Source organism: Calidris pugnax, unplaced genomic scaffold (genome assembly GCF_001431845.1).
Source record: "Calidris pugnax isolate Ruff unplaced genomic scaffold, ASM143184v1 scaffold14, whole genome shotgun sequence".
In the NCBI taxonomy this organism is placed as follows: domain Eukaryota; kingdom Metazoa; phylum Chordata; class Aves; order Charadriiformes; family Scolopacidae; genus Calidris; species Calidris pugnax.
The window spans coordinates 6,267,016-6,411,194 of record NW_015090793.1 but is presented as its reverse complement, the minus strand read 5'-3'; the positions used below and the strand labels follow the sequence as shown (position 1 = coordinate 6,411,194).

The window sequence follows — 144,179 nt, the reverse complement described above, 5'->3', positions numbered from 1 at the left end:
ATGTCTCCAGTAGGCACCTCCAGTACTCCAGAGTGGTATTCACAGGGCGGCTGGAGATGCAAGACATCCATGAAGAGCAGACCTTGGAGTGACTCTACTTGCAGGATCAAAAAAAAAAAAAAAAAGAGGAGCTTAGGGCAGGGTGAGCTGGAAGGGCTGTGGGTTCTGTAGTGATGAGTGACAAGGGGACCCCAGAAAATGGAGGCAGATGACAGTGAAGGCAGAGATGGAGACGCTGCCATGAGATGAGTATCTGAAGGGCAGGAGGAATTGTAGCCGTCAGGGTGTGTGTTTATCTTTGCAGCAGTGATTATTTTCAGATAGTGGTGTGAGAGAGTAAAACGTCAGCTCCTGCTATTAATAGCCCTGTGAACAACGAGGCTGTTGCTCATTACTGGCAGGTGAGATGAAGTTAATTTTATTTCATCCTAGGTGTGAAAAAGTGCAAAACCAAGACAGGCTCTGAGTCAATCCCTTTGGTCCAGAAAAGATGGAAAGAGACCCCCACACACACACCCCAGGGGGATGCTTTGCTCAGGGTGCTTCCATCCTGCTCCAGAGTTCAGTTCCGCTGGAAGAGAGGATGGATAGATGTGGTGAGGAGCTGCAGCTGACTTGGACTGCTGAAAATATGTTGTGTTTAGGTAAAAAGCAAACCAAAGACTTGCAGGGCTTCTGCTATGAAACCAGAGGATTTGCCCAGAGGAGAGGAGGTCTCAGCCCAAGGTCAGCAGCACATGGTGGACCCCCAAAACAACTTTCAGTAGCAAATTCCTATCTGAATGAGATGCAGCTCCCTGGAGAGAGGGATTTGACAACCCCATGGGTGAAAGCTACTCCTGGGCTTATAGCCACCTTTGGAAATCTGAGTTAGCAGGCTGAAGGATCTGGCCACTGGTGATCTTCAGAGCAGACTCAGACACGGGGTGGGCAGCAGTCTTAGAGATTGATGGTGCTGGTGTAAATGAGAGCCGAATACAACTCGCATTGTTTGAGCAGATGTGTCCTGTCTGCTGCTAATTATAAGCGTTGCATGCACAACACACACTGGGAGATGTGCCAGATACTATTTCTTTTCACGTTGAACTCAAGATCGTTATAATTAAGCTTTAAAGTTGTAAGTAAAAAATAACATGGAGTGCAGGTTTGCTGCCATGCAGCTTGCAACCAGGGTGGGATGGGTGGGTGTGAGGGTACGGCCTCCATACTGGAGGGCAGTCAGAGGGGGCTTGGGGTTGTGAAGGTCCTTGTGGGCTCTAGTGTGGCGAGCATGTCCAGATTTGGGTTTTAAATAGACAGAAGACCCAAAAATACTAGAAACGTGCTGTTTTACAAATGTGGGAAGTGTTGCTGAGTGAGCTTTAGCAGCCTCTTGGGCTCGGCAGGCGCAGGGGAGAGGTTCTTGCTAAGGAGAGAAAATCATGAATAAAATCGGGAAGCAATTGGGGAATCAATTGCATAACCTGGGGCTGAGAGAAATGAAGATTGATGTCTCTGATTGATAGCTCCAAGAGGAGTTGCCACACACACAGCTGGATGGTGGGGACATGCTGGCTGTGCCACCAGCTGCAGCTTGGCAGGCACTGCCAAGGCACAAAACCAGCTGTTTTGTGGCACTTTTTGGGGATGCCGAAGGGTGAGGTGGGTGCTGGGAACAACACTGTGTGTCCCTGGGGGAGCACCCCACCTCTGCTCCCTGAACACAGGGGGACTTGTGAACCCCCTTTTTGGGCAGTGCCCTGGGAGGTGACGTTGGTGGCTGTGCGTTTGGAGTGAGGATCACCGTGGCCCCGATTTCACTTTGTGCTTGCCATGTGGCCAGAGGTGTGATGGATGGGCTGGGGGGGGACACTGGGCAGAGCCACCAAGCGAGGAGCACTTCAGAAGCAAGGCTGCAGAGCAGAGAGCAGTGAGATCTTGCAGCCCTGCAATTTGTATTCGGACAGAGAGCTGCTGCTGGGTTTCAGCACTTGTAGGTCTTCGTCTGGGGTCGTGTCTGAATAAATGCTGGTTTGAGATCTGGGCGGGTGCAGGGGAACAAGCCACGCTGTCAACGCGGCAGCGGAGGAGAGATGTCTTAACTGCTCACAATAAATGGGTCAAGATGGGTCCCGGTGTTTTAAAAATTAGCTGTTGACCTAGATAGCGACAGCGTAATGACTTGCTGGCAGGGGGAATGAAAGTGAGTGTCGCTGGAGCTGCGTGTCGCTCGGAAGGGGGGGACGAGCCGGGTGTGCTGGGGGGAAGCGCAGAGGACCTCAGCCATCTCTTTCCAGTGGCTCTGCTGAGCCACAAGGTGCGTTTGTTCTGCTGGCAGCAGCCAGGGAGGCACCTCCTGCCACCCTGGGCTTTGCTCTCCTCCGGTAATGAAGGACTCTCTGAATTGTCATCGTTGTCCCTCCCGTTTTGCAGAGGGAGCGGCGCCATGCACCGCTGGGCACCCACCCGGGCTGTTGAATGTTGGTCCTTACGGAGATGGGAGATGTGCCATGCTTTTGGGTCGGGGCAGTTGGCAAGGTTGATGCTAAAGATGGAGCTGCTGCCCAAGTCTGGTTTCCTTCTGCTTAGCACTGAGGAAGGAGAAGGCCACAGTCTGCAGCAGGTCGCAGAGCCCCACAGGTGTCTCCTGTGGTGGGATCCTTTGCTCTGGGTGAAGCCACGTTCCTCCTGAGGGCTGAGTCCCTCTTGGCAAGAGGCCCATCAGTGCCTCTCGTTAGCTGCCGTAATTGAATAGTGGCTTTCCTGGGTGTTAATTAAGCAATATCCAAGTTCAGGTCAGAGTTGCCCTGTGCTGACAACATTGGTCTTTTCGGTTCAATTCAAGACACTTTTTCTTCACCAGGATTTCCTGTGAAGATCTTTAGTTAAGACTTGCATAATTTTTACTTGAATTTTATTTGGGTTTGATGTGGGTTTTTTTAAGTCCACTTGCTGGTGTGGCCAAGTGCTGCTGTAATACTCCAGAGTTACAGCAATTATAAACTGCTGTACTGTACTGTAGAAACTGCTGCATCGACTTGAATGTTTGTTGGCTGTTATGAGCAGTGGGATGGGATGATTCTGGTGCCTCTCTCCACCAAGGTCTAGTTTTATTGAGTTTTGTAACTGGGGCTGCAGTTGGAGCACTTGGGACCCCGGGGTGCTTGGATTTTTTTTTATTTGAAACTGTCTTAGGCAGGTGCTGCCCTGAGCCCCTGAAGGCCACAGGAGGAGGATGCACTCACATCTTCAGATGTGCATGGAGGGAGGTCAGAAACAAGCCAGGGTTCATGGGTTAGAGAAGGGGCTGGCAGGAGGATGCTGCAGGCAGTCCAGGTCCCCGTGCTGTCCCTGCGTGCACGGAGCAGTGGTCGAAGCTCTCCAGTTCCTCACAGGGTGCAGCAGCCAGCCCTGTTCATCTGGCAAGGCTGTGATTGCGGCTGTGAATGAGCTTTGGGTGAGGGCAAGACATCCTTGGGGGAAGGAGGACAGTCTTCCTCTTCTCTGGGGGCTTGCAGCAGTTTCTCTGCAGTGGATCGCCTTTCCTACAGCATCTCTCTTCCAGAATGTTTTCCATGTGCTGTTTGCAGTGGGGGGAAGGTGCTGAGATTCAAGGAGGGGAAACAGCCACACCAGTGCCGAGATGCCAACGGCTGGGTGGCATTGCCCTCTTCTCTGGGAGCCCTGAGCCATCAGGGCTGTTCTTGCATTGCACCCAAAAAGCAATGTCCTTATCAGTCCCAGCAAGAGGTTGGGGCCATGGCTGAGTATCTGGCCCACGGCAGGCACTTGTTTCCCTTCATGGTGTCAAGGAAAAAGCAAGTTTGGTCCTCATTTATGAGGGTTGTTAGTCCCCAGGTGTGACAGGTGATTTCTGACTCCTAGCCCAGCCCCATCAGTGTGTTCACAAGCGGGTGCCTTGATGGTTTTTCCTGTCCCAGGTGCTGGCAGCTACATGTGCTGCTTTATCTCCTACAGGCTCCTGCTTCTGGGTCGCCGTCCTGGACGGCAACGTGGTGGGCATCGTGGCGGCGCGGGGCAACGAGGAGGACAACACGGTGGAGCTGCTCCGCATGTCCGTCGACTCCAACTACCGCGGGAAAGGGATCGCCAAGGCCCTGGGCCGCAAGGTGCTGGAGTTCGCCATGCTCAACAACTACTCCTCCGTCGTGCTGGGAACCACGGCCGTGAAGATGGCGGCCCACAAGCTCTACGAGTCCTTGGGCTTCAAGCACGTGGGTGTTGTCGAACATTATGCCCTGCCAGGGATGACACGCTCCTTACTGGAGAGAATGTTTTTCCAGGTCCGCTACCACCGCTACCGCCTGCAGCTGCGGGAAGAATAGAAAAAAATCGAACATTATGCCCTGCCAGGGATGACACGCTCCTTACTGGAGAGAATGTTTTTCCAGGTCCGCTACCACCGCTACCGCCTGCAGCTGCGGGAAGAATAGAAAAAAACCCAACCAACCAAACGAAAAAAAAAAAAAATATTTTTTTTTTTCTTCCTCCTCCTCCTCCCCCTTCAAAAAATAATAAATTGCCCTTCTATTTCTCGTCACTGTTGATTTGCCGATTTTGGGTTGAGTTTTTCTGTTCCCTCACGTCATCTTTTGGTTTGCTCCGTGCAGCTGGATGGTCCGGCCGAGCAGCGCTCCTTCCTCGCATGCTGTAGGTGGTGGTGCTGGGGGTCCTGCCACCCGGCGGGGCACGGCGGAGCGGGACGGAGCGAACCGGCGGCCTCTCCTTCCCAGGTACCTCCGTAAAGCACAGGAACTTTAACTGCAAAATAGGTCCCACTGCTCTGGTGTACATAGCCCCCCCTCCTTTTTCCAAATGTAAGATAACATAGTGACGCATTCATGATAGTGCAGAAATATTACTTGAATGCAGTTTTCAGTATTTCATGCACCAGTAAGTAGAATATGCATTCGTCTTACTGTTATTTACTGGTTAATAGTTTTCAAGAAAAAACAAAACCAACCAGAAGGTGGGGGGTCCAACCCCCCCCTCCCCAACCCGCTTGCTCCGATGCATGAAGAGGAAAGCGCGTGCACGCACTTAAACACATCGCACTGCCACCACGGCACTGGTGTTGCACTTTTTTTGGATGTGCCTCATTCTGCCAAATGTCTGAGAGACCCCGGGTGCATCCGGTAACCACGACTCCCCTCCAGCTCCCTCCTCCCTAAAGCCAGCACAGACTCAGACCGGCTGAACTCTGAGCCCCATTGTACCATAGTGTGAAGTTAAGATCAAACCTAAACATCTCCCGCACTGTTCCGTAGCCACGTGTAACCTGCAGTCCTGGGCCAGGCTCCGCATGTGCGTTGGACTTTCTCTTTGCTGCCTTTTGGGGTTTTATGTTTGTTTGTTTTTATTTCATTTTTAAGGGTGTTTTTTTTTGTTGTTGTTGTTATTATTATTTTTAGTTTTGGCTTTTGCTGAATGGTGTCATTGAGGCATAATGGAGGCTGCAGTTCCTATGGCAACACATTTGCACATTAATGTGCGCACCAAATCTAACCACTTCAGAGAAGCAATGTGTGACAGATAATAGCATTTTTGGGGAGCGCCGGGGTGGGGGGGGGGAAGCGTACTTATTATCTTAACCAGCTGCTTGTTTGATAAATGTAGATGGCCTCACTGCAGCCTTCCATCAAAGGTAATTAACTGCTTTAATGATGTCAGATTTGTGAATTGTACAATGCAAAAAGCAATGCAAAGCAGATTCGGCATGTGTCTGTACCCGGTATGTATGTACAGTGCCTGCCAACTAAAGAATAACCAAGACTACAGCTTCTTCTAGCCTAAGATATCAACTTTTATAACTTATTTAAACAAATAGCAACCTTGCATGAATAACGTCTTGGGGAAAAAGAAGATCGGTAGGTTTTAATTTTTAAAACGTGGTATCAGAAGTATAAAGAAAACCATTTCTGGCTGCACTTAATTTAGGGTGGGTGGAGGGGTTCAGCTCTGTTAATACACTTAAAGGGAAAAGCCCTTTAATTTAGTTCCTGGGAGGGGAAAAAAACCAAAAGTTACTATTTTATGAAGTATTATGTGGGGGGGGGACGGGGACCCACCACCTATCGTGATGAGCTTGATGAAAGGGTAGAGCGTGCGTGAGCCACGCTCCCGCTGCAAACACAACGGGAGCATCCGCGGGAGAGCCTGGGCAGGGGGGCGGCGTGGGGAGAGGAGGGGAGCGGAGCCGTGGGGCAGATGGGGGGCAGGCAGCATGGCCCCATGCCTGGGATGCTGCCTGCATCTCGCTGGTACCGAGAGCTGCCCTTTCCTCTCCAGCCCAAAGCTGTCCCAGCACCGAGACGTGGCTGGCGATGCTGAACGGGAGATCACCCCATCCCTGCGGGGTCCGAGGACCGGGCACCGATGCCAGGGATGCAGGAGCCGTTTGGCACAAGCCCAGTAGAGCCCAGTGCTGGGCTGGGGCTCAGTCCAGCCTGTGCGGAGCCGGGGGGGGAGGGAACGGGGAGATGGGGAGGGCAGAGTCCCAGTGAGTGTCCCAGCAATAAGGGGGGGGAAAAATGAGGATGGTGAAGGGCACTGTAGCAAGAGACCGTCAGTTTAATTAACAAAGTTTCTGTATGGGGCACTATATTTTTAAAAGTCTTTCTATGCTGTACATTTCTCCTGAAGCTGAAATAATGTACTGTTGGTAGGGGTTTTTGTATAGTGTACAGAAATTGGCAGAATATTTTCTTGCTGCATTCAGTGATTTATTAACCGAAGTAAAATAGACAAATATAAAGTGTTAGCAAAGTTGAAAGAAAAAAAAAAAAACCACAAACAAGTTTGTGCCTTTTTTAGTTTATTTTTCTGTTGCTATATAATCACTGCACTAAATCCTTTCCAGAGAGGAAAAAACAAACAAACTAGTCTCTTAATAAGGGAGGAATACATAAAGCCTAAATTGAGCGTTAATTTTTTTTTATTGGGATATTTAATTAAAAGAATGTTGCTGGTTTTATTTGATACCTGTGCCTTTGTAATAAAACTCCACATCCTGTCAGAAAAGCCAAACCCGGAATAAATCCCACCAGATCCCACAGATGCAGAAGTACCATCAGGTTACTAGTATTTTCTTTTAAGACATGTAAACCTTAACTGATGATATTACAGTGTCTGATCGTAATACCTGTTGAGTTGCCTGGGAAAGAGGTGCTTTGGAAAGGTGCAGCTTTCGGGGTGCTGTCTGCGTTCCTCCCTGGACACGCTGGATGCCGGAGATGCACCGATAAGGATTGAGTCGTTGCCACTTGGCCGGTAGCTGCTGAGCAGATTTCTTCCCTTCACGCTTCTGCCAGTTGCTTTGTGCCCAGGCTCCTTTGGAGAAAATCCAGGTTGGTTGCTCCCAGCTCTCCAGCCGGGACAGCTCGTTTCTGAAGGAAAGGGCTGGCTGCCAAACAGGCTGGGTTTTGCTTTCCTCGGAAGGTGGAGAGGGCTGGCGGGTGAAACGCTGCTGATCCCAGCCCTGGTGGTTGTTGTTTGGAAGCCCCTGTGACTGCCAGAGTTGCATCCCTGGTAGCAGCAGCAGAGGGACGGGGTCCAGGACCTCCGGCGTTGTTGCTGCTTTCCCACCCAGAGCTGCTCTGAATAGGATCAGACAAGGTTGGGCTTAAAAGCATCAAGTGATACTGTCGTTTTGTCTGCATTCAGGGGAAGTTTCCCTAAATGTGGTAGCTCGGGCTGAGCTCTGGAGCCAGAAAGTCGCTGCTCTGCATGGCCTCTGGGCTCTGGACTGCCCAGGCTCACCTGCTCGCCCCCTTCACCCCCACTGCTTGGGCCTGCATGCTGGTGGACCCCAGTGCAGTTCACAGGGTGACGTGCTGAGCTTGAACTGCCTTTGGTGCACTCATCTGTCTGCTCTGCCTCTTTCAGGGTGCACTGATTTAAACAGCACTGCATGGAAAAGATCCCACAGCTTGTTGCTTGTGCCCCCCGGTATTGGCTTTGCAGCCCGTCCTGGGGAGCTTCTTATTTCTCCTGCACCAGATGGCTGTGGTCAGCACCTCCATCTTCTCTGGGCTTGAGTGTCACCTCCTGGCTTCCCATCCTGGTTCAGCAGCTGGGTAGGTGCAGGGCAGCACCAGCTGGTTGTGGTTTTGGTCTCGAGCAGGAGAGCTTGTGATCTGGACCTACCCCTTGAGATCCTATTGCCAGTTGTTGAGTCTTAGTTCTGGCAGAGACTCACATCGCTGTGAGATGGGAGGGGATGCTTCTAATTTATTTTGGTGGTTTCTCCTTCCAAGGAGTGCCGGGAAGAGTGGAGCATCTCTTGGGTTTTATCCTCAGTTGGTAAATGTGATGTAAGATGTAAGACGGCTTCAGATTGAGGCATAGGATGTGTTGGAGATGTGAAGGAACTTCCTCCAGCTGTGCCAGGTGCCTGCTTTTGTTTTGCTGTGCATGTAGGTTGTTGCAGCCCGCTGTCCTTGTGCTGCATGCTGTGTGGTGGCTCTGAGGAGGCAGTCTCCTCCCCTGGCAGCTCCCTCCTTAGTGTTGAGGCTTTTTCTGCTCATCCCTGTGCAGTGCTAACTGAGTGTCCTCTGCTCGGAGGGGACTGAGACAGAGCCCTTGCTCAAGGGAGAGGGCACCAGGTGATGTCCAAAAATTAAAAAAAAAAAAAAAAGGAAGAAAAAAGGGGGAAACTTTTTATAGTGGTGGCTGAGGTCCACAGCCTGAGGCCTGCCCCAGCCTTCCAGGACACCCTGGGCCATTCCCTCTGGAGTGAGCAGGAACCCCCTGTGCATCCTGAGCAAACTGGCATCTCAAGCACGTGTAGTATTTGGCAATATTTGGCTCTGAGGGAAGCTCGGCCCCTGAATGGATCCAGGCCTGTAATGCTGAGCAATCAAACCCACAAAGAAGGTGGTTTCTAATCTCACTTGAAACCCTTGAACCTGGTATCTGTCGTACATCCACGCCGTGTTTTCCCTCCGTGAGGCAGACAGCACCTGCAGGATGCTTAGAAATGGTGGCCGTAATTCATCTCTGCTGGGAGAGACAGAGAAGTTTGGGGCTTTGCCATCAGCCCACAGCTGTTCTCTTCCCTTATCCTGCTCTTACTGGGTGGCATGTGGGACAGAGCAAGCCTTTCCCTCTCCCCACAGTGCTCCAGGCTGGACGCACTGTACCCACGTCAGGGGCTGGGCTGTCCCCAACATGGTCCATCCTTTCCCATCTCTGTGGCATGTACAGCTTGGGGAGAAGTGGGGGCTGCTGTGGGGCACTGCCCGCTCAGGGAGGAGAGATGCCTGGCCACGGGGTGCCTTGGCTGTGGGGCTTTTCCAGCTGCTCATCATGGAAGAAGGTAGCTGGCAGCATAGTCAACCCCGGCAGGGAGAAGCAGGCTTGTTGGCTTGTTTCAAAAGGTGTTTGTCAGAAGCAAGAGGAGTTTAATGGAGACTGTGAGGATGCTCTGTGCCCTTCGGGTCTGGGTGTGGGGCGAGCAGGTTGGTGGGGTGCAGTGGGGGTGGCCTGGGGCACAGAGGCAGGACCAGCCTTTGCGATGCTGCAGGGGTAGTTGGTTGCACCCCCAAAACCAGCGTCACCTCCTGCGGGACACAAGTCCCTCTTCTGCTCCATGTGAGGTGGATCCACCTAAATTCTTAAAATGCCAAGGGCCAGCTCTGCATCTTGACTTGTTTGAGTGAATGTGAGGGGTAAACCGCCCCGGGGACGACTGTCCCTGGGGCTGGGTCCAGGACAGCCATTTCACCCCTGTGTTTGTCCCCATGAGAAATGAGGATGATGGTTTAGGTCACGACATCTGAATTTAATAGTAGTCCCTGTGTAGAAGAAGCAGGACCAAGGGCCGGCAGGCGGCTGTTGTTGGGGTCCTGGTGCTGCCCACCTGCAGCAGGAGCAGAAAGTGCCCGGGGTGGGGGGATCAGGCCCCTTCCTTGCTGGGCCAGCTGCGAGGACAGGCAGTCCCATGGTCAGAATTCCCAAGGGAACTGTGGTTTTACAAATCCTCCTCACGATCCTGGCTGCTGCCCGTTGCTCTCTGAGCCTTCTCCAGCCATGGTGCAGGTCTGCTGCCGCCTTGGCGTTTGCCAGACTTGCTGGCCGAGGCGCAGACGGGTCGGGACGGAGTGCAGGGATTTTGGAATTGCCAAACCCACAAAGGCAGGAACCAGCTCCGGTTACCTCTGAATTAACAATCTCATTTTCTGTGTGCTGGGAGCCTGTGTTTCATTAGCGCTGGAGTGATGCACTCTATTCAAAGCTTAATAAAGGCATTTTTAATTCCATGCTAACTGGAGTCATGCCGTGGAATATAGTGTACCACGTAAAGCAAACAAAGGGACACAAACTGTTGAATAAGCTTTAAACTGCAAAAGGATAATTTTCTCTTTTTTTCTCCCTCAACATAGTCCTACACAGAATCTTGAGGAAAAAAAATGTGTGCTCTTGCATCCCTCAGTAATAGAGACTATGCACAGAAATTATGCTTATCTCCCACCAAAAAACTGCCAGCTGAGTGCTTGTTTGGAGTGTCTTTGGTTGAAAATAAAATTAGAGAATGATTTGAACAACAGAGAGTTTAGTTAGGACACAGTATCATTTAAAACAACAAGCTCTAAGTCAGCATTTGGAGTTTGATCCCTGTTTAAAATCGCTGTTCGGGGCTGTCTTTGTATAACACGATGGTCAGCTGTGGGAGAGAATATACTTTTAACATCTAACTAGTAGAAGACGGACTTATTGAGACCAAGAGCATAACAAATACATAACACAACTGTAAATTTATTTACAAGTAACACGTTTGAATGCAAAAGCAGCTACTGCTATGTAAGCGTAATGAACATATAGCTAACATTGTTTTCAATTTCTTTTCCTCCAAAGCTTAGTCCTTTTGACTTGTAATATGTATATTTGCTTTTTTTTTTTTAAATATAATTAGGTTTAACAAAGCATCCGTTGCTTTGTGAGTTGTACTTATGATTGTGCTGGGCCGTTAGCTTTAAGCAGTTTGTGTGCTTGTGTTATTTTATTAAAGCAAAAGTCTTTTTGAGACAAATGCGGTAAAGGAAAAAAAAATAATATTTTTGGGGGTAGTGTTAAGCAGATGTGTGGTATGCATTTGGAAAATGTCCGGTGTCAGTTGAAAATCAAAACAAAACAAAACTGGGGCTAAATTGCTTACCAGAACTGCTCACGTTTATGGCAGTGGCTTTTTAGTTCATGGGTTAGGGTCTGAACTCATGCCTAAACAGAAACTCCGATTCCCCCGAGCAGCCTCTCACTCTGCATCTCTTCACCGTTGTACAAGACCGATGTGAAGTGAGTCTTGTGTTTTCTATGTTCAGCATAGTCTGTACTGTACTTCGTAACGGGAAGTGGCTACAAGTCCTCAAAGAAAAACGAACATATTTTAAAACAGCAATAATTACCACTGTAAAGCAAACGAGCGCGTGGGGGAGAGCACGGGGAGGTAGTTAATGGAGAAGATGATACCGTTAGGAACACGCTGGCGTGGGTGCTGCTGCTGCACCTGGGGAGCAGGGTTGAGTTCTAGGAAGGTCTATGGGTGCCCAGGACTGGATTTCACCTTGGCAGAGAACTTGCCCACGTGGGACCGTGGTGTCGGTTCCTTACACAGCGCAGGTTTTTCACCCTGCTTGGAGGGGCGGGTTTGTTGCAAATAGGGTTCCTGGTGGGGGAGGCAGACACAAGGAAGAGCCGTCAGGGTGACACAGGGGAAGGTAAATGCTGGTTGCCACCCTCTTGAACCCCGGCGTGCCCTGCTGCTGCTCTGCTGGGGCTCAAGGGCAGTGGGAAATGGAATAAGCTGACATAATGATGCTGTGGAGGGCAGCAGCCTTGGCTCTGTTGGAAAGCTGTTTGCGTGCCACCAGGGCGTACCCGTGTGGACCCCTTCCTCTGGCGTGGCAGGAGGTGCCAAGATGTGTGGCCTTGGTGTGCTTCAGGCACTCGAGCCCCAGCCTACCCAGTGCGTGGTCTCTCCATCTCCCACCGGCAGGGCCCTGGGGGCCGGCCAGCTCTCCAGGGACGGCGGGGTGGCCTCGGGCAGGGCCGGGTGAGGTGCTCTGGGTGAATGACTTGTAGGTACTTAAGTTCTGTTCCTGATGGCCGCTGTAACTGTGAAAATTAACCAGACCTGCTGTGATAAATTTGGTTATATAAGGTTTATTTGGTTAATTTTTTATAAGTGAAAACTGAAAAGATGAAAGAGAATTGTAATATGAAAGCAACTGCTGTAAATAATGTACGAATGAATAAAATCTAAAACTTATGTCAGTTTTTTCCTAAACTGTATTGCTGTCGAGTTACTGACACCGCGGTGCAGATGGTGCCTCCATCTTTTCCAGCTCCCAGTCCAGCCCCCGGGTCTAACAGTTGAGGCCGTCCAGCCCACAAAACTGCTTTTGACTTGGCTGAAGAGGCACCAAAATGTTCCTTCTGTTGACATTCCATCCATCCTGGCCCACCTCTTGGCAAGAGACCAAGCTGTAAAGTCCCCGCCCATAGGTTCCCAACCATGCTCCACCAAAAGCCCTCTGCTCACCCAGGCAGCTCCTTAACACTGGCTTATTTTTTCCATCAGGTTGGCTGAGCAAATGGTGCTGTGGCAAGCTCTGGGGGCCTCTGACTTTCCTCCAGTCTTCCCCCGTGTCCCCGCAGCTGCAGGGGTTGGGGGTCATTTCATATCTAAGCTTCACCAGGGGTCATAAACTGGACCTCCTTATGCTTATCTCAGCAGCAAGGGCTGGTGAGCAGCAGGGAAGATTATGAACCTCTGTTTGTTATGGTTGTGTTTCTTTTGGTGCAGGCTTAAGTGTATTCTGAGTACATCAAGTGGGGTATGTTTGGGATACGATGCACTTGCAGAGTGAACGTGGTGAGTGTGCTCACCATGGTGGGACACGTGGTCTGGTCGGGTGGCAGAACATCCGGCTTCACTGCTCCTGGCTGTGTTTCTACTCCATCAGCAGCTCCCCTTCACAAGCCATCCCACCACCACCCGCTGGTCCCACAGAAAGCGCTCGCCAGTCTACTTGGATTCAGCCAAAGGAGCCACTGCTAAATCCAGCCATAGCCAGCGTCTCCGTGGAGTGCTCCTGAGGGTGTGCAGGAATCAACCTGAAGTTTCCTTCACTTGTCTGGAGTCTTTCACTCAACTTGCTGCAACATTTCTCTCTAAGCCATTATGCATCTACCTTGTTCACAATATGCGCCACCCACCTCTGCTACACAAATGTAAGTACCATAATTAGCAGCCTTTTTCTTTTAATAAATAGCAAAAGCTCATGTATTCCAGTGAGGGTGAAGGTGTCCCATCCCAAAGATTATTTTTTATTACATATATTTACAACACTGCTGGCCAAAGAAGCAACAGCTTTGTCAACAGCACTTGTGTATAAAATGTTGGACTATCAGCTATTGGTATGGGATAAAAATGGACCATGTTTATAGTCATTTGTGCTAATACAATTTCTTAAAAAAATTGTCAGATTTTTCAAGAAAATTACCTGTTAGTTTCTTTGAGGTACGTTTTCATTCTTGATTGCGTTTGCAAAGTCAATACAGTAAATTCAGCACCTGAGATCAGTTATAACAGAAGAGGAATGAGCGTAGAGAGATGGATCTTCTCATATGGCTGTCGAAGGCAGATGAATCGTGCTCTAGAAGTGCTTATTTCTCTCTATTTATGATCAGTCCAAGGTGAGTCTAGACCAACCCAGCAGTAGATGTCTATCCTAGAAACTCCTGAGGTGAGATAAATCCTAACATGGTGTCTCTGTAGAAAATCTTACTTGTACCTGAGAACTCAAGGAAGCTGAAGGACACACAGTATCTTTTTTTTTCAGCAAATATTCATTGTGACTTTAAAGGTATCTAACTGATTGTGTCCAGGCACCAAAGCTTAAAGCCTTAACAGTGTTTAACTAGGCTCCTGGTTGTTAAAGAATTCGAGGTTTGGTGCTGTGGTAAAGACAAATTACTTGCAAAACCTCAGTTGGTCATTAGTCTGGTCCAGTTCCTACTGCGTTGGTTTCACCTACTCGAGAGAAGTATGAGAATTAATTGCCCACCTCTAATATTACAATCTAATTACCTAGATTTTATTTTTTTTCCTAAGCAGGAAAGAATTGATAGAGTAGGAAAAGAATAAACAGCTGCTTTGAGTTTCTCTGCAGAGAGGTAGGTGAGATGGAGGAAAGGAAGATTACAGCAAACTGAATGACCTTTAACTCCTCTTTATTTGCTACGTGTTATCACTCCTATTTTGTCTTGCAGCAACCCTGAATAATAGCCACTAAAAAATCAGGATCATTCTTTCAATTCAGCTGTTTAGGGACAACTTTGATTTATATCTGGTGGGCTTATTTGTAAAAACAGAAGCTCCTACAGCCTTCTAAGCTGAAGAGACCTTGTTTCTCAAGTACAGGAGAGAACGGTCTGTATGATGAGATGGGCTTCCAAGATTAATCTTTTGTGCTCTCTTCTTTGTGGAAAGGTAAAGAAAACAAAGAAAAAAGTAGATACTTAGTCTTACAGGTTGTGATTTCTTTAGGAACATTTTAAGGAAGAGAAGAAAAAGCTAGAAGCCAGTGGCCCATTAAAAAAAACCTTCAAGGTTCAGTACTGAAGGAGAACCCATCAAGTGAGTCCCAGGGAAGGCTGTCCTCACTAGCAACATCTAAGAGTGTTTGAGGGAGGGATGAGCAAATGGCTACAAATGCTTGTTCCTGGCCTTTGCCTAGTGTGTAAGGTAGAGAACCATCCTTTCCCTTGTCTCATCAGTGATGAGCTTCTCCTCCCACTCCTAAAGGCTGGGAAGCCTCAGAGCTACTACAGTCATTAGAAGGGGAAAGTCAAACCTTCAAACCCAAGAAGCTTACACCAGAAAATGAACCTAGGATTGGATGTTCTCCTCAAATATGGCTATGTTTCCTTTTTTTTTCTATTTTTTTTTCATGGGTAGAGATATGGATATGTTTCCTTTTTTTTTCTATTTTTTTTTCGTGGATAAAGAGGAGCTGAGCAAGCCAAGAAGTGCTTGCAGGATAGTTAGTCCTGTTTGGACTGCTTTGGTCTGACGAATGCTCCCTGCCTTGAATAATGATCTTGTGCTACATGTAAAAACTGTACAAATAGCTTAATTTTTTGCTTCAGCTCAGAAGGTAGGTGAGAAGACCCAAAACCATGAGATTTCGTGTGCTGGGGGAGCAGGGTTACGTCTGCCACTGTGGATGTCCTAAGGCAAAGGTTCTCAATCCAACACTGGAGGTAAGTCCCATCATGAATGTACACGGAGACAGAAGCATGACAGAGAAGCAGTTGTTCTTTTCATTTTAGTGCAGTATATCCAGCAAAGCATCACTTAAAATAACTTTGAGGTTAACCACAGTGAAAAAAAACCCACATTACATTGTCTGTGATACTGCCTCATATTGCAAAGATTAGCTTTCTGTTAAAAATATTCTCTAATGCAAGAATGAGGCCTAAAACAGGCTTCTCGTTATTATTAACCTGTATGTCAATTCATCTAATAACTCATAAAAATATGTGTATTGCTATAAAAAAGCTACCATTTTTTCTCTTACGAATGTATATTATATACACACCTCTCCCATTGAGTCCACTGTAAGGAAGAACCCAACTGGAGATACTCCTTTTGCATTGTGAGGCATGGTGAGTTGGGTTCAAACGACAGGGAAAATTATACTGACCTACCACCACCTCCATTCCTATTAACTTTTGTAGGTGTTATACATAGAAGAAAAAAAAAAAATGAGCTCTGCTCATCAGATTCTGTATCAGATAATGTTAAGTGGGACGTCTGTCCTGGAAAGGGTGGGGAGCTGAAAAAAGGGTGAGCAAATGAAAAGATGAAAAGCCTCAGGAGAAAAAAAAAAAAAAAAAAAAAAAAGAAAGAAAAAGAGGGAAAAAAAAATCTCACTGAAAACTAATTTCTACAAATGCAATAGTGTGAAAACTTTCCAGTAGCTGTTGTGCTACTTTGGTTCCCAGGCAGCAAAAACTTGCACGGCTGGCACTTGGGCACATTAAACTGCAGCAAAAATCTCCTTGATGTGCCACTGAATTTTCACAAGGCTGAGGTGTTTCTCACTGGTGCTAGATCTGAACCTTTTTAGATTGCAATATTAATCTCCTAAATGTCAGCTTATACCTGTGATCATCATACTTAAAGTCCTTCAGTCTGGCCACTGGGAGGAGGGCTGCAATTCCCCTTCATGCTTCAGGTCTATGCAGTATTTAAAACCAGTACTTGAGATTTCGGGCATTCTGGCAAGATTCCCTCACTGTGACTTGCAGAAATCATGCATTTAGTGAAGGCAGATGCCGGTTTTTTGCTGTCATTCTAACGGAAACGCAACGGCTTTTGATATGAATAGAAATGCTCTCTAGAAATACAAAGGACGTGATTCAGCTGGCTAAACATAAGGATCTAGTATGATTTGAGACACCCTGTGTTTAGAGGGCTTGAAGTGAGCCCAGCCAGACTGTGTGCATGGCTTTGGGAGAGCTAATAAGCCGGAGAGGCGAGCAATATTGTTGTTTTCTCCCTTACTCTCACGCTGAGTCATTTAGGTTTATTATATGTTATGTTTGCATGGCAAATGTAACAAGTCACACAGATAGCTTGAGCACTTGCAAGTTATGCAGTCTAAAAAATAAATATCCTTTCCCCCTAAGGGATTGTTTCTCTTCCGAGACTCTGAATATGTCTGAAAAGCACAACTCAATCACATGATTATCTACTATTTCTACAACAGCCTTTTAATTAATATCAGTGTCATGACACCTCTGGTCCTAGGTGCCCTAGGATTATGCCTATGCATAATTAAAAATTAAAGATATCTTTTAATAGGACAAATAATCGTGAAATGAGCATTGTACATGATAAAACAGCTCCTTTGTTATTCACTTAAGCAAAATTAATCAAAACACTTCAATATGCTAATAAACTGCAAAATTATTCATTGAGATGGTTTGTTCCTTCATCATGTCACAGTGTCAAAGGATTTGTTACCAGAGCTTTCACACAGATTTTTCAGTATTTTTTTGCATTTGTAAAGAAGTCTTAAAGGAAAACAGCACAGAAGCTCAGGCCCTGTAAAAGCCCATGTCAGATGTGTAAAAGCTGTAAATTTAACATACTTTAAGCATGCTAATATAGAATAATATGTCTAACTCTGTCTTATTTTCCTTCCTGTACTTGAAAATTCAGCCTTAGAAAACTATTTTTTAAAGTTGTATGATTAAACTGAGGCAATACTTTTTCATCACTGTGCAATAGCCAAATACTGCTTGTATTTAAACCACTACATGTGGTTTAAATGCAATTAGCAGGCTATAAAGCTCATTCTGCAGGTGTTCAGGTGACTGGGCAGAGCCTGCAGAGCTGTTGCTTACAGTGTTGTATATTATTGTATAAAATCCATATTAGGTGAAGAATGAGGTCAAGGTAAGGAACAATGTTCAAGATGGTTTCTTTGTTCTCCTTCCACTAAATTAGAGAATGTTACACACATGTGTTTACATTCACTTTAGCGCTAATAAGTTTAATAAAGGTTGGATGATTTACATGTCATAGAGCTGATGAAGACAAGCTCAAGCCACTTTCACTCTGGTGCATCCAGCTCTGAACAAGATGCTCTAAACCAGAGCGGTCGTAGCTGCGACGCTCGCTCCAGAGCGCCGTGCCCCAACACACGGTGAGGTTAGTTCTGCCAACTGCACGCATTTTAAGAGACAGGCCAGAGCATCTTTGCCTCTCTTCCCTCCTCTCCTTCAGGAATACCCACCGAGTGCAGCTGTAAAGGGATTCCTCTGCGTCTATGAGTCCGAAGGAGGTGTTACAGCAGGGAGGTAACATGGTGCACAGCTTCCCACAGGACCTCCACTGGAGTACTTTAACTTCATGAATGGGTTTTGCAGCCCCCGCTGTGCTCCCGGCTGTTGCAACGGCACTGAGGTACCAAAACTGTGCTAAGAATGAATTCTTGTTATGAGCATGAGGGCACCTGTTGAAATTCAATATAGTAAATTTTTGGTTAGTTTACTGGGACGTGAAGTTCTTGGAAGTGAGATACCTATCAGTGTAATTTTCCTGGTAAAATGTTTTAATTTAAGCAAGCCATTTAGTTCCTACTTAGTTATTATTTCTAGGAGTGCTACCAGGGTTAGACATTTAACTTGTAAAGGCCAAGCATTTTGTCTGTCCTGCTTAGGCTACTAAAACCTATTTATGACTTCTACCTGAAATCCATCCCAATTATTGCAAGTCCAGGTCTTCAAATGGGTCAGCTCATTTTCCAGCCCTCACTTATTTTACAAACAGATGAAGCATTTGTTTCCCTCTAACATTGGAGTCCTTTGGAGGGGACCATCAAAGGTCACGTTCAGCACAGGTGGCTCCAAAACAGTCTCAAGAGACAGGGCATGTCAGAGTCTAAGGAAAACAAGAAATGCAGGACAATTTCCCATAAAATCTACAGCCTGCCTTGGTGATAGCTTCATGCTTATGTCCTGACTACCATCAGTGCCAGTTTCTGCACTTGCACGGTCCTGTGCCATACCCTGATGGAACGAGAGAGCACTCCATCACTCTACCAGGAATTGATCTGAAAACCTCAGTTCTCTGTAAGCAAAAATCAAGATCTATCCCAGCGTACAATGAGTGGAGGAATGACTTGGCCTTTAAGCAATAAAGTGTGTGGAAGAGCAGTAGTGTACAGACCTGATGGCTCCGATGAAATGTCAAACAACCTCAGGCAAGAAATTGTGATGCACTTCGAGATTCACGCTGGGAGGGCTGCTGTAAATGGTACATTGTGGTTCTCTGAACCTTTTGCAGGTGCTGAAGCTACAAAGCAGGCTAGAGACTTTGTATCCCTGATGTCCAAGTTCAAAGTTATCAGTACCAAAGGGTTCAAAACCTTCCTGTTGCTTAATTATGGGAAGCAGAAAGACAGAGGCTTCTTTATAGCATCTCTGTGCTTTCTGAGTTGAGTCTTTTCCATGCAGGTTTCCTTTAGCCTCTGTTTTACCAGCTGGATTTTCTCATATCACTAGTCTTTGGGGAAGGGAACCCACACCTTTCAATTGCATATCAAGAAGGGTTTTCAAAATTGACTTTTAGTCCAATAGCTTTATGAAGCAGGTAACATGATGGTTTGCTTCCCCTGTACTCCAAGGCAGGGAAAGGAAATATCTGGAGGTTAAACACTTAATCTACAATGTGAGGCTCATGTAGGTGGTGAAAGAATTTCAATTCCACTGTTTCCTCACTATTACTAATGTGTTTAACTGCATCACATACAGGACAATACTTTAAGCTGGCAGATTTGGAAAAAAAAAAAAGTCTAAAAAGAGACTTTGCTGTTGCTGGGGAAAGAATGTCCTTGGGCTAACAAATAATCAATGAGCAAAAATAGAGCAGGAAGTGTATTGGGACAGGAAGTGAATAACAGCTACTGCTAAGATAATTTATTGAAAGAACTGAAATATAAGGAAAATATAAATAAGTTTTAAGGCTAAGAGATCACACAAAACCAGCTTAAATGCTCACTTGTAAGTCAGATGATGATGGAGGGGAAGCAGTGACGAGAAGGTACACCTCTATCTCTGTACCATTAGTGTGGAACATGAAGAAGAAGGACCTGGAGGATACATAATGCAGGAATGGCGTTAAAAAGAAAAACTGTTCCAGCTCAAGGGCAATTGACGTACATTTCACTGGCTTTTACCTATGGGCAATTACACAACAGAGAATTAATTCTGCTTTGTTCTCCTTTACATACAATTACATGTTTAAAGTTATGAAACATTCCCCAGATTGGAGAGTGGAGACAGGGTCTAGGCTCTTCTGTGGGATGCTGGGATGCAGTATTTTGGACAGCTGTACTTTCTTTTTCTTTTCTTTTTTTTTTTCTGGCAGAGCAAATATTGATTAGTTCATATACAGTGGCCAGCCCCAAGAGGGAGCACAGAAAGCTCCTTGGCAGAACATCCTGGAATCGTGTGGTTCAGGCATTCCTGTGGGTGATGGATGTTGAAAGCCTTTCAGGGAGAAAGGTTTCCTACCCTTTGCAGATAAAATGGCAGGAGCAGCAGCAACATCCATTGCTCTGGTTGCCTTTTGAAGGAAGGAACTGCCTCCTCAGTGTTGGAACAAAAAGCCATGGACATCAGCCGTGAGGCGGTGAATCCCAGAAGACAGCACTTAAATCCCAGAGGGGCAGAATCAATCACACAGGTTTTTTTGTGCAGGCTACTAAAGTGTTCAGAGGGCTGGCAAACACGGAATAGGTCTTAGGCATTTTATGGAGTGCTAAGTGTATATCTGAGCCTAAAAATGCTACATGACACTAACAGTCTGCCAGCTCCTGCTGCTCCTGCCAGGCTGAGTAATGCTGAGTAATCCTGTTATTAACAGCTGATAAAAAGAGGGGTCAGTAGTTCATTTGACCCAAGCTGGACTTCTAGATAAGCAAAGATAAACCGCCGAGCTCAGTAGGTCATTTACAAACCCGAATAGCTCCCTGTGTGGCAAGGAGGGATACACCAAATGCATCAGCAGGAAATAATGAAGTGCTGGGGCTGGGGAAGGACACACAAGTGCAGTTTATGGCAAACCAGAAGTGTAAGGTGGGCTGTCCTGAGCACAGAGGAAGCAAAAGCTAATGCATGTCAGATTGTGCCTCTTAGGCCCTGATGGCTTTCAAAGGATCGATCCTTATGCTCACCTTTCAATATAAGCGTGTAGTTTTGCTATTTCCATGCTCCCAAAGGATACGACAGCAGTACTTCTGAATAGTGTCTTCAAACAGAAAAAGTTCTGCATTTCTGGCTGAAAAGAGAAAAAAAAAATCAATGTGTAGCTGCCTCAGAGCAATGTTACGGGTTCTACTAGATGCACCGCGTGTAGTATTTGATACTATGAGCCTTTATGCTCATATTTGAGCTTGCAGAAGCATGTTTTTCTCAAAGTTGAAGCAGGGAAAAAAAAAAAAAACGTATCTCAAGTCATAATCATGGACCTTACACATATTAGGATACATGGAAATAATATTTTAAGAAATTTTGGTGCTGCCCAACATTGAAAGAAACCCAGCAATTTCAAATGGAAGGCCGATGATCACAAACGTCACTCCTTGCCCAGTCTTAAGAATCTGTCTCCAAATCAACCTGAGAATAGTGCTTTCTGTCTTTATTACTTACTGACCTTACAACTTGTTTCCAGGGAAAAGGCCCAGGAAATAACTCAGCAGGGAAGCAGGGTGCTTCAGACCTGCTAGTGGTGGCCACTTAGACTCACAGCATAAATGAGGTTAATACAGATCTCTGATGGTCTTCTACTCCAATCCCCAGCTCCAACCAAGGCCAGTTCCAAAGATGGAGGAAGGGAGGCAGGGAGCTTTATTTATCTCTACTTAGCACAGAGGCCATCCAGAACTAGTAACATACATAGTGCTGGAAGCACCATCATTTTGCATTAGAGATGTAAACTGAGGGTCTCGTTTACTGATGTCATTGAAGATCTAGTGGCACCTTTTCTGATGCTGTGTACAGTTCTCAAGGCCTTAACCCCAGAAACCAGAACCAGAGCTGGAAAGGATCACAACGGGCTGCTCAGCCAGTGTCCTTGTCCCGAAGCAGGATCAACTGAGCATAAGTATATTGTGACACACGTTTGTCTATCCTGTTCTAGACATACATAGTAATAAAGATCCAAAAGCTCTATTCAAGTCCATTCAAATGCTTAATTATCATTAGCATTCTTTGGAAGGCTTGCTTAACATCTTCCCTAGTTATACCTTGCTGAAATTTAAGCCTCTATCTTCTCATTCTATCTCCAGGGGACCTGTAGAGCGGTTTATTACCATCTTTATGACAGCCCATTTCATACCGGATGACTGCTTTTAGATCTCTCCTTAGTCTTCTCAAGGTTAAATGACTTAAATTCTTTCAGTCTTTCCTCACAGGTGATATTGTCTATAGCTCTGATCATTCCTGTTGCTCTCCTACAGATTCCTGTTGCTCCACATCCTTCTTGAAATGCAGTCCTGAAAATTGGGCAGAGACCTCAACTGAGCCCTTGTTGGCGCTGAAATGAGTGGAAGGATTGGTTATATTTGATATATTCTTGGTCACTGCTAATATTCTTGATCACTACACCTACAAATCCCCAGGTCTTTTCCTGAAATTGATACCTAACTGGCTGCTCCCTACATTTTGGGAAATACATTACCTATGTTTGGGTAGCTGACAGGTTTTCCTTATCTGTGGAGCTTTGCACTCATCCTCACTGAATCGCTTCTTTTTATTCATTTTATACTGTCATTCTACTGTGTTAAAATCCTTTTGAATTAAAAACCTGTTGGCCAGAAGGATTTAAAGCAAGATTTAAATTCTACAAAAGCAAAATAAACAAGACACAGAAGCTTCCCAGAAAAGAAAACAGTGACTTATTATCAGAAAAATATTTGGTTTATTGTGCAATTATAAATGCCTGAACAATGAATAACCCAGACTGGACGGGTAAGATGAATTAAAGAGGTGACTACCAGCCTGATTACCAGCGAATAGAATGTGCTAAGGGATACTGAGAATGCCAGGAGAAGGTTAAGGTTTAGATCACATATGAGAAGAAGTGAAAGAACTAAAAAAAACACAGCTCCAAAAGAAAAAATCAAATGTATCATGAGCCATAGCATCAGAAACAGCACAACACAGCAAGAGAATTTGACTAAAGCCCAACATTTTACAACACTTTTTTAACCTCATCTGTGACCCACAGAGGCCCCAAGGGAAGATGTTGACTTCTCCCAGCTCATTTGTTACAAAAGCTCATTATATTTAAAGGAAAACCTCCCTGGGAAGCTTATTTAATTTAAGATCACAGTTCAAGTGAACGGATGGGAAGATAAACAGAGATGGGGATTGCTGGCAGGCAAGTAGGGTGGCCCAGGTTTCAAACTGCTGCCAGATTTACTCACTGTGAAGAAATAGTTCTTATAGGTGTCCTTCAAATGCAGTTTGGAGTCAATCATCAGTTTGAGCTGGCTTTGGGGCACAACTTAGAGTCAAAAAGAGAAGGAAAAAAGATTCTGGCAGAAGTCCTGAGGAGACTTGTCTTCTTCACCTATCCAGATACCAACAAAGACATTTAGGATAAATCAGCAATGAACTAATTTCTGGACTCAGCTGGATGTGAACTAATGGATCAGTGCAAAGAGGCCAAGGTAATCCAGGGAGATATTTAATTTTGCCTCAGCCAGATCTGTACAGAGATGCAGTCCAACAGGCAGCAGCCACTGGTGGAGAGGATGGAGGTTGATTCTCAGGAGCCTGTAACTATAGTTCTCTGCTTAACACACAAACTGGAAAATGGGATTGTAATCTGATGCATGACACTTTTGAATAATTAGAAGTGAGAAATTCAGTGTGCACAGCAGATGAGTCTGCCAAAAAATGAAGTCAATTTTTGATACCACAGAAAAATGGATCATGAAATGAACAACTACGGTAAAAATACAGTTAGTCAGAAAACAGTTTCCAAAATGCCACAAATGCATAAATGCCATACCAAATCCTAGAGGGAAGCAAGTTGAAGGCACAAAGGTTAGAGTTAGAAAGAAAGATAAGCAACTTTTTTTTTTTTAACTTGTGGACAATTAATAGCAAGAGTTTTACTGCCAATAATAACAGTATCTATGAAGTGCAGGGGAAATATTGGCAATGGATTATCAGTGTAGATAGTAAAAAGTGAGGAAGAAAGAATCTAGAAAATATCCAACTAATTAGCCTTGAATAGAGAAGGTGACATGGAAAACGCACAAGACAAGTGTAAATGTTGGCTGGAAGTTGGACCCCCTAGAATCCAAAACACAAGCAGAGAGGAAAACAAACTGCCTGGACTTACCGTGGATAATAAAGACACACTTGATAACATGAGAGGATCTTACGAAGATGGGTGGTTGAAGTGCACTTAAAGGCGTCTCAAGAGAACGAGCTGATTGTAGGCTGCTGGTTTGAGGAGAGATGAGCTGATCAGGCTGGGGAAGTTTCCCAGGGAGGCAAAGATAGGACATGATTGAAACTCATTTTAAATCGCAGAGACACCCTGCCTACTAAAACTATTGCAGCATGGCAGAAATAAGAACTGATTCCTTTCCATTCCCTGAATGCTTCTGACAACCTGCTAATACCAAAAGGAAGTGTGCCAGCCAGAAGTGAGCCCCTGAGCCAGGGAATATAGTAAATGCTGGCACGGAATGAGGCAATACAGGTGGGAAGGAGGAATGAAATCCCAAAACATTTCTAGGGCTTCTGGTATGGCACCGCATATTTTAATGTAGTACAGCAGAATATTTGAAGGGAATTTCTGGTTTATCTTTCAACAGGATGACTGCTGTTGTCCAAATTCAGGTTGGATGGGACCTCAGGAGTTCTCTAGTCTAACCTGCTCCAAGTAGGGTGAGCTATGAGGTCAAGACCAGGTTACTCAGGGATTTATCCAGTCTTGGTAATGGTAAAGTGAGAAGAGACATTTTTGGCCATTGAGGAAATGTATCAGGAAGGCATAATACAACCTTCAGCGCATTATTTGGCTGCCTTTTCAAATCAGATTAAACAAGAAAATGAGATATCAGGTTCTGTGAACTCCCAGAAATGAAATTATTTTACTTCTAGAGTTTTTCTTAATTATTATCAAGGACAAATTATGTCCTAGACGCTCTATCAGATCCATTCTCTTAATCTACTCTCAGTTTTCAAAAACTGAGGTGTTTTTTTTTTCCTCCCCTCACATTTAAAATATCTTGCTCATAAAATCCGAGACCAGTGTTTGAACTATGGTTATTATCAAGTTGGCCCAACACTCGAGATCAGAGTCCCGCTGTTCCACAGTGGTATGTGGGCATTAAAAGATTCAACTCCTGAGCAGGTATGTATATTCTGCCATCTCCCACATGCACTGATCAGTACTTTTGGAGGGTTTTGTTTTGCTTCTTGCTCCTCCAGTACCTCTTCATAGGTTGTGAGGAAAAGGGAATCGTTTTAGAGATCAAATTGAGAGTTTTAAGGACTGAAAAGGGCTGTTATGATTGCTCCCGCTCTAGTCTACCCATGTTTTACAGTTTCTTATGGGCAGAACAAAAATAGCCTGAAAAGGTGGTCATTTATTATAATAAGGGTCTTGAGTTCTCTGGTGTGAAATTATTGTGCCACCCAAAGGGAATTCCTGGCAGTCATCAAATACAGAATATTTTTACCTGTATTTATTTGGGAGGAAATTTGTGGTCAGGACTGGCCTTGCTTCCCTATAATGGCTCTTTAGATTCAGGCATGCTGCAGGGTAGCTTGCCTAGGGTTTGGAAAAACTGCACTGCCCTGATTTTATAGTTATACATAGATCAGCACACAAGCGTGGTGAAACTGATACCTTGTCCAGAGGACCTCGTTGGGAAATGAATTGCAAACACTACCTTATCTCAAGCAGCTTGTTCAAGGAAATTACTGCCATGCTAGAGATATATACTTCAGCAGTTCCACATTTTGAAAAACATAACTGTTTCCAAAAACTACATTGCCATACAGGACAGAAGGCGGTGGGAATGGATTGCAAAGTAAAAGAAATTGCCCAAAGACTCAGCACTCTTCTCAATATCTGTGATCTTATGAGTTAAAAACTGAGGAACTTTGAAGCCAAAGCACTTCAGGCAGGCCTGAGAAATCTAATAATCCACAAAATCTATACCTTAACACAGTAGCACCAAGCAGACAGTGAAGACTGGATACTCACCTGGCTATCCAAGGAGAACAGAAGCAAAAGATTGGAGAACACATCCCAGTATTTGTAATTCATGATACAGCAGACACTGGTTACATGTACATCAAACCAAGCTGTGTCATAAATCTATATATGATAATTCACTCACAGGCTGCAATTAAAAGAAAACACAGTTTCTTTACTGGAGAATCTGGAGCACTGGAAAGATATCCTGAGCTCATGGTCTGTATCCTGCAAGTTGTGAGGACACAAATTGCACTGAGTCTTGAGATCTTGGTCATCAACAATCCCCCAAAATTATGCCAGTTTGCTTTTTCCCCTTACACCAGTGTATGCAGAATGAGCCCTCAGATGTGTGATAAAGCAGTGCCCTTATTGCTTGGGTCTCTTCGTTAGCTGATGCTTTGGAAATTTAAAACCCAGAAGAAAAGCTGTAAATGCAGCAGGGGTGACCCTGGTGCCCAGAGGAGCTCACAGTCCCTCCCTGGGACACAAGGAGGACAATATATTAATTTTGTCCAATGTATAAAAGTGCATGCATCTGGAGAACTGTGACTGACAGTCTTTTGTGAATGGCTGTGTTTGACAATTTGTTCTGTATGGTGACCTCTGCATTTCTGTAGCTTTGTATTAGACCAGATGTCAGTTTTCAGGACAGGATCAAGCTTCTTTGTGTTCTTAAATGCATATTTGGTTTTTTTTTAGATGGAAGGGTGCGCCCAGTATTGTTCAGGACTTGAAAATACACTGTCTAGTTTAAAAGTATGCATCTTAAGAAACATACACAAGGTGGAAATCAGTTGGGAAACATACAAAAAATGTTGACTTCTTTCATATAGTAGTAAGGTTAGCAAAGTAGCATTAGAGAAGCAAGACTTAATGAGCACAGGCCTCCTGAAAACAGCAGGTCTTCAAGAGGAGTGAAACAGATGAGACAGCAGAACATTTCACACTTATTCAACACCATTGCAAACACATAAGGCTTGAAAATGGCAAAAAAAGTAGAAGAAAATTCATACAACTTTTGTGTTGGAAAGGTGGAATCAGACCCTCTGCTCGCATGACCTGGCACAGTGTCACAGCCATGCAGGCTGGACTCTCCCTCAACCAATGAGCTGACCCCCAATTAATATGCATAAGGTTCTGAATTTGTTTACGGTGACCACTGCTAATTTTATAACTATCACAGAATCACAGAACCTTCATGGTTGGAAGGGGCCTTTGAGATCATCGTGTCCAATCATAAAGAATTAATTTTTAGAAATGACTGACTCGCTTCAGCTGACAGGTTACGTATGATTAATATGCAACATAAGAAAACAATGTTTAATAGTTTAAAGTCCTTAAGCACAATGCAAAATTGTTTAATGATACAAATTAAAACTGCTGCAAAGTCTCTGTAACTACACACTTTTAAAATTTAAATTTTATTACTTTGATCATTTGAGGTCTAGTGATGAAAGACACTGAACACCTCTTAGAAGTTATGTGCTTGACTTCAACTTTTAAATATTAGTAGACTTTGAGGACAGTTTCATATTCCACAAGCACAGAGGCAGAGTGTGGCAACCAATACTGTTATGAAACAAACTCATTTAAAGAATAAACTCTACAGAAAAACAAAATATCAGTAACAAATCCAAACATTAAAGTGAAAACCTGAATCAAAAAAAGCAAAAAGATGAATCCTAAAATTTATCTAAACAATATTTAGCAATACATCAGTAATAAAAATAATAGATTAGGCAAATCTATAATACTTCCTCTAAAGTATGTTAAGGTTACAGTGTACAAACTGAGTTTGAAATGTATTGAATTCATAACAATCTGGTTCTTTTAAATGCATTTAGGCATCCAGTTTTGTTTACCTGTTTTGCTCCAAAATCCCAAATGTAAATTAAGGTGGAGAGTCTTTAGTTCCAAAGAACTATTTTTCTAAGTCTGTGGAACCTTCTACTCACAAAATATACAAGAAGCTGAACACAATATTTAAGCACTTGCTGATACAGTTCAAATAGTGCCAGATCAGAAGTATTTCTACACAAGCACTTCACAAAACATTTAACAGTGAAGTCTAAACATCCGTCTAACTCAAATATATTTGTCATGTGCCCAAAGGGTTAATATTGTCTTGCTTCATTTCTTACATGTAGTAATTTAGCTCTGAACAAAAGCAGCTCCCTGCTGGTTACCTTGGCTAAAGGAAACACAATGAACTGGTAAAAACCAGTTTTATCTCACTGCTGTTGCCTAGGGCTACAGACAAAATGAAGTAAAAAAATTCACATGCAGAGTATTAGGTGCTTATGAAAGATCCAGCAGCGCTGTTGCCTAGTGATTCAGCGAGGAATCAGCACAGGCCAATGAGGTGTATGGGTACTGAATAACATCCCCGATGACTGCTTTACATCTCCTGCAATTCTGTCATACACCCCCATGATTTCCCAGTGGTAAGAATCACTTTCAAGGGAACCTGTCAGGAAAAAAAAAATTGAAAATTTAAACCAACAAACACATCACATATAGCAAGATTACTATTTTTGCTTTTCCCTTTGGATGTTGATACTGCTCTAGATTACATACCTATCCAATATGAAATGTTCTTCATATCTATTAATACTGAATTATCACTATGATTTTGATTAAAATACCTTAACAATTAAAACTAACCTTCAGTTTTGAAATTGCAAATACATGTTACTGAACTGCAAGGAATACGTTAAAACAAAATTGATCTTTTTACACTTTTCAAAAGAGCTACAAAATCAGTGTTTATAATCAGCAGTCAGTATATATATATAACTGTATATATATATATGTATAACTTTGTCAGTAATATATAAAGATACCAGGTTTATTTTGTCATACACTTTTACAGTTCTGGGGTATTTTTGTTGTTGCTTTGGTTTTATTTCAGTTCGGTTCAGATACTGGTGCTCTCTTACACGGTAGATTTTCTGACATGAAAGCTGCCTCATTAGCAAGGACTATATTTTGGAAAAGAAGCTACTTCAAAGATAAACATCCCTTTCCTCAAAGAAGAAAAATAAATCTCTCCCCGCTAAGATTATATGTGTGCTCTACTTTAGTGACATTTTTCTTCTGTATTGAAAAATAATATTCATATTAACAGAGCACATAATACATATTTAGTTGAAGCAAGTGTGTGAAGGACAGGAGGAGCATTTCACAAAAATCTTTTCATCTTCAACATCTCTAATCCTAAAAGACACATTCTTACTGTATAGAAGGGTAAACAACATAAACAAAAATACAGATCTTTTTTTAAAAGATCACTCTCAATTTCTTCTCTGAGATCAAGCTGTTAGTACTTTATGTTTTCTATCTGGCCTCTGCCATTGATCCATTCATTGCTTCAGAGGAATATGAAGTATCTTCATGATGCATGTAGTCTAATGTGCAACAGGAGAAAAAGTATGTCAGGACTCCTATGGTAACTTGCTCAGGAAAAGGAGACCAAAACAAGGGTAATAAAACCTGTATCTCCAAATACTTCTACTGTCTATTAAACAGTCCTGATCCTTGAAAACCCCAGAAAACTACCTATTGTCCAAGAATGTGTTTCTTTTCACCTAATAAAACGTAGCTGTCGTTTAACAGAGAATTGCTATTTTCACAGGAATGACATATTGAATCCATTTGCTAATGCATCAAGATGAATTTGGCAGGATATGCTAGTAGACACTCTAGACAGATGTGAAAGAAACTGTGCATTTCACAGTTTCACACTAAGATGGTGTGTCCCATTTTGTCCATAGGACATTAAAACCTTCTGCCAGTTAGTGATTTGTCCAAAATACTTAACACTTAGATGAAATTCTCCTCATGTAACTATGAACACTCTCATTAGTCATGCAAACATTTCTCTCTCTTAGAAACCTATTACATTGTTCATATTTTATTTCACGTCAATGACTTCCTCAGGCAAAGTATGAACGATGTTGTCTCTGACAAAGGTGCCAAAAAGAGTGTCCTAAAACTATCAAGGAAGGACGTCAAGTATTGCTATTCACTTTATGTACTGCCAATAATACCATATTTGATTATTTTAATGAACCTTACACCAGCATGAGTGCCAGGTGTCTAATACTGTCATTAAAAATATTTAGGTGAAGTATACCTTGAAAAACAGTCTTCCTTCTTTTTTCAAGGAACTTTTAACAAAAGAAGCTAGGCAAGCACAGGTGTACAATGTAGGCAACTGATAGAAATGCAGCTTCTAAAGCTTGGGAGTGTCAGTGCAAGAAATGTATAATCCCAGTATGACCAAAAGGTCTCACTTGACCACATCTGTCAAATAGGAGTGCAAGTTCTTACAAGGGTTAAGTGAACAGCAATGGTGAGGGGTCCAGTGTGGGAAGGAGAAAGAGTAATTTAGATCTCAGATACCCCTCATTCTCTCCTCTCAGCTTTGGTGGAAAGATGGGCTCCATAAGTACCCAGAAATATGTAAGTGCAAGACCTTCAGAGAAAACCTCATAAAGTGGCTGAGATGCTGAAATAGATATAGAAGATCTGGAGGAAGAAATACAAGCTAAAACTGATCTAGTAATTTTCTTTTCAACCATTTCCATTAAGGCGAGTGTGTATGTTGTAACCATTTCTGAATAGAATGAACTTTTTTCTGTCCCCAAATCTTACGTGAGTGATCTGGTAACACCAAGTACTCTGTCTCTCAGGAAACTGGAAACCCTTGGACTGTTGCTTCCTTAATCAGTTTAGGGATTCCCAGGAACTATAGTCCTTTATTAAGCAACGAAAGCTGAGAAGTAGACTAAGGTGAAGGAACCAGTCTTGTAGAGAGAAAAATATAATTATTTTATAAAATAATTACAATTAGGTCCAATATATAGGCAGATACAATAGCTGTGTAGCTACCTACTCAGTTTTTACAGATGTTATCCTGGTAGATGATGTCCTACACTTTTAACAATGACCAATGATTTTGTCTGCTTTACACGTTAGGCATCCCCATGGAAATGTTAAAAAGACCAATTTTCTAACTGAAAATTACTGAAGAAAGATCTTTTGCAATATTTTTTCAGCAGTAATGAATGCCTGGCACATTTAGAAAGCCTATTAAAGGCACATATTTCTCACTCTACCACACCCAACAGAAATTTCATCGCAATGAATGAAATAGATTTTGAAATTACCATACTGCATTGCTAAGACAAAGAATAGATGACAATCACACTTTCCAAAATGGAGGTTGAGTTTCTTTTGGTTATTTTCCTTTAGAATTTTTACAGTAATTTAAAAAAGCAATTACCTGCAAATATGAAAATGAAACTATTGAAGTGAAAGCAAAATACTTGTCTCTAGATTCTTAGCATACTGATGGTAACATACCAAGTATGCCTGGGACGCTAATGGAAATTCAGAATTGTCCCTACCTTTAGTGGCACTTCCAAGGCTGTGGTTTGCTGCAGGGACTCCATTGTTCTTTTCACCAGTACTGCAAGGTAAATTTGAAAACAGACAGCTTTATTTTCCATGTTAGAATTCTTATATAGGAAAAAAATCACATGCTTTATATTCTGTTATACAATAACTGCATTTCTACATTAAAAAAAAAATTAATTGTTTACAATTTTTTTTACATTTTTTTTAAAGTTAAATTTTATCTCTTGTGGAAGGTTCAATTCCTTATTTTAAATTGAATTTCAGGTAAAATTCGGATAATTATTTAACTTATGTGTCCTATAAATATAGCAGTACAGCACTAATATATTTTATAGAGAGGTACAGCATGTCTGAGTGCTCTGTTTCTCAGCTTTCAAGTTCAGTACTCAACTCTACGGTTGGTGATATTTTATATATTTTCTTATGCAGCTGTCAAACTCAATCTATAAAAAAAGCTAGGAAAAAAAATACTCCAAGTCTGAACTGTCTTAAATGCCTTATTCTTCAAAGTCAAAACATCAGGGCCAAATTTAAAAAAAAAAAATGTTCCCTGTGGGATAGTGGAGCTATCAAGAATCTAAACAACTAAACTTCAATATGATTTATCTAACTTAACAACTCATCATGTTGTTGAGTCTATGCTCACTATTATTATGAAAATGCATCTATAATTATTCCAAATCAATCATTTGGGACCAGATTTGTCATCCTTGGTCATGCCAATTAGTGTTTTGCTTGACAAAGATTGCTGCTTCAACACAATATGGTTCTAATAAAAATGAAAGAGAGATTCAATGGATAAATTTTGGCTAGTGAAAGTGAAACAGGAATACCAGCCAGCCCCAGAACAAAAGTTATTGATCAACCTCCATTGCTCCGACAGGATGGCTGTCTAAATAATATATGTTGTCTTGTGCCTTACAGAACCAAGAAATATCAGGGTATGCAATACATGGTGATAACTGCTAGACTGGAACCCACATGATTACTTAGAAACTTTCTTTGAAGTTATCCCTTGATGCACATCATGGTTCTTTTGCAGCTGAGGTTAGATGCAAAGGAACGACAAGAGCACTAAGAAGCTGGGTATGGTTGTTGCTCTGGCTGCTACCGAAACCTTTTCTCATGATGCCAGCAATGAAGAGTAAATCATGTAATGTTTTGTGTCACATCTGTGACACTGATGCTGGCTTGATAATAACGATGAGGATAACTAGCTTCTGCCTAAACAGAAATGGAGTGCTCAGACTCAGACTTGCGTGCTAATGAGCTGTCATAAGATTTTTCATGAAGTCCAAATTATGCAGTAACTCAAAAGATCAGTGGCTGAAGTGCCAAGGCTGAGGAAACAGAGACATTTGTTGACACATCTATGTACAGCTACACCTATATAATTGCTTCATATTACCTTATTTGAGGTAGTTTATGGTCCAGTGCAGGACACAGCATCATTTTTGGAGAGCAGAAACAAACACTGCAACCACAGATTGTGAAAGGGGAAGTGCTGGCCTAAATAATTATCCACTTAAAACCCAATCCAAGTCAACATGGCTATTAGTAGAGAAGTGTTGGACTGCCTCCGTCTTGAGAAGCCTGCTCTGAATTTAAACAAGCTGCCAGCTCCAGGAGGTCAGAAAAACAGCAGACGTCGGGGCACTCCAACCAGGTGGCAGGCCTTCAGAAGGCTAAGTGCATTGCTAGTCAGTCCCTGGGTAAACATTTTTTCCAGCGGTAAATTCCCTACCAGGCTATGACTGCACAAAGCTTTTGTGAAAGCACAACTGGATTCTGCACTTCTCATGCTCTGTATGTTCCACCACAGCACTTATGAAGGGCACGCTCAACTGGCTGTGATTTAACATTTTTTGAGCTGTTATACCAATAAACAGCAATAGAGCATCAGGGCAATGGGAGGAATGGTTCTTTTGACAGATAGAGCTCCAATGGACAACAAAAGATGCAGCACGAGTCAGCAGCATTGATTGATGGGTTGAAAGATGTGAGCGCTGTCTGCATATGCACGAGTCAGACCAGTTTTCCCCTTGTTCCCTAGACCTCTGAATTTGTCTAGTTCTCTCCCGTACAACTGTTATCCCCAAAAGGGGATCCACGGTGGCAGCGATGATTGCAACACCTTTCTCTGTTGGTTCACACAGTTTTTGCTTGGAGGCATCTGGCATGATCAGAATGCTGCTGCATTCTTAACTGCTCTTAATTTTAAAAAGTACAGATTAAAGTGGCCACATCAGTGAACAAACCTAATGGACCCTCATTCACTTTGACAATCCATTAAAAACCTCTCCATGGTTTGCTCCATTTTCTTCATTGTTTTTTTCTGTGTCAGTTCAGCTCTGTTCTGTTTCTGTCACACTGACTTCTCCTCTTCCCAGAGTTTAGTGGGTGGCATAGTAAAAGCATTCATTTCAAGCAACCTGAGATTGCTTTGCCTGCATTTTGACCTTTTGAAATCATACCTTTGCAAGTATCCAAAAGATTTGTCTACATTTACTTTACAACAGATTTTGAATGAAATAAGATATATAATGATAACAGAAATATCAAGAAAAAGCAGCTGGATTACCATTGCTGTTCAGTAGTTCGCTAAGACAGTAAGCAATAAAGGAAGCATTTAAACAAAATTACAGTCTTTGCACAAAAATAAATAGGTAAACAGGCTGAATAAATTTAGGCTGGAAATTTAAAGTTCTAGATTTTGGAGTGATGAAATTCTGGAACAGTATCCCAGTGGGAGTAATTTTTCATATGGAGATGATAATTTATAAAAGAGACCATATGGCACAGTGGTATGTAATCGCAGGAGAGGTCCCCTTTAGTCCTATGTATATAATATCTGGTTCTCCTGCTACTCCCTCAAATCTCCTTGAAAACTCTTCCTTATTCTCAAGGCTCAAAATTAACAATCCAGACATACACAACTGTATCTTCTTTGTCTCATACACATTAGAGAGTGCGGTCACTAACAAAAGTGACCACAATGCTTAAATAGATCTGTCTCCACCACCCTTAATTTCTTGTTTCTTTTCTAAGATTTAGATTGGAGGCTTTTGGGATAATGCTTATTTCTGTTCAGTCAAGAATCTAGTATATCTAGGGCACATAAATTATTAATTCTGAAATGTTTCTTTGCAGCCAGCCATATACTGCAATGGCATCTGTAAAATGCTGTTCTCCCAACCTTTGCAATTTCTCTCTCAAAATCTCAGTCAGCAATTAGGAGATTTGTTGATTATACTCATCCTGGAATGCTTTGTAAGTGCTAAATATGTCATGTTAAAATATTACGTAGAAAAAAAATTGGTGACAGCAAAGTGAAGAGATCATAGAGGAACTGAAATTTTAACAGATGCTTTAACATATATTAGATTTTCTTGATACTGACCAGAATATCCTTATTGAAAGTGTTGTGAATAGAAGCAAAGAAAAGACACGCATGCCTGCTGTGGAACAAAGGCTTATTTGTCCCTATTGAACTGAAGACATTTTTCAAGCTCACTCACCTATGAAATTATGAGTCCAGAAACATGTCAAAGCTGGCCAGGCATATGATCTATGGAATAGGGATTTTTGCAAACTGAAAGCTATCTGGAGGCATCTTTAGTTTATGCACCAGTGTTTTTCAAGTTAGAAAAAGGCAGCTCAGGGGACAGAAAATGTCACTAACTTGTGATGACCAGTTCATTCTTTTGTTCTTCTGTCACTTGAGTCCCCTTTTGAACATGTGCACTTTTTAATGCAGCTGCCTCAGTACCCATTCAGTGAGAAACTCTAGCAAAATAAAATGAAATTTCATGGAATTTGTACATGAGTCAAAAATTTGTATTGGCAGATTTTTAAAAAATCTGAGATACTGTTCTTTAGATAGCAATAATCTTAATTTATCTCAATACCAAAATAAATAGACTTAGATTATTCTAATGTTTTTTCTTAGACTGGTCCTTTCTGTGTTCTTATGTTTAAAGTAAATATTTCAGCTGAAATATTTTATATCTGGTAAAAAAATCAGAAAAATTGTTTTAAACTGCATGTTTTTCATGTATCAAGTATAAAAATGGATGCAGAAATTAACTTCTTTAATTCTATCAATAATGTATGATTATAAATGAATTCTAAAAAAAACACCTTTAAAAATTGCCCTAATGCACTGTGCTATTCAGCACAAAGTAATGGAAGACACATATTTCTGCAAAAATATATTATTTCAAGTACCAAATGTCTTTCATTTATTTATTCCTCTCACTAATGGATGCAGTTTAGCAGGCATAGTGACAAGGAATAATGCACAATAATCACCACTGGCAAAGTTCACCTTCCAAATCCACCAGGTATATATGCAATACGCATCAGAACCCAGATCTTACAGTTGTAACTACAGGTATCTCTGTACTGTAAAAAAAAAAATAAAATAAAATTATTCTGCCTTTCTTCATCCCAAAGTATATTCCCCCTTTTAGCAGTAATGTATTCAGAATAATCCAATGGCAAAGAGGCATTTCAAACAGAGCATGGAGAGGTAGTCTCTGAAATAGTCTCCACAAAATGAAAAACTGAGTTCTGCAATTCCTGAATACTCTTCCAGAGTCCCTGGACAGGTTCACAGTCTGATTTGCGGACAGTCTGTGTACCTGATTACACAGACTTCAGAACTCAGAGATGCTGAGCTATCTCAGATCCAAGAAAGAGCCCAGTATTTGGCTTTCCCAAAATATCATCTGCCTTTCTGCTTCCTGGGCTGCTGAGGAGCTCAAGATGTGAGGAAGCCAGGCAGGCAAGCTGGCTGGAAACCAGGCAGATTATTGATGGTAAAGCTGACAGCCTTCTGCCAAAATCAAACCAACTTCTGCCAAATGTTTTGATTTGATCTTTCCAGGCACCCTCTAATAGAAATTGAGGAGTTTTAAAAAGCTCATTTGCTGTCTCGTTCTTGCCCTAAACAGAGGATTAAGGCAAATTATATGCCATATCTTTGTTGAAAATTACACAGTTCAAAGTAGTATGTGTTTTATTGTATTTCAAAGTATGTCAAAGCTTGGGCTGGCCTTGTTACAAATGATGTTTTGCCTTGTCCATTCAGAGCAAAGCGCATGCATACTATAAAACTGCGGGTGATGGATTCTGTTTGAAGAAGGTATTCTACCAAAACACAGACATCTAACCTAGATGGATTCTGTTTGAAGAAGGTATTCTACCACAGACATCTAACCTAAGTTGCATGCAGTACTTTGTGGAAAAGTAGATAGTAGAAAAAAAGAACACCTTACAGATTGCCCCTTACTTATCAAATTCAAAAGATTCAAAATCATCTGTTGGATTCAGATTATTAGGCGTATTATAAACTGGATTTCTGTATACTGAAAAGGACTGAAAATTCTTACTGTGGCCTGTGAGGTCCTAAGCAAGAATAGAGAAAGCACCAGCATTATGACTGCCTTGTGGTAATTCTCAGCCTCCACTCAGGAGAGCCTTAGAAGCAATAGATAGTTTAATGTTGTGAAATGATACAAAAGAGACACTTCCATAAGGGAAATGCTGCCGAGAAGGCTCATATTCTGTGCTGCAATCTAATTGAAATAACACTATTTACCTTTATGGTCTTAATTTATAAATATTAAAAGTATTTTAAGATTTCATATCTATTCTGCAAATAAGAAAACTGAGACATCTATTTTCTTGTTGCTTTCCTGAAAAAGTAGATCAGAAGCATGACTAGAATCAGAATGCAAAGATGCTGAATAGTAGGCCAGTGCTGCTTGGATCACACTAAATGCAGGAGACTAACACAGCACTGAAGTGTAGTCCATTAAAGACATCAAACACTACTCTTTAGCTTTAAGTCCACGTCTTTCCCTTTTCCAAGCTTTGTGACTGTACAACTGAGATTTCTCTCTGGAACATTAAGCTGCAGTCTGGAAACTGCAAGTCAGCAGATTCTGTAATTTAAAGTTTCTGAATAGACAAAAGCTCATTAGGTAAGTAAAGACAAAGCTGACAGCTAAAGAATATCAGCAAATAAAAGTAAGAAAAGTAAGGACTTGAAAAAAAAGGGAGAAAGAACTTTACATAAAGGGATGAAAACCATATTTGGACTTCCAAAGCATCGAAGTGAATTAGGAGCACACATCCTACTGACACTCCTCCTTTGGTTTAAAACCCACATACCTAATTTGCTACCTCAGTTAGCAGCTCCTGAAATAATTGGAAAAGATTAGGAGAAAAGAGTCATCCTATTTAGTTTCATCTGAAAGGAATTTAGGTCAACCGCTCTCAGACTGCTCTGTGATGTGAACCAAAACTGTTCACACCATGGACTGGGGACAATAGGGAGATCTGCTTTATCATACTTCTGACTGGAAGTTACATCCCAGTGCAGATGCACCCTTTCTCTGCCTATTCAGATCAAGCAAAATCCTCGCTAATGACACTGAATGAAGAGCCAGCTTCAGTCACTTTTAAGAAAACTTGGATCAGTTTGTTTACCACAGAATCATGGAACAGCTGAGATTGGAAGGGATCTCTGGGGTTCATCTGGTCCACCTCCTCTGTTTCAGTTTGTGCCCATTGCCTTTGGTCCTGTCACTGGGCACCACTGGAATGATCCCGACTCTATCCTCTATGGCCCCTTCCTTTAGGTATGTATATACATTAATAAGATCCCCCTGAGCCTTCTCTTCTCCAGGCTGAACAGTCCCAACTCTCTCAGCCTTTCTTCATAGGAGAGATGCTCCAGACCCTTCATTATCTTTGTGGCCCTTTGCTGGACTTTCTCCAGTCAGTCCAAATCTCTCTTGTATAGGGGAGAACAGAACTGGATGCAGCACTCCAGATGTGGCCTCACCAGTGATGAATAAAGGGGAAGGAAACGAAAGAACGAAGAAATGAAGAAGGAAATTCATGTCTTAGGTTGGTCTTTAGTGTTAAGGAAAAGACATTTTTTCACTCTTCTGTTCTGAGGTAAGTGAGTATACCTGAAAGTTAATGTAATGTAGAATTTTCTTTTTTTTCCTTTGCCCCTAAGGCAAAGTAGAGACAAATCTAAAAACCAATCTTCAGTCAGCAGAATGAAACTAGCTTCCATCTTGATCACTCCAGCTCGACAGCCCATGTTAAGTGCAATGACAACTTCCAAAGTATCTCAGACCTCTAGACTGCCCAGGTCCATTTCCTAAAGGTCACCTTAGCAACTTCAACTACATGGTGATAGCTCTGAAGCAGAACAAGGAATTTACAGGTGTGCTTGTTCTGCTCACTGCAGCTAGATGTGGACATATGTGAACTAGTTACACTGTAGTGTGTAGAGCAAACACATTTTGAGTATTTGAACTGGACTCTTTTTGTGTTTTCACAAAAAAAGGATCTAGTCATCGTGTTTCTATAGTGGGATGATTTATTACTATTATTCATACGATGACTAGAGTTCTTTCCATTATGCTGGAAAAGTATTGATTTTGTTGAATTTACTACAAATTCATACTAGTAAAGGAGACCAGAATTTGACCCGATAAGGGCAGAATCTGTGATTTTCTATATGTATAAGCATCCATGAATAATTTTTATCTTTTGGGTATAGTATCAGCTCTATATTTAATGCAAATTGATACAAAATAAGATAATAAAAATCATTCTATGATGTCTTACAGATCCTATTCAATATACTAAAACTATGGCACTTCTAGGTATTTGCCTTTTTTGAGTAGGTACTGCAATCTCTGATAAATTTTATGGTGTTTTTCTAGTTTAAACCAGATTTGAACTCCTGTATTTAGAGGTCAAATGTTAATATATTAACCTAATTCATTACAATGCCCCTAATATATTGAACTTAAATATTTCCCAGGTTCTTTGTGTTGATTAGATGGAAGTTTAATGTTCTCATTATGAACTAATACTCACAAGAGAGAACAGTGATGAAATGAGACTAATATTGCAAATTGTACTCTTTAAATGAATGCAGCACAGGAAGGTGAAATTAGTTTTTTCTTAGATGTTTATGTTATAATGGAAGATATTTCTTGTATTGGTTCATTTGAACTATTTGTCACATTATGCTAATTGTTTTAGCCAAAGGTATTTTTGAGCTTCAAACAAGACCAAAGTTTGTGAATAACTGTTTGGTTCCTACAGAAAAAATCCACTCCTTACTGGAGAAGAGACCCAACAGCTTCCTATGTGCCCTCGTTTGCTAGCTAAATTTGTACCAGATGCTGAGACAAACTCTGGCTTAGGAAATAATGCCTGGAAGTAAGCCAGATAAGAGTATAAAAACGTAGGCAGGAACTTTTACTGACCCTTTACCTTGAAAGTTCTGTAATAAAGTTCTCTTCATATAAAAAGAGCAGTAAACTAACTTAGAAATTACAGTACGTTATATTGTTACATTAAGAATTTCACACTTTATGTAACAGGCCCTAATCGTAAGTATTTAGGAAGTTACTTTCCAATCCATTCTTTTTAAACTGGTGTATTTCCTTCTTAAACCCTTTGAAACCTTGGAGAAAATATTACTATTTAGCTTTACAGGATTCACACACTGGATGAGGGAATCTTGATAAAAAAACTAAATACAAATAAGCATGTTAATGAACTCCAGATGAGAAGTGTATCACGTTTTATCTACATAAGAGCCAGTGGTGGAAAACATCCAGAAAAATCTGCTTAGTGTACATTTTCTTAATCATGAGGAACAATGTGCTGCTTCTTGTTACATTAGTTCTTTACCCTCTGAGAAATCATATAGGGAGAAAGAAGGGAGTGGGGGACAAAGAGCAAGAGAGATTGTATTTACCTGAAAATTCCTGGATTTGAGAATCTTCTACTTCAAATAACAACTCATCATGAATCTGGGCAATTAACCTGAAAAATTTCAGACACTTCAGATAACATATGCAATAAATATCTAACAGTGCTTTCCATTCTTATCATCAACTAATTGTCACACACACAATGGATATATTAAAGTGAAAATAAACATCCTAAGCACATGAAAAAATCATTAATGGAGTCAAAAGGATTGGCACTCCACATATTCTGAAAGGCCATGGTCATAAACCCAAACTGTGCTTACTAGCTTATAAATGTCGTTCAGGGATTTGATGATGTGACAAAGTATTACTTAAAACCAATGTAATTTGCAGAAAATTGCAAGAAATTATAGAGACAGGTTATGTTTTGTTAATATAGTTTGCTTCTTTCAAGTTGAGCTGGAATAAATGTGGTTGCAAATGGTTGGTTTTACTAATGCAAATTAGCTCAATAGTAAGAATATTTGGCTCACTGGTACATCAATATTAAGTCCTAATGGACCAGTGCCTTGGGTCCTTTCCACCATATAATCTTTTCATTTAAGTGTAAAGTGGGTGTCCTCGTGGGGACGAACAAGTGGGTTGAGGAATGAAAGCACAAAGATACACCTGATGTGTTGCCTCTATGACCAGGACAGTTGCCTTCATAAGGACAGAGTGGACAGCTGAAAGCAGTAATATCTTCAGAGCCACACAACTATACCTACCCGAGCTCTTCAGTTAGAGCTGTTTTGTAATGAATTTATACTGCTGCTTATTTTTCTCTTTGTCTGTATTAGTTCTATATCAATAGGTCTCTTGCATATGGACTGTGACTTAACTGTTCAGTGTTTAGTTGAATAGCACCCTAAACTGTTGGTTTGGGTGCAAAAGTACTTTCACAATGGAAATAATAAATGCATTTGACTGAATCAAGACCAAAATAGATATGATCTAACACATATAATCCATGCATATCGTTCTCAGTCAGGAAGAAAAAATACCACATATCTAATTAGACTGTATTCCTACTAGGTTTATTTTATTACTTCTTTAATTATTGTAGCTGGGAGTCTAAGTCATGAAACTGTACCACTTATTTCCAAATCACTTTGCAATTTGTATATAACATATTAAATGCCCATTGTACACTTCTCTTAACACCCTGCATTAATTCAAGCAAATAATTCTTTACAAATGGCTGAAACATCAATATGGTTACTACTTATAATTTTTCACAGCTTTCAGGAAAATATCCTAAGATAGTTTCACACTGCCTTAAATTACAATGTGACATTGACTAACAGTGTGGTGAGCTCTAATAATAGATCTTAAATTATTAGTCACTTACAACACAGTCAGAAGCAGAGTGAAACAGATTAACATATTTCTAATAGGAAATTAGGACACAGGATACAAAAAGAAATAGATGAAAAGACCAGGATCATCTGTAGCAAGAGAATATAGTTACATGAAAAGTTATGATTTCCAATGCAAGTAAATTAATTAAAGCAAGAAATTCCTCGTAATAATTGAAATGACATGTAAAAAGATATAAACCAGCAAGAACTGTGAACATTAAATATTAATAAAATGTGAATCAATGCAATAAGTGAAAAAAACTGCATTGATTAAACCAGTTCAATAAAAATGGGATGGATAGACTGGTTATTATTTGTACCAGATTAGTGTCTCATGCCTTCATTCAGGACTAAAGCACCATGTATTGTGAATATTTGGTAAGGAAAAATCCTTTCTTAGAAAAACTTTCAATGTAGATTAAAAATTTTAATATAAATTTATCGGGATTTAGGAATGGAGAAAAAATAATTACATTTTCAAAACCACTCAGCATTGGATCAACTGATCACCTCATCTCCACACTAAAAGTAAAACCAAGTTCAGGAGGAGCAGGGTTGGACCAGAGATCAGTGCTACCTTATGTCAATCGGAAAACCTGTGAATTGAACTTAAAATTTCTGTCTGGACACCACCATGGACTTGACGCAACTCTACATGCTAAAGTTTATTTACAGAAAGCAGCACAACTATTTTAGCTTGGTTCTCCACCTGGGCTAAAGGACCCCATTTCTCAGCGCTTATCATCCTGAACATCACAGCCTACCAGCTCATTATATTGCCAGTCAACTGAGGAACTGCACAGTTGCAGAATTACATCTACCCCATCTTAAACATCTAGCGATTAATTTGAGGTTCAGGACAATATTCTGTCTGCTGAAACTCAGAACTAGAAGTTAACATTGCTGGTTCTCTGCTAGCTCTGCTACTCTCCTGCTAAGCAACTCACATTCGGTTAGAAATGGGGATAATATTTATCTCACAGATGTATCTTATCACACAAGATCTAAGAGGTAAGTATGCCTAACACACTTCTATTTCTGAATGAAAGATAAGTTTAAATTAACAATAAATATGATTTCCTAGCTTGAATCTGAGACGTGGAGTAGTATACACTATTTCCTCCTTAATGTTCATCAAACAAGTTAGATAATTTTTTTTATGATTTCTTATCTCTTTTTCTTACCCATCTCACATCAACTTAATGTGTTCTACTCTTGCAGGTTTACAGTACAAGGACACTTGCATTTTTTCAGAGTTGTTAAATTAATAATACTTGCATGCAATATGCTGTTCCACAGAAGGAAGCATTCAATTTGACATCGATACAGATGAAAGAAAAAATTGAAGCAAATTATACATTCAAAATTCATGTCTTTCACCATTCCAGTGCATGCACCCACCTGCCCATTGCACACCTCGAGTGAAAGAAGTTTGAAAAAAATTCCACACTTTTGCTTAATAGTTTAAGCGAATGATCTTCACTTTGAAGCAATAATTGAAATAGCAAGCTCCTCTCATTATCTCTTGCTAAAAGGTATGGCAAACTAGACTAGAAACTGAAAACCAGGCAAAGACCAGTATTTTTGTTGTTCTACGGATAAGAATGCCTTTGATTTACAAGCTAATATTTTATTAACTATTTTCTTGATTGCCAGCAGTTTAGGCATCATTTTTGATGAGTACACACAATTTCTTTTATTGAGAAACATGACCTGCATCTGAGTAGGACTGTTGTGTGCAATGGAGCTACTGCTACAACCTGCACCTTCAAATGCAGAAGTATTTCTGTGATTGCCAGTCTGAATACGGTTTTTGACATCAGTCAAAAATATCCTTCTTAAACTATTACGCTGCACTATAGAACTATAAAAAGAAAATCTTTTTTATTCTCTTCAGCACTACAGTCACGATTCTTCCAGTTTCCTATGAAACAGCACAGAGACTAAACTTCTCAGGCCTTCAATGCATTCACTCAGTTATCATTACTATATCATAATCACATTATTGACTTACATGTGCCAAAACAAATTAAACTATCATCAAGAGATTCTTTCTCATAGTATTCTATTTATGTGGCCATATTGCCTCATTATATTATATTTTTTCCTAGTACCAGACCATTTGTCTAATATAAGAACAAATTAAGATTTGTTTGTTACTATAAAGCAATATATTCCAAGTCTGGACCTCTCTGTTCTAAAGTATAGAATTGCAAATTTTTCCATGACTACTTCAAATGCGTTGCCTAGAAATAAGTACACTATTGAATTGACTTAAGCAAAACAGCTATTACCTTATTGGTGAGCAACTGTATTTCTTTACCATTAAAGGAAACAACATTTTGTCTCAACTGCAAACGAGAGTGCTGTGGTATGACATGCTGCAGACTCTATTGTAGGAACATCCCATAAAAGAGGCCAGTGTAGGATAGGGAAAAAAAATGCAAGATCATCATAAGTCTTTCTCAGAAGCTGTTTTTTAACAGCCATATGCAGTGTTTCAGGCCATTACAATGTGCCAAGAGATGCTCAAACTAATTAAATTCTTGCTCCTTTGATAGTCAAAGGACTAAGGTAGGTTCTGAGTTAGATGTTCTGAATTGAAATCTGGAAAACCCCAACTCTTTGAATTAACTTTGCAGGGGTACCACCTCCTAAAACAGATACCTACATTAGATACCTGAAGTTAGACAAAGAACAGTCCTCTGCACATTTTTGTGGTACATTTTTGTATCACCAAGGAAATTTTTACTGCTGTTAACGACACAACAAAGGCATGACAATGTCTAATTTTCTAGGCTGGTCTGCATGAAGATAATACAAAACATGAACCACCAATGAATTCCTACAGACTAACTGTTGGTTCATTTACTCTGTTGTTTGGTAGCAGGCAATCTGAACCCACCACACGCCCATTCCAGGACTCACCTTAATCTCAATCACTGTCTCTGTTCACCTCCCTCACCACAGCCCCTGACACTCCCATGCGAGGTCTAAGCAGAAGCAGCACAAAGGAAGGGAATGAGACAAGCTAAGCCACATGTATAAGGTGCTGAGTATATTGCTTAAAGAATATCTGAGAGGAGCTGCCATATTACATCAAGCTGGCTGGTTTAAGAGTTTGAACAGAAAATAAATTAAAACAAGGTTTAAAATTGGGTAACTGGGAAGCTTTAAATAAGAAAGTCTGATTGTTACTCATAATGCAGTTGGACTTGATCTTATGGGTCTTTTCCAACCTAATTGATTCTATGATTCTGTAAGGAATTATGGGCACCTTATTCTGACTAAGAACCAGGCTGAGAGCCCAGACTAAAATAGTTTAAGATGCTTCCTGTTGGTTAGCACTACATCTTCAGAAAAAAAAAAATAAAATATGCTGTGTCACCATCAGGTTGCCTGATTCTGAGCTAGAGTACTCAAGTGTAAAAATTCCATGAAAAATTACACATTTTATTTCTAATTTGAAGACAAGCTGAGAATTAAATTATAGCTGAACAAGAGATTTCCTAAGTCAAAGGATTCTTTTTGGAGAAGGAACAAAAAAGCTAAGTTATTTGGAATCCACCATAGCTCATTTGAGGAAAAATTCTAGTTAAACTTAAAAAAAATCCTATAATGTATTACTTAATAACATAAGACAATGTGAATAGCTAAGTTTTTACATAGGTACAATAAAAAGAAGTATAAACATAAGAAAAGTTACTAAAAGCACACTACTTTAAAAGGAGTATTAATGATCACTCAGTAGCGCAATAAACATTTAGAAATACCTAAAAAAACCCCAGTAATTTTCTATTCACACATGGTTTTCTTCTTATTGAAAAAAGCATCATGTCTCTGATCATTGAAATTAATACCATTTTCTGATATAACAGCATTAGATTTTAAATCCCAAATATTAATATTGTCTGTCATCCCCTCTTTTGATGAATAAAATAAATATCCAACTAGTAACTCCACATTTTTTCAGAAACCTCTAAAAGCATAATGTGAGACTTCAAAATTGCAGATAGGAAGGTACATGGTTAAAAGCTTTGTATATAATGATAAGCTTAAAAAAATTCCCAGAAAAGCTAAAAAGCTGTTAAGTGGTTAGAAAAAAATGATAAATAGAATAAGATATTTTGAAATCAGACAAATGGGGGCATGTGGAAAAAAAAAAAAAAAACCAAATGAAAAGGTGTTCTATGTTCTGTAACTGAAAAACAAGAACTTAATTTTGAGCCATGAAATTTTGAGAAATTCAGACTTGATAAAATCTTATTTAATAAAATATTGGTTTAAAAGGTATGTAATGAAACACATTGCCAGAAAAAGCCAGAATGGTTGCTCATGTAACAAACACTTATATGGATTTCAAGAAGAGTTAGAAATTATGACATATAATGATTTTGGGGGAAGACTTTTAAATGTTCTGTTTCAGAACTTAGACTCATTCCCACAATGAGAGCAAGAGAAAAATCTGCAGACAGACAGGCTATCCTGCTACAAATCTTACACCTTCTTCCTGAAGCATCTGCTGCTGGCCACACTCTGCAAAAAAGGACCAGATGGATGTTGGATCTGATTCTTCTTAGAAATCTCTATGTTCCCTACACTAAAGCTTTTTATATTTTTTCTGGTACTACTAATACTACCTGTGTCACAGTTTCCCCCCAGAAGAAGCACACAGATTCCAGTGGAGAGAATGCCTATTAAGTTGTCATATAACTAAGAAAGAAGGTGACAATAATTTTGTAACAATTCGTAGATTTTTCACCTTTCTTTTGAAGCTGCATCTATAAGGATTTCTAATGTGGTAGTATAAAAGCTATAGTTTAAGATATATCATGCCTGCATAGATGTTACCTGCATTATCTTTAAGCTATCTCTTTCAGTATTTCCATAATAAAGACTAAGATATTTTAACTATAAAAATTCAGCTAACTTGTGAAATTTGTTTTCTCGGCAGCTACATCATGAAGAGCAGGAAGCTGAACAGATGGTTAACTAAAGAAAATAGAATTTTCACATGTACCCGAAGTGTTTTAAAACATACCAATCTAAATGGTGACCTACAAAACGTTTTTATAAATGAAAATTATTTATTTGTGTTGAATGATGCACATAAACGCACATTGAAAAACCTGCTACATCATGAATGTCCTTTTTGGCTGTGATATTTAAGCATATTAAATATATTTAGATCTATCAGCCTTCCAGTACCTGAAGGGAGCCTACAGGAAGGCTGGGGAGAACCTGTTTAGAAAGGCCTGTAGTGACAGGACAAGGGGAAATGGCTTCAAGCTGGAGGGGAACAGATTTAGATTGGAGATTAGGAACAAGTTCTTTACCGTGAGGGTGGTGGAGCACTGGAACAGGTTGCCCAGGGAGGTGGTTGAGGCCCCTTCCCTGGAGATATTCAAGTAGAGGCTCGACGAGGCCCTGGGCAACCTGGTCTAGTTGGGGGTGTCCCTGCTGACTGTGGGGAGGTCGGACTAGATGACCCTTGGAGGTTCCTTCCGGCCTGGGAAATTCTATGATTCTATGATTCTATCTATAAACAATAAATCATTCCAACTTGCTCTGGCTCACTATGCACAAAGCGTTCAGGTAACAGTTCATCATCTTGTGAATACATGCAAAATACTTCTTTGAATGCTTGAGGAAAGCAATGATTTTGCTAAGTCGCAGCACAACTAGAATTACAATGTTATTTGGCTGCTTTGGGAAGCAAAAAGCTACATATTGGAGTGAGACAGCAGCTATGGAGAGCTCACAAGTCATTTCTGACACAGCATGTATCTGTGAAACAAAAATCTTGTTCTCCTCTCAAACAGAATCCAAAGCTTTTATCTTTCCCTTGTGATTCTATTTCTCCAGTATTAGGCTAAGGGTAAAAGTTGGCAATATTGCTAGAGTTAAGCCCTTAAAGCAGATCTGCAACCATATACTGGGAATTGTGGGCAGACTAATTTTCTTGAAAATCCTAGATAACTGGTACAGAAGAAACAGGATTAAAACCAATTCTTTAATTCTTGAAGAAACAGATAAAGGGACAGAAGATTTATGCCCAGAACTAAAGAAAATCATCACACACAGTAGCAGCATTAAGCAGTTCACTAACTGTTGAAGCTATGATGTAATCAACAAGTTGGTTTTATTAGTATATCCTTTTGTATGAGTCTGAGAAACAATAAGCAGTCAATAAACTACTAATGCTTGAATCCCTACACACCTTATAAAAATACCTCTAGGTTCTTGTGTCTAACTAAAATTGAAGCCACTTCCAACAAATGAATTATTTGTGATTTATCACATAATTTGTATCTGAAAAAAATCCAGTTCACATAACACAACGATTGTTCCTGGGACAATTAGGGCTGTTTTCAACTAATGTAGCTATCTGTGAAGAAGCAAACTGCATTTACAGTTCACCAACTCAGAAAATCATTAGGTTGATTGAAGTGTTTGTTCCTTGAGGAAGACATACCAAACCTCCAACATCCATTGCTATTGAAAAGCAGCTGGGAGCAAGCAAATAAGATCCTGCCTTTTCCTTTCATTTGCTGGTGGCTACTCCTTTTCAGATCATTCTTTTATATCCGGCCTGTGGCTGAACCTGTGCCTTTAACTAGGCTCCAGACATGCTGAGAAGTAAAGCTGTGTGTTTGTGGCACAGGTCCAGTGCTGAAGGAACAATAAATGGGTGAGAAAGCTCAACTGCTGGATTCACACCAAATTACTCAGTAGTTCTGTAGATTTGATAAATTTAATTTGCATGTTGTTGGGATATTATCATCTTTAATGACTTTCTGAGAAGTCCATGTAGCACTAGGTACACTTTGGGTAACATCAGTGCATCTTCAGCTTATGAAGTAATCTATAGGCAGCAATACTTTCACAATCTGCCAGCATCCTCCTTTCTCACTAAGTTCCCACGTGCCTGCCACCACAATGATGTTTTAAACGCTGAAAACAACTACAACTGTCCATTTGAGTTCACTGAATACCTTTCCTCTCACCAGTTCCACAAACCTTTCTTTCAACTGCTACTGTATGCCTTGATCTCACTTCAGAAGTTTCTTTGCTATCAACTGCCTGCAGGAAACATCATGTGGAGGTTCAGTGAATTATATCAGACAGGTAAAAGCTGGCACTTGAATAATTTATGTCAGCCGCACATTTTCAGTAAGTAACTTGGCCATCAGCAGCAGAACTGCATCTTAACAAAGATCTAGGTAATGTGGAGGAAGTCTGAAGGAATTATTTTGATTACTCGTCAGTGCCACACAAAATGCAGAGATGTTAACACTGATGCCAGCAGCTAACCCATACTAATATCAGTTCCTTATCATATGTATTGCATCTAACGCTACTGTGCCCCATTTCTGTAAAATTATTTCCAAGTAACTGATTGACTTTTTATTGTCAACAGCATCAATTGCTAGGCTGGCATTTGAATTAAAAGATGAAGAAATACAAAATGAAAAATGAGACTGCTAGTTGACAGAACTGCCATTGATCAGTCACAGTGGAATACATTGTTTCGTCGAGAGGGCCTCTCTGATGAAGCATCATGAAAATGTAATTTGATTATCTTTCCCCAGCTTCCAAAGGCACTATCAATGTGCAAGCAATAACTGAAAATATACTGACTACTAGTCCCTCAAAAATGAAGCTTCATACTATTGGGTCAGAGCTTGCTCACAGCTGAATGGCTCACAGCCTATGAAAAATGAATGCAGTGCTGTCACTGGAGATGACTGCAAACATACCTGCAAACTAACACTAAAACCTGTAAAACCTTATCTAGATTTTTTTATATATATAATTTATTTCCAAGGTAAGGAAGACAAAATGCTGAGGGTTAGTCAATATTTGCCTATGCCTTATAGGAGGTACTGTCTCATAGTGTAAACATGGGGCTCATAATCACTTCTAAAGCATATATAAAATATATTTCTCTTTGATATGTTGTTCAAAGTGAAAACCCTGTTTCCAAAATTAGAAGTTCTAATAGGGAAAAAAAATTACTTACACGTGGGTGAAGATAGAATAAAAGATAGTAGTGTGCTATCTTTGGAATGAATATGATCTGATGTGATGATAATAGGAGATTGATTATATTTTTCTTTTTGGAAGAGCCAGTGTGCATTCCTACTGTTACAACAACAGCACCAATTATGTATACACTTCCTTTTAACAATATTTTTCAAAGTGATTTACAAAGGATGTTGGGATCATTATCCTGACTTGACTGATAAGAAAACCAAGAAACAGGCTGCTGAAAAAATAACTAAACTGAATGTCACCTGGCAGACAAGTGGAAATATAAATTTTCAAGTTTCAGTCGTGCATCCTATAGGCAAGACCACAGTGAGGCTTTCAAATGCCACCGTCCAATCAGGTGAGTGTTCACAGAATTTATAAAGGCATTGATTGTACTTTTCTGACAAACCTGGCTTGTAAGTACCTACTAAATATTACAGCAAGGAGCCATTAGTGACTATTAAAAGGTTCTCCTTTAGCAAAGCAATCCAGTTGTCTATGGCTGGCTGGAGTTCAAAATTCCAGTTTGAAACAGTCTGTCTCTTTTAGATGCCCTTGCAGTCTTCGTCTGTCCCAGCTGTGACATTTATGATAGGAATAAGAAGAATAGGCAGTGATACTTTTCTGATGTGTGGTGCTTTCACAACACAAGGAAATTCAACATGTAAAACTTCGGTACCTCCTTATGTCTGTGAGCTCCTTAGCCATTTAGTGACACTACTGCTTTTAAAGAAATAGTTTTGAGAAAGGACAACTCAAGTAAAACCTTCTGTTGAGAGAGGAAAACATTGACGAGCTTTATCAGACACAGCATTAGTCGCAAAAAGTGTTGGCTTTCTCAGGATTAAAATAAACAGCTAGCTATTGAACCTAAAGACCTGTGCACTAGGTATGACCTGCAGAAGGGAGTATGTTCTTTGCCCTCTCACCACCTCTGCTTGCCTCTTCCATTAAAGACTCTTGCCTGCCTGTCCCAGAAGGCAGCTGCTCTATTGCTAATCTAACTCAAACTTACACCTGCTACGGGAATTTTCAACCAGGCCACAGCTGCCAGAATCTGGTCTCTTCGTACAACTCAGGCAGCAGAAAGAATTATAATCAGTGCAGAGAATCTGCCCCAAAATGTCCAATGCAGTATGTTATAGTACATCATCCAACATTTAACACATAAATGTATCATTGAATGTGTGCAGTATCTCCACCAAAGAACAATTTCCCATTTCAGACTTGTACTAGCAGGCTGCAGGCCACATATTTCCTTTTTTTTTTTGGTAATAATTCACCAGTATTTTCTCAAAAAGTTGCAAGAATACTTAAGTGTTACCCAGAACAAGTTTTATTTTTGGCATAGGAGTGACTCTACTTTTGAATTCAACACATGCAATTTATATTTGTAATTAGAAACTACATTTTGAAACATTGATCAAATAAGACAATGCTGCTATGTGTAAATGACGCACACACACAAATACGCAGAGTATTTCTAGGGCTGGATATTACACATAATTGTAAAGTATGCTTGGAAGGCCAAACCCTGTTACTTTGTGGTGACCTAAATTCCCACGGAAGTACTTAACACATGATTGCCACAGCTAAGTTTTTATGATTTCCCCTTCTGGATGACAACAGAAACACTGATATTCTGCACTACCTACTATTTCTGCTTTTATCAAAAGCAAAAATTCATGTTCTGCTGGATTGTTTACTACAGCATTATAAAATATGAGAACATTTGTTTGGGTTTTTTTCTGTACGGTTGCCTTCAAAGTATCTTTCTACTGTAGCAAATAATAATGCTTACTAACTCTCTGCACCATCCCCCTCCAGCCTTTATTACAGGAAAAGCAGACTTCGTTCTTTCTGCCAGTGGCATAAAAATCTTGAGGACATTCTGTGATCTCCTACCCAACTACAAGCAGTCACAACAGAAGAGAAGCGTGATGATCTAGCTTTCCTTTAGCAAAGGAAAGCCATCTATACAAGAATAAAAAAATGTTCATTTATTTTGCTTGAGCACTGGTTTCCTGATTCCTGTTTTTTTCCCAGCCCATTGAATGTTCAACTCCCCTTGTACAATAGACTCAAAATACAGGAAGGATATGATCGGTGGGCTTGATTTCAAAGATGCGGAACTACCGCTGAACTCGATCTGACTGAGCCTAAATGGCCCCAGGGTACTTCATCGCCTTGGGATGGATTTACAGATCCAACCATTTAAGCACAAAGATGTAGCTTTGAATTTATAAAACCATCCCACAAGTCCTCGCTTGCTAAAAGATTCAGAGGCATCCATGATATTTCTACAGCTGCTTAAAATGCCAGAAACACATTAATTTCAACTAATTTTGTTTTAAAATCAAAGTTTTGCAGTTATTCATCACTCACCTGGCTGTTAATGTAGGAGAAATGACAACAGAAGTAAAAATCTCCACCATAGCCATTTTACAAAGATCAGCTGCAGATCCTATGAAAACAAATGATATGCATTTAATTTAAAGCACACAGAAGGAAAATGTTTCTCTTCAAAGTCTGGCACAGGAATGAAAAACATCAGCAGATTCTGAATTATGAGAATTTGCAGAACTAGCAGATTCAATTCATGTAATATGTGAAACAGATAATAAGATTAATAAATCACAAACTAAATAATTATATGTTAATTAAAACCACAAAATAATATGAAATTATGTGTTAATTAAATGCAAATTTGTCATGGTCATAAGTTGAAAATTGCTTTTTATAAAAACTGTCTGAAATTATCTAACTCTAAATTGGAATTAAAATTGACCTGTAAATCAATTAAAATTTAAATGACACAAAAAAACTTCATTTTATGTTTTTTCATGTTCCCATGTGTATGCAACATATCTTCATCACACTGCAGTATTAAGAGCTGCAGTGCATAAAACAGTGTCATATTACAGAATAGATTATGCATTTCTGGTTATCAGCAACAGAATGATTCTTCAGGCCTGCATTTTGGTGAAGGGGTCTGTTCTGAACCATGCAATAGGAGATTAATAGATTTTACATAGAGATTTATCAGATGAAATACAGAAACACTCCTTTAAGTAAGGACTGGAAGCCATGATTCTCCTTGTCCCATCATATATCCTAAATGTACTAGACTGTAGACATCTTCCTTTTTGCACCCAATGAACCTGGTCCACCTCCCTGCTCCTTGCAGGATTACCTAAAACTAATATATATGACTAAAGAGCGTCATCCAGATGCTCCTTGAACTCTGACAGGCTTGATGCCACAACCACTTCACTGGGGAGCCTGTTCCAGTGACTGACCACCCTCTCAGTGAAGAATCTTTTCCTAATGTCCAATCAGAACTTCCACTGATGCAGCTTCATTCCACTTCCTCGTGTCCTATGGCTGGCCACCAGACAGAGGAGATCAGCACCTCCTCCTCTGTGGCCTTCCTTGAGGAATTTGTATACTACAATGCCTTCTCTTCTCCAAGGCATCCACAAGCTTTCTCTTCTCCAAGCTGAACCAAGTGACCTCAGCCACTTCTTGTAAGTCTTGCCTTTGAGACCTTTCACTATCTTGGTTGCCCTCCTCTGGACACAGTCTAATAGTTTGATGTCCTTTTTATATTGAGATGCCAAAAACTGCACACAGTACTCAAGGTGGGGCTGCACCAGTGCAATGTTGAGTGGGAGAATCACCTCCCTCGATCAGCCAGCTACGCTGTGTTTGATGCACCCCAGGACACAGTTGACCCTTCTGGCTAAGAGAGCATATCTAAGGGATGAAGGAGAAAGACTTACCACCTCTTTTTTCCTCATGATTTTCTATCACAAACTGTCTCCTCTGAATTCCATACTGAGACTGTTTTACTCATTAGCTATACCAAGTTTGCAGTTATTCATCACCCACTGCTGATTTTTGAGATGGCTTTTGCAAATGTAGCCTCAAATACCTATCCTGTTTTCCTTTTCAAATTATGTGTCAAACTGATTCAATACAACACATTAATGGACACATTGATATAAAAAGGAAGAAAGGATGTCTCACCAAAGGTCAGGTAAATATCTTCTTAATAATTATGAGAATAAAATTATATAATTGAGCATTTATCCCATCACAATACATACATTCTATATGTATTCTTCATGAAACAACACAAAGTAATAAAATACAAAAGAATTCTCAAGATTTTTTTTTCTGAGATATAATTTTTAGAGATATTTTAATAGTTTATATTAATTTTTTTCTGGTTTTCTGGTTGATTTTGCCACAATTATAAATGAAAATTAATTGCCACAATTATAAATGAAAAATTAAAAAAAATGGTTTGCTCTATGCAGTTCAGTAGAGCTGAATTATTACTGAAGAATATTATGCTGTACATCAGTAAAGTCTGTTGAACTGGGAAATATGAAAAATAGAATGAGCGCTATGAAAGAACTGTGGAATATCTAGTTGTAGAAAGTTAAAGCTGTAACTCTACGTTTCTCTCAATATTGCATGCATCACAAGTCTTCTGCTATTAGTTGCTGCTACCATAACCAAAACACAAACTGCTTAAATTAATTAGACTATTAGATATAATTATAAAACACATATATTAAATGTAGTTTAGTACACTAACTGTGATAAAATGTTTTAGCATAATTTAGAAAGTTTTTACAGTCTTAAAATATTATCTCATATCTGAAATCCCGAAATTAAATAATGGTTGTAACCTAGAATGATTTAAAAAAAATGGGAATACTGAATATTTTAGTTTTTAATTCTTGCTTCATCACACCTTCTAATATTGCATATTTTGAATAACAGTTACGTTACAGAAAGGGACTCTTTATCAGGGAGTGTAGCGATAGGATGAGGGGTAATGGTTTTAAACTGAAAGAGGGTAGATTTAGATGAGAGATTAGGAAGAAATTCTTTCCTGTGAGGGTGGTGAGATGGTGGAACAGGTTGTCCAGGGAAGCTGTGGATGCCCCATCCCTGGAAGTGTTCAAGACCAGGCTGGATGGGGCTTTGAGCAACCTGCTCTAGTGGAAGTTGTCCCCGTCCAGGGCAGGGGTGTTGGAACTCAATGCTCTTTAAGGTCTGTTCCAACTCCAACCATTCTATTTTTCATTAGATTTTTTTTTCGTCAGATAAGCTATTATTTGAACTGACAATGAAATATGATAATCTTATTATCGTAGCTACATATGAGTGAGTGTTTCATAGACAGTCCTGTGATAGCTCTGCCTCTGCTCCGAGCTCTTTGGACAGATGGACATAAGCAAGTGCTGCTCAGAAGGCCATGTAGCTTTATTGATGCTACACTATACACTCAGCAGGACCCGCTGGATTAACTCAATGTGTATGTGCCTTCAACTGGAGAGGGCTGCTGGCCAGCTGGACTGAAACCCAGGTAAATTGAACACAAGTCTCTGGAGAAGGTTGCACAGGCATGCCCAGCGTTACAAACATGCGAGCTTTGCTGCTGATTTTATCAAGGTATTTTAAAATCCTACATTTGGGAGCTTAATACAGTAAGACAGCCATCACTTAAGCACAGTTATTATTCAAGCAACAGCATATATATCAGAATTCTAGGTCCGTATGTATACTTGCAGAGACAGTACTTTACTTAAATTCAATTAGTAATTATAAGGATTGTCAAATATGACATAAATACTCAAGTCATGTTTAAAAGGAAACTTTAAAATGAATAATTTTTGGAGAGGAAAAAAAGAAAAAACATATGAACCTTTCAAAAGGAAAATTCAAGTAACGTTATAAAAAGCACACCATTGCCATTTCTAGAAAGGACTTTTTACTTGCCTGTAAATTGTATGCTTCCAATATAACTTAATGAAAAAAGTATTAGCATCATCCAATTAAAAAAATAATTCTTCCAAGAGGTAGCTTAGTAAAGGGACCTCAGTCTTGGACTACCAGCTCAGTTTTTGGTTTTTATTTTAGGTAGTTAAATTCTGTACAAGACTGAGCCTCAAGTGATTTAAACAAGAGTATGTTAATACATCAGATTAACTAACAACTAGCACTTTATGCTGGTTTTTACATTTCCAACCTATACAGCAAGTTTGCAATGTTTTTCTCTGAAAAAAAATAGCTTTTCCTTGCTTTCCACAGAATTAAGTTTTAACATTCCTTACAAAGAATGAGTTGGATTTCAAAACAAATAATAACAATGCACAATTCTTGTGATATTGTATATTTCTTGAACTAAAGCTGTCTGGCAAAATAAAAGCTAGAATCCATAAACAGCATAATCACAGAAACCCTTTTGGAGTAACAAACTATCAAAACTAGAAAGGAAAATGTTTTAAGACAACAATATATCACTGAAGCACTGAATTTTAGATATTCTTTCTATATATAGTTTTTATCTATAACTATATTCAGCTACACACAGCACTATAGTGCCTTAGAACATTGTGTTTTATGATAGTTTACTGGCAGCTTTCAAGGTAGATAGAATACATCATTTAAACTTCTCTTTCGTAGTAAAACTCATGTCTCAGTAGTCTACTCTAGTAGACCACTAGAATAGTCATTCTTTTGAGATTATCAGAGTTGTTGTCCACCAAAGCCAAGCACAGATAAAGAGATAGGAAGGTAAGTGGAAAGGTAGACAGGCAGTTTTTTACCTTGAACAACGAAATTGACAGCCTGCCTCTCCGCTTGAGTGCGTAGCTTGTAATCCTGTGCATTGATATTCACCAGTGGTCTCTTACGCCCCATAATGGAAACCACATAACCTTGTAGGATTTAAATAGAAATTAGTATTCTTAGAGTGATTAAAATTAAATTTCAAAAATTCTTTTTTAATATAGATTTTTTAACTATGTGTTGCCTGAGTCAATTAAATATTTTGTCTTCTGAAAATAGTCAGAGCCTCTCTTATTTAAACCTCAAATGTTTATTGTATTTTTGGTCTAAGAATTATTTCATTCAGAGAATTGGTACTTGTTATACAAGAAAATTTCTGTTCATTAAAGTTATATTTTCATTAGGAATGTCTACTGACATACCAGCAAACTCTCTCTGTGGGAGATGAAACTATAAATACCTAGCAGAATTAGCTATCTATTAGCAGCCATAATTAGAGCTTTCTATGCAATGAATAGTTTACTTGGGAATAGCAAAAAAACCCCAATTTGTAGAGCAATTAAATCATTAATGAATATTTCTCAAAATTACAAAATAGTTATTGGGGAAAAAACCCAAAGTTATAACCTTTTTTCCATTTTCTTTATGTGATATTTTAATGTCCCTTTCACAGCCAGACTTTCTTACGTCTAGTGTGGAGGATTTTTTTACCTTAAAAGAAACACGTGAAAACACAATAAAAGCTTTGTGTTAGGCCTATTGATGTATTTCGCCAAAATAACTATTTTGGAGGGCAAGTAGGAGGATTTGAGAGAGGAAAAGAGATGTGAGGATCCTCTTGTCAAAATAACACACACAAAACCTTTTCTCAGCTTATCTTCAAAACTAAACTTCTTATTTTAAGGAAAATGAAAAATTATCCATTTTGAAAACATATCTTCATAACATCTTTCATTATGCTTCTGGTTACCTCGACTGTCCGTGAATTCTCATTAGATACCATGGAAGTTCAGACTGCCAAGGAGTTTCATCTCCTCTTTGGCAATCAAGACACGCAAGCACATGTGGTAAGGAGACCTCTCCAAGCACAAAGTTATGACCTTGCGATGGACAACACATACCCAGACTTATGGGATGAAGATGGTTCTGCTGATTTAATACAGCTTTCTGCAAATTAGTGTATTTCCAGGAGTGCTGATACAAAAAGAACCAGTTTTGGAACAAGGAGCTGAATTATCTGGAGGTTAGAATATTCTTTAGCAAATCAGTCTTCCTAGTTTAAGTAAGATTTTCTAAGAAGGACAGTATCTAAAGATGGAATTCTTGAAACACTAGATTGTCAGGGAAAAATAGATTTACTGTAATATCCTTATTCCTGTGTGGTATGTTTCCACAACAGAATCACCCTTGCAATACCCATAGCTGATTACCATCCCCAAACAAATGCCATCTTTCATATAACAGCGGCAGAGTATGCTTCTGCGGTCAAAGATTAATCTGCAAATACATATTTGAATGAGGTCTTAAAATAGTCTTTTTATATGTTGATCACTTCATCAAATAGCAACAGTATGATAACATATGTACTAATAAAAATATTTTCATCACAAATGAATAATCTTTATCTGTTTATCATGTCTACACGGAGTATTGGACAACCAAAACACCTAAATAACATTAGTCAGGTGGATGCTGATCACCTTTGAACCGCAGATAAGTAAAAAGAAATTATCTTATAATGAGCTCACTGGGTTGGAACGTTTTTCATTGCAAAGCTGGAATCTGAGGCAATGGGATTGAGAGGAGGAGTAAGTACTAATTAGACAAGTGTGTTTTGATGAGAATCAAGGACATTAGATATGACAGTAATCTCTACTAAATTCAAACCTGATTCTTTTTCACCGAGGTTTAGTTATTGAAATTCATTCATCTTTAAGAAAAAAACGCTGTTATTTTAAATAGATCAAAAAAAAATTAGTAAATGTGCTATATTTTTCTAAATATGTAATATTGGGCTTAATTATAGCTAAAAATAGATCTTCAGTAACTTCACTTTTGTTTAGTAATATTAATGAATGCAGGAATGCAACTGTGTGACACAATGACAGTTCATGCTTCCAGGAGATTTTGTAATCCCTACAAAGAAGGAATACTATTAATTTTCATTACTAGAAATCAGTTAGAAGTTTCTACCATGACATTCACCCATACGATGATGGGTAATACTGTACTGCAAATTTACGCTTTCTTTCTGCAAAATGTCTTAGTACTGTATACAGTCCTAAGAAACAAAACAAATCAATTTTGACAGTTCTCCTAATAAGCTTTTAAAAGAAAATACTTCAAGCAGCTATATTTTCTCTCCTCAAATTACTGCACTCCTAGGATTCACTAAATATAAATGACTATGTAGACTAACAACAAATTTGACGCAGGAAGAGTTTGCAGCTGCTGGCTCCAAGCAGCACTTTGCACACATCTGTCAGCACAGATACCACCTGAACTTCAAGAACATAAACTCTGACTGATGCAAAGAAAAAATTCGTTAAAAAAATTGACTCTCTGACTAAATGGCTCAACTTCCATGGTCCAGCAGTCATGTAGCATATTTATTAACTAAAAAATTCCCTAGTTGGGTTTTTTTTTGGGTGTTAGAGTATATTATATGTCAAAATGATACAGTGTAACTTGACATTAAGTAGGGTTCACTCTGAGAACAGACGTCTTATTTTGTTAGCATCTTTCTGAGAAAAGGCAGACGGGTTTAACCAGCTTCTCTTAGGGTTAAAAGAGAAAAAAACTTGGTTCACCAAGAAATCATATTCCAACTTTTTTCTTTTCCTATAACTATTTGAATTTTGGTTAAGCTAAATCTTTGTCTTCACCACAGTCACACAGTTCTGATTAATAAACAAAAACATGCTTACAGACTTTGGATTACCTTTATTTCGGCATTGCTCAATGGTTTTCTTTGTAAATTCATGTACTTTCTTATATTTTTGCATAAAACTCTCTATAAATTGACTGGCTTGAGCAGGAGTAACTCCAAGGCAGTCAGCAAGACGTTCTTTACCTGGTGGTAAATAAATTATCTTCATTATGCAATGAAGCAGACCAAAAATCCACTACATACAACAGCATTGTTACATTCACAATTAGTGAAATTAGTTAACTTTACTTACCTCTATGAAAGGACAGATCTGATATATTACAATCATACTTCAACCAAGCAAATGTTTAACTTTGAGCTTGAATGTTTTACTGAATTTACTAGATTAAGAATATACTTTGTAAGAAGTATGTAATGAAGAGATTTTTAGTTACAACATATTATGCGATTGAAATATCTTTTGTTCACAGAATAACTTTGTTGCTTTAAGTAGCATCTTACTGGTTCAGTGTTGAAATCTGCAAATGTTGAGGAGCAGATAAAGAACCTGAAATCAATTTTAAACAAACACAAATGTGAATGAAGATCTGAAAAAGGATGGAGATGTGGATGGTTAAGCTGGAAGTTCTAGATTTGGTGTAGAAGTCACAGAAAAACTTAACTGCTGAAGCACTCCAATCAAGTAGCCTGATTTTAGAAAGGCCATCAGGAGTCTTAGTCCCACAGATTTCAAACCATCTTAGAATCCTCAATATCTGTAAAAATTTGGGTCCAAGTTGTGAGATAAAAGAGTTGAAAAAAGAAAAACAGAAAAAGTTTTTCAACAGAGAGAGAAATGAATAATAGCTCTCGGATAAGATATGGGTGCTCAATATATATTATGTTGGATTTAAGAGAATTTATAAGATAAGGTGGGAAAAAAATGAAGACAATTCTCCAAAGTGTGAAAATATAAACTAAGAGCTACAGTTTAAACACATTTATAAACCAAACAGTTCCAGTAAAAATAAAACATACATCAACATTAGTCATATGAGGTTTGAAAGACAGATATATTTATGTCAGCTGCACAGCAACACAAAACTAGCACTGTGTCTGCAAATAACATGAGAGGCGACGTCTCAAGGCACCCAAGGCATTGAACAGTTATTGCTACAGTAATAGTGCCAAGAAAAATTATCTAGCATTTCTGAAAGAGAGAAGATTTCAGCCACCTAAATGCCATCACTGTCAGTCTGATGTGCATTTCAGAACAATTCTGTAGCATTTTGTTATCTGTCATGCCAGGATCTGCACTGAGCTGCAGAAATACCAGTCTGGACAAGGCACTAGAAGAAGAAATTCAAAAGACATCCAGGATGACTCTTGCTGAGCTTATTATAGGTCTGTACTTTTATTTGACATCTAATTAATTTGGGGTTTCTTCCCAGGTCAGCAAATGACAAATCCATTTGCTAAAGCACATACTGTTTACAGCTAGGAGACTGCTGTGGCTTACTCAGAGAACTGTAACATCTAAGTTTGTCCACCTAAAATTTACTGATATACAGAAAAAAGTATTCCGTAAAACAGTAGGAAAATTAAGCCATGATATCAGTCAAGAAGTCTGAAAGGTTCCAGGTAAATTCAGCTCCTGGGAAGCAAAGAGAGGGGAATATACAGCCATGTAATTGTGTTAGATCTCGTTCCACAATGCAGCAGCACAGGGCCATGTGAGGCAAGGCTCAGGAGCACACTAAAGCTTCCCTGAGCACTCTGCTTGAGGTATCTGTGCCAGGGGAATTGTCAGCAACAGCCTGTGAGTCGCTGTGTTCTCTGTGTTCTCCATTCTGTAATATCATCTTCCAAAACTGAATGTATCATTAATTTCTCTGCTTTTCATTTAAACATCTTGACACGCCTCTATCAATTCAGGTCATACTGAACATTGAACATGCTGCCATTGAATGGAATTAATTACTTATCTTACAGACGTTTAAGTTGTCTTTGCTTTAGTTTTAAAAGATGATTGAGACAGAAGCAGGTGAATTTGATTGCTCCAAACCAAGCAAGAGACTATAATACCGTCATCCCTCTCAATATTTGGTGTATATATTAAAGTACCAACTCCTAGACATAATGAGATTTTTCTTCCTTTATTATACTATTTTCTGTCCTCCAGGATTATAGAAAAGACCTTGAAAACATGAACCAAGTGTAACCTAAAACTAAGCAAATAGAAAGGAAAAAAAAAAAGGATTACTACATTAAAGATTTCCATTGACACCAGTAAACATAACATAGGCAAGCTCCTCAGGAAACGCTTCTGTATTTTTCAATCCCAAAAGAAGTAAAATAAGTAAGTACTATTCAAACTCTTCAGTTGTATAAAAATGTCTCCTCAATGAAAAGTTACCCATTTTTTGAAGGGAGACAAACTGTGGGTGGAATCCAGTCCATCAATTTCAGGTATCTAATAATTTGGTTTTTTCAGCCCAGTTTCCATTTAAGCAGTTTAGTGATAGCACTCCATGTTACGTCTTAATTAGGATCTGATCACACTGCCAATGAACTGAAGCATCTTATTATCTTTCAAGTACTTCAGCTGTCCTCATTTGAGAGAGGAGGAGACAAAGCATAAACAAGTAAGTGAGATACTTAAAACAAGCACTGCTTCACTGAAATTTTTAGTGCCTGGTACACAGCAAGTGAAGGAGTGCCAATACAATCTGCTTAATCTAATCATCTGAGCTCTTTATAGCATGAATAGATAGATGTAGGATCTACGGAGGGAGGCTCTAGCCCCAGTAACTGAGGCATTTCCTTTCCACCACGGAGTGTATACAGACCTACAGGGCATTCAGCCTGTGGTGATTCAGTCTGAATAAGTCAGGTATCTGCCTGTTTCACCCAGAGTGAAGGGAACAGGTAGGAAATGTGTAGCATCTGCGTGGACCAAGGGTCAGGGGTGCTAAGGATTGCATTTTGTAAAACAATCTAGTGATGAAAACATTCAGGTTGGAAATAGGAGATTCAAATCCAGTCTCACCATAGGAAGGTCTGAATTTACATTGCAGGGAGCTAGTGCTGGGCTTTTTGATTTAGATTTTAAAGACATACATTTAAAATGCAATATAGCTTAATGTAAAAATATATATATACACTTATATGTGTATATAGAGTCTATAAATGCCCCTATACATAAAATAGATATCCTGGAGAGACAAAATTCGAGGTGTTTTTCTCCTTCTCAGTTGAATGCCCTAAACAATTAACTGAATGCCCTTGGCATTGGTTCAAAGACTATTGGTGACTCAAAGTGAGAGAGGGTTTAGAAAGCATTCTAACCCAAGAATTCAAGATGCAGTTTTAAGTTCCTCCAAGTTAAATAAAGTGTGCAATCTAGAGCTCTCGTTTCCTAAATGAGTTTTCCAAGTACTCATCTTCTGTAGAGCTTTTGGATTTTTGCAGAAGTTAGCTAATAAAGTTTAGTTAGCTATTCACTAAAACAAATTCACAGGAGCTTGTAGGCTGATAATACATATGCATCTCTCTACCCAGAAAACATAATTCTAGGCACGAAGCATAAGGAGAGTTAGACATCATTTAAGAAATGGTAGGCAGTTTTGGAAAGTATGCGGAATGTCTAGGACCTGGGTGGGACTTGGGCAGAACAGGTATCAGTGTGGATTTTTGCAGGTTTTCTGCAGCTGTGAAGAAATAGCAGCAAACATTGAGATCTAAAGTAAGGAAACACTTTCATATGGGAGTGTGACTGAGCACTGGCACAGGTTGCCCAGGGAGGTTGTGGAGTCTCCATCCTTGAAGACAGTCAAAAGCCATCTGGAGAAGGTCCTGGGCAAGTCCAGGTCCCGCTCTAGATGTCCCTGCTTGAGCAAGGGGGATGGAACTGATGACCTCCAGAGGACCCTTCCAACCTCAGCCATTCTGTGGTTCTATAAATGTGCTTTGAGACAATACTGGAGTTCTTTTAATTTCATTGCAGTTATTCTCATCTCTATCGATACACCGACAGAATGCGAAGTCCACTCAAAATAAAACTCATTTTAGATAAAGACAAATGCTTCAGTTACATCAGCAGCAAATAAATAGGAAATCAGAATAATATTTGTACATGTCAATGTGGTTGCATTAACTTGATAATTTTGATATTGGGTGGATAATCTAATAGTCCTTGATCAAAATAAAAATGTAATACTGACAAACTTTGACTTACCTTTAGAAATTCAGTCCACTTACATATAATTACATATAAACTACGAATCTACTGTAGCTGTGTTTTTTTCCTAAAAATGCATACCTGCTCCATAAACCACTGAGTAAACTATACGTTTTGCTTGTTCTCTATCAGCGTGTTTCACTTGTTCACTTGGAATCCCCTTCCTAAACAAACAAACAAACAAACAAGCAAACATCATAGATTTTCAGTTAAAACTAATTTAAGTTGCTACCCCCACAGAAAATGTATTTAAAGTCAATAGCCATTTAATAACAGCAGAAGAGTTTAAGGGTTTTTGTCTTTGGCCAGGAATGCACAACTTCTTTACAAATTTTGGTGGTGACAGTCTATAGTAAATGAAACTGTTTTAATCTTCATCTTCTCCTTTCCTGTTCAATCAAGTTCTTGGCTAGCAGAATTCCTACTACTATGTTATTAGTTCTTTAGGTTGAAGGGGATTCAATATGAGAAAAATTAAATCTTTTCAGCAATAGCATTTCTTCAAGACGCGGTGAATATAGAAACTCAAAGCATAAATCTGATCTAAAGGTTATTGCTTATTTAAACAAAGGTTATATGAGGGCTCCACTAATTGGAATATCCAACCTTTTATCAAGAATGATGACTGATAAAAGCATGTCCTGAATCTCTCCATATGTCTTACAGAGCTCCACAATAGACATGCTTCACAAAACAGCAGCACGGCTGTTTCTTACACTAGAGAGTGTAGCTAGTTTACTCCCAACAAAGCATCATCCTTCCCGGTTCCCATTCAGTCACCAGCTGATGTAAACAGTCCTACAAAAGGGCTAATGGCTTTAGCAGTTTGCAAATAAAATCCTAGGACTCTGCAATTGTCAAGTACGTGCCACCTATGCTTTCCTTATCCAAACATAGCTTCAGAAAGAATGACAATTGCCAGCACTGAAGAATATCGATCATTTGGTTTAAATGGAAGTGCATCTCGATCATCTACTCACACTCTTAAAACAAATACCTACACAAATTATATTTGGAACATAGAGATGAATTAAATCATTCTGGTAGTTGGAGGCTCTTATAATTTGCCACCCAAGTTATGCCAGGCCAAAAGTTCGTGGCTCTTGAATAAAGCAGGTTGAGATTCCCAAATGTACCTGAATTAGAGGACAAAGTGGCAATTGGAGCTAATAAGTGCAGAATTAGGAAACTAGACATCATTAAGGATTTCCTGAAGCAACTTCTGGAAGAAAGTTAGCAGGAATTTCCTGAAGTACCTGGCACTTGAGAAACATCTTGAGAAACACTTGAGAAAGCACCTATCCAGAATCAGGAGGAAAAATTGAATCTGGTAAGACAGTAGATCTTACCTGAGGACCTTTCTGAGATGAAGAAACAAGACTGAAGAATGCTCAAACTAGGGAAACACTGCAAGATGTAATACTGCTTTGTTGATACAGCATTTATTTGAACTAGAGGCCTGGAGAAAGCAAGAGATAGGAGTACAGCAATAGAGTTTACTTGAAGATTTATTCAAGTCTGAGGCTAGAGACAACTGAGAGCCAAGGGGTCAGCAAAGGGTGAGTATGTTAGCTGCTCATTTCTCTGAAAAAGGAGGACTATAATAAAAAAAACACAGTGGGTAAGAAGTCATGGAAATCTGTAGAGAAACATACACACTTATCAGATCACAATAGTGAGGAAGACACAAGATAAGAGTCTTGCTGCGCAGGACTGGTGGTTCTACAGATGATACGGCAAAAGAAGACACTAGAACGAACTTGATTATGTGCACAGCAAGACCCACTGCTAGGATTTTAAGGATGATTTTGCATCATCCAAGCCTTCAACTTGAAAGGGTTGACTGGGAAAAACATAAATAGATGTATTGCTGTAATCACAATAGGCAGTGTCATGAGGAGGATCCTATGTTTCCATTGAAAGCAATCACAATAAAACCTTGCCTAACACAGTTATCAGTGCAGATGTACATGCATCATGTGATCATGGCAACCACAGCAGTCACTTAACATTTCCTGATCTTTGGTTAGTCATGAAATACATGAGAAGCTATTAAAATTTCAAAGCTTAATGTCAAATATTTCTTTTACTCTAATGCTAAAAACAAAACGGTCAGTCAACACCTCCTAGTGTGTCAGAGTGGGAAACATTAGCTCTTGGCACTCATTACATCTAGCACTCTGTATATCTGTAAATTTATGTAGCACATTCAAGAATCCAGAATAAAAAAAGTATGAAATTGCCATATAAATTACAAGTGCTTGAACAAACAGAAGTCATTTATCAAAAATATTCCTTTTTTTTTCTAATAATGAAAATGTTTTTTTCTTTTGTATTGACAATGATTGGTTTCTATCTAGGATGCTTGATCCCTTCTGTAATACAGACTGGCATTCCTGCAGTCTGAAGTGAAGACTATTTATTCCTTTGAATAACAAAAGGGAGACGGAGGGGGGCAATTTCTCAGAAATGCAGCAGCCACATTAGAAATCCCCAGTGGGCTTTCTTCTTGAGCCTGTTTCCTCTACAAACAAATTTGTATTTGTGATAATTAATTTTGTTTAGTGGGTACTGTGAGAACATATTTAAAGTTAAAACTTTTATTTTGGCTTTGGACTCATCATGGAATATCACAATATTGAAAATTGATATTGATATTGTTATTCTCTTGTGTAAGAAATTTTTAAGCTACAATCTCTAAGCAAGCTACATAATACATGAAAGTACTCAGCACTGAATTGTGGTATGAAAAACAGATCTATAGTGGAGATGCATTGTTTTCAAATAAACTTGAATTTAGGAAAAAGGAAGCTAAATGGGCATAAAAAAGCCTTAGCTGCTGGACCCAGACAGTGACATGGAGGCAGACTTCAGCTCACCCAGTACTGTATGTATGTGTAGAGGAACAGGAAGAATGTTAATGCAATGTAATAGAAATTCATGCAGAAAAAAAGCTCAAAGGAAGAAAGAATTTGCTGCAGGTTTTGTTGTGGAAATTTAAGTCCTGCAGGAACTATATATGCAGTTATTAGTTCTACCATGGAACATATTTTTCCATTTTATGACATCTTTCTCATTACTCTCTCTCTCAAATACGCTATTTGTTCAAGTTTGTAATCAATATTATCATCATCTTCAAATTCCTCCTGACTTACCATCTCCAAATGTGCAATATTTCACCTCCTACATTCTTATCCTTGCCTGCATACTTGTCTCTGTCTATTTCCACATTTCCAATTTGTTTGTCCTTTACCTTTCTTTGTTTAGTACTGCTTTGCAAGTACTTCACTTTATAGTACTTTATTTGATACACATCTATTTGGTAGAATAAAGGACAGACTTCAGTGCTGGAAGATGTTACAGGTTAACAGAACTCATTATTCTTGGAAAGAGTTAGCAGAGCTAAACAATCTGGAAAGGTCTGTGAGGAGAGCAAAACAACTTACAGCTAAAAATTGTAGAAAATCTGACAAACATAGTGGGAGTAGAGATGTACAAACTCTTTGAAAAGGTGTTTCTACTAAGAACTCTGTTGTATGCCTAGAAGGTAATATATGCCTAAATCTTAGAGTGAAAAAAAATGGAGAAAAAATTTCTAGTGAAAGAGTGGAAAAGGATAAGAGCAAATTCTTAGTAAGAAACATACAGTGCAGATATAAAACTTAAAAGCAGCTATATGTAATTTTTTACTTTTTCAGAGATAGTGTCTTGAACATTTTCTATAATTTCTCCAGAATTCACTGTATGTTTTCATATATTAAATGGGGTCTAATGGACATCTCAAGGAATTTCTGCTGAATTAAGTCTTCAAAACATATGAATACCAACTTTCTTTATATCCAAAAAAAATATGGCAAACATATCTGTAATTTTCAAAAAACCTAACTATAAGCTAGAATAACACATTTAATACAGAGTATAGATCTGGATAGATTTATTTTTAATCCTGACAGGAGTATTAAAAAGAATTAATGCAAGTTTTAGTATACAAAAATGAGCACACACAGCATAAAGTACGTGAACACACACTAAAAATAATCAGAGGCCACAGGGCATAAAGTTTGAGCAATGCCAAAATAAAACTTTGAGAACAGGTAGAAATGGAAGGAAATCAGCCTTAAAAGAATGCGATAAGACATTTCAGCATTTCTGGGAAATGTTGTATGGTGACGGAAATCGTCTGTTTATGTACAGGAAGAGGCAGAACAAACTTCTCAAACACAATATCTGGCAGACATGCATTGCCTTGATCTGCATTATACTCCAGCCAAGCCAAGCTCAGTCATAACAGGCACAAAGCTCTTGGCCACACTCCTGCATCTGCCAATTAATCCAAGTCCTAGCTGTGAGCTGTTGATGTGGGAAACGAGATGGAGTGCCATTAAATTCGTTTTATACATGGTCATCAGTGTCCAATAAATGAGTGGATATATGAGTGGACATTGATTCATCTGACTGCTTTTACAGCTTTTTAAAAAATTTAATCAGTGAACTATATAAATCTCTCATTTTTAATCACTTGTTGCTATTTAATAGTAGATGAGGGTTGTATATTTTGTAAGTTTGTGCCTGAAACTTTGTGTTGGCATATGAAACTGGTACAGACAGTTTATATAATTAGTGACAACCGCAAGCTTTAGAAAAGCTTAGTTTTACAGTGGTATTGCCACTGGATATATCATTTAGGAGGTAAATTCTGAAAGCTTACTTTTTCAATTACATTTGCCTTATTATACCTAAGGCAAGCAGAATATATACCACAATGTATGTCAGCATCCTAAACATATGAAAAAGATTGGCTACACATAATCTAGTCTGCTAACTGTTAATGCAATGCGCAAGAATAAGCATTTTTTCTTGAAAGCTGCTATTCCATGGCTAATGGAAAATGCTGACAAGGCTCAGGCATAAAGTTGTCTCAGACATTTTTAAGGTAACACGTGGAAGTGATCTTGGAACAGCTTTTGCCTGGCTCATCTGTGTTACAAAATACAGAGAAGGAAGATGTTGGGAAACAAGTTTCCCTGAAGCCACCATCATATCAAAATAGATTACTACCTCACATGTCAATCAAGAGCCAGGTATGAGGTATACCAATTAACCCATCAAGATATATTTATCATACATAGTTTTAATGTACGGTTTCTCCAGTGTAAACCACATATATAACTATACATATACGCCTTCCATAACTATGTGCCATTTACACAACTCTGTTCTAAATAAAATGTAGCTAGATTGTCTTCCTCATAAAAAGGGCATAGAGACAACAGGATGAAAAATGTAATTTGTCTAGGTTGCACAGAAAAGTGGAAATAAGATGCTTTTCTAAAAAAAAAAAAAAGGAAAGAAGCATCCACAAAGACTGAAACGCAGATGAACATTTTGTCAGAAGGAAAACAGCAGGGGAAACAGCTAACAAAGATAGACCTTTCTGATGTAACTTAAGTATACATTAAGTAATTTTTTTTCTTTAATTTTTTTATCTATGTCACTTCTAAACACTTCTCAAGTTTGGTTCAGATGTTATGTTAAATGCTTGTATTTGCATGCTTATCATAACCTGGTTTGCATAAGTGAGATATAAGGTTACAGAATAACACAAAGAAACTCCTCACCCAAGGATATGCACCAATAAAGTAATCAACAAACTAGGGCATTGGGATATCTTAAGTACTACACTGGATAAGGAGGAGGAGATGTGAGGAATCTAAAAGGTAATACGCAGGGTCTGCATTTCATGCTTATTTATTCCCACCTTGGCATTGGGAAAGGAAGAGCTGTCTTTCAGTGGCCACTGCATACGCTGGAGAATCTCTGGCAGGGATGTCTCATGCAAATACAGTGGTCATGTACTTAAATATGGAGGGGAGAGAGTCACAAGCTCCCACTCAGGGAATTTAAATTTGTGTTTTATTTAGTTTAGAGGTTTTCATAAAAGCTTTTGGTTGTGTTCAACTTCTTTGAATGAAAGACTATGGCACTGTCAGCTTGATGTTCTTCCTTCACTACAGCCAGCTCAATATTGTCATCATGTCCCTTCTCCCACTTAGTATAGCACCCTACCAAACTGCATTTTAATTTGTTTTTCATCTATTTAGCACCAGTAAAAGCTTTATAACCGCTATAAAACTCTTTTGCAAGACTCCAGAAGCACTGTGGGATTTTAAGAGTCCTTCCAGTCGTTAATCATAACATAATTTATTTTGACTGAGTAACCCCTATAGTCCATTGTTCGAAGATTTTTTTCATTATTCCTCAACTTTTTTTTAAAGTGCGTACCTAACTTTCATGTATTTTACAGAAGATAAACACGTGTCTTTGCAGTTTGCTCTGTGGCCCAGAAGTCTTCTGTTCCTACATTTTAAAGTAGCAGGGAATCAGATAAAGAAATAGTAACAAGGTCATGCATAAGTTATAGCTATCATCAGTAACAATTTGTTGAAAGATTCATTTGGGAGTGAAGTGATCCATTATTTTCAGTAAGATAGTTACCTACATGTTGATGTCCCAGATATTGGATATTGAAGAGCTATATTAGATAGCATTTATTTTCAGTGCTCTTAACAAAACAAAAGGTCACTTAGAGATTTTTCTTTAAAGATGCACAATCCTGGACATGTGTCAGAGCAGAAAGTCCCTGACATAGTGAAGGTGCTTGAAAGAGCACATCCTGCTCTGCAATCATCTGCACCTTTTCTCTCTTCCACTCCAACAGGAACAAAAAAAAGGGCTTTCCCCTCATATCCTCAGTCTCTCTTATACAGTGAATTACATGGACAAGTGATATTTATTTCTGAGTTATGTGATTGCTGAAGGTATGAATTAACTAGAGGACATTCTTATTCTAGGATCTTCGGGTCTATGAGCATATAAAAGGAAGTCAGGGTAACTAACTCCCAGCTTCAGGTGCCAGTGTGAACAGCAACAGCGCGAACATCACTGAAAGAACAAATAAATGTAAACAGATTAAGGGGTCTATACAAATTGGGATGGCATAAAATTTGCCAGAAGCCATCTGTATAAAAGAATAATGTCAAATGCAAATGAATGCTCTTGGAGATCTTCACTTATCACATCTACTTTTTAATCTTTTCTGTAAGAGGCTTCAAATATCTAAGAAGGAACACAGTCCATTTTGGGAGATGATACAGGTAGTTGTAGAGGAATATCAAAATTACCCATCTTGAACTTGTTAGAAGTCTCATAACCTTATAAAGAAATAGATGCACCATCAGAGCAGCCTTTAGACAAATACCAGTGAAGTAGGAGGAAACAGAGATCTTAATATATTATCCAAAGGTGATGTAACTCCCATCTCAGATATTACACAGAACAAAAACATGGAGCTATAACACTGTTAAAATAATGTACAGTTTGCTCAGGAAAAACAAGCAGGGGAAGAAGGGAGATGTCACACTACATTAAGCTGCATCTACATTGTTCAGAAAAAAGTAAGTAGCAGACTTTGAAATATCTTGGTAGGGCCATCAAAACAGGAAGAAATCAGTCATGCTATATATGAGGGTCTTGAACAAATGGGTTCTGCAAAGAGGTTATAGAATGGTTAGAGTTGGAAGAAACCTTAAAAATCATTGAGTTCCAACCCCCCTGCCATGGGCAGGGACACCTCCCACTAGACCAGATTGCTCAAAGCCCCATCCAGCCTGGCCTTGAACACTACCACGGATATCCCATCTCTTTCAATTTTCACTAAAATCACTTCTTCCAGCTTAAATTTCTACTATGCTATGATCACAGTGATTTAAAGGCAAAAGTATTCTTGATTTCATCAAGATTTAGTTTTACACTAAAGGTCAAGCTAATTGAGTTAAATGAAACAAACAGAACAATTTTATTAAGCTCTGGAGTGTGCTCATAAAATGTAGCATTTTATCTAAGTCACTCTAGAAGGAGATGACTATTTGGAGACAGCTCTCTATGAAATTAGCCACGCCAAATGTTATCAGACACCACAAAACAACTGAGGACTGTCCAGCCTCCTCAGGGTTTGCTTTTTCACTAGTTTGTGTGCTAGTTGTGGCAGTGACAATTCTAAAACTTTATTTTTCATTTGTTCTAGAATCCTAAGAAAGCATTTAATGTGCAATAATAATAAGCTTCCAAAGTGAGATAAAATTAAGCTGTCTGGTTAAACTTGTAGTTAACAACCGCATTTATTTAAAGCTATTGTTTTGGCTCTTCTAAAAACAAAAGCCATTATGCTTCCTGAAGACTTTATTCCCTCTGCCTTATTATCTGCTAGTCTAAACAAATGTCACAGCTGCACTTCTCCAAGGGACTGTAAACTACAAGGTGAAATTTCCACAAGCTGCCATACAGACAATCTGTCAGAGTGCAAAGCAAGACAAGTGTTAGATTTCTTTAATACCAACTATTGCAAGTGAGCCTTCAAAACAGACAGAAATTGCTTTGCTGCAAAAGTAAAACTGCTAAAATATTCCACACCAACACCCATGAGGCATTGAACTCAAGAGCTTAAGATGTTTTAAAACTCTGATTCTGAGAAGGCAAACTGAACACCCTCCCTTTACTAAATTTCAGCATTTACAGTAGTTTGTTTTGGGTTTTTCTTTTGGAGGGGGGAGTGCAAATGGGAGACAGGGGAGTAGAAAGGAGTAGGTGGAGAAAGCGATAGTTAAACCACTGCATGAATGCTCTTTGAAAAGATATACTGCAATAATTAAACATCACAAGCAAAAATCTAGATCCTATATCTCAACGGAAAAGTTCAAATATATATATATGTATATTGAAACCCTCATTTTGGAGGCAGAGCTACTTCACAAAGGTATTCCAAAGGCAAAACAAGAAGCCTTACAGCTATCACGTATATTATATTTGCAAATGCCACAATTTTCAAGTGTTTCCTGTCAGGATCTTTTGAGGAGTACCCCTTAGTACAATTCTTTTATTTTGCAAAAATGTAACAGTTACTACAATCATTCATTAAGAAACAGACATATTTCACAAGTGATATTCATTGAGAGAAAGATGAAAATCTCAGTCTAGAATTAGTGCTTTTTGCCTAATGCAAACAAGCCTGATTTAAACAATTATGCTTCTTCAGAACAATGATTTAATCTGTTATCTTTACAGAAATTTAAATAAAAGTAACGAACTTTACTGTTAATGACATACCAGGCTAAATACTCCTAGGCTGAAACCAGAGACACAATCTGAGGACACAATTACAGTTGATTTCACGATGTTTTCAAGCAGATATAAAACACTGTCTAATTCCAATGTGAGTATAATAATAGGACAGAAAAGAGAAACAGGAATGCAATATATAGATATCTTAGAGCTTGTCTTCCAAGCTATTTCACAGCAAACTCTTCTCCAACACAGCAGAGAGGAACAAAATTAGGTAGCACCCTGACACAATTTCCCCCCTCCAGACTGTAGTAATTGTGAAGCTATCCCCTACACACTACACAGCTTGAGAAATAAACCCTTCCACAGAGTCTAAAGAATAATAGAGACTATTACTTTTCTGCAAGCTGTTTTATTTGTGGAAAAACAAATGCAACCTCAGGATATGTCAAGTGAGCTATTTCCAATGACAGGACAACACTATTATTCCTGTACAATACACTGGGGAGATTTTATCTGGAGTAGTTAAAATAATTTGGTGACCATGTTCAAGAAACATGAATTTGGTGGTAGTAAAATACCAGAATATTGAATAGAGGAAGAAAAATCAAGCATGTGAAAGTCAACACTGACTATGTCACTATTAATAAGTTAAACCAGCCCATAAATATTCTGCATCATTGGGGCTATCTGGAAATCAGCACTACATATCCATACTTTAAAACTCCCTTATCATTAAAACATAGTGCTGTATCCAGCAGCCTGCTGGAAATAATCCCTCGTGCATGCTAATTCAGGAACTGTCCCCAGGAACTGTTTGATCAGGAGCCGCAACCATGACAGGGATCAATTTACCAACCCAAATTCTGAGTGTCAGCAACCAGGAACATCCCTGGCACTAAATTAATTAGAATAAAGGTAGCCGCTCAAGTCATTCTTTCCTTGTTTCATCACTCTGCTAGCCCAGATTCACGACTGTTCCAAAATCAAGTTACATTTCTGGACCATGATGCAAGTATTCCTGAAGCTGTGCTCTGATGCAGTTTTCAGAGCTACCTAAAAAAGCTAGCTTTGGTAACTAAAGCATTTTAGTGAAACAATCGGTGTCACGGAGGCTCAACTTCCTTGCCAAGAAGAAATACAAATTGACATATGTGGAATTCCATGTAGTCATAACTAGCTGTTCCTAATACTAATTCATTAAGGTATTTTGATGACAAATACCCTAAGAAAGCTTGTCTTGTTTCCTTAAAGAATAAGGGCTGAGAACACAGCTGATTGCCTTCCTGAAGTATTTATACAAAGCAAACACTGGGGGGCAAGGATAGCTAATAAAGCTAAAAGGCAACATTGGCAAGAATAATTTGGGTATATAAACTGTAGGAATAAATATAAGGTAGAAAGTAAAAGGAGTTTTCTAGCCAGAGGAGGAATGGGGAATTCAAGAGCTCTTCAATAGCACACGGTTACAACTCGTTTTAAGTCGAGACCCTACCAATCTATAAAAGGGAGTTTATGACATAGTCACCTGAAACTATTTTATGACCAAAAAGGTCTTTCTAGTCCCCTACTGCTGTGTCAGACCAGGCATACTCTCTTAGGAAGCATAAAGCACTGAGCAGCAGTGCGAGAGATTCTGCCTTACTTTTTCTTAGAGATTCTCTTCTGAATGCTTCTCTGTTTCTGCATAACTGCTGTCACCTTGTCAGCATCTTTTCCTACCATAAGAGACCACATTTATTCTCACAGGAATTCAAGCTCTACAAGTACCTCATAGGTTTAAAAAATTTCTCGAGAGCAATCCTAAGAAACACATAAACAAACAGAATGATGGATGAGTACTAATAATTATTCAGTTAAAAACACTGCAAAAATTGTTTCTTCAGAATCTATGTCACAAAAGAAAAATAAGCAGAAGCCTTGAACCTAATTAAAAATGTAATAGTATTACGAAACTAGGCAATCCAATGATAATGAAAGGAATCTTATGTTAAACCTTAGTGAGAATCCCAGCAGGTAGTACCGAGTTTAGGAGCTCCAGATTTACAGCAAATCAATACTGGCTGAGTTCCAGAGCCAAACTTCAGCCAAACTTTCTAAATAGAGATTCCAGCCAGGATATTCAGTTACACTTACTTAAGGGGACTGCCACATAATACACATGAAAACTTTTCTTTGCTCTCTACAAAGGTAGGATTCTAGAAGTCACCCAAAGTACTTAATGGTGAAGAGTAGGTATGCTTGTAATGTGTCTTAATACTACAAAACATAGTTTCAGGATCTCTTATGTGGAATGTCTCTTCTTCATCACAACTCCAAAAACCAAGGATTTCATTGTTTTGCAATGTATGAAGTGAATCCCTCCAGCCATTTAGGTTGGAAAAAGATCTTGAAGATTGAGTCCAACTATATGCCGACTATATGCCAAGTCCACCACTAAACCATATCCCTAGGCACCACATCTACAGGTCTTTTGAATACCTCCAGGGATGGTGACTCAACCACTTCCCTGGGCAGCCTGTTCCAATGCTTGATAACCCTTTCTGTGAACTTGAGGCTGCTTCCTCTTGTCCTATCGCCTGTTACTTGGCAGAAGAGACCAACCCCCACCTCCCTACAACCTCTTTTCAGGTAGTTGCAGAGGGCGATAAGGTCTCCCCTCAGCCTCCTTTTCTCCAGGCTGAACAACCCCAGTTCCCTCAGCTTCTCCTCATTTAACCCAAATTCATTTTAGACTTGACATTAAGCTCATAAAAAGGGGAGAAATTAATCCAAGAGACTACATGTTCTAATATCTGATTAGAAGTATATAAAAAAGCCAGCCTGGACTACCTAAAAAGTCTTTAGACAAAGATTCAGTTCTAAGAGTCCTAAGCTGGTATATCTCATTATTTAAACAATGAACAAAACTGAGAGATCTCTAACTGGGGAAAAAGAGAGCTGTGTAACCCTGTGGCTGTACCTTGTAACCATATGTCTGTTAACAGGGATGGGAGGAGAGTTGAAGCTCTTCCTGTCTCCTTGTTAGAAGTCCACCTGGATAAGCATGATTATTTCATTATTCCTTAATCACCCAGATGACATCTCTTGATTAATTGTGGCTCTTTCAAGAGCTTGTTGATAATATTTTCATAAAATTACTATAGAAGCACAAATATTCATACCTGTTTAAAAAACATTCAGCTACAGATGTGGTTTTCACTTCTAAAAAAATCTATTTACCTCATTCCTAATTTACCGGCCTTTGCTCTTGCTATTTAAGGGAGTTGGCAGCTTAACTCAAATCAATGTCTGCTACACTGTAAATTTATATGAAGTAGCCTAAGACAGTGTTTTGCTGAGGATGAATCTTTAACCTATTTGATACGAAGAATGTACTTGAAACAAGGTTGTATAGAAAGGTTATGGGCAAGTGTATATATATTTAGTCAGTCTACCATCAGCATTTGTGCATACTTGACCTTATCTTTTTCAAACAGATCCAGTACACTATCTTTTTGTATAGTTTAGCCCCTGAGGACTTATTTTCATTTATTTCAGGAATATCCAAAATACCTCTCTGCTTATTTCCGGTGTTCTTCAGAACTCAGCAGGATATCAACAGATAGAGCTATTGTCAGGAAGTATCCTGAATTGCCAAGTGGCTGGAAAAACAAGAGTCCCCATTTTGCCATAGTTCCTGCTGGACCAGCTGCCAGTGTAAAACAGTTTGGCTCACCTTGCCTTTATTAGATATGATCTATTCCTTGAGTCCCCTGCATGGCAGGTGCTAAAGATAATATTTCCCCGCTTCCCGAGATAGTCTGCAAAGAACAAAACAAACCTTTCTGCACTGTGGTGTTTTTATTCAAATCTGGTTAAACTTATCTTGTCCTTCTGATACAGTAATCCCAAGTAGTTTTGTGCTTCATTTCTCTCCAGGCTTTTTGGTGAGTAATTTCCGAAATCAGCATATCTGTCTCCTACCAAAATGGTTCAGAACAGATATTACCATGATCCCACATACACATCAGCTGAGGAAAGATGGACTTCTATGTTCAGTACATTTTGTAAACAGCCTGCAGTTTCCAAGATTATTGGAAATCAAGTGTTCAAGTTCCTCTGGTTCTGGCAAGGAGAGTGTAGGCTAAAGACTCTTCAATGTCTTAAAGTGTCAGCCAACCCGGCCCACACTATTAAAACGGAAAGGAATGTTTTTTCAAAATGATGGGTGGTAAAGATATTTATAAATCCCTTGGAATTCCACAACAGCTACACACTTCCTTATTCTAAATAATAACTGCCATTGCTACAAAGAAATAACGAGATATGTCCTATTATTCTGCAGCCATTTTTTTAAACTCTCTGAAAGCCAAATAGACTAAGGTGAGCAATTATTATGTCCAGTACTTACTAGAAGTTAAATTCAATACTTGGAAGAAGGACATTTATTCATATTATTCTCCACCATCACCCAAAAGAAAGCACTAACAGCGTGAATATGAGGTAGCAGGTGACAGATGAGAGAGAAGGGGATATTTTGTGGTTTGGATTTTACAAAGCTCAGATCTCAAAATGAGACAGGAGCAACTAGACCACTATAAAATTCTCCAGTATTCTTTCAAGCATAGCCTTAAGAGTAAATGTTGTACACAGCTGTCACAAATCTTTCTTTCATTGCTATAGTCAGAGTCAATATCACCCTTAAAGAATATCCATTAATTACCTTGTTACTTTAATTCACCATCAGTAGCTAATATGTACAGGTTAAATTATAGTTTAGAGGCAGAAATTAATAGTTCAAAGAGAATGCTTCTTTTCATAGTGGAGTGGCGGCAGTTATCAGATCATTCAGGTAATTATCTTTTAATATACAATACATCTGCATATTGAACAGTATTAGAGATATTCCTCTACTACATAGTAGTACCTAAGTATTTTTAACAGAGATAATTAAGATTTCTCTACTCTCTTATTCTTTAGCTGCAGAACATAACAAAAACTGATTGCATATGGGTAAACTTTCTGTGCATTCTCCGATTCATATACTATGATTTCCAAACTGAAAAGAGTTACAGAGTACAAAAGTTAAAATACTAAGCTACAACAGTGCAACAGGATTTTTCTGAGGCACAAACCAACATGGATTTCATTACACTGGTTCTACACTGATTCAACAGACAACCTATAGCACAGAATATATGGCAGAAAATGCCTAGGTAATTTGTCACTGCATGGAGAATTTTGTGCACACAGACAATTATCTTTCTGCTTTCACAGAAATGGAAATACAGCTTATAGTAGTAATATACTTGCAATTACATCATACTGTAAACAATTTACTAAAGACCCTTCTGAATTTCTCCCCTTCTCAAATAGTAAATATCATCTACAGAAAAGGTATATTTACCTTGGAAAGTCAACATTTATTGATGTTTCTATATTAAGTTTGTACTGATTTAACCTCAGAGAGATAATGTGATCAAGAATGACAGAATCACAGAATGATGGGTTAGAAGGGACATCTGGAGATCATCTAATCCTACCTCCCTGCCAGAGAGGGTTCACCTAGATCAGGTTGCACAGGAACGTGTCCAGGTGGGTTTTGAACATCTCCAGAGACAGAGAATGTTCTTTGTTTCACATGCTAATATTGTTCATATGCTAATAGATACTCTAAATCACCTGGGTATTCCCATACCTAAATTTCTGTATATAGAAGTACTGAACTTTCACTTCAATCCGTTTGTAACTAACCTACTTACAGGGTCTTTTCCTCTAAACCTCTTGGTTTATGAGGATATATAGTCTACACGTTTTAACATCTTAGTTCATAGTTACAATTTAGAAAGGGCAAAATATTTCCATCAATCTGCTGCGACATTTTGACACAAATATATCTAACTAGAAACTAAGATGACTAGAGGCTGCGAACATAGCTGTAATATCTTGTTGGAGCTTGCTGATGTGTACCTTAGGAATCACTCACGGGATAAAAACATAAAATCTTCTACAGACTAAAACATAAAGCAGACACTTGAAGCTCAATCTACCCACTTAGTTTAAGTGACTTGGCCACTGGGATGATGCTCACCTCAGAGCAGTAGCCCCACATTTATTTTCTGGGCAGTTCTCTATTACATAGTCTCAGTGGAAGTCCATCTCTGATGAATCTATACTGACAGTTCCATAAGGGACTGCAAGACCTAAACAAAATTCAAGAAATCCAAAAGAGCAAACCAACCCCTTTCACTCCACTAAGTGGCCCCTTAATCCAGGATGTCCTTGAATTCTCTGGGTACCTCAGGGAACAAATCCCTCCTGCCAGCTCAATAGGCTACCAAAATTCTACATTGTGCACGTGGCTCATCACAGACCCACTCTGAGCCCACCTTACTTCTGCAATTCCCGTAGGACCCAATCTAGGAAATGTAATCCAATGGCATCATTATTCACGCTGATAGCTTCTGACTATCAGGTTTGGATTTGTTGGCTTCCTCTTATTATAAAGTGGAAGAGGTACCACATCTTCCACATCTGGAAGAGTTACCAGCCTGGCTCCTGAGGGACAGCAACTCAGTTATCTCTTCACCTGATGGGATTCACAGCCACAACTCCAACTGATGTGCAATTAAAGCATGCCAATTAAAGCTAGGTTTGGCATTCTCCAAGATCACATGGAAATGAGACTACTGTGCAAAAAAACCAACCAATCACCCAAGGCCCCACAAAACAAACAAACAAAAACGCATAATTCATGAGTTCAGAAGGAAAGCAAACATGAAAGTACTCACTATTCTCTTTAGAGTGTTCAGATGAGAGTCATAAATTTTCTACTTTTGTCCCTGTAGCTACTTCTAACAAACAGAACTAAACAATCACTACATAAAAAACAAATAATCACCCAAATGGGACTGGAACAAAGAAATCCCATTTCCAACTGAATGCTCTAATGCAATCTGCAGTAAAATCATAGAGTCATAAAAATATGGTTGTGAGAGCCTGCAGAGTCAGCTATCCTTGGGAATATTTGTCTAATTGTGTCATTGCTTCCAGTGCCTTCCATAACCCTCATAGGTAACCCATCACCGTATTTACCTACCTTTAGTATTCAAAAGATTTCTTTAACTGAAACATCTCTTAGAACAATGTAAGCCCATTCATTATGCTTAGCTCTCTCTCTATGCAACTCTCTGCATTAACCTTTTATATATTTGAAGACTTTTATCATGTTTTTCCTAAGTTATACACTTAACACATCTCTACACTGCACTGTTGACCACTGTGAAGATTCCATAGGAATGATGTTTAATAGAAACATGGATCCAACAGGTTTCCAAGAAAGATGCGTCCCAGAGATACACTGAGTCACAGTAAGGCATGCCTAATCAAATTATAAGAGGAAAGCTTTTATATATGAGAGATCTTAATTCCATCAGAAACTCATAGGGCTACCCCTTTGCAGAAACTGCCCACCATGTGTATTTGCTGCCAAATGCTATAAAAAGCCTGTAAAGGTTTTTCAAATGGTTCAATTTCAGATAGAAGGCTTTAGCCTGAAGGACAGCTAAGGAATAGAGGTACATTTCAGTGGAGAAGCAATGAAACTTAAAAAAATAAAAGTGAACAAACTGGTATAAACCTTGGCTGCACTCTGGCATGTGGCTCAGTTTTTTGTCCAATAATATATTATTTACTATTTATGATTTCACATTAATTAGTCTAAGGGTTTTTAGATGCAGAAAACTTGCTAAAAGATACCAACTAGCATGCATTCATAAGCTGGAATGCTATCAGATACTGACATTAATGTCATCTGAGGGAGCTTCAGAAATTAACTCATTCTTTATAGGTCCCTTGGAGAAAAAAAAAAAAAAAAAAAGAGAAAAAAAAAAAAAAAAAAAAAAAAAGTCAAGGCTTTCCAATTGTCCAAAATGCAAGATTTACAAATAGCAACAATGTGCATGTGCAATTCCTTCAAACAAAATAAAACATACAACTTGCCACTTGGTATAACATTTCCACAGATTTTAAAGGATTAAGACCCAGAGAAAATCAGGAGACCAAGAGGAGATGAAAGGTTTGGTTTCAATTTTGCTTTTCTTCTCATAATTCATTTTAATACTAATGGTATGGAATCAACTACAATAAAGTCAATGAACTAATTGTTTGCCCTAAAGACTTTATTCATGAATAGTGAACTATGAGAGATGAATAAGTATTTGGAATGGGAAAGTATCTGCGAAGCTCGTGATTTTATCTTCTCTTTGGCGCTAAAAAAATAAAGGACAAAATTCCAAAACCCAAGATGAGTTCACAAGGAACTGATCCACTAGGAGGAACTAAATTTGTCAGAACAAATACAGATGTCTACATGTGAGCTGGCCACCCCAGATCTACTTTGTTCTCAATGGTGAGAAGTCAATGCTTTTAATGTGCAATTGATCTTATTACACAGGGGACATCAACAATGGGTCAAATGAATACCTCTCCAAGTATATAACAGATACCCAAGGTTAGATGAGATTAAACACATTTTTTTGTCTTTCTGTAGTTACTAACAGTCATATCATAGATTCAACAGAAAGTTACTTCCAAGCATTAGCCTTCCTGAAGCTTAAGAGGAGAGTCAGGAGAATCATTATGTAATGATTTTGTAGACACACCATGACACTTCTGTCTGATAAAAATATTGCCTGTAATGTTTCATTAAATTTAAAGTTACTGTGTAGCAACTATAAGAAGTTGATGGCTGCCAAGAGCTGTGAGGTTGCTGAATAGAATAGTATTTCTGGAGCCTTGCCCAGAGTTGAGACAAAATTTGACTCATCTTCATGCATACATTTGCAATATACCTCCAAACTAAAATAAGGATTTAACTCCATCACGAGGTTCTAGTGATATCATGTTAGAGCTAAGAATTTATTATAATACCAGTAGAAGCTTCTAAGTGACTCTGAAGAGAAAGGGGATCTTTCCACAGCTAGATTAATTGGGATGTTTGTGAGCTTGAGTTGTGTTCTCCCAGAATACACATGCCTCAAGCGTCAGTTCAGCTGTTAGTAGCAGGATAATTACAAGTTGGGCTCCATTTTGTTTCTTTGAACTACTTCAGAGTAAATTAGCAAATATTGCAGTGGGTAGGAAATACTGTGGTATGGAAGACTATGCCTGCAAAAATTTAGAAACTGTAGGATAGGAATTGAGCTAGACCAGGACTGATGAATTCATCCTACCTATTTTTGCTTTCATTTTCAGCTAAGAATCTTCCAACAAAAAATAGATAAGAGTGAAACAAAGAAAAAATACCAAAATTGCATGTTGTAATCTACATTACATCATTCTGTTCAATCTGCTTATGTTATAGCATTTTATTCCATCTTCTTATGATCTATCTATTCAAACTGCAAGCTTCTTGACATTTATCCTGTCACTTATTGAATGTTCTTGCACATTTGAGTACAAGGGATGTCCCAGTCTCAAGTAAGATTTTTAGGCATCAGCATAATACAAGCAGTAATAAGAAATACCTTCAAAGAGCTAAGTAATTAATATTCCATCTTTTTTGATAGTTAATCTTTTGATCTGCATGCTGAAGAGATCAGTAAATAATAATCTGGGAATGGAGAATTTTTTTTTTTTAATTACTGAAGTACCCCTTTTTCCAAGTATTGCCTCGCCTTTCAGAAGGTGGAAGCACTAAACTCTGGGAGTTTCAAAGGAGTCCCAGGAGCTCTAGTTTCTCTGTTTTTTGTACATAGATAATTTGATTCCAATATTTCTACTGGATAAACAATCACGTTTCAAAAATGCTTGTAGTTTTACTGAGAAAAGTTGTTCTGCAATTTTTCTCAGCAATTAACCTACTTAACTGCTGCTCTGGATTTTTAAAAACAACTGGTGAACAGCAAGAAAGCATGCACTGTTCCCAATATATAACAGCACCAGCTTTAGCCACAAGGCTCATACTGGTCAGTTGGATTGCAAGATTTTGATATATAGGAATTCCTACAGTGGAGCAGAAAAAGCTCAGAAAGACAGAAAGGAATTCCAGTTCACAGTGTTAAAACAGTATTAACAATAGATACTGTAGCAAAAAATTGTCTTTTGTTATCACTGCACAGTAATACAATAGTTTAAGTCATACTTACTATTTTGTCTAATTACTATCAAAAAATGCAACATTTACTCTTACCACTGAGAAGCCAGTGTGGAAAAGATATCAGTGGTTTCAGGTTCTTGGAACAGTTTCAAAAGTTCTGGTTCAGATGATAAGTCAGCAAGGATCCTTAACTCAATATGGGAAAAATCTAGAAATCAGAGTGTTAAAATAAATCTATTGCACTAAAATAAAAACATACCTGCATTTTAACCAAACTATCACAAATTAAAACTCAAGTCTGGTCTGTTCAGTCATTTCCTCATGCTCAAAAAAACCCAAGATGCCTGTAAAAAGCTCATCCTGAAGAAGTTATATACCAGCTACAGATCACAAGGTGTCTGATTCCTTCATTACCTTCAGGTGTCAATTAATCTTATTACCTCTTTGTTTCTACTGACAAGGCTTAAATATCATCCACTTCCAAAGCACACTAAGGAGTATACATCATATAACAATATTAATTGACACTAAGGGATTTGACAGCCTTGTAAAATATGCCATCCAAAGGAGAAGGGGAAAAGAGATGACAGAACTGTGAACATTAATATGTATGAGAATAATTATATATACTATCTTACCTGCTGCTAAAAAGGTATATCCTTTTTTTGAAACAAATAGTGTTCTTGGGGAAATAGTTACTATTTCCTCTTCTTTTCCTAGGGAGGAGATAGACATTTAATTCCCAAATCTCAGTCCAAAAATATAATGTTGCAAACCATAGGAGTTTGTAAAACAACATACCAAACATGTAACTAAAAACATAGAAATGGCAATGTAAGCAACTTAGCAGAGCATCAACTGCCAGCATCACAATTATTTTACTCTGTCAGTCCTGCAACATCCTTATCTCTACTATCCTTGCAGTACCACTTCTCCTCCTTTTTCAAAATCCAAACCCTCCCAAAACACTAGCTAATAAATGTCTACAATAACTAACATTATTCACAGATCACTTAATAAAGGAGGCACACAGATAAGGAAGGGTTTGTATAGATGAACAAAAAAAGGTACATTTTCTTATCTTTGAAGGGTTTGTATAGATGAACAAAAAAAGGTACATTTTCTTATCTTTGAACATCCTACAGCAATGTGTTAATAACCAAATTCTGAGTTACAGGTGGCACGGGAATACAATATTGAGAACTTACAGCTGATATATGCATCCAAATTCTAATGACAAAAATCCCCTATAATATCACATGGCAATAATGTACAGTAACCAGGTTTTAGAAACTCAGCGCATCCTGGGAATACCACTTGTCTTGGTGTAGAAACTGGTGGTGGTTTGAAAAACAGAATTAATCTGATCAGCGTAGAAGTAGAAAAAATAAGTGTGCCTTGATACAGGAATGCAAACCTTAGAAATACATTTTTCATAAGCACGTATTATAAGACCATTAACAGAATTGATTGAATAGTTTTGAGAAAGACGTACGTACCACAGTTATACACAACAGCTCAGCTTTACACAGTCACTGCTCCCACATTTTTTATAACAACTTTTTTAAAAAAATGTATAAAAATTAATCAGGTACGTAAAATAAAAATGGTGTCAAAGTTTGTCACTGTCTTCAATGGACTCCTGTTTTATGATCTGTATTATTTCAAACGCAGGCAGTGAATTGCTGTGAAAAGCTAAGCCAAGCCTGCCCTTATCTGAGAACCAAGTGCAATAAATGAGCAGCATTTCCCAGCCATGGCTGTAGGCGTTGAAGAAGGAGAGTTTATGTTGGCAAATCTCTCTTTTATTGGAGTCTACTATTATGAGTTTCTCTCTTTTCTAGACTTTACTTTGATTGTCTCTGAATCATCGGCCTTAAACCCACTTCTGTTACCAAAACCAACACATCTAACTATCAGTTTTCAGTTGTGAGTTTGATTTAAATGACCCAGCTTTAACATCTCCTCAGGAAAAGCCTTATGAGCTGAACACACATGAAATTATCCCTAGGATATTTAACGGAGTTGAGATGCATAATTTCCTCTAGAAAAAGAAACAGTGAGACAGTCGAGGAAACAGAAAACATATAAAATTTTGTGACTATTTATATAAGTGCTGAAACAACAATTTTTTTTTCAGAAACAACCAACAAAAAGTAATTAGTTTAAACGATAATGTATAACTAAGCGTTAATAATCTATTCTATTCTTTAATGCTGGAGCTATCTGTCTGCTTTAAAATACTATAACTCAGTAAAATACTAAGAAAAAAATTGCCCTTTTATTTTAGTAAAAACATAGTTTACCTTTTATGTGCTGTTTCTTTGTAATTCTAATTGGATGTTTAGAGATACCTTGAATGTTCTAAAAATAAGAATAAAAATGCTTAGTAAGCTAAAGTTTATGAAAACATGCTTATGAACAGTTTATAAGTAGCATAAGAACATTAGTGATACTAATGCCAACAAGTTCTTCCCATACAAGATTAACCACTTTGCGTTTCAAAGGAATCTTGACACTTCTGTAACAATAGATACTTTTGAATATTTGCTCTTCCTTGAAAATTGGAAGCTTGTACGAATGATTTCTCACTAGCAGCCTTTCCAAATCCTGATCTCTGGATGCACCATAGAACAAAATGAGTAACCCAATAGAAATAATTTTCTTCTTATTTTAACCTGTATTTTTTATATATGGTGCACTACTTCCAAGACAAGAATACATGGGAGCCCTGCCTTAAGCTAAGAGAATAGATTCTTCTTCAGCCTCTACAAATTTTTCTAATATCTATTCGCACATTTTTGAAATGCATGATAAAATAAAGAAGGAGCCCATCAGTATTGTTAAAGGTGAGAACTAAGTTTATTAACAAACATGCGGGACTGGGAATAACAGATTTTTCTTCAAAGATGTAGGTTCATACACTTTCAGTAAAGCATGAAAGATGACACATGATAACTTCCTACTATTTTATGTCATTATGCCTCTTCATCTAGAAAGGTAACACATGACAAGAGATAATGTATATCAAGCTCAATTTTCGTAATTCCATGCAATTATTTTGTAAGTGGTTCAGGAATTAGATGAACATACTAATATTATGTAATATTGTGAATTCGGGAGACAGGAATACTGGTATATAATTTCCAAATCAGAATGATCATTTTCTATATAACTTTGAATTCAAAATTGTTATTTTAAACTTGAGGGATGTAATCAGAGTGCAAAAGCTATTGATATTTAAAGCAGACTTAAAAGAACAGAACCTCCACATCAGAACAGCATAATTTTCAGTCTTAGTATCACCCTTAAAGATCTACCATTAAGTGTATTAAAGTTGAACACCTGCCACACCCTCCCAGAGATAGAGAGGAAACTACTACATAATATACATAGTATTTGCACAACATGGGTAAACTAGGAATCCAGTCCTCAATACAAGTTTGACCCAGAAGATACACTTGCCGTTCTTAATATTTTATTCTTCAGTTTCTAGAAATGTTTAAAAATGCAGTTGTGGCAATGCTTATTGGAATGCTGTTAACCATATTCTGAAATAAATGGTTATTTACTCTGTGCACAAAACTAACATTTCTATTAATAACTACTCATTTTTATCAACAACAAGTTGAAGAGGATCAGAACTTGTTCGTGTGACTAATATGCAGTTTAAGTGGCCACAGAAACTAATAGATCCTCAAAAGTTTAGAAAATTAAGTCCTTTATTATGTACCTGGACATGAATGTGGCAGCATGATTTCACACATTTAAAAAACTAAATCACAACATTTTAATTCTGACTAGAATCATTTTAGATGATTGTAGAGATGGTAGAGATCATTGTTTGGACTTTTCATTGTGCTCTATACTAGTATTGAGATATACTTAAGCTGATTATTGTTCCTCAACTCATTGGCTTCAAAATCCTGAACAAAATGATATCAAGGATCACAGAATCATGGAATGAATAAAAATTTATTTCAAAATCTACCTACAATGGTAAAAATAAATCACTATATTGCCATCTTGTTTTCACTGACAGCATATGCAGAAAGCCTGCTTTTAATGCAGTTGTAGAAGTCCTACTACTAATAATAAAACACCAGTAAGTAATTGCAAGTGCAAAATGTACTTTTACTTGTAAATTAGTTAACAACTAATAATTCGAATAAATCTTCAGAAAAGAAGTAACTCAATAAACATGGAAGTGGTAATGCTCATCTTTTAGCTATTTGAATAGCTTACTGTAATCCTCTCATCTAATTTTAGAGATCTTTAGGCTAATTTTTGGTCTATACTAGCTATCTAGCATCCCTCAATAGTCTGTAGACAAAGACAGGAATCTTCAGTGGGTAATTCAATCTATCTGTGTATGACACACACTTAAAACAAGTTGCCCTATGATCCCCCTGGAGACGATGTTTTCTAAGATTTAGTCTATCAAATTTGATGATATAAATTTACTTTAGATATTTAAAAGGATGGAAAAATAAAGTGATAACCTCAGAAGAGTCTTCAAAATGGAAAGCTTTCCTCTGCTTCAGTTGAAAATTAGGTGACAGTTTTACTGTATCAAAAGTGTAAGCTTGATGTGGCTTTGCTAAATGACTATTACCACCTTGGATTACATAATACAGCCTGCATTTTGCTTTTACATATTTGTTTCAAGTATATTTCTGCAAAACCTTCACAGATCCAATCCAAGATGTAGCATCTACATCTTGTTAGAAGTTATAAAGAAACAAAATTGCGCTCTCTGAACAATTACACTCCAACAAACAAGAAGGAATACACCTGAAGCACTGTGATAGAAAAGTTACTTGTGGAAGTTAACTATTAATACTTCTCTTCATTGTTTCTGAGTGATGCGTGTGTGAATGTGTGAAGTTATTCTAGTGATGATTAACAGGAATATTCTAGCATTGGTTAAAAAAACCAAACGAACAAAGACACAAAAAAACAACAGCATAATCCAAAATTCATTTCCAGAGGTTCCAACGGATGAAGCCAAGGTCTCAGTCTGAATTAGAGTTGAAAGTCTGTGACAATCAGGGGAAGCTCCTGAGTGCTGGAAGAAAGCATCACTCCTTTCTTCCAGGAGGGCAAGAAGGAGGATGTAGAAAACTACAGGCCAATCAGCCTCTCCTCAATCCCCGGAAAGGTGATGGAGCAAATAATCCTGGAAAACATTTGCCAACATATTAAAGTCATGAAGATGATTTGGTGTAGTCAGCTCGAATTTCCAAAGGAGAAATTGTGTTTAACCAGCAATAGCCTTCTGCGATGAAGTGACTAGCGTGGTGGATGAAGGGAGAGCAGCAGATGTTGTTTACCATGACTTTAGCAAGGCTTTCGAAACAATCTCTCATAAAAGCCTCTTAGACAAGCTGATGCGGTGTGAGATAGATAAGCGGACAGTGAGGTGGACTGAAGACTGGCTGAACTGCCTGGTTCAAAGGGTTTTGACAAGTGGGACAAAGACCGACTGCAGGCCAGGCATTAGTGCAGTACCCCAGTGGCCAAAGCGCTCAACGCCTCCACTAATAACCTGAATAACAGGACTGAGTGCAACCTCAGCAAGATGGCAGACAATCCAAACCTGGGAGGAGCGGTTGATGTATCAGATATAACAGATAATGGCAGAGGTTCCCCCCTGCGATTCGGAGGGATCTCAAGAGTTTGGAGAAATGGGCTACCATGTCCTCGTAGAGTTCACAGTGAAAGCAGCTTTGCAGAAAAGGACCTGTAGATCCTGGTGAAAAACAAGTTGAACATCAACCAGCAATAGGCCTTTTTACCTAGGAAGGCCAACAGCATCCTGGGCTGTATCAGACAGGTGATCCTTCCCCTCTGCTCAGAATGCCTGATGGGAGAGTGTAAAGATTATGGAGCCAGATTCTTCTCACTGGCATGATCTATGTATCCCACTGCCTTCTCTCTACTTCACACGATTTCTAAGATAGAATTGAAGCCTTCAATGCTATGAGGCAGTGGAAAGCCATGGAAAGACCTCTGGTTTCATTGCCAAGCAACTTAAAAATAAATAAATAAAAAGTACACTTCTAGCATAACATTAAACTTCGAACAAATATTTTGCAGAAATTACAGTCAGTGCATCATGTCGCAAAATGCAAGCTCTGAGAAAAAGAACTGTATTGGCTTGATTAAAGGGAAAAGCAAGCAAAAATATATACCCAAGCTTCATAAAAAATTTTGGCAAACCTGTAACACAATCATTAAGAACTACTTGATTGTATAAATGGAATTTTCCATTTTTCATGGCTTTCATAGAATCACAGAATCATTTAGGTCAGAAAAGACTCAATACCATTGAGTCCAACCATAACCCTAACACTGCCAAGTCCGCCACTAAACCAAGTCCCTAGGCACCACATCTACAGGTCTTTTGAATACCTCCAGGGATGGTGACTCAACCACTTCCCTGGGCAGCCTGTTCCACTGCTTGATAACCCTTTCAGTATAGAAAGTTTTCCTAATATACAGTCCAAAACTCCCCTAGCACAACTTGAGGCCGTTTCCTCCTGTCCTATCACTTGTTACTTGGGAGAAAAGACTGACCCCTGTCTCTCTACAAACTCCTTTCAGGTAGTTGTAGGGAGTGATAAGGTGTCCCCTCAGCTTCCTTTTCTCAAGGCTGAACAACCTCATAAACTTGCTCTCCAGATCCTTCATCAGCTTTGTTGCTCTTCTCTGGCACCTTGATGTCTTTCTTGTAGTGAGGGACCCAAAACTGAAGAGCATATTTGAGGTGCAGCCTCATCAGTGCCAAATATAGGGGGGCAATGACTTCCCTAGTCTTGCTGGCCACACTATTCCTGATACAGGCCAGGATGCTGTTGGCCTTTTTGGCCACCTGGGCACACTGCCCATTCATATTCAGCTGGCTGTTGACCAGCACCCTTAAGGTCCTTTCTGCTGGGCAGCTTTGCAGCCACTCTTCCCCAGGCATGTAGCACTGCATGGGGTTGTTGTGGCCCAAGTGCAGGACACTTGGTTTTCTTGAATCTCAGGTCATGCCTGGTAGAAATCTGAAAAATCCCACAACCTTACAGCTGCACCCTTTTCTTTTTCACCTTTTTGTTGCCAGTGAGACCCCTTCCTCCTCTCCCCAAGTATTAAATCATTGAGGATTAAACTTTATTATCAAACTTAAAATAAAAGAAGTACTGAGACTGATCTGCGCTAAAGTCACTTTGGGTATGAAAATACAGAATGGCTGTCTTCCTGGGTATTCAAAGCTGACACCTTTCTTTGGCAGTGGACCTGCCATAAAGCGATGTAGCACTCCATCAATTCATCACTTCCTATACATTTTCAGTTACTTGACACATTTTCCCAGCATCTAGGTGGCTGTTGGATCTGTGTTTTTTAGATAAACTCTACAGGAAACATCACGCTGGAAAAGCACATGCATGGCAGAAAAAATGTATCACTAGGAACACTAGATTAAAACTGCACAAGTTGAATAAACGACTGCTCATTTTTTCCCCTCCTATTTCCATAATGGTTTTTTTGCCACTATAATCTATCCTGACTGATGATCCCAATGTATTCCTTACTCTGGTGTTTTAGCACAGGTTAGAAATCCGTTTTCTTGGTTCTGAAAATACCTCTATTAAAAGTTGTTCTACTTTTATCTGCTGTTTCAGATGAAGACAGTGTAGATTCTTGGCCATTCTATTAGCTTCCATGTACAGAGCCATTCAGAAACAATGACAGACTTCACTTTTGCAAGGAGACTCAGAATTGATGGACTCTGGATGTCTTTGTTAGAACCTCACAAACACAGCTCTCATAAAGCATTCAAGCCTTGCAAAGAGGATGCTCTATTCCATAAGGTAAGTCGTTGTATCAAAGAAGAGTAGAATTATCACTGAAAAAAAAACCTAATCAAAATCCAACAAGTAATATACAGTTCCCAGTTTGATGAGTTTATTCTCATTCAGTTACACTTTCTGTTGAACTTTCCATTTTTGGTATTCAGAATTCTACATCTATATTTACAATTGATTTTTGATTCCTATCTAGGTTAAAATCCTAGGTTATTTAGTTAGTAGGTTATTTTCGTTCTTTCAAAGGATTACAGTATACAAACATATATTGGATAAATTACCTTTGAAGTCAGTATAGTTAGACCTAATCACAGAAGCTGGTGGTGCATTTTAGTTACTTCTTACTCTCTGTCAAGTAGGGCTGTTGATCATATTTCCTATGTTAAATTTCCCTTTCAGTTATTGATATTGATTCAGCGAACTCATACCTCTCTCTTCCTCTCCATATACACTTCCAGTAGCATAGATTGCTATTTTTTGAGCGAATAACCTCAGTCGACCCTGGTAACTCCCTAGAAAGAGATGTCTATATATGCATACAAAGACATCTATAGCCATATGTAGAAAATGGCTCATCAATATACTAAACATTCAGATCTGCATTTCTAAATATCTATGGAATATGTCTGTCTGAAGAACTTCAAACTACAGGGAGGGAAACAGGGGAAAAACATGAACATTAAGTTACTGAATAAATGGGAATGCATAGAGGTGGCTGCAGGCCATTCTATGGACATTTGATTCTGAGTAATTCCTGCACTGATCTAAGGACTTTTTTAAAAGTAAGAACAAAGACAAAACTTAGTACTGATATAAGAGTATCCATTCACGAATGTATAAAGTATGGAAGTGTCACAAGAGAAGATCAAAAACAGCCAAGTAGCAAAACATAGGTTTTCTCTTCTGTTTGGAAAAAAGTTCAGAGCAGCGGAATTCTAATTTATCTCATGAAATGTAGCACTACAGCAAAAACAGAAGCATTATCAACCCAAAAGTTTCTGGTAGTTCTCTTAGTATCTTCTTCTCCAGAAAGTTTATGAAAATAATTAAACCACAACTGTTCTCTTAGAACAAGAACTCAGCTCTACACAATGAAACACAAAGTAAGCTTTTAAATTCACAGCATCTGTACAACGACTAGCATTGTATTACTTTTGGACCAGAAGTCTTTGGTCTGTAGAATACTTTGGCCTGTAAGAACAGGCTTCATTACAATGATAATAGATAGGTAGATGACAGCTCTTTTGAGCTTTATATTTTATATCTCTAATTATTTTTTTTTCTTTTTATTCTTGTAGTGGATTTTCCCCCCTGTTTATTTGCTTCTTCAAAATTTTCTTTTGCCTCTTTTTCAGTTGTCTTTTCTTACTCTACATGGGACTGCATCTATTGATAAATTGTGCTCTCATAGCTCAGTTAATCAATTTGAGAAGAAATATAAGCACAGGTTCAGCTACTCAGTGAGCTACTTCCTTAACCATCACTCTGCTTGCTCCTTTGTTAAAAGGCCAAAGCTGCTGGAGAAAGAGCGAGGAAAACTGCACACTGCCCCAGGTAGTATTGCAATGCAGAATAACAAGACTTCAAGTCCTGAGGGCACTCACAACACCAAATTCACTCAATTTGTCTGGTACCTCCAAAGTTGTTTCTCACTTATGAGAAACAACACAGCAGAAATAGAAAAAAAAAAAAACAAAACAGCCCCAAACCCTTCATGATTTCTGTTTTGGAAAATTGCCATATTAATCACTGTCCATAGCAGCATTTATTTATTATTGTAAAGGAATAAACAGTTATTTTCTGTGACTTCTATATGAGACACAATTTCAAGACAGTCTGAAGATCTATTTTTTAAAATACAGCACGTAGCTCAATAAATACAGAAAATATGAAAATGAAGATCACCATAGCAATACCAGCCTGCTATGTGTGTGTACAGGCACCCCTAAGCAAATCTTGACTTGTCTGCAATTGCCACCTAGTGGCTAGTTAAAAATTATTAAGACATCTTTTTGAATTGTCATAAAAACACAGAATCATAAAGACTTCTGGGAAAGGATTTCTTCACTTTTGTTACTAGTTACTGTTTTTCAGCAGTGAACAATCATTCAAAGGTAGTGCACTCCCCTCGTGCCTTACCCAGCAGCACAGAATTATCAAGGGTTTAGATGTCAGTCAAGTGGGAGACTTCCAGAAGTTATTCATCACCTTCCCACAAGTTTAGGCAGCTTTCAAAGTGAATACAAGGGAAGAAGAAAAGGGCAATCAAAAATACTGACTTCTTACTTTAGAGAGCTGGCTGTAAGAATAGTGTCTTTGATTTTCTATTAATAATACTTTCAGCCATATTCTTTGAAATTTAGACCTGGCAATGACATCAGGTAATAATGTTGTAGCAGCACAAGAGAAAGGACCCAATGAGTGATTTTTAAAATAACAAAAAATATTTTATTTTACCTACTTACTAGTTTGACATGTTCTGGGACAAAATTATTTTGTCAAATCATGGGTTCAGCCCAGATGTTCGGTTATATACTGACAGATTACTCACCTTTGCACAGCAAGCAAGGGAGTTTGTGTATATACAGTTCTACTCATCTGTCTAAGAGCCAAAGACTGCTTTTGTTTCCCATATATAAACTGGCTAAATTTAATTACTTATTTCATTTCATTTTCCTGAAAGAAAATTATACTTAGGACATAAGCTCTGTTAAACTAATGTTCATTAAGACAGGAAGCAACTCTGGGATGAACTCCAAGAAGAGACGATTTGGTTTCGGTGAAAAAACATTGCTAAGACATAGAAATAACAATCCTTTGAGTGGCAGTTGGAACTAGTAAATATTGTACTAGTTGTATATTAGCTGTATATTATAGCTTTAACGTAAACAGTATCAAGGGAATATTGCCCAAAGATACAAATGCTAGACCTTTAAATACATGAAAACTGACAAGATTTCCAGATTGGAGGAACTTACTTGCTAAAGAAAAGATGTAACAGTTGTTTTACAAAAGGGAAAAAATTATCATCTCAAACAAGACTGTTCCGGATACTGAGGAACTTGCTGAGCATGTTAGAGTAGGGAATTCCTTTTAAAAGGCTACAAAAGACTGTGAACAGGAGGATGATTGAAGGAGTTAAAAGAAACATAAATAACCAATGTCTGTTTCTTTGCTCACAGTGAGGAAAGGGCAATTCTTGATTTGATAGAAGTGGTCCTTAACTACAAATTCCTAAGAGTCACAGCCATCAGATGACCATGTTAGTACAGGAGAACTAAGGGCAACAAGGCCACGTGGGAGTCAGCAGGATGACCTCTCTCCTATTCTGTCTGTCTTCAGTGAGCCTTATACAAACCACCACTTTTTGTTGTTAGTGTTCCAAACCTGAGAGAGTGCAACCAGCTTCATAACTCTGGGTGAAATTTCCTGAGGTTTTATGAAAGGATGCTGAGGAAATAAAGAATTGGCAAATTTCCACTCACTGACACAGAAAAAAAGAATCATCAGCAGAGAAAGCGTGATGGAATAGGGATGTAGAGCTACAGAGATAATTTTTCTGAAGTTCTTTGTGATGCCAATGACAAAGCTTTTGAAAATCAGTACTGTCTGTCAACTGGACAATCGAGACAAGAAATCTCTTTTGCTGTATCTAACTTTTGATCTTCCCTTATAATCCATTCTCTTCCTAACATCCTTAGTTTGTCTCCTCCATTTTTTGTCTTGTCAGAACTCCCAGTTTTTTCAAAGTAATTTTTGCTGGTCAAGACACAGAACGGGAGAAGAACTGTGTACAGTAGAAGAACACTGTACTGCAAAATAAACTATTCAAAGACTTTCATTAGTTAAAACATAATATAACCTATGCTAAGATCAGAATTAGATTATATTTTTTCCTTGCAAAAAGAAATTCAGTTATTAGAGGAATATGCTGACATCCCTCAGTTTTGAGAGCTTGTAAGACAAGACATAATTTGTGTGCCTGAGATTTTTATTATTTTTTAATTGTCCTCTTGGAACATAAGTCTCCAAACTTTGAGTATTTCCTAAAAGCGTATATCTAAAAATCCCATTAATGGAATACATCATATGAAGAATAAAAAAAAAAAACTTCAAGAATTTCTAAAAATCTTAACTCACAGGAGGCACCAACAGACAACCTCATAACAAATACATACACAAATATTTAAACTGATATAAAGATCATACATGCATTTCTGCACATTGCTGAAGATTCAACCTGAGCAACTGTCTTGTAGATGAAGACAGTGAAAATGAACTCAATAGCACACGGGCTCTATTAAAATCCTCAGTACAGAGGTTGAATGACTGTGACCACATTGAGATTTGAGGAGACAACAGCATATGCCAGTTTCAAGCAAAAGAAAAAGGCTCTGCCAGGACTTGACATTTGTATGGATAAGCAGCAGCAGAACAAAGATTTTCATATACTACAAGCGAAAGCACTACTTGTTTCTTGTAACCAAAATACCATGCTAACGTTGCTCTTAAACTGTGCTAAAATTACATGGAATCAGACTTAATAAAATTCCAAAAGACACAACACAGTGCATAGATTAACTTCTGTAACATAATGTTACAGGATAGCTAAGTTATAGGTATTACTATAATTAGTTACAAATTAAAAGGTGTTTTAAAGTTAAGGTTGTCAGAGCCACATAGTTAAAAAAAATGTACTTGTTTTGATCAAAGATTATGCCAATTTTGTTTCCTGTTAGCTATGTGCTCCAGTCACACTTATATTAGAGAAAAATAACCTGGCAGTAGCACTAACTATATTTGAGCATGGACTTCTAAAGCATGATCAGTGCCTGATTTGGGCTTCTAGCTGCAACATTTCCAAAATGTTGCTGGCAAAGGTCATTCAAAGGATAAAATGAATCAGCATATAACCAGCTACCTTAACAAAGCCCACTCAACAGCAGTAGGCACTCAAGTGCTGACAATTTAATTTATACTTAGTGTATTGAAATATAGTATCTTTAAATTTTAATTAAACAAGTGGAAGTATGCATTGCCATCATCTCTCTAGTACAGGAAATTTTTACAGGAACTTTTTTTCTCCCATTTCTACAAGTCTAAGCTTCTGAGGAGCTTTTTGCCAGAAACTAAAGGAGAGTGAAGGAGGAATTCAGCCTCCACAGTCAATATTTCATAATGTGCTAAAAATACTTTAGCTGATATTATTCTAAGTTATATAGAATCTTTCACTTTTGAGCTGTTAATTGCTCTATATATTTCTGAGTTAAGTTTGTAGATGACAGACTCCCTATTTTATCCTGCATAAATAAAATGCAGCATTTTGTATGTTGATTACTGCCTAGAAGCATATTTATACTGGCTGCATATTAGCTTTCTTTAAATAACACAAAAAACAATTATACATACAAAGATAATCCCAAATAGAAGAGAAGTTATATACATGATTGAACTGCTCTTGTTACTACAGAATTACAGCACAGATGATGCTCCAAGCTTCACTGAGCCAAATGGAAAAGATTATGCTATAAAGCATAGTCCATGTATTGGATACACCACACACCATGAGACTAATGAATTTATACAAATCAGGAGCATTACTACAGAGAATACTGAAGACATGCATATATTCTAGGAAAGGATACTACGTGTACTCAAGATGCTAAGAGAACAGAGGTCTATGATACAGAAGCCTTCTGCATGTGGGTATTAAATGAACATGACTATGTTCTGGAGCATCAGACATGAGTGTTATGATATGACTAACAGTGACTTTTAATACTGTACTTGTCACACCAATAACTAAGACCCTCCTGTTGTAATGCTAATATAGTGTAAACTTTCATCATGAACGCAACTGAACTAAACTCTCATCAACATGCTTATTCACTTATTTAAGTATCATTTCCCTATCATAAAACAAACTGTGATAAGTGAGGAAGAGAGGAAATAGAGAACTTCTGTCTCCAACGCTGAAATTACAGAAGGCTAAAAGCCTTCACTAAAATATACTTCTAAATAAATAAAGCAGCTACAAAAGTGATTCTAAAAACAGCAGAACTCTACAATAAATGAGATACTATTTTAGTGCTATTAGTGCAGCCATAATCAGCATATGACTCAAGAGTATCAGAATAAATATACTGAAAAGAAGCACGGCACAAAAATACATTCTGAATGCAAGAGGGGACAGGGAACACAGACCAACCTTAACAAATGGCACGTGCGCTCCAACTTTCTCTAATAGCAGATCAGCTCATGAGTGACAGTTGTTTGTACTGAGTAGAAAACGTGACGCTAAATTGCTTTGATGCAAAGGTCCAAGAAAACACATAGACATCCCTATCTCTGTTAAGACAACCTACCATTATAAGTGAAGCCCACAATCAAGCATACTTATTTAAAAATTATTTTTAGCCTAGATGACACTATAGAAGACTTCTGACAAGATGTTTTATATGAACCTGTAATGTCCAACTTTTCTCCATCCCCAGTGCTTTCCAATAAACATGTTTTTTTTAAAAAAAGAGAAACCACACTCAAAGATCAATGAAAAGACCCATACTGTCTGTCCATTTTAAGTCAACGTTTATTTCAGGAGGACAGTGTATGAAAACAAGTTTACAATGCTTAGATTCCTAACAGTGCAGTTTCAAAAGCAGCCAAGGAATTGGTTCATTTCTGGGGGAAAAAAAAAAAAAAAAAAAAAAAAAGAACACAAACAAATAACACACAGCCCAGTATGATCCCATTCCACCCCGCGGACGCCTGATGAGAGGGTGTCTGTGGAAGAAGGAAGCATCAGAGACGAGCTGTCTGCTCTCTGGAAGCTGAGGAAATGTTTATTTTTGGGGAAAAAAAAAAAAAAAAAAAAAGATATGATCACATGATCACATCCCTGCTCCCAGACTTGGCATCTGGCTCCTTACACTGCATCAGTGCTGCCAGAGCCTTCTAAAAGATGTGAAGGAAAGGGACTGGGGAAAAACAGGACACTTCAAATTTGCACAGCAGCTCACCACTATTGAAACACCTTGTAGAGCATCCTGTTTGTGCTGCAACCCAATTGTGACTATAGACTATAAACTTTCAGAAAGAGTACTGGTAGTATCACAGATCAGCCTGTGACCTTAATGAGGCCTGGGACAAAATGCCTGAAATTTGAGAGCTGTCACAATAGTTCTGATAGCACGATTCTGACAGTCCATCTTGCTTGGCATGTGCGTGTGGCTACACCAAGAATGTAAAACCTACTGGGATAGTGTTATGAAAGGGAAACAAATAGGTAGCATCTCAACCACACTGTCCATAAGCGATCCCAAAACTATTCCAAAACTACATTTGAGTTTTATCTCTGAGACAATGAGTCCATTCAGTCCTGAAGACAGGTCAGAAGGGACGTCATACAGAGAAGTGTGGATAATCAGAAAATCTGGTTTGCTAAGTTAATTGACAGAACAGATTCATTTTTGATGGCAATTGCTCAGAGGGGTCTCTAATTCAAGAGACTGTCATTCCCATTAGAATGAAAACTAGATAGATAATTATTCATATTCCAAACAATATTAGTAACCTACATTTTATAATAAAGCATGCAATTCTCTATTCATGCATTCACTGTCAGAAAATATTACTTGTATCTGTTGGAGAGACTGAGGTAGAGTCAATATTCCAGGTTTTTTATGGTCCTTCTTTGAGCACACTAACATTCATCATACTCTAATTAATTTCTCTTTCCAATTACATTCCTGCTTTCCAAATCAAAGGCTAAGATACTTCTCTGATTGACAGGTTAAATTATTTTATTTCTTTGCCTTTTTGGACAAGCTGGTAAAAGCTGGGGAGAAATAGTAATGCTTTTTTTATTTATTTATTTTGTATTTTTCTTCAGCATGACTTTTTGTTACCAGAAGGAAGGAAATGCCCCCTGAAGCCCACCACTTCATGCTTTTTTAGTTTAATGATACAAATATCTTCTGAAGTATAGAAGTATAAACTCATTAGCAGCATTTCAGTTCTCTCTGCTACAGCAGCCTGGAGGAAAGAAACCTTAATACAGAATATCTGATTCTAGCACTGAAATTTACATATTAAGCCAAGTTATAACACCCAATTATATGCAATCTTTATATCTCGAGTTAGGATTTCTTTCTGCTCATTCAGAAAGACACTTAATCTTAATTGGTCTTATGCCTTTCCACCTTTGTCGTGACTTACTTTTTGCTCTAAAAGGCGAGAGGCTGGAAAGTGGTATTTCAAGGTAGGTTTGGAGAATGCAAACAAGTCTTTATGTATGTAATAAATATATTTAATACAAAAGTTTTCTATGAGCAATATAATAAAGGAGTATCCCAATGCAGATGATTAATATATTTATACAAGAATTAATTAAAATTAACATATTCAAATAATAAATCTAATTAGCTTTCCCTAATAGTCATAAGCAATCCATCACAGAGTGGAAAAAATAACTATCCTATGGATATATTACAAAATAATTTGACTGAAGAATTTTAGGGTTTATATTTACTTTTAGGTTTCAGATATGCAGGTTCTCAGGGAGTAGCAGATAGTCAGTTACAATACTATAGCAGGAGACTGCAAAATCACATATGTCCCTGTTTAATGATGTACTATATTATTTTATAACACTTTGTTATTTATGAAAAATGCATTAATTATGCAGCACACATATTGTAGAAGAAACCAAATGAGAAGAAATGGAGTGCACAGTTAAACTAAAATAGATGTACAAAGGGAGAGCCACTGAAGTTCTATGAAGAGACCTGGTCTAAGTTGCTGCAACACAGACGTCATAAAAATTCATGTGAATAAGTTTATATATTGGGAGAAACCCACATAAAGACAAAAATATACATCATACATACATCAGACATGGATTTGTCTGAAAGAAGATCACAGAAGAGTTTATCTGAAAGAGAAATCCTGCTCTGTACCTAATGTCTAGTCGTGTCCTCTTAAACCTATGAATAAATCTCTCCTGGACTCCATTTAATGCCTTAAAAGAAAGGGGACAAACAGATCCATTACCTTTACAAAACAAATGAAAGATGAAACCTTTGTTTGGAACTCCTTTTCCCACAACCACTGCAGCAAATGGGATGTTTTCTCTATTTGAATCATCCCTTCATCCGATTTAAACATACATTTCGCTTTAATCACTCCTTAAAGAATTTTAAAAATAAACTACCTCAGCAAATATTCAGCTAAAGTTTTACATTACCTCATAGTAACTGCAAAAATATCTACAATATTTATGATTTCTGTTAAGAATATTCCCAATCCTTTAACACTTAGTAAAGTGACTGGGCACTGCAGTGTGTCTTCTTTATCAATAAATGATTCAGAAACAGATGGTATAAGTTCCATAAACATTTCACACAAAAAAAAAAGCCATGCCAATGTTTTTCCTTATAAGGAAAAGGCAGCCTTAGGCAACCCTGGATGCTAACTTTAGCAGCATTATTTTGGAGAAAAACAACCTTTAAGAAAAGTAGATTTTGTGTCATTTTTAGCATGATGTATCAAAGGCCACCTTGTGTCATATGTGGTTGTTCAAGACAGCTGTCTGTTCAGCTCTGACTTGTAAATGCCTGTGCATCACATCAGAATATTTAGCAAACTGTGACCTTCATGATCATCTTTTTCATTCTCTCCCATCACTTTCCCCCATATGGATGCATCAGAAACGGAAGCATGAGTAACACTCCTCCATTCCATTGTTAATTCAAAATGCTAGACACTGTTTCTTACTTAGCAGAAAGCACAAGCAGTTCCTACAAATTTTTAATAACATATTGTATGGAAATATGTAACATAAGGGTAGGAAGATATAACTGAAACAAACTGTCAAGACTGGTAAAAGAAGGGCTAAGGAAGTCACATGTACAATGAGGATGAGAACCTCCCAGGACAGGTTTCTGTCAGAACTCCAAAAGTCACCAAATCAGTCAGGACTTGCAAGGAGCCACATAAGCCCACCCATGCTAAGTGGTACCAACATAACAGCTATGTCTAACATCTCTACTCCTAGATAGGCCATGGTCTGCCACAGCTCTTTCTCCAAAGACTGCAGAAAGCTTCTAATGCCATTTGTACCCATGAAGCTTAAGGCTAGTACCTGCATAGATAGATACACATTAGTCAAACCTGAATGGATAAGAACTGACAATACTTTTGGGCACAAGTTAAAAGGACAATAGCCTCATGGATTCCCTCTAGCCTTCATGAGGCAAGTCAAACTTCTGCACCTACTCCCCCTCTCCCACAGGGCCAGAGGTCCGGTCTTTGGTAAGAAAGCAAATGATTAAACCCAACCAGAACATTTCCGCAGCTAAGGAGTCACTACTTTTCTCCTGCTATTCATAGAATTGTCTAGATTGGAAGGGACCTTTAAAATCACCTAGTCCAACCATCAACCTAACTGATAAAAAAACATCACTAAATCATGTCACTAAGCACTATGTCAACCCATCTTTTAAATATCTCCAGGGATGGTGCCTCAACCACTTCCCTGGGCAGCCTCTATTCCCTCATCTATGCCTTGAATTGAGCCCCTGAAGCAGCCTGCAACCCTGTCTCCTCCGACACCAGGTCCTGCACACTCATCCACACAACTATGGGCTATGACAGAAGAGGAACACAAAAGGGATCACCTACAGTCAAAGGTCAGCTTCCTAGACTCCAAGTAAAATGGTATAATAAAATATATTCAAATATGCCCTTAAAAAGGCCATTTGGGAAAAAACAAACAAACAAAAAAAAACAAACAAAAACAAAAACAAAAAAACACCAAAAACAAAACCAAACCAAAACAAAACAAAAACAAAAAACCAAACCAAAACAAAAAGACAAAAAACAAAACAAAACTAAAAACCCCAGCAGCAACCTAAGCCTCTAAAAAAGTCAAAAAAGTTAAATAAAACATGTTCCAGCCAAAAGGATGTACATGGAGATCATCACAGCCAAAGACAAGAGAGGTAGCACAAAGAGCCCAACGTCACAGCCATATAAGCATCTGGAAAGACTTCCAGAGCCACAGCATAGCCAGCTTAGCCCTTTGCTGCTATGAGGCCTTAAGCCAAATTCCAGAAGAAAAGAGCTTCCTTTTTTCTGTAATCCCCAGGGTCCCTTCCAGAGCTCACTGATCCTTTACAAGGAGTGGTTCAGAAATACCAGAAATTTATTACAAAGAAGTATTCAGTGGAAGTTTAGAGGGTGCACTCATGGCTCACAATTCTACCCCTTTACTTCAGGTAAACTTCAGGTAATAATATTAAATTCTGATCCGCAAATAACAGAAAACATTTATAACAATAAATGTTCTAGAGTAAAACACCCATTTAAATAAGCTTTTTCTGTCCATCATTTTCATAAAATATGGCAACTGCTAAACTGAGATGAAAACTAACATTTTACGTGTTGAAAATATTAGATATTTTATATAAATAATATTAATTTTTAATTCTAATTAAAATGTAAATCTTTTAACAGGCTCACTTACTGGATGTTTGGCTGAAAGTCTGCCAGTCACAGTTCCTGTCTGATTCCACGTAGACGAAATAAATCCCTATAGTCACATAAAGTAAAAATCCCCCAAAAGACAAGGATGAAGACATACGTCTAAGTTTTTTTAATGTAAGTATCAGTAATAAAAACTGACTGCATCAGGACAACAAAATCAAAAAGGAATACTTTATAATTTTCTATATATAAAAGTTCTTAGACCGTAAACACTGCAATCATTTCACATGCTTTTACGATTTGAAATACTACATTTTACAGGCTACTTTTTATATTTCTACCTTTCTCATGCACGTTCGTAGTCCGTCCACATAAGTGGATTTCATCTTATGAACCTAAATTACATAAGAGCTTGTATCAATACTTATTCATAAAAGAGATTTTTTCAAATTTAAAAAAATATTTTCCAAATGCATATTAAATTGTTTTGTAGACTTTTCTTAAAAGACACTTTTATCTTAGTAGATAATGGATGTATACTCACTAATAGCTTGACCTATTAGCATAAGCTAAGTGCTTGGTTATACCCTAAAGCCAGGTCTTTGCACATACCAGTAAACAAACTATTGGAACTTATTATTTTATGACTTACATTCCCAAGTCAATAAACTACATAAAAAGAGCCACACATACCAAAAAAACCAACCCACCTACACACACACATACAAAAAAACCAACACACTTTTTTTTTCTTTTTTAAATCTTGAAAACTCATCCACTGAAAACCCAAACATTAAACATAAGAACAGACTAACTAGATCATTTTGGATTTTCAGGAGGCTCATCACCTAAAAAACCCCGTAACTAGTTATCTCCTTCACTTTCTGCAGAGTATTTCTTTAGAACTCAAAAAATAAATGTTTTGCCCTAGGACTGTGCTTTATAGCACAGACAAATTTAACAGAGAAGTTTTCCCATTGTTTTTGCAAGAGAGTTTTTTCCTAGATATAATCTAACAGTGCAAAACAGAAATATAAACATTAAATTTAAAAACTCTTAAGAATACCTACAGTTTCAAAATTTAAATGACTATTTAAATGAACTTACATTAGAGCCAACTTTTTTTTTATTTATTTAGGTATGAATAAGTTACATTTCTTGCTATTTTTGCAACTACATTATGTGAAAAATATCAGCTTACCTGACGGTATTCTAAAATTATCTTAGGCAAAGGATGAAGATCTTGCAACTTAGTTAGCTGTAAAATAAAGGATGTGAATTACCGGTATACTTTTCTGTTAAGTTGCATTATTTAACAATCTTAACAGACTAAGTTTTGAAGGAAAAAATTTTCTCGCAAAGCTGAATGGACAAAATACTTTTGCTACCAGGGAGAGACTACATATTAATTATCTAGGTTTTATCCCTTGGAAGGTTTCAGTCTACATTTCTCTAAATAATGAAATCTCAGCAATTGTTAGAAAGAGAGTGGTGGACTAGATAAAGCATTGCTTTAATTACTGCAACAAACATGTTCCCACAAAAAAGATGGCATGCATTCCACTTCACTGCTCCCTCCCATCTCTCTGTCCCTCTCCAAGATTACATATTTGATCCATGAAAGCTCCTTCTCCTTGAGTAGTGTGTGTTTCACTGAATTTCACTGAATTTCACTGAATTTCTAGAGTTGGAAGGGACCATAGAGATCATCTAGTCCAACTCCCCTGCTGAAGCAGGATTGCCTAGAGCTAGAGCATGTTACTCAGGACTGCATCCAGGCGGGTTTTGAAAATCTCCAAAGAAGGGGACTCCACAACCTCCCTGGGCAGCCTGTTCCAGGGCTCTGTCACCCTCACCGTGAAGAAGTTTCTCCTCATATTTGAGTGGAACCTCTTATGTTCCAACTTGTGCCCGTTGCCCCTCGTCCTCTCGGTGGGAACCACTGAAAAGAGTCTGGCTCCCTCCTCCTTCAACCCTCCCTTGAGATACTTGTAGGCGTTGATAAGGTCTCCCCTCAGCCTTCTCTTCTCCAGACTAACGGTTTATACTTATAACTTACGGTTATACTGTTGACATTACCTCAGAGATCATGTCTGGTAGTTCAGATGCTTGGCTCAACAGTTGAATTTCCTCTTTCACCCAAGAGAAACAAAACTACCTTTCTACCTTTCCCAGAAGTGCTCATTGTCGGCAATGAGTTGTGTACTGTAATTTGACTCCCATTAAACTAGGGCAATAGAATTGTGGCAGCAAATCAGAAACAGGTGCAGCTACAGAGAGGCTTCTTCTCTTCTAAGAAGGAAATTAATTACTATTTTTATCTTAACAAAATGATCTATTAATGATCTGGACATGGGGACTGAGAGCACCCTCAGTAAGCATTTAGGGACGTGGGTTAACAGGGGACTTGGCAGTATTAGGTTTATGGTTGTACTTGATTTTAAAGGTCTTTTCCAACCCAAATGACTCTATGAAAAGGAACAGGCATCCACATTTTCCTCCAGTTACCAAGAAGTCTACAGTTTGTCTTGACTTCATCATTTTTAGACAAATGTTTTTGGCAGGTTTCTGCCCTTGTATGGGATCTCACATGAACATCTGTATTGCTGAAAATTATGTGCTCCAACACTAACAGAAAAAAGAGAAGCTTTGTATGTGCAATATTTATTGCACTGAATCTGAAGATACCTTTGATCTCTTGTACAGATGTATGAAAGTGTCTAAACTGCTTGGGCATTATTGCTCTAGGGGAACAAGATTCTATCAAGATCCACCACTCTTACCGAAGACAAGCATCTCCACAGAGGAAGAAAAAAAAGCCTGCTGAAAATTCATGCAGACAAGAAAAACACTGGACCACACAAAGAAACTGACAATTCCCAATTCAAACCACAGGTATCATATAATTTCCTATAGATTTTTTTACCTTGCATGAATGAGTCAAGGATCCATAAAAAAGATGACAACATGATTTTAGCTCAAGTCTCCTGACAGCAAAGAAAAAGTATGGTTTGCTGTTTTCTTGACCAGCAGATTTTACATTGATGTTCTTTTCTTTCACCAGTGGACTCTTTCATTTAACCAAAATCTGACCAATAAGAAAGTCTTCCTTCTTTGAGGAAGATGGTCATAGAGGCATGCTGGTACTAAACTTTTTAATCCTCGTTTATAGCTAAAGTTTACCTTCAGTAGCTAGTTTGTTTTTCCCAACCATGGACTGCAAATTTTATTTCTGGCATAAGTAAATTAAGTGCAATTTGTACAACACAAAAATAAACCAGGATTTTTAGGAAAACTTTAGACTAACGACAATTTCACTGGAACATAATTTAGAAGATTTGCTAAATTAAGCAGATGGTTTTAAAACCCCTCTCCTTCTCACCACAGCTTCTGAGGTAGACACAAGTTGCTGCATTTCAGTTCTGTGAAGTTTCTCACACAGTGCATCTAGTTTTAACTTTTCAAATAGTACCTACAATAAGAGAAAAAACATAAGAGAAATGTTTCAGTGTTTCAAGTGCTTAAACAGAAAGGAAAATTATTTGTGCCTGAACTTAAGTTTAGAAAACAGATTTCAAGGAAAATAAGAGCATACCACAGCAAAGAGAACTAACACAGAATTTAAAACATCAATTTTTTTTAAGCTATTGAAAAAGTAGCATATTTACTAATATCAAATGTATAATTTATGAATACATTCAACTACATATTATCAAATATTGCCAGATTCATGAAGAATTAATATGTCCTCCATTAAAATCAGAAACTAAGATAATTAATTATCAAAGAAAAAGAATTCTGAAGTTGTAAGGACAATTTTATATGTTTCATAATTCTTCTGTATCAATAACAATGTACAGAACTTACAATTTACATAATAATAGCAGTATAAATATTACCTCTCTGAGTTGACTACTGCTGGTCAAAAGGAATCGTTCTCCAGCAACTTGATGAGCTTCCTGTTCAAGCTCTTTGAGTCGCAACTATAAATTAGTAGATCAGAATTATTCTGTTTACATTATTATTTTCTCCAAAATCGATACCTTCCCACGTTAACAAGTATATCAGACCTCTATTTAAAAATAGGGTATTTGCTAATGTGTAATCATTGCTGGCTATGCTTCGTTTAGTAGATTGCCTATTTACTCCTTAAACTGTATTTCTTCATGATTTGAGAAGGGGATTTACTGCAGTAAAAAGGACCAAAATTTGTAGGAAAATAATTCAGGTTACTGAAGACTATAGAGATCTGTGAGAAACAGAGCTATGCAAATCATTCCAGCAAGTTAACAATCTGTCAGACCACTGTGATTATTTGGTCAGATTTTATGATATAAAATAGGATTCTCTTGTAGCTATTTTTATCGATGGGGAAATAGCAAACTTCAAACTCTCAGAACATGTAAGTTGTAAAGACTTTTATTTACAAAGAGAAAGACAGAAACATCCGTCTCTTCTCAGGAAGATGGTTACTGACAACTGTAGGTTCAGGAAGAGTCATTACAATTTCTACTCTACAATGCATAACCCAGAAAGAGCTATGCATTTTGCAAAGCAACCTCAGTTCTGGGGCAAGGCTAATGAAGCAAAAGTCTGTTTGCTCGCCTAAATAGACATAGAAGTAGCCTACAACATAAATATCATTAGCTATATTTATAATAATAAAACTACTAGAATTCCCAAACTCTCATGTAAAACATGACAAAATAAGAAGATTCCTGCTCTTTTTAATCAGCTATCCTCAGTAAAATCAGAGATGTTATAAAATATCCAAAAGAAAAAAATAAAGATAAAATTTACCCCCAGAATCTCTGATGTTTTTTTCAGTTCTTGTTTGTTCACATGTATTTTGTGTGTTTCCATCACTGTAAATACAATTATATACTGAGAACACTTACAACTGACAAATTCGATCTTACATGCTTCTTAGACTGTAAAATGGAATCTCAAACTCACACAGCTGTTATGAGATAACACTCAGTATTCTGAGGTATGATATTCTACTTGAGTGTAGTCAACAGGTATGTGAAAATAGGGAAGATTCAGATTTTGAACTAAACTTTCATACCTGCCAGAATTTTGATAAGTGGAAGCTCTAACGTGCAAAATAATTTCCACAAACCTTGAACCTGTAAAGCAAGATACAAATAAATTCTTCAGTGTCACCCAGTTTTATCTTAAAACATATAGCAGTGTCATTGTATGGATCTATTTTCCAGTAAGCAGTATTTCACTTTCTGTATAATCCCTTTTTATATGACAACACTGTTTGTAGAATGAAATACTATTTAGTGTGAATTAAATAGTACCTAAATACCGTAGTCCATTATCACTTCCATTTTGTGGGGAACAGAAATAAGTTTTGTAATAGCAATCACTTTGTACAGGAACAGTAATAAAGAACTATAAATACCTCATTTTTCTAAATGGTTTATTTTTAGAGCAAGCTCCATTATAATAGGACATACAGTTATTCCTCTTTCTTTATTCACTTGAACAATTAAGCAATCATTCAGAATTCACAATTTTGGTTTCCTTAGGAAGAAACTAAAAGATAATGGGATTATGTACCCAATTTAGTTACAAACAACAGGAAGCCTGTTTTTTCTCTAACCACTGAAGCAACCAGACAGCAACACTTGTCTAAAAGCTCCTCCTGTAGACTGGCTTTCAGTGTTTCTGTGCCTTTGATGTTTCCCTCTTGCCTTCCTTAACAGATTATTCCATCATACTGCTGGTCCACTTAGATACCCAGATTAATACGGCTCTATCAACTAATGGTCCAAGTCCTACACTTGCTACCACCAGTTTCAAGAAAAACCTCTAGAATCCTATGATGTACCTTCCACCAGAATCTGTGTCATTAAGTTCTGACACTTCTCCAGGGATATGATTACAAGGGAAAAACAAACAGATAAGAAAACCCACTAAAAGACTTCTTGAGATGCATTCTGAACTGCAATAAGGGCTAAATCAGGATAAAATAGTTCACTTGGAAGGGATGTGCAACAATCACCTAGTTCAACTGCCTGACCACTTCAGGGCTAACCAAAAGTTAAAGCCTATTATTATCAGCATTGTCCAAATGTCTCTTAAACATTGATAGGCTTCAGGCATTGATCATGTCTCTAGAAAGCCCATTCCAGTGTTTGACCGCTATTTCGTTAATACAACCTAGAGCAAGAGATATCCTAGATGTTTTGGTATGCAAGGAATACCAGGTGGCCAATAAGTCCAGCAGCATCCTGACCTGTATCAGGAATAGTGTGGTGAGTAGGACTAGGGAAGGGATCATCCCCCTGTACTCAGCACTGGTAAGGCTCACTACAGGAAGACACGGAGATTCTGGAGTGTGTCCAGAGAAGGGCAACGAAGCTGGTGAGGAGTCTAGAGAAAAAGGTCTTACGAGGAGTGGCTGAGCGAACTGAGGTTGTTTAGGCTGAAGAAAGGGATGGTGAGGGGGAGATCTTATCACTCTATACAACTACCTTAATGGAGGGTGTAGCGAGGTGGGGGTCAGTGTGTTCTCCCAAGTAACAAGTGATAGGACAAGAGGAAATGACCTCAAGTTGCACCAGAGAAGGTTTAGATTGGACATTAGGAACACTTTCTACACTGAAAGGGTTATCAAGCATTGGAACAGGCTGCCCGAGGAAGTGGTTGAGTCACCATCCCTGGAGGTATTTAAAAGATGGATAGATGTGGTGTTTAGGACGTGGCTTAGTGGCAGACTTGGCAGTGTTAGGTTTATGGTTGGACTCGAATTGAAAGGTCCCTTCCAATCAAGACAATTCTTTGATTCTGTGAAAAAATCCAGCAGCACTCTGTTTTAACAGTTAGCACTTCTTAGACTGTTTCATACAGCTTTAAAATATCAAAAAAGCACAGTATTTTGAACATTCCCTATTCTTAGAATCTTTATTTATATATTTAGTTAACTGTTGCAGAGAAAAAGTTTCTTCTAAAAATTAACCTTCAGACTAATTTTCCCCTTCTGAAAAAAAATGACAAATTTGATGGCACTGTCAAGCAGTAAGGATTCTATTTAACTTGAGTAGAGATTCTGATTTGAACAAGAAGCACATCACTGACTCTCTTTAATTCATAATTAAGAAGAAGTTATATCTGAGTAATTATTTTTTATATCTTACCTGTAAGTCATGAGCAAGGTCCATCATTACATTATAAAGCTTCTCCAAGTTCACACCTAAGTTTTGATACTGATGTAAATAAATAAAATAACACCAAGAGTTTTAATGCTAACATAAAAATATTTAGAACACTTTTAAAAGAAATCAACTATATAAATATATTTTTCTGTATGTCTCATATGTAACACTTTAGAAATCTTCTTAGACCTCTGACAAACACAATTCATGAACAGAACAGTACAGGTCATGAATAGCCAAGATTTTACCTGTTCCTTTATTAATATTTTGCATAGACTGAGTATGGAGAAGTACTATACATTGCTATCTGTACACTGCCAAACTCTTGTTTGTTCTCCATCCAAACACTGCCTGTGAGATTGAAGTCAGAACTACTCATAAATTGAGGAAAAATGCCTTGCAATTTTCTTTCCCCCACCAGTACTGCCACTCTTCTGAACTCTTCACTTCCTTCCCTTCTGTTCCAGAGGTGTTCTGCACAGAGCCATGCCACCTCATTCAGCTCGTTAGAAGACCATTTTGAAATGCATACAGACTGAGAACATGATCTTTAGCTCAAAGAACATGATCTCATATAAAAATAACACAAACTTAATAAAATAAACTTAATGTCAACCAATTAAATTTGTTATCAGGCTAATACACAAAACGTCAACAATAAAGTCCTGCTTTTCATTACTAAATACCTATGAGGAAAGCTTAGAACATAAAAAAATGCTGCATACGTAAATTTTCTTTTCTGCAGCCTGTATCTTCAATGATGGCTGAACAATCAAAACTATGGAATACATTTGCATCCAAGTCATTAAGTGCAAAAACACTGGCATTGTGTTTTTACTGTCATGTAAAATTCCTGGGCCACAAACCATAGAACCTAGGAGAGCATTCCAGAGGACTGAAGTTATATGCTTGCCTGTCCATATACACTTCCCCAAGAATCACATACTGGTCTGTGTTGGAGGCAGGAAAATGTTACATGGAATTATGTATTATATGATGGTTCTTAGTTTATGTAAAACAGTGAAATTAAATGAAGGGTCACTTGTGTTAAAAGGTTTACTCTGTATTGATAAATACTTCTGAGGATATAGTTGAAGTATTGGAGCAACTTGGCCACAAAACTTTGAGACAAAGAAATGAATTAAGAAATGCAGAATGCAAGATAATTATCCCAGACACGACACAGTACTGACTGCAGATTCCTGTCCATGATAGTTTGAGGGGGGTGGAATTAAAAAAAAAATCCATAGCAAGTAGAACTGCAGGATGCATAAACATACTACTTCACATTTGACAACATAAGTGTAACATACATCACATGGAGGATTCATCAGAGCAGAAATCAATCTTGAGGCCACTAGAATCCTACCCACTTTAGAAGACAACCTGGTAACACTTACTGTTTCCTCCTCAACAGCCGCACTGCTGGAGAATGACCTAGGATCTGGCTAGATTCTAGGTGAAGAGGGTATTCCAAGATGATTTCTACTGATTAATCCACATAGGCATGGTTCAAAATAAATTTAAAATCTGCTTCCCAAATGAATTACATCTTTCTATCAAGAACAGTAAAAACATTTTAAAAAATTTAATATATTGACAGTAAACCAAACAGCCATGAAATCACATTAAAGGCTTCTCAATCGAAGAAGCACAGAGAGCATCCCTTGTAAGCAATCCGTCTTCAGTTTTATCTTTCAAACTACTTGTATTTTAAAGGAACCCTGATTACTCTATGCTCACTTTATTATTTCCATTCCTATCTTGGAGCTTACAGAACACTAAGAGAGGCTCTCATGCTATATCAGCTGCTGAAGTCTCTCTTTCCTCTACAGAACTGCAGCTATTCTACAGCTTTCTCACCTTACTGCTTTCATGAAAGCGGTTGAGAGAAAAAAATATGCTCCAAAAGAAATATATGCTGCTTTCTCCACTCAAACTGAGCTAGAAAGCACCTTCCTTCCCAGAGTAAGCTCTCAAAAATTATGCTACCAAATCTGACTTTGCTGCCCATTTCATATTGTCATGGTTTTTGAAATATTCAGAATCTTTCCTTTGGTCCTCTGTGATAAGAAGGAAAGAAAAGGATGTTTCTACTTGTTATCAGATATATGCTGTCGTCTAAGATTGCATAGAAAACGAAGACAATACTTCAGTTTTAATAAAATGTCCTATATTTTGTGAAGAACAAAACCCAGATTCTATCATCTGGAAGAGTATATGCAATGAAACTAGATGTGAATATCACTCTACTAAACTCAATGTCATTAAGCTATGAATTATGGACTAAAATAGAAAGATTGTCATTGAAATTGTTGCCAAGAATATTTTCTTAATAACAGGTCTGATGTCAGAATACTATGATCCTCCAGGGCTTTTAATTTGTCCAGCTAGAACAGTAGTTCTTTTGAAGCAAAAGCAGTTAAGAATAATCAAAGTGGTCAGGAAATCTTCAAAATCCTTCCTAAAGGATTGTCCATACAGCCTAAACAGATCTCCAAATTAAGAATTTTTCTAAAATTAAAAAAAAATAATAAAAAATTAATGGACAGGGAGCATCTTCCTCTCTCTTCAGGGAGGTAAGGACCCTTCTCAGTTTGTAAGAAGGTTTTCTGGACATCTTTTTCCATTTGAACAGGGTCTTTTGCAGGAGTTGGTCCCTGAGCTGGATGCCATTATCTCCTACTTGTCTTCAGGATGACTCTCAAAATCTCCTGGTTGTGTCTCTAGGGAGCGAGGGCAGGCACAGACAGAGACACCAGTAAAAGTAAACACTTAATCCTGTGTCCTCTAGTGCAAGAGTCAGCTGTAAATCAACAGGTAAACATAATTCATCATCCAAACAGTGTATTAAAACCTGCTTTGTACATAAAACTCACAACTTTGGCCTACTGTTTGCAAAACAGCCCCATTATCTGAAGAAAAACAGAAGTTTGGAACCAAAGCATTACAGCAGATGCAGACTGACAAGAGCAATGCTTCATCCATTATTTGATCCAAACAGAATGCAGAAGGAATCCAAATTACTTGTTGCTGCACAAACACAATAGAACCAGAACTGACTGACAATTAGTTTCTATTAAGACAAATTATAACACGTTATTGCTATGGAGGCAAGCATTCCAGTACACAGCTGGGGAAGAACCACCACAGGAACTTTTTCCTGTGGTCCTGGTCCAATTAATTTTTAAGATGATAAGTGCTGAGCATAACAGACCCATGGGAGACACCTAGTTACAGGAAGTTCGTTTCAAAAAGTTTTGAAGTTTCTCTTCAAAAAGAGAATTACACCAGTTTGGGGGTAACCTTTGCTGCAGACACACTTTCCTACCATATGCCATAAAACATTGGGCTACTAGTACTGCAGTCACTCAGAACACAGTTAAGTCTGGACCATAGTTGCTTTTATCATGAAACGACCACATGACTCAAGACAACTGCAGACAAAACTAAATAGATTCTACATAAGCCACTGTCCGTTAGTGGGAAGCATGCCCCAGCAAAGCCCCAGTAACAAAGAGTTAAAATGGGGAAATGAATTCCACTGACAGCCCACACGGGTTCCCCATTTGCTCAAGAACTACTAGTCTACACAACTTCAGCATTGTTTGTGTTGGTCGTTTGTGAGTAGACAATATGGTCACCTACTGTACAGGCTTCTCCCTTCTGCCTGCATCAGACTTGCACACCGCAAGGCTGAGAAACAGTGGGCCCTTGAAGGTAGGATGCAGAGGGCTCTCTTCAAAGCTGAAATATCTAACTCCACTAGTGCCCATCCTTTGTAACAGTCTATTCCTATCAGCAAGGACTTCTCTCCAGCCCGGACAGATTAATTTAAGCAGGCCCATGTTCCAGTGAAAAGCCATCAATCTGTCTCTGATATATTACCTGGCCTGGATCCCTCTGGGAGTACAGACAGCTGTTAGGAACCCCGCAGTAAAGTCACACCAAGAAGGCTGAAGAGATAAATCTGGCAAAGAGCTAGGATTCACAGGAAGAACTAGGACTCACTGAGCAAACAGAGAAGCCGAAAAGAAAGTGGGAGAGTCCAGGGAACAAAATAATTGCATAAGGAATGGAATAATCACAGGATGTTAAAGGGAGGCATTAACCAGGACTTGGGTGAAGAAGTCAGCATAAAGGCACTGGAGATGGTTGGTACCAGGAAACAAACTAGACCTGAAAGAGGGCAGGAAGGAAATAAGACTGCAATATTTAACTCAGGGCTGGGAACCAGCATGACAAAGTTGAGAAATGATAAATAAGAATAGGTGTGATATATGAAGAACAAAAGACTGACTCAAGCTAAGGAAAGAGACAAGATCAAGGATGCTGACTCACAGGAGGGGACATCACATATAGAAATAACCACCAAGTTTATAGCTTCTACCTGTTAACCTGTCCATTTCCTACACTAATACCTCAATGCATGAGTAACTTCTGAGCAACTACAGTTTACACCTAGTGTTTTAAAGTAAACAGGCTCTGTTTTCTCAGAAATGTCTATACTGATGTGTGTGAGCTGATACAACTAACCCTGTCCATACTCTAAACCCACTTGACATCAGTGGATTCGTATCCTAGAAGCCCTATAATCACATTACAATACTTGTGTCGGAACAACCAAGGCCTCTGAAAAGTGAAAGGTTTTAAACCAAAACCCCATCAGTTAGGTTGCTGCACATCTATTTTTACCATTCAAACAACCTCTGAAGGCTAATGTGGCCAGAGTAGATCAAAATACAAATACCGAAATTGTGTAACATTCAATAAATAAGTTTCAACAGACATTAAGACATTTCTATAGCACTGGAAATAGTTTTCAAAAAGTTCATTAAGCACTGACAATAAGAATTCACAGATTTTTCATATACATGCTTGAAGGTTCGCATTTTACTCCTTACTGTTCCTCAGCCTACAATGTGGTATTTTTACCAGCTGTGAAATTCAGGAAAATTGTTAATTTTAAACTAAATACATGCTACAAGTTCACAGGAATTAGAGAACAATGCATTAGACAAGGAAAGCTGGAAAGCAGTTTGCAGGAAGGTAGAAAGAGAAAAGATCAGATTATATATTAATTAATAATGTTATTGAATTTTATGGTTTTGAAGCATAATTTTACAGCTGTTCCTGGAGAATATGATTCTATCTTGGTAGAATGCAGCAAACCCTTCCATTCTCTCCTTTCTTTACATTTCCAACAAATAGTATTAATATAATAGTTTTCTTCCATCAAGTAAGTATTATCTATAAGTTTTGTGAATTTTTTCATTAGTTCTTTCCCCTTTTAACCCAACTACCAACAATTTAATACGGACTACTTACTGATATATTTCTCAAAGTGCCTGGATCTGTATTTACTGTTCCCATAGAAAAAGGCTTTTTAAAATACTTCTCTATTAAACATTCGAAAGAGGGAACCGTGTCGCTGGGGTTTATCAGCCATGCTGCAATCCTTGGATCTAACATGATGCTATCAGCAACTACAAAAAAATAAATTATTTCTGACAATCAAAATATTTAAATTACCTCCCATGAGAAATCCCTCTAAAGTTTTGCCCATCTTTCCTGTAGACATGCTTCATAAATAGACAAACATTTACACTACAAAGATGTTAGACACTGAATTTGCCGCTGTAACAAATGGTCAATACCATGACTACACAGGATTAAGTTCAATACTGAGTATTTTCGAAGAGGGTTTTTTTGTGGGCTTATTTTTTGTTTGTTCCCCACCCCCCCAAAAAAAGAAAAGTTTTAAAATATAAGTAAACATTTGGTTCTTAAGATGGACTGTAAAAGCCTCTCTTTCTTATCACTGAAAAATTTCCAATTAAAGTTTTTCTTGTGTTTCCCTCTGATACGGCAAGATAATTTATTTTTGCTGTTAGCTTGACTGATATCCACAAAATTGCTACTGAGTGTTGAAGGAGAGAAGATTTACTTGCTACCAATCAGACTTCTGAGATCTTTCATGTATATATGAATTCACATATGGGTGCACAACACGTTCTCAAAAATCAGAACCTTTTATCCTATAGGATCATATGTGCTTACACTGCACTTTTTCTCCTGTTCACATAGATACATAGGATGGAGCAAGCCTAGTGCTGTTTCGTTTCCTTTTTAACCACAATCTCAACATCTGTAGAGGGGAACAAGAAACTAGCAACTAGAATGCTTCAAGATATATTTAAAGATAGATCAGCAACCCCTAAGTACATTCAAACGACAACCAATAGGTACAGTTACGCAAAACTCCATGCTATGCAACTTTCCAGACTTAGTTACCTGGAAGCGAACTTTAACGTCCATAATGCAAGTTACAGCTGCAGGACTATTCTAAAGAGAACCAGGCTTGTTTACCTCCACCGATGCAACTGTTGCTGAAAAAAACTTCACGTGACTGTTCAGCAGATGTTAGGGAAGGACAAATCTTGCCCCTGAATCAGCTTGGGCTCTGCTGGAGTTGGGTAACTGAAGGATACTTCACGTTCCTATGTTCATATGATGTTCATATACCAGGATTTTATGTAGCTCGCTATCATTTTCTCTGAACGCAAACAGCTATTCACCTCAAAAGCTAAAAGATGTGAAGGAACAGCCTTGGAAATTGTCTCAAGGATACCCTCCTGGTAGTACTTCTAAGAAACTTTCTGAGATTGGAAGGACAGCCTTAGCCTTGGAATTGTGCAGTTTAAGAATGTCAAACTCCGCATCCACTCCAAACCCAAACTTTGGACATGTCCACAGGATTTCCACAGCTCTTTCAGCTGACAACTATAACAGATAGATTTGCCATGAACTTAAATGATGCATTGTGGAGAAGCAGACTAAGCAACACAGCCGTACTGACAGGCTGTACCATTCAGCAGCCGACGGCTGTTGGAAGATGCCCAGAGGCTGCAGGAAGGCTCTGCCTAGTGAGGTGCTGGACATTCACAAGCTCACGTGAAGACTACATAAAATGAGCAGATTTTTCTAATAACAACAATTACATCTTACCAAGGATACATGGAAGAAAAGAATCCTGTTACCAAAGAGTTTGAGATACCTCAAAGAACCTTTTCTCATTATCTCTCCTTACAACGAGCTTGAGACAGTTTCTAGCTGAAAAAGGATAAAGAATGAAAACCAACCATCCATCCCTTCCTTCCCAACTAAAATTTTCACCAAAGGTGAGGGTAGCAGTAATGAGTTACAGCTACCAATTCAGGGTTTGGAAAGATGATAATACCTTCAAGGCGAGGAGGCAGCACATATGGAACTGAGAACGAAGTTGAAAGGAGTGAAGGAAAACCAGGGTCAAGCTGAGTATGAAGTGAAGAATCTGTGCTGATAAAAGCATACTTTCCTCAAGATTGTGAAAAGGTACTCAAGTCCTGTCCTTCTACTCTGAAACAGTAGCCAATCCCAATGGCAAAGCATGGTGTATTTTACGAGTCAAGGCTAATGTATCTGTATGTATTCCACTGGTTAGTACACTAGTTTGAGAATGAGTGCAATCATTCAAAGGGATTGCAGTCAGTATGACATACAGGGAAATTTCAGCTTCTGCTTGATTTACAGTGATGGGATTTTTTTACCTTAAAAAAAGCAGGGCAGTTGTGGTATTGTTGGGTTTTTTTCACCATAGCAGAAATAATGAGTGTGGAAGCATCAACTTCCAAAATTTAAAAAAAACATAGACAAGAATTCTTTTGGATACTAGAAACTTCAGATCCAAACCCCATGCATCAGACAAAATGTAATTCCTGTATTGTGTACAGGTTACAAAACTGTCACTAGTGCCAGTATCACCATTGTTTCTTCACCCTCTTTCCCAGGGCTAAGTGTCCTTTGTGTAGATCTTCACACCAGATTCTGTCATCATCAGTTTATTGTGATTTATTGATGAAACTTTTCAGATACTTAACACAAACTGAATATTCTCCATAGAGGGAGTCCTTCCTGAAAAGTCATACCTATTTTTGTAATTCACTTGGCAGTAATCCAATACATAGAATCAAGAAAATAAAAACCATTATATTTACATGTTATATCTTCTCTTTGAGGTTACTTCTAAAACCATACAAGAGTCTTATTCGACCCAAACAAGAACCCTTTCAAATGATTCCTGATTCTGACAACTATGAGCACCTCTGGAATTCATTTCAGCATTTTGTATTGAGCAGAGAAAGTTTTACTGGGGAACATGAAACATGAAGAAGTTTGACCTTTTCAGCTATGGTCAGGACTGTGTTGAGAGCTTTTGTTTCCACTGGAAGCTGTTAAATTATTCATTGATACGGTTCCTACTCTGCGAAGAAATACATCATCTTGACATGTCAAGCCTCTGGTCACAACCTCCCTCAAGAAGGGTGTTCTTTTCCATGGTACTAAAACTGTTTTCCAATACGTTACTTAACCACCAATCTAGTTACTTCTACACCTAGTGATTTTAACAGAAACGTCAAAAGCACAGAGATTATAGGATTAGATCATAGATTAGATCAGACAGTTACCTTGTTTCCAGCTAATTTCATTACCATAAATTTGCAGTACAGTCCTCAGGAAATCTTTTGCATTGAAGCAAATAATCGGAACTTTGCCACGTAGCATTTGAAACAACACTTGCCTGCACAGAAGTAGTTCGTTAACACACACTATGTTGCTACCAGATTTAGTGAAGCTATTTACTTTCTTTATCCATTTAATTAGCACCTAATACTAAACAGTTAATGTAAGAAATGTCTTTATTCCTCTAAGAACAGAATACTGTATTTGAATATTAAATACTCAATTCAGTAATACCTTAAGCTTCATCTATAACAAATTAAATGTCCTAGCAGATATACCTTATCATGCATTCACAAAGAAAACAAATCCTTGTTTGACACTCAAAATTAAATGCAATCTTAAACCAAAACAGTAACTGGCATCTCTGTAATACTTTAACGTACTCAAATAAGATCACAGAGGCTTCTGACTTAATGTAGTATTGCAAAAATCATGATTTCAAAGTTACTAGACAATCTAAGTTGCCATTAATTGCCTAGTGTCAATATGCTACTTGAATCTATTATGTTTCATCTCTGTAACATTTTTTCATTCCTTTTGAAAGTGTCTATAGTTCCCACATCCATGCTATTCTACATATATTTTACCAGTTATGTATATTAATATATAGATTTTACTAATTATTTGTGCAATATTTTTTTATATTTTGGGCAATATAGGAAAATAGTATTTTTTTAGAGAGCTTTCAATTTTATTTATCTTTTGTGGTATGGAACCACAGCACCAAGTTTTGGACATACTAGAAATTGTGTAGATCATAAGATACTTTTGTGAATGGTGTAGATCCACTATTAAATTGCACCTTTCTCACAAGAAATATTACCTACAGTTTTCATCTAAATGCTAATACGCTTTTTCATTTATTATTGAATTTTTACTGTTCATATGCACATACTTTATTGATCTGTTATTCCCAATTCAGAACAACCTATATTCAAATTAACAAGTTAAACTAGTTGTCATATAACTCCAATATTACAGTTGGAGAAGTAGAGACAAATTATTTGTTTCAAGTCACAGTGGAGCAGCGGCAGAGATGCAACTAACAACCAAGTTCGGCATCTTGAAATCGAATGCTTTGTAATTTAATAACCCAAATTCAGCACTTCACAATAAAGCAGTTGGTAGTAGAAGTCATAAAATATTCTAATGAAGTTTTAAAATGCAACTATTATATCTAAGAACCATATTCAGTTCTTATTTCTCCCTTTACGAGATACTATTTCAAAGTTAAAGTAAGAAACAAAAATTTGGTTATACTAACTGGAAGTTTAAAACATGATCCAACTATTAAACAGATAGATAAAACATTCAGTTCAAAAATTATCTTGCAATTTTGATGTAACAATATTACTGAATATTAGGAACACTTCATTTGGGATCTCAAAAGCCATTTAAAAAAGGCTATTGTTCTCAAAAAAAAAAGTTAGCTGAGGTCAAAAAGGATGTTTGCCATAATAAGATCTACCAAAAATGTACTAGATGAGGAATGCAGTTCAGGAAATGGAAAACAAGATATAAGAAAGATAAACATGGATGAATCATATTTTTGGTGCCATATAGCTGTAAGCTGTTCATAAAGGACTTCTAGGTGAATGTAAATAGCTCCTGCCAGAACCCCAACCTAATTCTGCAGGGCTGCAGTTAGTGATATGCTGAGCCCAAAGGAATACTTCGTTTCTTTTTGGTTCATATTAGCCCAGGCTTGACACAGAACCAATACAGCTAATATGAAGTTCAATGAGCTTGACATGAAAGGAGATTAAGCCTGTGCCATGTAACCAACATCATTGTTGCTAAAGGCATATGTAAAGCAAAACAGTATTTTTTCCTATTTACTCTCACCAAGCAAATTTCTTGTGAGCCTGTTGGTCTTGTTCCCAAAGAGACGACGATTCCATTTTTAAATAAATTAATTTATCGTTTTCATTAGCAGCATTCCAAGTATAGTCAGTTGAAGAGTAACTGGGAGGGCAAGGGTGATCAGTCTGACTCTTCAATAACACAACAACTCCTTTTACTGATGAGGTTAAGGCCTGTTAAGTATAATTACAACAGTGTTTCCTCTCACAGATTTTATGCAATCCTATAATGAAAGTTTCCCAAATATTTTACAAAATGAAACCTACTATGTACACTAGAGTTATTGCATACATACTGACACAGTAGAGGAGCATGCAAGTTTCAAGGAGCGTGCCTTGAAACAGAAATCCAGTGACAGACATGAAAAGCAGGAAAAATATTCTAATTCAACAGTCTCACTTAGTATAAAAATGCCTGTTTAGCCCGAGCAATTTCTTTTTTTTTTTTTTTAAAGCTTTACTTGGTAACTAAAAATAAAATGTAGTCAGAATTATTAAGAGTTTACCTCATTTTACATTTATATTTTGGTAAGCAAAAATACAGAGAACTGGTCCATATTTTAGGTTCCCAGTGAACATAGTTCTGCATTTATCAGTCATTGCACAGTTCAAATGGTTCTACAAAACTGACTAAACACATCATTCACTAACCTGCTCTGAGTTGAGCTGTGAAGAACCATCTTGAAATATCATAGTAGTTACAAAAGCCACTGCCTGATCTATAGTTGTAAGCAATTCTCTTTTTTCCTCACGTCCCAAACTCCTGATATCACAGGGACAATTGTCAGAAGACTCTGTTTGTCCAGAAGTACAGCTGTATTTTCTTTCGCATGAAGAAGTGTAGGTCTTTACAGGTAATCTTCTTGTTTTTTCTGAACAACATGTAGGGACATCTTGCTTTCTTTTAAGGGGTGTAGCTATATTCTTTTTGCCATCTTTCAGGTTTTTTGCTTCTACAGAAAGATTTCTTTCTCTATATTCCCATGTTGGCAAGTCTAAATCCTGGTAATAGTTCACTATTTTGGTATCTTGACAGCAAGGCATTTCATCGGTATATACTGTCCTGACTATCTGACCAGCAGTACTTTTTTCAGGGCTCGCAGATGTTTTTAATAAGGCAATTGTAGAATCACGAATCTCCTAGAAAAATTGGAATTCTTTTAGTGAACCAATTATTCAAATTATTAGGAGAAATAAAAATAAATATACATGAGCTAATTTACATAAGCTTCGAAGGAAGTGATATTCTATGAAAAAAAAAACCAACAAAGAATCAGGGGGAATCACATTACATGAAACAAAATTCAAGTATTTATCAGTAAAGATTATACTGTTTTATTGCTTACATCCAAAACCACCACTTTTTAAAAATTGAACACTAGCTGGTTTTAGTGCTTAGTCAAACACTAAAAGTCACAAATTAACAACTGCAATACACATCTACTCCAGTAGCCTGTCTTTCATAGTGACTAGGTTATTAGTGACCTTTGTCTGAAGAGAAACCATTCATTTCCATCTTTACCCTTAGTATTCAGAGCTGTTTTTCATGCCAACTTTGTTTATTTGAGAACTTTTGGCAAGGGACCATAATGACTGCTTTGGAATTTTTTTTTTTTTTTTTAAAGCTTTACTTGGTAACTAAAAATAAAATGTAGTCAGAATTATTAAGAGTTTACCTCATTTTACATTTATATTTTGGTAAGCAAAAATACAGAGAACTGGTCCATATTTTAGGTTCCCAGTGAACATAGTTCTGCATTTATCAGTCATTGCACAGTTCAAATGGTTCTACAAAACTGACTAAACACATCATTCACTAACCTGCTCTGAGTTGAGCTGTGAAGAACCATCTTGAAATATCATAGTAGTTACAAAAGCCACTGCCTGATCTATAGTTGTAAGCAATTCTCTTTTTTCCTCACGTCCCAAACTCCTGATATCACAGGGACAATTGTCAGAAGACTCTGTTTGTCCAGAAGTACAGCTGTATTTTCTTTCGCATGAAGAAGTGTAGGTCTTTACAGGTAATCTTCTTGTTTTTTCTGAACAACATGTAGGGACATCTTGCTTTCTTTTAAGGGGTGTAGCTATATTCTTTTTGCCATCTTTCAGGTTTTTTGCTTCTACAGAAAGATTTCTTTCTCTATATTCCCATGTTGGCAAGTCTAAATCCTGGTAATAGTTCACTATTTTGGTATCTTGACAGCAAGGCATTTCATCGGTATATACTGTCCTGACTATCTGACCAGCAGTACTTTTTTCAGGGCTCGCAGATGTTTTTAATAAGGCAATTGTAGAATCACGAATCTCCTAGAAAAATTGGAATTCTTTTAGTGAACCAATTATTCAAATTATTAGGAGAAATAAAAATAAATATACATGAGCTAATTTACATAAGCTTCGAAGGAAGTGATATTCTATGAAAAAAAATACCAACAAAGAATCAGGGGGAATCACATTACATGAAACAAAATTCAAGTATTTATCAGTAAAGATTATACTGTTTTATTGCTTACATCCAAAACCACCACTTTTTAAAAATTGAACACTAGCTGGTTTTAGTGCTTAGTCAAACACTAAAAGTCACAAATTAACAACTGCAATACACATCTACTCCAGTAGCCTGTCTTTCATAGTGACTAGGTTATTAGTGACCTTTGTCTGAAGAGAAACCATTCATTTCCATCTTTACCCTTAGTATTCAGAGCTGTTTTTCATGCCAACTTTGTTTATTTGAGAACTTTTGGCAAGGGACCATAATGACTGCTTTGGAAATTCAAGTACACTGAGTCAATTGGATCTCCATCAACTTCTCCAAACAACTTACAAGATTGTTAAGACATAACAAAAATACATATGAAACTCACACTGAAGAAGTATTATCAGGTACATGCATAAGTATTATATGCATAAAAATTCCACGTATTTTATTTTAAAAGCTCTTTCACTTTTAGGTGATTTCCTTTTTCGAAATGAAGCATTACCGTAGTGACTTATCTTTTAATGCCTCGGAAAGATTAGTCCCTGTCAGAGCATCTTTCAGCTGCAAGATTTTGATCCTGATCTCACAGAATCAAATTAAAAAAAACAATTTCTCTTTTGAGTTCTCCAACTGTTCCACAAAGCAGTTGTCTCCTAATTTTTAGTCTCAGCATCATGCATACGCATAATATTCACCCACTCCATTGAAAAGTAACTGAATTCTCTCATAAGTTGCTGTATTTTCTGCTCTTGTAGAGCAGCCAGTCTCCTTCAGTAGCTCTGCTGTCATTACCATTCCAAAAACTACGGCCTTCTCACTTCAAAAGAACCACAAGTTATTGCCGTGCTGGGCTCCCACCCATTCCCTAAAACGACAGTTTTCACTGATCAAAGGATACTGTCCATCTCTATTCAATCTGTATTGACTAAGCAAGCCATAATGACAAAGCCAATAATTATTTATTTTCTGGTTTTGCAATATTCCTCAACCTAGTTCCCGTATTTCCAAACCTCAGAACTATGAAGTCAAAGGATGAAAAAGGCTTAGGCTGCTTGAGATCATACTTCACAGGATCAACTCTACAGCAAAAGCACAATTAACAGGTTCTAAGTAAACAGAAAATAGGAGCTAATTAAGCTTTTGCTGCTACCAAAATGAAAAGTGGCTGTTCTAAGAGACAACAAATTAATTGGACTTGCATAATGCTAATCAAAAAGTGAACATTATAAAAAGTTACTATAAGTGGAAAAATAATATCACAGAAGGACCAAATGTTTAAGAGCCGTAGGAAGACAAATAATCCACTCAAGTGTATTCTCCAGTCAAATTGCAAGTAGTTTTATTGTTTAACACAGCAGAATTTGAATTAGGACACTCAAGTAATTATAGAATCGGCAATAAGCAATTCTCTTTTAAAGGTTCAAAAATAAGAATGAAGCAATTTAATTATCAAGTCAGAATAATACAGCTGGAACTACAATTAACCACAGAGAGAAGCAGCAGCTTCCAGGAAGAAGTCATCTTCTACTAGAAATAATGACATGGCTGGAAGTAGAGAAAGCAACTCCCAGGATGTAGGATAATTTATGTGGATGCAGCCGAGTTCAAAATTTGCACCTCATCAACACATAAAGGGGTTCCACTACTATCCATGTGCACCCACAGCTGCAAGTCTACCCATGAGTCAATTTAATTTGCAGGAAACTATCCCACCCCATGAAAGAAACCAAACAGTTTTCTGCATCTTGAGCAACTTGAATAGACTTGCTGAAGTGTGCAACATGCACCAGAGTCAGAGTAAGGAAGGCTGTGAAATTTGCAGCTGGGACAGAAGTACACCAGCAGCATCTGCAACTCTTCCATCAACTCAATGGATCTTAAAATCACGTTTGAGTTGGGGCTGTTCCAGTTATCCATTCCCATTCTTGTACTGGCACATTAAACCCAATTCAGAGAGATGATAGAACCAAAAATTAAACTTCCCAATACAAAGTAATTTTTCACATGAAAAGTACGCTTTATGGTTATGTAATGACAAGTACCAGCCTATGGAAGGACCAAAAATGAAAACCAATGAAAAGCAGAAAAGAAGGAACAGGTGGCAAGGCTTAGACTGATTTACAGTCCTGCAAACCCACAAATTAGGAGATTAATCATACAAGCAACACCCACAAAATAGAAAAAAATCATGTGCCATTAGCAAGTCTGGAGAAGACTGAACAGTGCTGCTAACAGCCCTGGGAAGCAGCACAACCACCATGAAGAACTGTAGTGATCTCTTACATCCATGATTTTTCATTTTTTTTATTCCCAGACGTATCTCCCTCCCCACTGCCCCTGCTGTTAGTGGTCTTCCATCTTACAGAATGCTTGCCTTTTCACTTTTCACATGCGCATCCTTATCACCTAGTTTATTGTCCTTTGTCGTCTCTATACCTTTAAGAAAAGAATGGGAAACATTTTACAATACAAATGAATCTGAGAGCAACACATATAACTTAGATTACATACAGTGTTACATTACTGACACTTTTACAAAACCTAAAATAATTGCAATAAAGCTTACCATGACAACCATTTTCCTCAAATTAATATCATTCACGCTTAAAAGAGCCCTGCAGGTTCCTAAATATGCATATGCAAAAGCATGCTCTGTTCCCATTAAGAAAAAATAAATTCAAAGCAGACAAACATTTTCCACTGTATTCAGAAAAGATGTTAATATAATACTGTAAATATGCACATTTCCTTCTTTCAAGAAAACACATCCCATCTTGGTCAAAGTAAAGCTGAGGGCACAGGCAAGAAGGGAAAAAAACCACACCAAAAACCAAACTCTACATAATTCACAGAGTTTAACTGTTTTCTTGGAATTAGGCAGCATTATTCCATGAAAATTTTCACAGCACAGGTATTAACCTGGGCCCACCACTGAACTACCAGTGACATTTAGCCTACCACTCTGAAAGCAAACAGATGCTGTAGTTTAAGGAAGGCTTTGTAAATGCACCTCAGGACTCGACACCATGCTAAATGAAATGGGTAAGACATGCCTCCTCTTTTCTGCCCTCAGTGCTGCCCAGTAGCCCCAAGAAGAGAAGTGAAAACTGGAATAAAACAACAAAGGGCAACAGGCTAACAGCAATTACAGACTCAGTAGGCAGAGGAGCAGGGAAACAGAGAACTCCACTGAAGTGTGGGTGTCCTCAAGAGTTTGCAATTAGTTAGGAATCCTTTATCTCTATTCTTTTACTGCCTAGCCAAAAGACACCTCATGGGCAAAACATGTGTTTTGTCTTTTTCTAACTCCCAGTCCATACCAAGTACAACACCCCACTGCCATTTTCAGCTATGAAAATTGCATTACCAGCAGCAAGACACTTTCTGAATCACTGTGTTGATGACTAATGACAAATAAAGCATAAGGTTATCTGTTTCTGTTTACTAGAACTATTTGAAAAAAAAAAAAAAAAGCAAAACAGGACCCTGTACTTAAAATACTAAAAAAAACAAACCGCATTTTCAAAGACTAGCTTATTACTTTATAGTATTACATGCAGGTTCATATTTCTGTATGTGTAAAATCAGTTATTTATCTCCAGCTCAGATGTCTAATCTGTTAGAATAGCAAATATGACATAACTATATTTGTAGTTTCAAACATTTTAGGTTTGGTTTTCTTGACACTTCCTACAACAATAAAACTATAATTTAAGGATGACAGTAACTGAGTTTACATTCAGTGCTTTTAATGTTTCACAGCTAGATATTTTTTACCAAAAAATTCACCCTCCAGAAATTATGAGGATTACATTTCTCTTCTTCAGCACACAGCATTCAGTACAAAAGGTATCTAAAAATCTATGCAACCTCAAATTTCTGCTTTATGAAAAAGTATCACTAGATGGCAGCAAAAAACCATCCCTGCCTTCAAACTCCTTCCTGAGGCTAGATGGAACAGTTACAAGCTCTATTACCAACATACCCGCAGAATTTCACCAAGAAGTTAATTTGTCCTATTTGAACCCAACATTTACCTTCTGAAGACTAAATTCTACTTACTGGAAAAACTGTTAATCTTCAAAGATCTATCAATAAAATACACTTTGAAACAGAGCAAGTGGTGTGCTCTGCACAGGTTGTGGTTTTTTAAGCGAGGCAAACTTCTCTCCAGACCCAAGCTGATTAGCTAAAGCTATATATAGAGGCAATTTCCTAAAAGCAATTCAAATAAATTTGTTCTTAAGCCTGTACAGTAAAAACAATTACAATTACTACATGGTAAAATAAGAGCAAGAGAAGTTAGTCATGTGACCACTAAATGCTTACACTGCTCTTTCCCCCCAGTGAATAAGGATTTAGTAGCATTACAAAGACAACAGCAAGCTCTTTTGGCAAAAAATAACAGACACCTTCACGGTGTTTTTTAGAAAAGAGAATCTGTATATTCTATAGCATGACAGCAAGTGAACAGATCAAGAGAGGACAACATAGCACTATATCTATATCTCACACAGTACAGAGTTCCCATCTACGACAAAAAACATTACACAGGAAAATTAAGGAAGAGAAAAATGACAAGGTGGCAAGAGAAGTAGAACAGCAATTAAACTGAGGCAGAAAAGAGATCTGATTTTCTTTAAAATAATCTGGGTTTTGTCAAAATGTACCATTTTAAAATGAACCCGCTCCGTATTTCTTCAAATGTGTACCCCTGATTTGTAGCAATGTAGCAATGAAATACTACCCTTTTTACTTCTACCACTGATCCAAAACTTTACTACTGAAAGAAGGGCCTGAACTGTTATTTACATACTGAGGCTGCAACACACACCGTTAGTACAAGAACAAATACTCGATTTAAATCCCATTGACCAGATAATGTTCCAGGATATAGTTCTAAAAAGAAAACAGACAACTGAAACTGAGCAAAAACTTTAACTTTCTATTTACTTCTTTCCAGAGCTACAAGAAAGGCAGACGATGAAATACACAGAATTTAGAATAACAATTCTGTCTTGCAAACCCCCCCTAGCATTCACAACATTCTGAGTAAGATTTGCTCAATAGTGTCAAAGATCTACTAAGGCACTTTTAACATGACCTAATTTGCTCTGCCACGGGGACTTTTGTTCACTCTTCCCCCTAGAATTTCTCAAGGAGCAAGCTGCTAATGAACATGTGTTTAAAGGGCAGTCCGGAGAGTTCACAGGCCTTTTGGCAAGGTCCTATTACCTCAGGTGATCTTAAACTTGATTCTGGATTAGATATTTAATGTATATATTTTAATTTACAGTATTAGGTAACAAATCGTTTAAAATTCTCATCTACTTCTATACCACATAGCGGGAACAGGAAGAACAGAAAATAATGAAATTGAGGATACTGGTAATAAACTAGTTCCTTGCACTCATATAGCATTATTTAATCAGAAAAGTCCCAGTAAATGCCAGTTACAGCTTAACTCCTGTTTTTAAATCTGGAAATCTAAACTGTCACCTGTTTTTCCTTTTTAAATCAGGACTAGAGGTTTGATACTTTTGTTTGTTTGCGTTTCAGTTTTTCAACTGAAAATAGAAACTAAAAAATAGGCTAAGATTTACTTACTCTGGTTATTCTTCCTGCTAGCCTGAACTTCTACAGGAATAGACTGCAAAGCTGTCATAATCCTCTGAGCAATATCAGATAAAGGCACTTTAGAAGTCTCACATTCTATGTATGATGTGTACTGTTCCATTTTTAAGATTAAACCTAAACACAGAACACAGAAATTATGCATTATATCAGGGCCACAGAACAATCTGCACTTACATTCTGTTGAAATTAGAGACAAAATATAGTCAAGAAGCTCAGCCATTATTAGAGAAAAAATATAGTCAATAAGTTCAGTCATTCATTCTCCTTGATAGAAAATGACACCTCCTCCCTGACATACCTATCAGTGTCTATGTACTGTAAATAAAAATTAGCAAATTGTAATAATTGACAAAAACCACTACGTGAAACTTATTTGAAAGTGTTTTAATAGACGAGTAAAAAAAAATATGAAGCAGTCCTATTAAGTAAAACTAACTTCTAATAAAAAAAAATATCTGACAAATGAAACAAGAATTACTGTTTATGCCTGAAATACTTTCCCCCTCCTCAACATCTTTACACTAGTGTATTTATATATTTACTGGTATTGGTGTTCCAGTTTTATTGAGGAAAAAGCCTTTCAGCTAATTGCCAAAATAGAGCTAACACAAGGTGAAAGAAACAAGTATTACAATCATGACAGACAGACATTAAGGATGTGTTGTTTCAGAAAATATTGACCATAAAAGACCTCTGTACCTTAAGCTTTGCATAACTGATGTACCCAATTACTATTAAATGTTAGTAACATTAAAATATTTACTATAGTTTATCAAATTAAGAAGCAGGTCAGCAACATCTACAGTCTCTACAGGCTTTGTCTCCAGCTATTGCTGTTCTAAATTTTATCTGTTTGAAAATTAGTTGCTTTTTCAGTTGTCCTGTAGCCATATTCTGTAATACACAGAAGATACCTGGAGACCCTCTGTGTTCCACATATGGAACAATTAGAAACAACAGCATCCATACTCGTGAATTTGTTGACTTTATATAGTTAAGCCAGAACACCGCATAAAACTTACCACAAACACAAGATAAACACCCAACATTTTCAAGATATTTAAGGGATTCAAGCTGTACAAGTCAACTGCTCTACCAAAAACTGCTGTTCTCCTATACAGGTTAGTAACTGGAGTCCTGTTAATCTGGTCTCTTCCCACTAAATCCAGTGCATGAGGAAACTTTCAAGTCAAATTTAACCACCAAGTAAACAATATTTCCTCTGCTTACATGGAAATATTTTTCTTAGCTCAAGACCATAGACAGATTGCAAGTTGGAATACTTAAAAGTAAAAACATTTGTATCCAGATTGGAAGAGGAACATCCGTCAAGCTGCATTAGTATTAGTTATATCTATCTAGCTCAAATTTTACAGTAAGCATGCAAAAGACAGAGAGGCACAGAATGGCTTCCTTTTCCATGACATTCCAGGAGACAGAAGTATAATCTTTCCCCATGCACAACTCCTCCTAACTTTTATAATTAAGAGCAACACTTCTTTATTACACAGGGTAAGAATGCTCCCAGACTTCTCAGGGTGCAAAGGAGCAGTATTAAACCCTCGGGTGCATATCAAAATGAGGTCATAGCAGATGAAATATATTCTCATGCATAGTGGCTTGTTAATATCTAAAACCCACACACAGATTCACCATAAATATTGACAACACCGAACAGAATTTATAGTGCTTGGCATTTAATAATAAACACAATATATAGAGTTAAGCAGCAAGAAATCCAGATATTAAGACATCAAACCAGCAAGTTAAAAAATTTTTAAACATTTAGAAATAAGTTATACTCACATAAAAGTTAAACACCATCAAAATAGTTTTAACATTACTGTTATTGAAGTTAAAGCTAATTTACTAACCTTCACCTATATGTACAACACTTGAATGCAAGCATAGCTGATCCCATCAAAACATAAAAGACTGGAAGTTATCATACTACAAAAGTCTACTTCGTTCCATTGGTATATTAGAAAGCTACACAAAAATTTGATATACAGTCTAACAATGCACATGAAAGCAAGTATGAAAGCATCAGGACTCTGAATTGAAACATCTAGCATTATAAATTATAGAGCAAACTCAGAAGTCCAAAAGGTAAATATAAAATTATTTTTCTTTGAAGAGCTCAGTATGTGCATGGCCTGGTTTCAACGGAGAAGACAGGCCATAAGTTAAATTAAGAGATACCAGAATGGTCTTAAAACAGATTATCTTGGTACTTGAAACAGATTCTGGTACATATTCCAACACATTTCTAACAAACCCAAATCTTCTTAGGAGAGCTGCAAGACAATCACGGGATATCTGCCTTGGAGACCACTCCTCTGCAGAAGGAGTACATCACATTCATGTTCCAAAATCTGGAATGCGTTCTCCACATTAATTTTTCAGTTGACATATCAAAGGCTCTTAGCATGCAAGAAAACTTATCTCAAGGGTATGAAATGTTCCTTTTTGCGCTATGCTGTGAGCAGTGGAAATCCACACACAGGGTAGTAGAAAAGCAGCCTGAATGTAATTCATTCAAATAACAAATGTATCACTTCATGTCAAAGGGCTTTGACAGAATTGAGATTTGAACTTGTTGGGCAGATGCAAAAAGCCATAAAGCAGCATACAATCCAAACCTGGTAATCGTGGCAGCTAAAGATAGACTGCAATGACAGATAAATGTCAGGCTTGATAAGCTTACACTTATCATTCCATAAACTTGTAGACAGTTTACATTAACATGCTCTCCTTTCTTAAGAGTACACTGAAGTTTAATCATTAAGAACTCCACTGGTGGTGAAATTCTGATCTTCCAGGACACTGGCCTTAGCTTCAGACTGCTGCTCAAGCTTCTCCACCATCTCTTTCAAGTGGTCTTCATCATTGAAAAAATACACATACAAGTTTCTTTGCATCTGATGCAGCTTATTGGACTCTAAGAAGTTTCTCTTTGACTTCACATCAGCAATCAGATCCAAAAGGAGTTGATTTAGTTTATTTATATCGGCTTCCAGTTGAAGAAACTGCTCACAAAGTTCCTAACAAAAAACGCAAGACAAAAAAAAAAAAAAAAAAAAAAAAAAAAAAAAAAATCACTTTTATATTGTTAATACACCTATTGAACTAGAAATATAAAAGTTTTTGCTTTTGGAAGCCATTTTCATTTGTAAGTGAAAAGTCACCACAGAAAACTGAAACACAGGTGATAAGAGACTCCATTCAATTTATGTAACTTTTAAGCTCCCTGTGACAGTGCTCACATCAGGTTATGACAATGTAATTTCATTTACTTGGTTACTAAACCAGATGAGTTAAGACCATTAAGAATCTGGCTCTTAACTAATAGACAGTTGAATAACATTTCCAATCAACCACAAGTCTTCATAGCTTGTCAAATCTTAAAAGGGAACAAAAAAAAACCCTCCATAACAAAAAACCCAATTTAAAAATTAAATCATTAATTACCAGTTACAATTTTCCCAACTGTCATTGTTATGAATAGCTCAGTGTAAGCAGGCTAGTCATCCACTTGCACATTATTTCCTTATTATAGGAATGTCTTTCTATTTCTACTGTTTATCAAGAAAAGTGATGTCACTATGTTGGAAGAGTAACTTGAATCAATAGCAAGGTATTTGATTGATTTAATAATGTGTAAGCCTTAAATACATATTGTTCCAATTACACAGTTTCAATTTTTAATAAAAACTGTTCTATATGTTGCAAATTCATTTGATTGAAGCGTTAGATATATTTTTTTATGTATTTAACCAAAGAAAACTTCCCTCAATCCATTTTGGAGGTACCTACAATTATTTAAAAACCATAATAAGTTGCATTTAACATCCCCTATTCCCTTTTAAAAGAGGCTCTAAATCCAACACATGGGAGCTCTGTAGCAGGATTGTCCTACTACAGCAATCCTTCAAAATTCTGATATGCTTATTTTGTCCAAATGAGTCACCTATAGCCAGGCTTTTTAAGGGGTCAAATCGTACTATTCAGGTGTTACAGGGAGGGAAAAAGCCCATCTGACACGAAGAGAAGTTTAAACAAGTTTTCCAGTGACACCATATCTAGACGACATATTTCCCACACCATAAACTTACTAGTTTATGACTGTATATGCCTTCAAAAGAAATTAACAGTTAGATGCAACAATTTGCTCAGAGACAATGTTATTACCTGCCAACATTTACAAAATCCAACATTTGCTAGGAACAATGTAAGCACTGAGCCCATTGTCATTATGCTAATACATTTGTTCCTTGACATACAGGAGCCAGTTTGTGCATCGGCAGCCTTCATACTACAGTTTTCTCAGTAAAAAAACATGACACACATTGATGTAATAATTTTAATAACTAGATAAGGGCTTACCTGACTACCGAGTTGTATCTCATTTCCTCCATGATACAGAGCGTCCTGAAGGGTACGTAGATCCCTTCCTAGCTTGGATAAAAGGAAAGACTCTTCTTGATAAGATGCTGCTAGCTGATCTTGTACTGTAGCACAGTCCTGCTTTAACTTCTGGGCCATCTGCTCCAGTCTTTCATATGTTTTAAACAACTGCTGTGGTTTTTCTCCTTCCAGAAGCTGATATAGCCTATAACAAACGAAGTTAGACACACAAGAGTTTTTAAGCTTTCTAAGCACTCCTGCCGCTATTAGTCAAGAGAAGATGTTCATGTTGAGAAGTCAGAGGACTAGTAAAGGACAGTACTCTTACTACACTGCTTTATCTTCCTCTGGTTTAAGAATTCTATCTATATATAGCTAGCGTGCGATTAATTTCACTCCAAACTATTTAAATATTAAATTAACAGCAAGCAATGAAATATCAAAGTAACAATTAATAAGTACAGAATAAATGCAAGTAGAGGTTGACAACGTGCTTTTGCCAACTATTTCCTGACACTTCAAGGACAACAAAGACAGACCCATTTTTTTTAAGTGCTGAAAAACAGCAGACTTCAATGGCCAATGAAAAATAAGAGAAATCTTTGTAACATTTTCAAGCTTCCTGGCATATTTCCCGTTTTCTATCTATTAAGAGACTGCCAAGAAATTCTCCAATTAGTTATGAGTCATGCAAAAAACAGCAATACCTGCTGTACCCTTACACTGCATCCAAAAGACTCAAATACAATCACAGATAACTGTGCTCGGTTGCTACTACCACCTCTGAGTATTCAGGAGTTGAGCCCAAATAGAGAATAAGATTGATTTTAATAAGAGCAGGAGGTGTATTTCAAAAGTAACAGTTTCTTTGAGGTGTGTTTTTCTTACAAGCCCTTTAGGGGTTTTAACTTTTTCAACTTCCCTTCAAAATCATGAATATACATGCTTTAAAAAAAAAAAAAAGTGAAAAAGTAGCCAGACAACATTCTGATTCAGTGATTAGAGACTTAATAATACACCTGAACAAAAATGTTACAAGTTGCCAATGCAAACGTGCAATGAGAGCAAAATTAATGCTGCCTAATTCTTGCAGTTATTCACTGTGCAAGACCCTACTCAATTATCACTTTATTATTAAAAAATTCTTAAAGCTCAATTTTAAAGAAGGAGAAACATTAACCGACATTAACACACAAATCATTCTACAATACAATTCTACATCAAGGTTCAGTCTTCAAGGTTTAGTCTTGAAGTGACAGCAACACAGCACACATTCTTACTGTATCACACAAGCTACAAGGGGACTTAATTACTTAGTGAAAAACTACACTCCTACATGGGTGACAGGGCATAGAAGCCAGATGACAAATCAAGCAGTAAAAATGAGCTAAACACGTTTCATATATTGAAGGAGTCGTTCCTCTCCTCTACCACAAGGGGGTTTTCGCAGGCTAAGCTGATGAGGCCACGCACATGATCTGGGAAACCACTGTTACTAACAGCTCTCTACATCTATACTGCTAGAACAACTTTCAAGCCACTCTAAGATCAGGGCAACATATAACACAGGTTTAGCTTTAGATATTCATTGTATTCTAGATATTGCTTGGGAATGTTTCAGCAATATTAACAAGACTGATAATCAAACAGTTTTTCCTCAGGTAAAAGTGAAAAGAATTTCAAAGGATAAGATGCAAATCTCATATCTTGAAGGCTTCAGTTCTGGAGAATTCAAAATACTAATTAGCTATAGCAAGTAACCAAGAACTTAGCAATAGAAAAGGCTTACCTTGCCTAAGCCTTTATCTCCCCATTATTATTTCAAATTAAGTCAAAGTTCAATATAACACTTACCTGCAAGAGAAACCATCCTTTAAACTAATAGTGTTCCTTGGCTTTGCATGTTGAGTTTGCTCAGTTACCACCTGTAGTCTCTGTTGCAACTCATTACTGCTCTGTTTCAGAGATTCTAGCAAATTATTAAGTTGAGAGCAAATGTCTTCATGCTTCTTCAACTCCCTTTCATAGGCTAGCTCAAGAAGTTCAAATGATGCCTTCTGCCTTATCAAATACCTGCATATTTCATCTTGTCTTGAAGCATAATAGTCCTGCTGAGCAATCTGATGATTCAAGTATTCTCTCACCACTGGTGCACTCAAAATTTGTGCCTTCTCTTTCAGAAGGGGAAGCAGCTCTTCATTGTTTATCCGAGTTATTTCTTGTTTAATTGCTGAAATTTTATCATTTAAATGAGATATTTTGGCATGCAGGTTTTGTGGTTTTTCAATATCCTGCACAAAGAAAAATATTTGTCAATTTCTTCATGGTTCCCCTCCAAGTCATTTCCCCAACGCATTTTGTCAGTTCACACAAGATTCATGTATTTCTGTTACATTGAAAAAAATCACTGCATCTCTTGGATCAACAAAAACAAATGAAAACTCTATAAAGCAGTTCTACGCAACTTTACACTGTAAGGCAAATACAGATTTTAAAAGTAGATATCAAATAAATGTATTTCAATAAATAGTAATTTCACTCCATTGCAGAGCCAGAAAACAGTTTATTGTAAAAAAAATAGAAAAGCTGTAATTTTACTTAGTATCCAGATTTCAAGCACCTCTAACTGAAATTTCACATGCAAACATAATTTTTTATATTCAGTCAGATGACTATCAGCACTGCTATCAGAATCAATCTTTTTCAAATTACTGTAATCAATCAAGTACTATATGCTAGACATCTGTAAATGAAAACATACAAACTGACACGATGCCTCAAGTTAGTCCATGACTTGCATAAGCTAATATTTTTCCTTCTGTTATGATTTCTTCACATTCTTAAAATCCAATAGTCATATCTGCCAGTCACTCACTTGTTCAGAGATTTCGGGGGCTTCAACTATACAATCCATTTATTTGGTATTTAAAACACGTCACTATAATGTCACCACACTACAAGTACTTGAGTTTCAAAATAGTCAGTGAACTGAAACTTTTGAGGTTTATGCTATGCAATATAAACAGGAATACATTTATCATATTAGCTACTCAACACCAGAAAATTTCAACCAAATTTAAGATTTTGTTTGTTGTACAAACAACTGATAGCCAGTTATAATTTGAAATTTCAAAGTTAAACTAAACTGAAAAGTTACTAGTAAATTTAACATTTTTTTAAGGTAGTAATTCTGGAAAGTAGAATTAAAGGCACTCTGCCATACCAAAGAACTTCTAACTACAGAAACTGGAGCTAGTTCACGAAAGTTTTGTAAGCAAGACTAAAACTTCATAAAAGCACAATTTCATGATGTAAAAATAGTTGAAATAACAGTAACTCAACAATTCCTTTTACTCGATGCAGTTAAACACATCTGCCTGTTTAAAACGCTGCTACCTTCTGTCACCTTTTGTGGCCTACCTTGTTGTTTAAGGACTGCAGCATGCTCTCCATGCATTTTTTAGCTGAATTCATGCTCTCCTCTTTAGCTTGTGTTTGAATTAGCTGATATTGAGCACAAATATATGCTGTCTGGAGCCTGGCGATCTCTTGACTCTCTTCACAAACTTCATTAGCCTCATCACAAGTGACTTGTTGGCTTGCATCTGCACGCTGAAGGCTGCCTTCCTGTGAATTTTCAACCCATTCAGATATACCTTCAGAAAAATGTTTATTTACATATGAGGTAAGTGCTGCAGTCTTTTGTTCTTCCTGAGACAAATACTTGTCCAAAGAAAGCTGGTGAAAAAACACTGGATGTGGACCTGACCCTTGTTCTGAATCTGAAGCAGTGAAGACAGACGACAGTTTCTTGGTTGCATCCATAAGAGAGAGCAGTTCATTATTAAGCTCATTATTTGCTTCAGTAGACACCTGCAGTCCTTCTCTCCAATCTTTACGTGCTTCTTCCTCTCTGTTTTTTAATGTTTGTAACGTATGGCTGTTTGCAGAAATCATCATTTGAAGCTTATTATGCCGATGAATTTGAAGTTTTTTTAACTTGTGAAGAGCTTGAAGCTCATCCTCTAAATTTTTCAGTTCCTCTTCTTTCTCCTCCTCTTGGCTACTACTCTTTGAATCCATGGGGTTCAAGGTTTTAAGTGCTTCATCCAGTGCATTTCCTTCCAAAACAAGCTTACCAGACTCAAGAAGACTATCAAAATCTTGCAGTTCTTTTTCAGATACCCCATGCTGCTCATTTATATTTCCACAGAACCACTCCAGAAATGATTTGTCTTCCAAAGACTCAAACAGCCAGTCAAAATCTTCTCCATTAAGCTCATCAGCTTTTGGATATCCAGTTTTCTTTAGTGTTTCCACAAAATCCTTTCCACAGCTCATGATTAAAATAATTTTAAGCAGAGAAGATCCAAACACATGAAAAAATCTGGGGTAATATTCCGGTTGTAATTTTTTTTGTCATTTTAAATGACTACTCAGTATTCTAATAAAAGGAGTCTGCACAGGGAAAAGGAAGTGTCAGATCACACCACAAAACTGAATGCTATTCTGGATTACAGGGGCTATTCAAAAACTACAAACCATTTTTTATATCAGGGATGTCTCAATATATCCTGTTCATCAAATCAGGATACATCCTTTTTACACCAGTTAAATCCCTGATCTTCACAAACATTTGTGTTTTTTCCTTAATACACCTAAATTTACTATTAAAATAGAATACTGCCATTAATTCAAAAGCAATAGGTGTAAATAATGATTCATTCATTGGCCTGCAAAAGTTATTTACTTATAGAGCTCTCCTCACATTAAATAAAAAACCCCACCCACAATCATTTTAACTCTTCCAAAATGAGAGCTTCCAGCTTGTTCTAAAAACAAAACTAGTGATGTTATACTGCACTTTTTTTACTTCAGCAGCAGAATGTTGACTTTAAACCTTCATTTTAAAGTTTCCTCTGGAAACAGAACATGAAAGCCTTTAGCATAAAAATACCTCAACTTATTGCAGTTTTTTAATCAATTATAAAAAATTAAAATTACGATCAGTTTAAATACTCTTGTGAAAACAGTCACAACTTAAAAGTTACCAGAAAAAGGAGTTTGCTGTTTTACTGTTTCCCAGCAATCAAATCCTCAGCTTCAGGATCCTAAAGTGAGCACAACAGACAACAAAGAATAGAATAAATTATCAAGAAAGACAGGAAGCCTTGTCTGCAATACTCTGGTAACATTTGGGGGCGGGGAGTGTTGATTTGGTATAACTTAGTACACTGTTTCTAGAACACACATTCCAACAGAAAACCCCACTTTGCCAGCCAACCAGGAGGGCATGAGTGCTGAACAAGCAAACGAATCCTTCTGAAATTCCCTCTCTTTTCAATTTAGCTTTAAGTTACAGTTTATATAAGTTTTTTATGCAAATTTCACGTCCCAGGGCAGCCTTCCAACTACACTCTGCCTTCAGGGGTAAAAAAGGCCTGTCGTCAAAACAAGTAAATAGAAAGGAGCGGGCGTAGCTTTACGTACGTGTCCGCAGATCACTGGGGCACGCTGACACTGCCGCTCAAGCCGCCACAAATAATATCTTCGGACCCCTGAGGCAGCTACCCACGATCCCCGTCCCCAGCACAGGGCCGCACGAGTGGGGCCTTCAGGGCCTTCCCTCCCAGAGCTGACGAGCCCAAAAACCCGCCGGCACCGTCCCAACCCCGGGGGGCCTGGGGGGGACAGCTGCTGCCTCCACAGCCCCGAGGGGATCCCAGCTAAGAGCCCACCCCGGGCAGGGCGAGGAGAGGGGAGGAGACGCCGCGGCAGCTTGTCCCCCTTTCCGGTGGGAGCCGCCCCATACTCACCTCGCCGCTCTGCCTCCGCGACTGAGGGGAGGAGAAGGGAGAAAATGGCGGGAAGGCTGAGGTAGCGCGTGGGCAGCGTCCTCTCCACGCGCGAGGAAAGGGAGGAGGGGAAGCCCCCGCCGGCGGCCAGAACGCCAACGGCTCGAAACGCCCGCCACGCGCCAAGTCTCGCGCGGCCTCCCCTCGGCCACCGCCCCGCCGCCGACTGCGCCTGCGCGGCCGCACCTCTTCCTCCCCCCGCTCCGCCCCCGGCCTCAGCCCGCGGGGTCTCTCCTCAGGGGGCGGGGGCGGTCCCTGCGCGGTGCGGGCGATCCTCAGGGCGGGGGTTTGTGGGCACGAGTCCTCTCCTCAGCGGGGGTCGCGTCCGCCCGCAGCGCTACCCTGTTCCTCTCCGGTCTGGCCTGTGATCGTTGTGGGCGCAATGGCGCCCGGCGTGTGGGAGGGAGGGGATGAGGGAGGCCTGATGTCGCTCAGCGGTGACCAAAAGCAGGGCTCGGGCCTGTCCGTCCACCAGCCTCCCTCAGGCTGAGAGACCGGGCTAATGATGGCCACCTGCTTTTCTCTCCAGAGTTGCTGTCTTACTGAGTTATCCCTGCCAAGCCCTTCTAACATTTTGTCATGGACTTTTATGACCAAGGGCTAATTTGTCTAGTGCCTTTTTTGAACCTGCCAATACCCACTAAAACCTGAACCTGCTGATATCCCCCAAAACTTTGTAAGGAACAAATGCCAGGACTTCAGCACCTGCTGCTAAAAAAGACCACTTTCTTAATTGTGTTTTAACCCACCTCCTAATCCCATCAAATGACCCTCAGCTCTAGCATTGCAGGGTTTGGTGAACACCACCTCCGCGATTGACTATCTTATCTGCAGCTTTCCTAGCAATTTAGAAAACACCAGTACATTTCCCTTCAGCTTGGTCCTCTTCAGGTTGGAGAATTCCCAAACTCTGGCATCTCCAAGTGCTCTGTTCTCTCAAGGATGTTACTTCTCCTCCTCTCTCTTAAAACATTGCCGTGCCTGGCTTGAGGTGCAGAGGCGGCACACAGACCTTGAGGGGGGCGTGCACCAAGGTTTTCTACAAAATCCTCGTTTCCAACGCCATCCTTTACAATGCTCCCTGCTTTTCTGGCATTTTGGCTGCCGCTGCCCACGGAGCCACCAGGAAGCTCTTGGCAACAGCTGGGACCTCCTCTGCATTGCGAGGGCTGGTTCTGTGTCGAGCATCTCATGGACTTTTCACTAACAGTTCGAGCATCCTTGATCAGCCACTCCTCGAGTTTAGCCATCTTTGTTTCTTGTGTACATTTCGCTTGCCACGTTTTTCAGGGGTTCCCTACTTCCCCGGCGACAGCCTCCTTAACTTTCTCATTGAGTTGTGCAGGGAGGAGGTTTGGGCCACGGTTTTCTATTCCTGTCAGACATTTTACCTGGGCTTCTAGTACAGTATTTTTTTAAGCCTTCTGGGTGTTCGTAGGCTTCTTGCTTTTAAACTGCTCATTTTGGGTTTTCTGGCATTTTCCCCCATTTTTGCATAGGTCGTGTTCTTAAAAAAAAATTGAGTATCCATTTGCTTTATTTGTCTCGCTGTCTTCTTACAGTGTTAAGTTTAATTATATTGTGGTTGCTACTATGGAGCAGCTCACCCACTAATAGCGCTTGAATTAGATCTTCTGCACTGCTGAAGACTAAATTCAGAATGGCTTTTTTTTTTTTTTAATTGTGGTTTCTAAGGCCAGTTATTCTAGAAGGAAGTTGTTTCTTCCATCCAGAAATGTTACCTCTACATTTCACCCTGATGAGGCATTGACCCAGTCTGTATGTGGGTGGCTGAGCGCTCCCACTACATGTCCTAAATGTGCAGCTTCTCTAATCTCATTTAATGCAATTGTTGAAATGAATCAACACAGGGAAATGAGCAACCTCGCTGCTCAGCACAGCTACGACTGACTTGCATGAGGTTTTCTAGATCAAAATCAGCACCTGTATCGCCTGCAAAGTGAAGTTTGTTGATTTCTGGACTAACGTGGGCTGTGCAAGACACTTTTAAATTAGACCCTGGCCCGGCAGTGAGTTCTCATGGGTAGAAAAGAGCTGTAGTGTTGAATTCCTCCCCGTTAGATGACAGCCTGATATGCAGCTGCAGTTTAGGCTAGCTGAAGTTTTCAAATCATCTTGCAGACAGAGTACATTGCGTTTTTCCAACGGGGAAGGAACAGAAGCATTCACTAGCGTATTTCATAAGATGATGCTGTTTCTGTTCAGGTACTTGCACTAAAATCAACTTGTCCTACAGTAGTATTTTGGAGGCTTGTGCTTCACAGTATTGTGGGGTTCTTTTTAGAAAAAAATCATAAATGTCATTAATACCTAGAAAACTCTCTAAAATTCTGCTGTTCTGAGAGCAATTCAGCTCTGTGACCAAAGTCCCCATCCTAGACGAAAGGAGACACATCTGATAAAAGACTGTCTGTCTGCCATCAATCAAATTGTCTATCTGGATCGCTGCAATTAGTGCCTTCACTTCCCTGTGAGGCTGGTTCCTCTCCCTCTTTCCAGGCTCGCACACACATACGATGTCCCACCTCCCCTGTGGCCTTTCACAAAACCTACGTCCCCATCTGTTTAGCTGGGCAAGCAGGACTATATGCTCACTCTGTAGCTGGTTTGGAGCTACATACATGCTGGCCAGTAGCCACCTCTGAAAACAGTGAAGAGCTCAATTGGGCCAGCCTTTGGGCACATTCAGGGCAGGAAATATTTATTTTTCTTTCTGCCCAGACGTGGAATTTTTGTGAAAGTTTTCACCACAGATTATCGTTGCAGCCTCCATCCTATCTCTGCTTTGTCAAATTTGGTGAAAATTAGCCTGAAGGTTCAAAAGTTATCAAGGAAAGGAGGAGGGGAACAGATGGACGAAAGAGGAGTTGACAGACAGCATGATCTCATAATCCCCGCTGGCATAGGAATTCAGGCTGGAATTGAAATATTTTAGGTCAGAACATTGTGCACTTAGACTTCTCATTTTGAAAGGACAAGCCTCTAATGTGAAACAAATTTTCATTTGTTAGATCATCGATCGGCTTTTAGGGCAGAGATTAAACAGCAGCCTTCCCTTAGAAACATGTTACAAACACCTTCAGAATTCCTTACAGCCCCTTTCCCCACCCAACCACAGCCCCGTGTGCTTCAATGTTTGCTTTTGCAGCCCCTTATGGGTCAAGATTGTTTTTCTCTGATTCATTTTTTTCTTGGTTGTGTTCAGTCAAAACATAATTAAAGGCTTACCTTACCCTTTTTTTCCATTCTAGGAGCAGTTGTTTTGCATCTGTGTCTGAGAACCAGAGAGGTTGCTTAGCTAGCGTATTGCCTTCGCGAGCCATTTTATGGTGGATTCCAGCAGATTAAGACATAGACATTTCTGGAAGGGTGTCTGCAAGCTCTGCACTGTTCCACCCATGCCATGGTGCGCTTGTTCCAATGCAAAATAAGACATTGTTGTGGCTGATACCTCAGAGAGAAGCTATCGGTTACCCATTGGCCAAGGCTGGAAAAAGCAGGCGAGGAGTGCAGTTGCCGTCATACAGGCATTGCAGCTGGCCAGAGTAAACCCTCCCACTGGGGTACATCTGTCAGATGAAACACTCTATTATAAAGTGTTTTGTTTATTACTGCTTTAGGGTTTTGTTTTGGTTTTGTTGTGTGAAAAGGAATAACGAGACATGGAAATACGTTTTTAGCTGATGAACTGTAACAGCGTAGAAGCTTTTTTCATTTTGCATCATCCTGCACATCTGCTCAGAGCGGCAGCGGGATCTGAGAGGTCCCTGCTGTGGATCACTGGACTAACAACCACTCTTTGGAAACACCCTGTCCTAAAAGGTAATTCATTACCTGAAGCAAATTTATATTCTGTATTAAGTATAGCTTTTGAAGTGCCATGAGAACTTCTATTATAATAAAGTCAGCAGACAGAAATTTGTCACCAGCTTGCTTTCTCTCCCAAGCACACGTATCTTCTCTCTAGAGGAACGGTAGATTTCATTCTGAGACCTTGTATTCCCAGAAAAGCAGGTCAAAGTGATTAGTTTTCTTCAGCTTCTTTGGATTCGATGCCATAAAGATAAAAGAAGCTCATACACGCTTGGGCTAACTCTCCTAGTGTATTTAGACATGCGATACACAAGGGGATGATTTTTTTCTAGAAAATAGTTTACTCCTCTGACCCTAGTTTGGATTAGAACCCCGAGTGGGGCTGAAATGGGGTCTGTTTGTAAGAAACTGAACCTCTGTGTGGGAACGTAGGCTGGGCCCCAGCAGGGCCTGGGCAGGGGCTGTGAGGGACCAGCCTGACCAGCCCAGGGAGCACAAATCATAGTGGGCAAAAGGAATCGGCCTCCTACCAGCAGCAACCTCTGCTCTTCCAGACCCAGCTCTCTCCACCACACCATCATCATACCTCTCTTGTCGTGCCATGGTCCTTAAAAACACTGGGTAATTCAGTTTCTAAAGCAGTAGTAACGGAGAAGTTTGCCATTGAAACCATTTCAAACTATCTCTTTTAGAGAAAGCTGATGGTTATATCATCATGAATTTAATTAGAATTTCAGGCTCTTTTCCATTTAAATAGGCTTTGACAACACATTTTCATCCTGATAGGCAAGGCAAGCTTTTGCACTTTTAGTATTAAATTTGCAACATCCATCATCAGCACAATGAGGAAAATTACTTTTCTTATAAACAAACCATAAGACATCACAAATGTCAGGAAAGAAACTGTACAGGTCATAAACTGTGCAGGATTTACAAAAATAGTGCCATAACATTTGTCATAGCTCTCTTAACCCATGCAATTCTTTCTTGTGCCAAGAAAAGCAATTCTGTCCCAAAATACAGCACTGCTAAATGTTTATTATAGCTTTTTTTTCTGTTTCAAAATAATTTATAATAACCTAGTGATATGCTGGATTGTTTTTTATGCTCATTCTGTGATAGTGGTAATTTCAAAGAAAGCTTTAATAAAAAAATAGTTTCCTGTCTTTGTGCGTGAATATTTTTACTGATTCAACAGCTCAGCTTATTTGAATCAAACATAAAGATACCAACAAGATGCTTGCCATGCTTTCAGCTTAAAACTACTATTTCTATATTTTTAAGACATCACTGTATTTAAGTGCTTGACAAACTGACAACAAAACCCAGTGGCTGCCACACACCACATGGAGAGTGTGACAATGCAATTTGCACAAGCTTTTCAGTTCTGTCCCCCCTCTCATCTCTCCCAGTAACGAACTAAAATGCTCATTTTTGTCTGGCTGTACGTCACTCGTGATGCAACTTTCATATACGACAAAATACACATGCAGAACTCGTAGGCTGCCTTTTAAGGCTTTTTTTTTTTTTTTCCTGTCTTAAACAGAGCTGGAATGATTTCAAGTATAATTACTTAAAACAGACACTAATGCATTTCAATTTGCACGTTGTTTTACAGGTTGGTTTGTCTTCAGGAGTCTAATACTGGAGCTTTATACAGCACCCATGGTTAGAGACAAATAATGTTAATGACTATGGGGGTAGCATTGGGCCAACATACGTAAAAGAACTTTAGTTTAAATGGCACTCCAACCTTCCTACCGTGCCATTAATTTGAATTGCTAAAACTCAGTGAGTTCCTTGTGAAATAGACGTTAAGCCTATATGAAGAGATTTGCAAAGAGAAGGAACACTAAACACCGAATAAACAAATGATGAAAAAACCAACCAAACAAAAAAAGAAAACCACAACAAAAAGGTGTAAAAATTTGTATTTATATTATGAGGAGATAATGGTACAACACAACACTCTGTGTGCTACAGCGCGGAGCGAGCACCCTGTAGGTGCGTACGAATGGCTCTGTACAGTGTCACACACCTCACACACCGGGGACCGCTCCTTTGGTGGCTCTGGCACAGAACCCTCTCCCCAACACCTCTAGGTAACCATTTCACCAGTAAAGAGCAGACGGCTCTGTCAGCGCCCCACATGCACCGAAATGTCATCGCTGAGAAACGCGTGTCGCACAGACCCTTTGGGTGACACCAATGGGCTGTGACTCTGTCTTACAGCTCTCGTGACAAACGGAAGGCAGGAAGGAGTGCTGAGGCTGGAGCACCTTCACCCTGCGATGCTGATGGGTGAGTCTCTGGCGGGACGTGCCTCTCCGGAGATCCCTTGGTGGCGTTACCTGACGGTACTTCAGGTGGACAGAACAGCCGAGGCGACCAGGAGGTTTCTCATCTTTTCTGGTTCCTCTCTCCCCTGCGTTTAAATCCCAGGCAGTCACGCAACGCGCTTGGCTGTTTGTTTTGCAGCTACCAATTAACAACCGAGTGTTTAGTCAGTCACTAAGCAAACTGGCTCGTTTCATTGCTGGGTAAATTAATTTCAGAGTGGGTTTGCCCCATTAGTATTTGTAGGGAGTACAGCTCTTCCTTAAAGAGTATCTCCGTTCTCCTTCCACCAGTTTTGAAAAGGCCAAGTGAGTGGATTACGTATCATCACTGCTACTGGCTCCCACCAGACACAAAACCAATGGCCTCTAGTAGTAAAAAAAATAA

The 144,179-nt window shown here is 38.3% G+C and overlaps 3 protein-coding genes across 3 annotated transcripts in view; 1 reads left to right on the top strand and 2 right to left on the bottom strand.

The window, feature by feature from the left end:
- NAT8L (N-acetyltransferase 8-like (GCN5-related, putative)) overlaps positions 1–5,547 on the top strand; it is a 30,099-nt gene extending 24,552 nt beyond the window's left edge. The window contains exons 3-4 of the mRNA XM_014966709.1: positions 3,958–4,331; positions 4,440–5,547. Of these exons, the coding sequence (XP_014822195.1) occupies positions 3,958–4,325 (368 nt within the window). The 3' untranslated portion in view covers positions 4,326–4,331; positions 4,440–5,547. The remainder of the gene's footprint in view (positions 1–3,957; positions 4,332–4,439) is intronic.
- A 22,016-nt stretch (positions 5,548–27,563) lies between these two features.
- On the bottom strand, positions 27,564–137,773 carry POLN (polymerase (DNA directed) nu). Its single transcript, XM_014936085.1, has 26 exons — positions 137,583–137,773; positions 136,818–136,877; positions 127,330–127,473; positions 124,097–124,158; positions 121,062–121,550; positions 119,224–119,414; positions 117,324–117,436; positions 114,145–114,302; positions 108,799–108,867; positions 106,716–106,776; positions 106,448–106,512; positions 105,547–105,630; positions 105,030–105,119; positions 102,849–102,905; positions 101,989–102,042; positions 101,688–101,753; positions 84,617–84,674; positions 82,949–83,026; positions 82,404–82,518; positions 63,194–63,276; positions 58,945–59,076; positions 56,042–56,152; positions 51,801–51,879; positions 40,026–40,093; positions 31,216–31,277; positions 27,564–28,271 (listed from the first exon to the last, which is right to left on the bottom strand). Exons 3-26 carry the CDS (start codon positions 127,457–127,459, stop codon positions 28,203–28,205), a joined length of 2,544 nt encoding a protein of 847 aa, XP_014791571.1. The 5' UTR covers positions 127,460–127,473; positions 136,818–136,877; positions 137,583–137,773; the 3' UTR covers positions 27,564–28,202.
- Positions 130,137–136,107, bottom strand: HAUS3 (HAUS augmin like complex subunit 3). Its single transcript, XM_014966708.1, has 4 exons — positions 135,187–136,107; positions 133,621–133,886; positions 131,746–131,971; positions 130,137–130,403 (listed from the first exon to the last, which is right to left on the bottom strand). The coding sequence occupies exons 1-4, from the start codon at positions 136,105–136,107 to the stop codon at positions 130,137–130,139; spliced, it is 1,680 nt and encodes a 559-aa protein (XP_014822194.1).
- Positions 137,774–144,179: the final 6,406 nt, after the last annotated feature.

Bases quoted from the DNA above. Each gene is read 5' to 3' on its own strand.
- POLN (XM_014936085.1), bottom strand. From the start codon at position 127,459: ATGGAACAGTACACATCATACATAGAATGTGAGACTTCTAAAGTGCCT. The intron at 108,868-114,144 runs GTAAGTAGTCCG...TATTTACATCAG, and splicing joins GCACTTTGAGAAATATATCA to TATCAAAACTTAGGTGTGAA. The intron at 102,906-105,029 runs GTGAGAAGGAGA...TTTATTTTACAG, and splicing joins TGTCTACCTCAGAAGCTGTG to CTAACTAAGTTGCAAGATCT.
- HAUS3 (XM_014966708.1), bottom strand. From the start codon at position 136,107: ATGAGCTGTGGAAAGGATTTTGTGGAAACACTAAAGAAAACTGGATAT. The intron at 133,887-135,186 runs GTAGGCCACAAA...TTGAATCATCAG, and splicing joins TGCAGTCCTTAAACAACAAG to ATTGCTCAGCAGGACTATTA. The intron at 131,972-133,620 runs GTAAGTGTTATA...CGTTTGTTATAG, and splicing joins AAGGATGGTTTCTCTTGCAG to GCTATATCAGCTTCTGGAAG.